The 144,179-nt window shown below is 44.2% G+C and overlaps 3 protein-coding genes across 8 annotated transcripts; 1 reads left to right on the forward strand and 2 right to left on the reverse strand.

Annotated features, from left to right (window-relative positions):
• Positions 1-24,173: 24,173 nt before the first annotated feature.
• AGTR2 (angiotensin II receptor type 2) lies at positions 24,174-37,837 on the reverse strand. Of its 2 annotated transcripts, XM_048515049.1 has the most exons (3): positions 37,705-37,837; positions 27,484-27,635; positions 24,174-25,623 (listed from the first exon to the last, which is right to left on the reverse strand). In XM_048515049.1, exon 3 carries the CDS (start codon positions 25,549-25,551, stop codon positions 24,412-24,414), a length of 1,140 nt encoding a protein of 379 aa, XP_048371006.1. In that variant the 5' UTR covers positions 25,552-25,623; positions 27,484-27,635; positions 37,705-37,837; the 3' UTR covers positions 24,174-24,411. The 2 variants fall into 2 exon arrangements, with proteins under 2 accessions (XP_048371006.1, XP_048371005.1); XM_048515048.1 differs by lacking the exon at positions 37,705-37,837 and having other exon boundaries at positions 27,484-27,907.
• LOC125442456 (nyctalopin-like) lies at positions 37,438-38,718 on the forward strand. Its single transcript, XM_048513821.1, has one exon. It carries the CDS (start codon positions 37,438-37,440, stop codon positions 38,614-38,616), a length of 1,179 nt encoding a protein of 392 aa, XP_048369778.1. The 3' UTR covers positions 38,617-38,718.
• A 4,308-nt stretch (positions 38,719-43,026) lies between these two features.
• PLS3 (plastin 3) lies at positions 43,027-103,798 on the reverse strand. Of its 5 annotated transcripts, none has more exons than XM_048514375.1 (18): positions 103,715-103,798; positions 72,195-72,293; positions 67,880-67,967; positions 64,613-64,776; positions 62,260-62,389; positions 61,597-61,729; positions 59,666-59,747; positions 58,760-58,925; positions 58,117-58,259; positions 56,980-57,006; positions 56,742-56,837; positions 49,522-49,717; positions 49,348-49,426; positions 49,068-49,182; positions 47,852-47,985; positions 47,087-47,210; positions 45,952-46,076; positions 43,027-44,861 (listed from the first exon to the last, which is right to left on the reverse strand). In XM_048514375.1, exons 3-18 carry the CDS (start codon positions 67,944-67,946, stop codon positions 44,729-44,731), a joined length of 1,914 nt encoding a protein of 637 aa, XP_048370332.1. In that variant the 5' UTR covers positions 67,947-67,967; positions 72,195-72,293; positions 103,715-103,798; the 3' UTR covers positions 43,027-44,728. The 5 variants fall into 5 exon arrangements, with proteins under 5 accessions (XP_048370332.1, XP_048370333.1, XP_048370335.1 ...); XM_048514376.1 differs by lacking the exon at positions 103,715-103,798 and adding an exon at positions 86,006-86,159; XM_048514378.1 differs by lacking the exon at positions 56,980-57,006.
• Positions 103,799-144,179: the final 40,381 nt, after the last annotated feature.

The following is a 144,179-nucleotide window of genomic DNA, read 5'->3' on the forward strand; positions in this document are numbered from 1 at the left end:
TGCTTCCATTCTTTTGAATCTGACTTTTGGAGGTTTGATCTGGGAATTTCACTGGGAGCATAAACAGAACAGGATATACACATATGAAGCTGTCCAGAATCAAGTCAGAGTATTGGCACATCTAACTCCCTTTCTCTATTCCAAAGGCAGCAGCTCTCCTGGGTCTTAGGTAGAGAAAAATATTTTCTAATACTTGCCACCTTAGGGACAAACTAGACATTAGAGAGTTCATCTGTCTGACCCCTGGATGCCAATGCCATTGTAGAGCTGAATGTGACCATTTAAAATTGTCCTGAGGCACCCACATGGGACCAGTCAATCTTCTCTCCCATGCCTTCCCAATGACGAAGCAGCCCCCCAACACCTCTTTTAGCATTTGAAAACCCACAGTTAGGGGAATAAATCAACCTGGTCCTGCTGTGCTGTGGGCCTGGTCAGTATCAGGCCCTTATAATACTTTCAATGGCCTAGTTCAGCCCAAAAATTGTGTTGGCCTCTGTACATCAGAAACCATAATGTCTAGATTGGCCCTGAGATCATCCAGTTGGTTGAACTTGGAGCCTGCAGCATGTAAGGTAAGTGTTCTGCTCCCATATTTTGTGTGCAAAGCATGTTCCTTGCCAATAAACCACAGCTGCTTCCCTAATCTTATAAGAGAAGCCCTTGATCCATCTAGATCAGGGGTTCTCAACCTGTGGGTCGCAACCAGTGGTGGGATCCAAAAATTTTAATAACAGGTTGCAATGATGGTGGGATTCAAACAGTGGCGCCACCGCACACACGCACCTCCAGTCCCTATTGGGCAGGGAGGTTGCTTTAGTAACCCCTTCTTGGCACTCAGAAAAAATTAGTAACCACTTATAGAGAAGTGGTGAGAACTGGTTGGATCCCACCTCTGGTCGCGACCCCTTTGGGAGTCGAACAACCCTTTCACTGGGGTTTCCTAAGACTCTGTGCATCAGTGTTCTCCATCTGTAAAATGGATAAATGTTAGGGTTGGGGGTCACCACAACATGAGGAACTGTATTAAAGGGTCACGGCATTAGGAAGGTTGAGAACCACTGATCTAGATCAATATTGGGGCTCTCCAGAGTCTCGGGTAAAGAAGGGTCTCTCCTATCTATCCTCCAGTTGGAGCAGCCAGGGACTGAACCTGGGATCTTCTGCATGCTTGCTAAGCAGTTGCTCTGTCTCTGGTCTGGGCACCTTCTCATTCTGTAAATATGCACAAGATGTCCCACACCAAACAATATAAGGAAATAGTAACTATTAAGGGCACTTAGGGCAGACATGCCTGAAAGGAGCAGCCTGTGATGGAAAGAGGATGACACACTGGCAGTCCCATAAAAACAAACCACAATGAGTTTGTGATGTCATCAGTGCCAAAAGTTTCTACCTAGATACTTGGCTGACTGTTGCAGGGGAATCCTACTTAAAGCAACCTCTGCTTTCTCTTCCACAAGTGATACCGGTTGTACTGAAAATGTATTGGGCTATTTTTGTTCTCTGGGCCCATCGAAAACGTCCATGGCCTCTGCACATAAACTTATGTTAAAATCAATGCATGCCAAGTGTGTTCAGTGTGGGTGATGCCTAATTTCAACACAGAGAGTGAGAGAGAACAGAGAGAAGGTGTGGTGGATGCTTTTGGTCCACACCCTCCACTCTTCTTTCCCTTGAGTTTCTGCTATTCCACCTGGGCACCATTAAGATAATCTGTTTAGTGAACTGAAAAAAAAATCTGGACTCCATCACAGCATTTCCATCAGCTTTGAAGAAAGTTCCACTCACAGAGTTAATCGTTGAGTACATTTAAGAGGAGAAAAGGGACCTAAACTCCGTGCCAAAAATGAGTTACACCATTCTTTGCCTTGTGATAAAAGACTACCAAGATGGCTCATGTCCAGGCTTTTCTCTAAGGGTTTTTTGTCACCTGGATTAAAAGTCCTTAGAAACACCAAGTGAGCCAGCATTCCTAAGAAATCACAGAGTTGATGAGTGATGCATACCAGTCTTATCTAAGACATTTGGAAGAGGCCAAAAAATTAGGTTATTGTCTAGCAGTGACTTAGATGTGCCACGAGCCCTTCTGGACAATGGGATGGGGTTCACTTTGGTGACTTAATATCTCAGCCTCTCATTCTAGTGTCCAGTCAGCAGTCTTGCCAGACAGAATGCAATCTGCCCACTGTGATTTCAGCACCTATCGGGAGTGGCTCTCGGCTTGCTTTTGCCCAAGGAAAGAGTAGGAAGCATGTGTTTGCCTCTTTCCTCAGCCCCATGCTCTTAATTATATGTCAGCCCCAGCTTCTGTCTGATGGGTATATGAAAATAACAGTCACAAAGGGAGATGGCGACACATCAGGGTACAAATTAAGCACCTACTTTGGTGTGGATCTGCGGAGCTGGCACATTCATGCTATCCTTCTTTGACTTCTCTGGCCTGACTCTGAGGCTGAGGTGCCACAGCAAGTCCAGGAAACACATCTTGCAAGGTGTGTTCACAGCACTGCCAAACATCTGGTTGGCAGAAACAGAAAGGGAGGGGGAGAGGCCATGGGCAAAGCACTCTGGGTAATATTATTCAAGACCTCTCAATGTGGTCTGAGAGGGATGCCTAATTTAGTGCCTGGTTGACCAGCTGCCATTGCTGCCTTCCATTCAAAACACCCACCTGATAATTTATTGATTTAATTCTTTCTCCAAAATAAATGACAGTGTTACTGTCAGCAAATTCAGAGCACAGGTTGGTTAACACTGGATCCTGTCATAAAATGTCGAGGTTTCTTGTGGGAGAAGGCATTACCTAAAGAATAGGGCATGCCTCCCTCACAAAGTCTACTTGCCAATATCCAAGGGCCACCCCACACAGTGGGTTTAATTTACCTCCATTCTTCCTTCTGGCTATCTTTTCCGGGGACCTGAGCTGGCTTTTAGCTTTATGACATTGTATTGACCTCATTAACTACCTCAAGCAAAGCAAACAATGAAATCATCCACAGAAAATCCCTCTGGGGAAAGATTGGGCATTACCTCCTTGCTCTCCAGGCGTGAGTCAGACCTTTGCAGACTCTTAATTACTATCTTCAGCTTGTTTGGTCTCCCCCTGTCCCCATGGTAAGGAAAACCAGTCACTGCACTTCACTACAAAACTTCCTGGGGGGTTGATTAAGGCTATGAAGATAAGTCAAATCTAGCAGTTTGATTGAAACCCATTGGGCTGGCAAAATGGTGCCCTAATTAATTGGGAAATATATTCCCTTTGTTAAAAGGTAATCATTTATAATCAAAGCTGCCCTTTTAGGAGAGCCATAACTCTTCTCAATGAGGGTTCTGCCATGGCCTATGCCCAGAATTATCAGCTTCTAATTAGGAAGTTACTGGAGATTTGGGAATGGAGCCAGGGTTATATTGATGCATGGGCACTCTAGGCAGTTGCCCAGGGGCCCCATCACCATAGGGGCCCCATGATAAACTATGTATGTTGTGATTTGCTGTCAATCAATCAATCAATCAATCAATCAATCAATCAATCAATCAATACAAACAAAACTATAAATACTTGTTATTGGAAAATGGATATTTACTATGTGTTTTACTAAAGATAATGAGTGATATTCATGTTAATTTTTCTGATAGCAAGCAGACATGGGCATTCGCCTTTGATTTAGTATCGCTGTCACCTCTGCAACCACTTGTGCATGTGGGTATCTCAAGAACTACATTAAAAGGGGCTTGGCCAAATTTATGGAGGAGAAGTCGATCTATGGCTACCAATCCTGATCCTCCTTGTTCTGAGATTGCAAATGCCTCAGCAGACCAGGTGCTTGGGAGCAGTAGCAGCAGCAGAAGGCTATTGCTTTCACATCCTGCATGTGAGCTCCCAAAGGCACCTGGTGGGCCACTGCGAGTAGCAGAGTGCTGGACTAGATGGACTCAGGTCTGATCCAGCAGGCTCTTTCTTATGTTCTTATATAACGTTAAAAGCATATCTGTTAACATCACTTCAACTCACGTGTCTTAATAGCAATGATTGACAGGGACTCCAGTGCACTGCTTTGCCCGGGGGCCTATAATGCTGTTAAAAGGGTCCTGGATGGAGCCTGGGAAGAGTGGAGTTCTGGGAGGAAGGGGAGCTCAGCAGGGATGTGAGGCCATAGATCTCACCAACATGGCTATTTTCTCCAAGCGGCCTGATCTCTGTAGACTGGAGATCAGTTGTAATTTTAAGGGAATTCCTGGCCTCACCCAAAGGTTGGCAACACTACCAGCACAAGCCTCATTTTTTTAAAAAAAGAATATTTTTCTTCAAAAAGTTTGTTGTATTCATATGCAAGTACATGCATTATCAAATGAACAATTTATTTAATTGAATGAAACCTATGGATTTCCTAATCTAAGTGGCAATGCCGGGTTAAGTGCAGTGATGTTGAGTCTACTCATCCCTGGGCTTTAGAATAAACGAATCCTCCAGATGTCTGAATAGGGTGAGATTGGGGGGGGGGGGAGAGACTTGGATTAGGTCCTGTTAAGCAGTCTGCGGTCAGTTTCCTGCTCTTGGCCTTGTGGGCAAAGTTTCATGCCATTGTCTAGAACTGTGGTTCTCAAATCTTTTATATCTTATGTCCCACCAATCATACTGTTACAGATTCTGGGTTCAACTATGATAGAAACAAAAAAGTACTTTTGCCAAGTAGGATATTTACATATTTACAGGAACTGTGATGTAGTAGTAGCAGTAGTAGTAGCAGTAGTAGCAGTAGTAGTAGTAGAAGAAGTAGTAGTTTGATTTTATTCCCCACCTTTTTCTCCTTCAAGGAGACTCAAGGTGGCTTACAAGCTCCTTTCCCTTCCTCACCCCACAACAGACACCTTGTGAGGTAGGTGGGGCTGAGAGAGTTCCAAAGAATCTGATTAGCCCAAGGTCACCCAGCAGGAATGTAGGAGTTGGAAACATCTAGTTCACCATATAAGCCTCCACCACTCATGTAGAGGAGTGGGGAATCAAATCCAGTTCTCTAGATTAGAATCCACCTGCTCTTAACCACTACACCGTATTGGCTCTCTTAAAAGTTCAGAGTTGCAGAAGCACGTGTGATAAGCTCTGGCAGATAGGGTCAGCAAGAAGCAGCACATCAAAGAGATCTGCTGGTGGGCCAGGGGAACGGAGGATTAGAAGAAACACCAAAGTGTTCAAGGTTACTACTAGCATGCTAAAATTGTCACAGATGGATAATGCAATTTATCACTCTGCAATCAGCAGGTTGAAATATTGCATGCGCAGCTGAGGGTCACTTATTCCAAGATTTCTAAGAACTATCGTAATATAAGTATCATGTTTGTGAAATATATCCATGATAAATTTTGGTAAAGTTCATAATCTCGTGCTCATTTAAGTCCCCACACCCCTTCCCAGCATTCATCCTGTCCCACATTGCATAAATCAGGATCTCACTTCCTGGAATGTCCAAAATTCTTCCATTGTGCATTGTATAGAGAGGACTTCAACCAGGAATGTGCCAACAAGCACCTCTTAGTCTGACACTGCTGGTCATCATATCAAAAAGCACTAAGATGGCATTCTCTTGCAGAATGGGGAACAAATTAGATTTAGCTTCCTCAGACTGATGGACACACTGCCAAGAAGTGAAGAGGCTAGGTTCTGGTGGATACAAATAATTCTGCAGGGCCTGTAAGATCAAAATGTTCTGCTGGGCTTATGGCTCCGGCTGCCATGGATTCACTACATCAGGGGTAGGGAACCTGAGGCTCGAGAGCCGCATGCGACTCTTCTGCCCTTGCACTGTGGCTCCACGAGCTGAGCCGCCGGCCCTATCCTTGCCCACCCTGCAGGCAGCAGGGCGGGCGCACCAACTGCCCACAGTCAGCTGGACCGCGCCGTGGGCTTTCCCTCTCGCCCGCCCCGCCCGGAGCGGGGCGGGTGCTTTCCCAGCGGCCAGCAAGGCCAAGCCACCGGCTTCATCCTTGCCCGCCCTGCAGGCAGCAGGGTGGGCGCATCCATGTGCTTCTCAGAATGAGCAGAGTAAAAGGTTAAAAAAACCCTATATATATAGTTTTATCTTTATTTTAAATGTCAAAAATTATTTGCGGCTCCAAGTGTTTTCTTTTCCCGTGGAAAATGGGTCCAAATGGCTCTTTGAGTGTTAAAGGTTCCCTACCCCTGCACTACATCATGCTGTCCCCTGAGTCTTGTGTCCCCCTCCTTTCCCCTCCCTGAAAGTAATAGATCATATAATGGGGTGGGATTGATAATTATAATTTGGGCTATTTGAGAGTTCTTGATATTTTAGCTGCCATCTATGAATGTTTTAATGTTCTGATTATTTATCAGTTAAATTGGAAATTGTTTTATGATTGTGATTTGTAATTATGTGTGTTAGTTGCCCCGAGTCTGAGTGTAACCGGGGAGTGTGGGGCATTAAATCTTATACAATCATCAATCAATACAGTAAATAAACTGATGGTTGTAAGCACTATGATATTTACCCGTGTGTTTCCACATGCCACTTGCTTCGCCCCCAAACCATCTCTTCCCTCAAGCAAAGAGCTATATTGACTTTCTGGTGGAAATGGGGCCCACAATTTCCCCCATTCCCCACCAGTGCTGCGCAGGTGTGGGGGGAGGGGAAAAGATGATGTCACTTCCCAAGAAAAAAGAGATGTGACATAATTTCATTGAGTTGATACTGTAGGATTTGCCCAGATAATTGCTGTTATAATGACTTCTTTCTTTCTTTCTTTCTTTCTTTCTTTCTTTCTTTCTTTCTTTCTTTCTTTCTTTCTTTCTTTCTTTCTTTCTTTCTTTCTTTCTTTCTTTTCTTTCTTTCTTTCTTTCTTTCTTTCTGCTAAGAAGTGGCACAGCCTAACAGCACAGTGCCAGCATACCTCATCCTCCAATTCCTCTGACAAGCTTCTGGGTGCAGCGGGTAACGTTTCTTTCCAGCACCTCACTGAAGATGAAGATGCTTCAAAAGAACACTGAAGGCATTTGTCTTTGTGTCTGCCAAGAGCACCCATTCCTAATCAGCTGCCTCCCTACTAGAAGGATGTTTGGTTGCAACCGCCCAACATTTCATGATTATCCCCAGCACCCTACGGCAGCTGCTTTGTCATGGCACCCACTCGGCACCCTCAAAATGTCAAAAGTATCCACAGGTGCAACATGTCTAGGGACCTCTGGCTCATGGAATGATGCACAGTCCCCAAACAGAGCTTGCCAGAGGCTGGAGAGACAAGAAGGGAACAAAGATGAATAGTTTCTGGGTATTTAGCCTTCATTTCTTGTACTTCAAAGCAGGTGTTCCCAAATCACAGACAACCCAAGACATTCTGTTGAGCATGACAGAAATTCTCAGGGGGACTCTATCATCACAATGGTGACAAACTTAAATATTGATTGCTTGTAAGCTCCTCAGGGTAGACCCCAATCCTCTTGCATTCTGAAGAGCCATTGTACACTGATGATGCTATAGAGATAAAGAAAGTAGGATAGGAATGTTCTATCCTTTATTGGTGCCTGAAATGAGCACCCTAATGGTAGAGCTGGCCCTGACCCCAATTCAGAGGCCCAGCTTTCTCAAGTACTTCCTGCTTCTCCCCAGGGGATAGAAAGAAACCACTGCAGCTGTGCAGTTCATCCATCCAGGATATCCCCAGTGTTTCTGCCAGGGCTGGTCCTACCAAAGGGAAACAATTTGGTGACCACTTTGGGCACATTAAGGATACAATTCTATGTTGGTACTTGATCAGCTATTTACAGTTCTAAGCAGACATTTGTGTTCCATTGACTTCAATGGACTGAGAAGGGTGTAACTCTGGTTAGGTCAGTTCATATTGTACTCCATACCTTTGGCTGCAGAGTTGGTGTGTGGGTGGTAACCACTCATTACAATTTGAACCTTTCGCATTGACTGGGGAGCTACTGTCATCTGTACGGTCAAGGTGCATCTCAGGATAGTTGATTTGAGTTCCATCTATCCATGCCAGGAATTCTGTGGTTTCTATAGAACTTGTTTTTTAACTTATGGGTATGATTAAACAGATTTAATAAACCAGAGACTTGTGGCATCTTAAAATATAATAAAAATTTATTCCTGCATAAAGCCCCCTTCTTCAGACCGTATTGCATTATTGATGAAGTCGAATGCATGAAAACTTATGCTGAAATGAAATTTTGTTAGTCTTTGAAGTGCCACAAGACTCATGTTTATTTTTGTGGCAAGAGATTAACACCCCTCCCCTTCTGGAATCATTATCATGTTACAACTGAACCACCACTGATAATATTTTTGTAGGCTTTCCATGATTAATTTTGTTTCATACATTGTGTGCTTTGATTACTGCTTAAAAACAAATGAGTCATTGAGGGTTGGCCCAAGCCACTGAGCTTATGCATACTTTGGAGGTTCAATTTGGGTAAGCATGTAAATAAGAAACCCCAAATTACTGGAAATGTGAGATCACACACTCTCTCTCTCTGTTGGTAGCCACTGACTGTGACTCAACCTTCTCACCTGCTTGTGGCAAAGGATTATTCAAGTCCAAAGAGAATAAGAAGAAACACACCTGGTATCTGTGTGGTGCATCAACAGGAACTTTGCCAGTCTTCCTAGCTAAGTGAGGCTGCAAGATTTCTAGGTTGGGGGGAACTCTTCCTCCTCAGATGGAGAGCTTTCAGTTCTCCCTTTTGATTTCTAAGAATGAATTGGTTTAGCCCAGGAAGGTGGGGAGGAGGATTAGTGAATGGGAAAGAGTGGAAGGAGTCTCTCTGCTAAGGAACTTCCTGCAGCCTGATGGGGGGAGTCTTGCACTCCTAGCCTAGGGTGCCCAAAATCCCTGACCTGACCATGAGCTGAAGGCTTGTTTCCGTGATGTCCGCTTTGTTCCTTTGACATAGGGTTGGCCAATCTCCAGGTGGGGTCAGGAGAGCCAGCATGGTGAAGTGGTTAAGAGCAGATGGACTCTAATCTGGAGAACCAGGTGTGATTCCCCACTCCTCCACATGAGCAGGGGAGTCTTATTGGTACACTAGATTTGTTTTCCTACTCCTACACATGAAGCCTGCTGGTTAACTCTTAGCTAGTCATTGAAACTCTCTCAGCCCCATCTACCTTACAAGATATCTGTTGTGGTGAGAGGAAGGGAAAGGCATTTGTAAGCTGCCCTGAGTCTTCGTACAGGAGAGAAAGATGGGTTATAAATCCAAACTCCTCTTGTTCCTGGAATTACAACTGCTGTCCAGACTACAGAGATCAGTTCCCAGAAAAATGATAACTGATGGACTCTGAATCCATGAAGGTTCGTCCTCTCCCCGAACACCACTCTTTCCAGGCTCCTCTCTCAACCTCCAGGTGTTTTCCAATCTGGAATCAGCAACCCTATTTTTACAGGAAGAGTACATTGGAAGGATCTGGCAAGAAATGGGTGGGATGAATTGATTCACTACAAGAATATGTTGCTTAACTGAATTCATAGACATTTTTTGTTGCAGGTGTCCGTCCTTTGTTGCACCTGTGTGTTTAGCAATATAAATCTTCTTGTATCATAGTGCATGTTGGAGGGTTTTGACTTTAAAAAGTTTATTTAACTTGCATTGTTTTGCAAGTTCCATTCCTAATTCAGCCCCTTAAGACTCACACAGGCTGAAGTTATATGTTGCCTGAACAAGAATACTTGTACTACTAACCTCCAGGTGGATTGTGCAAAAAGACACCTGAATAAAGTTGTCTCATGAATCATCTTTGTGCAAGTGTGCTTTATTAATAACTCTCACTGGCTGATTACATACCATGTGCCTGCTGGGGGCAAATGCCCGTCGCAGAATGGACCTGTTCCCTCAAGCCCCACTTTGTATGAACCTGTTTCCTCAAGCCCCACTTTCACTTCCCATTCTCTTTGTGGCAAGCGAGACCACTTTTAGCACAACTTTTAATTATCTTCGTCGCCAAAGCAGGGAAATTTGCCCCAGACAAATTTTGACCCAGACATCTTTCCTCCACCCACAGCCAGTCTTCCCTCTCCTTCATGCCATTTTGCATGCCTTCCCCCTTGCACAACAAATTGCCATTTTAGACAAATAGATTTTAGCACAAATATTGCATAGCTGTTCATTCAGTAACCTGATTTAGTGGGCTTAGAAGGAATCTGGTGGAATTTGCCAACAATCTTGGAGAAAGGTGTCCTGTCCTTTTAAAAGGTCCCACCTGGAGCATGGCAGCCATATTGGTTGCAGACAAATGTACTGTTCTGTGAGAAGCCCAACTGAGTAATCTGGGCTGCAGACACATTGAGGCTCATTCCACACATGCAGAATAATGAACTTTCAAACTGCTTTCAGCGCTCTTTGAAGCTGTGCGGAATAGCAAAATCCACTTGCAAACAGTTGTGAAAGTGGTTTGAAAACGCATTGTTTTGCGTGGGTGGAAGGGGCCTCAGTGTATGTAGGAAGACTGGTGCACAGACATACACCACTAAGGAAAAAACTAGGCATTTTATTCATCAATGGTGGCATTATTTGCTCAAAAAAGATTGATCCTTTGGCTTTAGAGGCTTCTTGGCAGAATGAATAGGCTAGGTGTGGCACCACCAGAATCAGTTGCCTGGCAAGGAGGCATATAAAGTTCGTCCCATGAGCTAACTCAGGCTGTCCACAAACACACCTTTAAATATGACATTCATTACATTTCCTCTTTTAAAAGTAGTTGGTAATGTTTCTAAGCTTAGCTTGCTGTGAGACACTGGCCAGTTATGCACTGTGAATTTCCCGCAACCTCAAAAAGAATTGGCTGGGGAGGCTGTGTGTCAGGGCATGTTTGGCATTATTACCCACCATCCTGTTTGCAGCAGGGCAGGCATGACCCATCAGCTGGCTTTTTGCATGTATCAGAGTGTGTGTGTGTGTGGGGGGGGGATGTTTCACAGGTTCTCTATTGCACATGGGTGCTTTATTTTTTAATATAATATTTAATTTTTATCTTTAATCTTATCAATAGATCGATCTGTCAATCTATCGATAGATTGACATTTAAAAGGTGAACTATTAATTAAAGGTCCTGAAAACGGCCTATGTACACTTTGGCCAAACATCATGCTAAAAGTGGATTTGCTTGCCGCAAAGAGATTGCAAAGGGAAAGCCAAGCTAGAGAAAATATGTCTACGCAAGAAATCTTGCTGTGGCAGACATTCACCTCCACCACACAGTGAACACCTTGTACATAATTGGGCACTGAAGTGACAGCCTTGCCCCACTCCCACTTGCCTGATTCACCAACTGCACTGCTAAGGTGCCACGGGACTTCAATGTAAGTGTTCTACTGAAGACTAACACAACTACCCTCTGAAACTGCCAGTATGCCCTGTGACCTCACCTAGCCAATAAGGACAAAGATGCTGGGATGAAAGACAGCCAGCGTGGTGTCATGGTTAGAGTTTTGGACAAGCATCTGAGAGGTCCAGTTTGAATTCCCATTTGTGTGTGATCTTGGGCCAGCTGCACACACTCTTCCTAGCAGAAGTGGCGTAGTGGAGGAACCAGGTTTGATTTCCTGCTCTGCCGCTTGAGCTGCGGAGTTTATCTGGGGAATTCAGATTAGCCTGTGCATTCCAACACACGCCAGCTGGGTGACCTTGGGCTAGTCACAGTTCTTCGGAGCTCTCTCAGCCCCACCTACCTCACAGGGTGTTTGTTGTGAGCGGGGAAGGGAAAGGAGTTTGTAAGCTTCTTTGAGTCTCCTACAGGAGAGAAAGGAGGGATATAAATCCAAACTCTTCTTCTTCAGATAAAGACCCAGATACCAATGAGTTGCTTTATATTAAAAATTATATTCATTCATTCATTCTATCTGGTCATTCAGGCTCATTCATTCTGCTCCTGTTCGCTTCATATTTGTTTTGTTTTGTTCGGTTTAATATAATCTTTTCCTATCCCTAAGGGCTCTGGGTGGTGTACAAATTAAAACAAACACATCCATATACCCCTATTAAAATGTTACATTTTAGTTAAAACAAGCTAAGACATCCAAACTAGCTAAAAGGGTAAGGTAACATGGAGGAAAACAATAAACTCTGTACTGCACTGTTACATATTTACAGTTTTCTCAGCACATGGCTATCTTAGTGCTCATCTGCCTGAGAACAAAGGAAACAGGTTAACTTTATAACTTCTGGTATACGTGCACATATTCAAACTGGCCAATAGCTAATCAATAGGTCAGGTCATTAGAATGGGACCTCAACATCCTGTTTACACACAAACAGATAGTTAACACTTTCATGAGTGGTTGTGACAGACACTTGCAAATACCAACACCAGCTTACCTCATCGGGCTGATATGAGGATCAAATGGAGAAGAAGAGAAAGAAGTTAGTTACTTTGGGGTCCCCATTGGGGAGAAAAGGGGAGGTATAATTGAAATAAATACATTTCTGCCTACAGAAGTGCCCCTTGAGCAAGAGGGAAGGAAACCAAGACGTGGGAAGCCTGACAGCAGTCCTGCCCCCTCTTGGCCATTATCTCCAGAATGAAAAGAGAAAATAAGGATGAATTGAATGAATGAAATTCAGAGAAAGGCTACTGCAGTTTCAGTCCATTGGTTATCCTTGTCTGTAGACAAATTCCAAAAACAAGAATATGTTTTTTTCAAATCAGGCCCACCCAAAATATCACCAAAAAAGTGTGAGCTCTCTAGAACTCACCAGAGTGGATTAGACTTGAGCAAAAACAAAAACAGTAAAATTTGGATTCAGAGGCTTCTGGTTTTAAAATTATAAACCCAACCCCCCCCCCCCCCAAACCCTGAATATCTGATTCACAAAACCTGAAAATATTCGGGTTTCCCACCCCAAAATTCAGGTCCGTTTAACATTATGGGGATTTGTTTTGCTGTTTTTCAGTTTTCTGCCTGTAGGGGATGCATTTTTAAGATAGCAGCATCAAACTTGCCTGGTGGCTTTGGGGGAGTCTCTTGATGAGACTACCCAAGTTTGGTGAAGTTTGGTTCAGGGGGTCCAATCGTGGTGCCCCCCCATCTCCCATTGTTTTCAACGGTTTCTAATGGGAGATGGGGGCTACCCCTTTGGGGGTCCTTAAAATTGGATCCCCTGAACCACACTTCACCAAACCTTGATGCTCTTATCAGGAGGGTCTTCTAAAGCTACCCTGTAAGTTTGGTGCATCTCCCTTGAAAAATTCACCCCCTACAGCCACTCCCAGAAATCACCCAGATTCTCCTATTGAACTGACTTGGCTCCATTACAGCCAATTGGGGAATTTCTGGGACCACATACCACTAATTGACAGCCCCCCACCACCACTGAGTTCTCACCCAGTGATCAAGGCAGAAGTCAAGTGAAAAAGGGGGAGTTCAAGGCAGGGGGCAGGGTAGAAGGAGGAAGAGAGACACGGAGAGCAATTGAGCCAGGGGGTAGGAAAAGAAGAGAGGTGCAGAGAATGATCAAGGCAGGGGCTGCCGGGGGCGGGGGGAGGAAGAGAGGCTCAGAGAACAATCAAAGCAAGGAGCTGGGGGAAAGAGGACAGGTACAGAACTAGCTGGGGGGTGCAAACTAAGCAAGGGAAGATGCCCAGCACACCATCTTCCTCTGGTCCACAGAGGTGCTGCCAGCAGAAGTGACAGTCTGCCACCCCTTTTCGCTTGCAGCCCAGGGCAGCTGCCCCCTTCCCCCAGATCTGGCCCTGTAGCAGGCTTGTATCCATTCCAAGGAAGGGAATGCCAACATAACACCAGTGACTATACAACTTACCGTAGCTATCGTTGTATGTTTTATTTCTTTTCTTAGTTTTCTAATACATGGTGGTATGTTGACATAGTCCTCCAATGCCTTGTGAATTGAGATTCTATTTAAAGATCTTTTCCTTTGACTGTGTGGTCAACATTCTCACCCAGGGCTGACGTCTTCTTTTGTGACTTACAAGTCACCTGAAAGAGGGTTGCACAATCATTCGTCTTCAGATACAAGGAAATGGAAGCTGTTGTCATCGAGAGCTTTGAAACAATGATCAAAGAATGGAACAGTAAACAGTCTCTTTTACATATTTTATTTTAGAAACTGTAAAAAAAATCTTCTCTTCTCTCAACCATATATCGTTTTGGAAGCCGTTTGCAAAAAGCAACAGAACAAAAGCAACCACTCACCCCACATATAACACAGAAGTGCCCTCAGTTCATAACTCCCCAAAGGATACTTTTTAAGGGATACTTTCTTTTGGTTCTGCCTTATCTAATTAACTTTTAATCTGTACAATGTCTTAGTTCTTAACCTACACTCACTCCCCCCAACCCATCCAACTTTCCCAGTGATCCTGGAATGCTCCTGTCTAACTCGTGAAGTTCCTGACCTGAATTCTAATAGCACCGGAGGATTCCAAGGCATTTGTTCTCTGGGCAAATAATGTGCTCAAAACTACTTTCTCTGCCTGTAGAAGGTATTTCTGTCTTCACCTTATGAATATTTAATCCCTTCTCACGTTCTCCTTCACCTTAAGGCTGAACTATGAAAGAGAGCTGCAGTTCACAGACATTAGTGGGTCAGAAGGGCAAAATAGAATGGCTTATGGGGACACGGCAGACTTTGCAGAAAACAAACCAACAGGCAGTCGGTATCCCCATGTTCCTTGTTTGCAGAACCCATTTAGTGTTAAGCTGAGAACGTGTACACGTGCCTTGAAAATTAGCTCATAATTCAGAATGATCAGCATTTTGAGCAGTTTTACATCTGTGCTTTGGCAGTGTTCGGTATGGTGCATGGCCATGTGTTGGGAATCTTACGCCCTTTCCGCACAGGCCAAAAACGGCGGCCTGGGGACAACAAAAATGCCGTCCCCAAGCCGCCGTTCGCACAGGCGGCGCTGCTGAAACACAGCAGCGCTGACCTGGCTCCCCTTCCCCTCCCTCAGGAGGGTGGTGTTTCAGGCCACCCTCAAACAACTTCCGCTTAAAGGGTAGTTTTTTGAGAGTAAACGAGGGTGTTCCCGGCTGGCAGTGCTGGTGCTAACAGCACCGCCTGTGGAATGAGCACGCTTGTTGTTCCGTCCTCCCACTCTTACCTTGTCAGCTGTCAGCCGCTTCTGCTGTCCTCCTAAGACCCTCCCTCGCTGTCCTCTGACCCCTCGGAGGACAGCGAGGGAGGGTCTTAGGAGGACAGCAAGGCGACGACAGCGACAAGGTAAGTGGGAGATGGACGGGGAAGAGGCGGCCTCTGCTGGGACCGCTCGCATGCTTGCGTGCGAACGGCCTCCACCCCCACGCCGGCAGAATTCTTGCCGGTGTGAGGGTGCATAGAGGCCCGTGCAGAAAGGGCCTTAGCTGTGATAATAATATCACACTCCTTATAAGGGCAGAGTTTGCACAATAATGAGACAGAGGCTTACTGAAATACAGTTAACTTACTAAGAACATAAGAACATAAGAACAAGCCAGCTGGATCAGACCAAAGTCCATCTAGTCCAGCTCTCTGCTACTCGCAGTGGCCCACCAGGTGCCTTTGGGAGCTCACATGTAGGATGTGAATGCAATGGCCTTCTGCGGCTGTTGCTCCCGATCACCTGGTCTGTTAAGGCATTTGCAATCTCAGATCAAAGAGGATCAAGATTGGTAGCCATAAATCAACTTCTCCTCCATAAATCTGTCCAAGCCCCTTTTAAAGCTATCCAGGTTAGTGGCCATCACCACCTCCTGTGGCAGCATATTCCAAACACCAATCACACGTTGCGTGAAGAAGTGTTTCCTTTTATTAGTCCTAATTCTTCCCCCCAGCATTTTCAATGAATGTCCCCTGGTTCTAGTATTGTGAGAAAGAGAGAAAAATGTCTCTCTGTCAACATTTTCTACCCCATGCATAATTTTGTAGACTTCAATCATATCCCCCCTCAGCCGCCCCCTCTCCAAACTAAAGAGTCCCAAACGCTGCAGCCTCTCCTCATAGGGAAGGTGCTCCAGTCCCTCAATCATCCTTGTTGCCCTTCTCTGCACTTTTTCTATCTCCTCAATATCCTTTGAGATGCGGCGACCAGAACTGGACACAGTACTCCAAGTGCGGTCGCACCACTGCTTTATATAAGGGCATGACAATCTTTGCAGTTTTATTATCAATTCCTTTTCTAATGATCCCCAGCATAGAGTTTGCCTTTTTCACAGCTGCCATGCATTGAGTTGACATTCCCATGGAACTATCAACTAAGACGCCTAATCCCTTTCCTGGTCTGTGACTGATAGCACTGACCCCTGTAGCGTGTATGTGAAGTTTGGATTTTTTGCCCCTATGTGCATCACTTTACATTTTGCTACATTGAACTGCATTTGCCATTTCTGAGCCCACTCATCTAATTTATCAAATTACTATAAGGGAAGGGAAAACTTGGAAACAAAACAAGAAAATATCTTTCTAACAGGGTAGCTTACCTTGCTATTACATGGCTAACAAACTACTGGGGAGCATGTTCAGAGAGTAACAAAGGAGATATACCTATTGCCTACTGCAGACCTGCATGTAGACCTGACTGACCAATGAGGGTCAGTTACCTGATTACTGACTTCTAACCTCACTAACTAATTAGCATGCACAACATTAACTCCTTCATTACTGGCACTTGCCAGATTACAACACCATGGCTGATTCATCCTCAGTATTTGCTAGCCTGGGTTACATATGACCCATGGTCATCATGGGTAGGACATGAACCATTGAAAATCAATTATATCAAGACAGCGTAAGAACATAAGAACAAGCCAGCTGGATCAGACCAGAGTCCATCTAGTCCAGCTCTCTGCTACTCGCAGTGGCCCAGCAGGTGCCTTTGGGAGCTCACATGCAGGATGTGAAAGCAATGGCTTTGAAAGCAACACAAAGCGTGTTGGTTTTGTGCCCACACCATCTGTATCATTTACCACTCGGCAGCGTTCACTATGCTGCTGTGGGCACAGAAGTGAGTGGATCAAACTGCAGTTCCCAAGTGGCAATGTGAAAACACTAAAATCCAATTGATGCAACTGCAGGGCGGCTAACAAACTTAGCTGTGGGAGTCAAGCACATGGACAGAACACTGGACAGACAAGCTGTGCAGCTTCTCCCACCCCAACAAGACTGGGACAGCCAAGTAAACCACCTTGTTTGTGGACTGAGACAATTTTAGAGAGATCAGGTGCACTGGTCAAAAAGGACGGAAGAGCAGCACCAGCAAAGGGTTTTTAGACTCAGCAGACACTAAGTTAGCCCCAATGCATGCACAATTTGTTTGCTTAGCTAATCTGAATGGGCAAGGTTAGAACTGAAAAAAAAAGCCACCCAGCAATTAAGTGCTTCATATATTAGACCAGGGATGGGTAAAGCATTATAAAACAGTGCAGGGGCAGAACATTTTAAATCTAATTTAAAATGTAAAAAACGAATTAAACGTTCTTTCACATTTCGAAATTCTTTGGCAATTTGTGAACAAAATGCAACCTGAATACGGGGTTAAGTAAGCATTTGTGATGACATCCGATTGGTGTAACAATAGTCCAGAATCTCCTGGGAGAACTTTCCCCTCCACAGTTTCTAAATCACGTTGCACGACTTTATACCACTGGAGTTCTTGCCACAATTGTGATCCCACACTAAAGATTTGGCTGCCCTCTAGTGGTAAACAGGATGAAAACTTTAATCTGTCCCTGCAATTTTAGCCTGACAACTCAGCGCCTGCTTGTTCTAGCCCAGTGGTAGCGAACCTTTGGCACTCCAGATGTTATGGACTACAACTCCCATCAGCCCCTGTCAGCATGGCCAATTGGGCATGCTGGCAGGGGCTGATGGGAGTTGTAGTCCATAACATCTGGAGAGCCAAAGGTTCGCCACCACGGTTCTAGCACATCTCAGGTATAAGGTTCATCTCATACAGCAGTTTGAGGAATGTAGCTGATTGTATTCATGTGTCAAGGGAAGAAACGAACTGGGTTGAAATGTGGAAACAAGAACGTAAAAAATGAGTGTTGCCTTGGGGTGTAGTGTAGTGCCATGTTTCCAGTTTATTTATTTATTTATTAGTTAGTTAGTTAGATTTTTATACTGCCCCATCCCCGAGGGGCCAAACAATTCTTGAAAGCCTACAAAAAGGGCAAGAACACAACAGCCCTGCTGTTTTTAAGGGTGCTTGAATACCCTGTTCTTTGATGCTCCTTCCTTGCTGGCACCACCCCCTGGGCCTCAATGGTCACGCCACGTTCAGTCCCCAGGATTGCATACTCTTTACCACAGTCTTGTGCTTAGTTCCTTCCTTAATAGGGCCCTGACTTTTCTGAGGCAAGACCCAGAAGGGGAATCTGTTAGTATTTTTACAAGTGCCTGCTTCATTCAGTCAAGCAAGAGTTAACTGCTGAAGTTACCTGCCTAGAATCATATGAACTTCTTGAAAGATCTCTCCTTCTTCAAGAAAAAGAGGAGAGACAGATACCCAGACTGAGCACTTACATAGATAAAGTTCCGATATTTAGTATAAATTCATTTGTTTACTAGTAAAGTTTTACAAAACAACTCACTTGCATCTCTGCCCTATTATTTACTCTACTAATTCACTGCAATACCAACAGAATCCTTGTTTTGGACCCCACCCTGGACCAGGTGCAAGCTGGGCCATGTTCTCAGTACATCCTAGGAAATACAATGGGGTGGAGACCAATGCTGACCAAGAATGGTCAGCAAACATGAAAGAAGAAAAATTAAAGACCTTCCCAAGAGATGCTCTTTTTGATTGGAGCCAAATATGATTCATCCAAAGCAGAGAAAGATCTATTTTAGACAATGTCTAACATGTCCTAGTAACCCTGATTTGAACAGCTGGATGAATTATGCCTTGACTAATTGTCCTGCCAAATAAGGAGACTTAACCACAGCAAGGGGAGCCAAACTCCTGTGGAGAAAATATTTTTCTTTCCAATAATTGAGAATGTTCATTCTGAGTAAAGAAGCTGAGAGCATATTCAGGATTCCAGCTTGATATACCAGTGCTTGGACTATCAATGTTTATCCTAAAAATAAATTGTACAAAATGTCTCTTACAGTCACTTTTAACACATTTAAAAATCACTACAAATTGACATTTCTTTTGTGGGGTTTTTGACAGGGGGTGGGGTTGTACAGAAAACCGGACGAGTGAATGCCAGTTCATTTAGTTCAGCCAGGAAATAAAATAAGGATCTGGTCCTGTTTAAGCATTTTATTTTAAGGATCTAACAAGATATTATGTAGAACCTGTGACTCTCCTTCCGCACATGCAGAATAATTCACTTTCAGTCCACTTTCACAATTGTTTGCACAGTAAAATCCTGCTGCAAAGTGCATTGAAAGTGAATTGAAAGTGGATTATTCTGCTGCATATGCAGAAGGATCCTAAGTCTCTGTAAAGATTGTGGTAAAAGTTTCAGCTCTTCTCTGGTTCTTGCCATAAGACTGTGGAATGGACCAGGAAGGGGTGGCAATGTGGGAATCCCCAGCTTTTTTGATTTGGGTGTGCAGTTACTTATCCTTTGGGCTGGCCAACACCTGGCCTCATCTCTGGTTTGACCCTGGAGACTTTGCACTGCTTGAGAATGCTTGTAATGATTTCACCCTGCTGGGATCCTAACAGTGGCGGTTGGAAGCGTGTTTGGAAAAGAGATATTAACTAAGAAATGCTTAGTGTCTCAGTTCCAGCAAAGCTTGTTTGCATGCTGTTAATAATATCCTGCCAATAAACCAGCTGCTGAATCCAAGAATCTGGTTATTCCAGGGCTCCAGACAGTCTCTCCCTTCTCCTCTTCCTTGTAATGTGTAGCTGAACACAAGACATGGTGGGACACTTCCATGCTGATGCTCAGTAAACTGCGTTGTGGGTGGGGCAACTGACAGTTGGATGGTGTTGTTTACTTGGATGGTGTGAAGAAAAGGAGGGCGACACAGACCAGAGGCCGCTCTGCACTCCTGTGCCTTTTACTTACACCCTTCAATGCTTGACAAGGTCCCCAGCCTTCATTTGATGAATTTTAAAGTTCATTGTTGCCCAAATCTTGTTTTGAATTGCTGGTTAGGTCATGCTTGCCTTAGTTTCCCTTTTTTTTAACCAGCTTGTTTGTTGAGTGCTGTGTGAATGTCAAGTTTCCTTTGTCTACCCCTCTCAACCTTCAGTCTCCTCTCTTGCTTAAATTAGGCCTGTCTGCCCATAGAGGCTGGGATAGAAGGGCCTCTTGGCAGCTCCATCAGCCCATCAGTTGAGAATGGTGATGAAAATCAGAATTCACCTGTCACCCACGGCTGACTGCAGAAAGTATCTAAGTGTTGCTGACAAGAAAATTCTGGTTTTCCTTTGATATTTTCTCATGTTTAATATTTTTATTATCAGTTTCTGCCTAGGATTTTCATCATATTCTGCTGCCTACCTACGTTCTATATTGGTGATGTTATACAGTTTGACCTTTAGATAATGATGGCTGCTTTTTGCTCCTTAAATGGTAAGATTTTATAAGCTGCTGACTGCCAGATGGTGATAGTGCTACAAACAATTTTTATAGGTTTTTAAGATTTATAACTGGCTCAGGGCTAGGTTTGGGTAGTGGAGGGAAAGCATTCAGGTGAGAAAGAGTTCTCCATTTCCCAAGAAGGAGATCCCATTTAAACCAACATCCTCTTCCAGTAGGGTTGCCAACTTCCAGTGAGTGGCTAGAGATCCTCTGGGATCATAACTGATCTCCAGATGACACAGATCAGTTCCTCTGGAGAAAATGTCAGCTTTGGAAAGTGGACTGTAGGCCACTGCAGCTCACTGAGACCCCTCCCTTCCCCAAACACTGCATTCCCCAGACTCCAGAGGGGTATAATGGTTAAGAGCAGGTGGAATCTGGTCTGGAAAACTGGGGTTGGTTCCTCACTCCTCCACATGAGCTGCAGACTTTTATTATGTGAGCCAGAATTGTTTCAATATTCCTACATTCCTGCTGGGCAGTGGCGTAGCGCCAAGGGGACGGGGGTGATGGCCTGGGTATGCGCTGGTGCGGGGATGAGGCGGGGTCATTCCAAGGTGGGGACAGGATGGGGGTGTGGCAGGGACATGGGGCACATGTGTGCCCTGGGTGCAGTTCCCCCTCACTCTGGCCCTGCTGCTGGGTGACCTTGGGCTAGTCCCAGTTCTCTCAGAACTCTCTAAGCCCCGTCTACCTCACAGGGTGTCTGTTGTGGGGAGAGGAAGGGAAAAGAGATTGTAAGCTGCCTCGAGTCTCTTTTCAGGAGAGAAAGGCAAGGTATAAATCCAAGCTGTTATTCTTCTCTTCCCCCCCCCCCCCAAAAAAAAAACTCCAGAAATTTCCCAACCTTATCTTCCAAACAGCTGCCAGGAAAGTGTATTTAGGAAGCCTCAGCAGGGTACAGAATCTGCGTTAACCCTTTGTAGTTAAACCCCAGCAAATGCTACTCAAAGAACCCTTGTCTTTCAGCTGTTGTCAGGATTGGTCCCTTGCTGAAAAGGGGACAGAGTTGCTTGACTGTGAGGCAAATGGGCAGAATCTCTTCTACAGTGACACAGCCCTTAGTTATGTGCTGACAGACTGTCACTTCAGGATTTCATGTTTTAAAATAAAGCGTGGAATGTGGAGATATGAGGAGAATTCTTGAGAAACTCCGCTCTCATATAGACGAGCAAGTTTCTAATCCTGATTGCTGCAATGGTATGACGTGAGAGTGGGTGCGCAATCTGGGGTAGAATCTCCAAAGCTCGAGGCAAGTGTTGTAAAATTCCAGCTGCCAGGCTTCATCGCCCCGCAAAGCTGTTTGTGCTTCTTCAAGACAGGCAGATCGTATGGACTTTTCTGCACATTTTAATCTGTTTGATGTGTATAAATTACACAAGTTGCAGAATCAGGGTGTTCTTGGTGCGGAACTAGAACTGTGTTTTCATTTTATTGCAGATTACTTAAGATGAATCACACCGTTGCACTCAGAAAAATGCCTGTGGGACTATCACACAAGTTTAGCACTCTTAACGCCCACCAAAATCAACAGGCTTCCACAGACCTAACCGTATACTGCTGGATTGTGGCCAAATCTACAAAGCAGTGGTGGGGAGGGAGGTGCTTTGGGAAAGGGTCATCATTTGAATAGCTTTCTTTTCAGGCAATGACGGGTAAGGAGGAGCCAGAGGGAGAAACTATCCAGCTGGTCTTCTGTTTGTGGTGAAGCTTAGTTCTTCCATGAAATAAATCAAGACAAACTGAACAGGCCTCTTGAGCAAAGCCAAGATATGCTGAGGCTGCTGTGAAGGGATTTATGAGTGATGGTGGGGAGGGGGAACATGCTGTCCCAAGCAGTATTTACTAGTACACACACATTAGACAAACAAGTAACTTTGCTGATCATGTGAAACTTCCCCCATTATGGCAACTTGTTGTGTTTCCTGTGAGTGCTGTACTTGAAGTACTGTAAACAGATGAATTTGTAAAAGTTTACAGGGCTTCTTTCATAGGATTGTCAAGAAACCTGCTCTACTTTTGAAGACAACACTTATTTTTTTACTCAAACTCTGTGTTTTTATGAGTGCCGCACTAGAAGCAGTGTAAACAGATGAATTTGTAAAAGTTTATAGGGCCGTGGTGGCGAACCTTTGGCACTCCAGATGTTATGGACTACAATTCCCATCAGCCCCTGCCAGCAGGGCATGCTGGCAGGGGCTGATGGGAATTGTAGTCCATAACATCTGGAGTGCCAAAGGTTCGCCACCACTGTTATAGGGCTTCTTGAAAGGATAGTCAAGAAATCTGCTCTACTTTGAAGACAATTTTTTTTTCAGTCAAACCCTGTGTTTTTATATTAAAACAGTCGTGATTACCTTTAATTTATGTGCTGTTGAATGTCCCTTGTTGACACTGGATGGCTTGCATCTGAATGCGTGAACTGGTTCCACTGGAACATTTACGTGCTTCAAAGTCCTCATATTTATTGAACAAAAACACCAGGACTTTGACTCAAACATTCAGTGGAGTTTTGTGCCTCCTAAATGTATGCTGGCCTTTTCCTGCTTGTGGCGATGATCTGTGAGGAAAAAAACATCTTCAGCCTCTCCCCTCCCACACTCACCCATCAGGTTTGCTTCCTCCAACTGTCAGCAGGTGTTGGCAGGGCTGGACCAAGGATTTTGGGTGCCCTAGGCCATCTATGACTTTGGCACCATCTCCCCTTCAATGTAGAGAAAATGAGAACTCTGACATGAACACAGTAAGAATGAAAGTAGATATGCTCCTGAAGAAGCCCTCCATGTTCCTCCATGTTCGATATAGGAGACCAGAGTCCACAGATATGGAGACATGAGAAGCCAGTTGGAATTGTCATCTTCCAGCTGGTGGCTGGATTTCTTCTGGAATTCCAACTGGTCTCTTGCAGACAAAGATCACTTCCCCTGCAGAAAATGGGTGCATTGAAAGGTTGGCTCTACGGCATTATATCCCTCCAAGGTCCCTCCTTCCCCAAACCCGCTTCATGTCCCAAATCTCCAAGAATTTCCCAACCCATAGCTGGCAGCCCTACAACCCAAGCTTCCCTTCAAGGCTCCTCTTGTCCTTTTTTGTGTCCCTCAAAACCTGACGCCCTGGGCAACTGCTTAGATTAGCCTAACGTTTAGGACCACTCTGGCTATTAGTTCCATTTGAGAAATCACATTCCTTATGTCGCTGCTTGTAATTTTTGCAGTGTAGCCAACAGTGGTTCCACAGGGAAGTTTGAAGAAGCAAAAAGTGGCACGGGGGGGTGGGGAACCAAAGCCCCTCCTGCTTTCACATTTGTGAGTCTGGGAGACATAAAACTCAATCTGAATGTCTAACTCAAAGCCTCATTGCCTGGAAACGTGAGGACTTTATAACCTGTGAATTGGCCCTTTGGCAGTTTTGCCATATGATAGATAGACCAACATTGGTTTCAATACTTAAAAACTGCTTTAACTTAGACTCATTGAGATTTTTAAACTTATTTGAACTACCTGACAGTTATTTCTCAGCAAGACACTTCAAGCTCATGAAGGGAAAGAGTGCACAGAGTATTCTATCTTTGCCACAGACTGTCATGTAAAGTCTTTAGATATAAGTTTCTGCATTCCAAATTTCTCTCCTCCCCTTAGCATTAAAAACGCTGTACTACCTTAAATGCATAATGTCATTGAATGTGTAATGTTTTTCAGATGTTTCTTAGTAATAAATCACACTCCTGGTTAAACAAGAATTAATATATGACAGCCATTCATTCCAAAGGACTGCAGATCCCCAAGGAAACCAAAAACAAGAAATCTTCAGTGGACAGTTTGTTCTAGAAAACAGGCAAGAGAGAATCCAAGAAAGAACAAAAGAGAGAAGGAGAAAAGTCCTCTTGTAATAACTTCCAGATGCGGCTCAAGAAACCCACAATGGGTGAGTTTGCAGCCTTCCAGAGTCTCCTTCTCTGTGTTTGGCATCCTTCAGGGTGTCAGTGTCTTTAATTGAGCTACTTTTGCTTGAGAGGAAACCTTGCCTGTTGCTGTTGAACTGATAAAGTCTTAGCTTAAACAAATGTTGCAATTTGTCCTGGAACTGGCTGCCAATTAAATAATATAAAAGCGGGTTGATGCAGCTGTTCGCAAATCCCATGGAGATCCCAAATGGCAGGGCTGTGTCAATGGCAGATACAATCCAGCATTCGTTGATCACGTGCATCCAGGTCAGGGCATCCAAGAAGGTCAAAACGTGGAACGGGAGCCAACAAATGAAGAAGGCCACAACTACAGCGGCTACCACTTTTAACACGCGGTCCCTTTTTTGCTTGTTCTTCCCCAAACCTCTGGCTTTCATCAAGTGTACCCGTATCTGGATGTAGCATGTGGCTATGATAGCCATGGGTATCAGGAAACCAAAAGTGTTCTTCATTAAGGCTGTCCCTGCTGACCATTCAGAATATTTCTCATTTGGAAAGGCCATGACACAGGCAGTCACATCCAAATCTTCAATGTGTTGGGTATCTCGGAAATAGAAGGTGGGCAGAGTGGTCAAAGCAGCCAGACTCCAAACAAGCAGTGCAGTAACAGAAGCCCGGTGCAACGTCCGTTGCTGAGACTGAAGTGGATGGACAATTGCCTGGTAGCGGTCCATGCTCATGCATGTAATGAAGAAGATGCTTGCAAACATGGTCAGGCCCAAGACTGAGCTGCAGAGTTTGCACATCATTGAGCCAAACAGCCAATTATATCCATAAGCGTAATAAGTGGCCCAAAATGGCACTGTGACCAGGGTCAACAAGTCTGCTGTGGCTAAGTTGACAATGTAAATGTTGGCCACAGTCTTTAGATTTTTCTGTTGACACAGAACTAAAATCACTAGGCTGTTTCCCATCAGTCCAAAGATGAAGAGAATACTGTAGAGTACAGGGATTAGCACAAACTGGTAGCTGGAGAATTGGACAGAGCAGTGGGACCAAGAGGAGACATTGGTTGGGAATACATCGGGATCTTGAAGCGTCTGTTCCATGGCACTGATAATCGAGTCGTTGCTGGTGTGCATGTTGCCAACTGATCGGAAAGTGGCTTTCTTGAGATCTTTTGGGAAAACCTTTCACCTCACATAGTCCAATTGCTATTTTTTGAGGGAGAAAAGGAAATGCATTAGAACTGTGAACTGTGTGTTTGTGAAGCATATTCTCATTATTCTCAGTTAACTGATGGGAGAAACTGAAGCTCTAAACTGTCGGAGACTCTAAACTGATCTTTGCATCAAGAGACTGTATACACTCAACACTGGACATTGTGTTCTGATTACACTTTAGCAATGATATGCAACTGGGTTGTCTTGTTGCTCAGGAAAATCCAGTTGCAAACTGTTAGTCTAGCTGTAAGATCCAGCAATGCGTGGCTCCAGGCAGAGTCTTGGAGTTCCAGCATTCTGTCAAGCTGTCCATCACAGCTGGTAGAAGCATTTCTGGGGCAAAAATGAAAGCTTCTCAGTATTGCCTGCACCGCTGTTCATGACTTCAAAATGACTGTATCAAACGACAGTATTTTAGAAAAATTGAAGGCAACCAAGATTATAGAGTTTCCTTCTCCACATAAATTTGTCTAGCATCCAATCTGCCTAAATTTTACATGCCAGGTGAAGGACATTTTATTTTCCATGGATTTTAGTCAATCTGGCTAATTTGATGGATCTGTTAGTTGGATTTTGCTTCTCTCTGTTTCCCCTCTGTTTATTTTTTAGATGTTAGAATAATCTTTATAAGTTTTTTAATGAATTATAAAATCTTCTAGAAATGCCTTTAATTTGAAGAAGAGAAGAAGAGTTTGGATTTATATCCCCCCTTTCTCTTCTGTACGAGACTCAAAAGGGCTTACAATCTCCTTGCCCTTCCCCCCTCATAACAAACACCCTGTGAGGTGGGTGTTTGACGTAATTGCACCCTTGCTTTTAGAATTATTTTTTTTTGTAATGTGATTGCTTCAGATTGTGTATTTTATGGTGATTTGTAATTATTGGTAGTTGCCTTCCAAGCCATGCTGATGAATGCAGGATAAACATATTTTAAAAAATTAAAGTTGCATTTATATAAAAATATAATTACTGTTTGTAGTAATACAATTTAGGAACTAATTATAGTAATTTAAATTAATTTTAGTTTTTGTACGTCCAATGTAGGATTAGCCCTTGTATGGTTAAGCACTGGTATTTATTTTTTTATTAAGAATGAAGGTTCAACAGAGATCTAAAATGTTGGATTTGCTGTCAAGTAGTATATTTCTTAGTAAACTGGTGATGGATTCTAGAGGAACACTTTTAGATTAGTCAAGGTTTGACATTTCTTTGATTTGATGTGAGACCTCTGTGACAAAGCGTTCCTCTAACTTTGCTTAACCGCCAATTCACCAAAGAAATGTTATCAAATGTCCAATTTTTTTGCCATGACCAGAATTATACACCCACCCCCCATCCTAGATTGTGTGGCTATTTGTGTAGAAGTGATCAAGCCACATTTTAATACTATGGTGAAGTCCCCTCCCCGCCACACACACCATGTTGTATTCTGCCCACCAAATAAAAAATATTCATTAATTTAAAGAGATGCAAGAGACAGAAGAAGAATCAATTGTTCCATTTGATCATCATGAAGTGATTCTTTGTTATACTGCTAATCATATACATATGTTTCTTTCTTTACATACTGTTAGCACCAAAAGAACCTTCTGTGCAAAACTGTTTATATTAATGTCTGTGTACAAAAAGCACAGCAAAATGTTCATTTAAGATGAAAATATTTTCAGCCTTTTGCTTTGTTTTTGTAATAAAAAGTGCCAGTATATAGGGTTGCACTGAATTTGACAGATTCTCTCCTCAGGACTTGAAAGAACCCTGCAAGGTTCTGGCATTTAGTCCTGGTGAGTACCAACATTTAAAAGTCCTTTAAAAAATCAGTTTGAAGCAAGAACCAGAGAAAATATCAGTTACCTTGGCAATGTTCCAGTCTGAGCGGTGCGCAGACCCAGTTGTGTATTTCCAAGTTCGCTAAAACGCCAGTCTCTGCTTTCCTGTATTACTTTCCACACAGAGTGCTGCTAATGTACATAACTGAAAAGTCCATCGAAGAGATTGTGCCCAGTCTGAGGGAGTAAAATATTTTGTTAGAGCATCCTCCTCCTCCCGAGAACACGTGAGCTTAGGCAGAGAGCCTCACAAAAGGACTTCATGCACATCACCAGCCAGTGTTGTTTTTCCAACCACCAAGAGTAGACGAGAGGATTGGTAGATTCATACATCTCTCTGACCAACCACTGGGATCAGTGCTATCATATGGGGAGGGCATGAAGCCAAGGCTTTCTCAGTACAGCTGCTTCTTTCTTTTTCTTTGTTGAATGGATTTTTAATATCGGTCCTTCACTTTGAAAAAAAAAAAAAAGGAAACAATTTTAGCCCTTAAAGATGCAACGTTACACTCAAAAGCGGGCAGATGATGTTTGCTTAGTCTCAGAAGCCAGAGGGAGGACGTTAAGTAGTTCTGTGTTTGGGGAGGCTTTCTCTGGCTCCATAAATTAATGAAATCCCAAAAAACCACGGGAAGCTTTGGAAAAATGTTGAGAAGAATAAATCTCAAGGAAGATGGAAGTTTCAGAGAGAACTGTCTGAGCAATGTTTACTAAAAAGACTGTAGAGGGTTAGTTGTCAAAGACGTTTGGAACTGTGCCAAAGGCCCAGCTGTGGTGTCTTTTCTTTCATAACTGGAATGGTAACTGTGTGGAATTTGCAGAGATTGCTCACTGAAAGTTTGGGTGAGGAGAGAGATGTTTGAAGAGTCCATTCCTGTAGAAAAGAGACCTCCAGTGACAAGTATGTGTCATTGTGGGTACAACCAAACTATTCACCTGCCCACCCATGCATAAGTGCAACAATTTCACTGCCAAGTAGTGGACAATTCACATGGCACACTGTTTTCCCACTAGTTAACAAAGGACACAATTCAGTAGGGATTTCTCCCCTGCAAATCTCACCCAGAGGAGCTGTTATATTCTCCTGAGTCTCCCATTCATTTCCATGAGGCTGGTGCAGAACAATTTCCCACCAGATTGTTTCCCATGAGTTCAGTTCTCCTTCTGCCACCATGACCTACCACCCAAATGTGTCTCCTGTTACCTCCTGGTGACATTATCTCTGCTGCCCATTTCTCAGCCAACCTCTGGAGCTTGATCTGCCAGAACTGCTTTTTTCAGTGGCGTAGGAGCAGCAGTGGCGTAGGAGGTTAAGAGCTCGTGTATCTAATCTGGAAGAACCAGGTTTGATTCCCAGCTCTGCTGCCTGAGCTGTGAAGGCTTATCTGGGGAATTCAGGTTAGCCTGTGCACTCCCACACACACCAGCTGGGTGACCTTGGGCTAGTCACAACTTCTCGGAGCTCTCTCAGCCCCACCTACCTCACAGGGTGTTTGTTGTGAGGGGGGAAGGGCAAGGAGATTGTAAGCTCCTTTGAGTCTCCTGCAGGAGATCCAAACTCCTCCTCCTCCTCCTCCTCCTCCTCTTCTTCTTCTTCTTCTTCTTCTTCTTCTTCTTCTGGACATGGTTATCACCAGGCTGTCCCCTGAAAATTATAGCGGGTACAGCTGATGTCAGATTGCCCATTGTGCCCACTGTGGCTTGGGAAATTCCTTGAGAATAGGAGGAGATGCTTTGGGAGGGTCAGGTTTGTGGAAAGTAGTAGTAGTAGCAGCAGCAGTAGTTGTTGTTGTTTGAGGAGTTTGGATTTATACCCAGCCTTTCTCGAGGCAGCTTACAAACTCCTTTCCCTTCCTCTCCCTACAATAGGCACCTTGTGAGGTAAGTAGGGCTGAGAGAGTTTTGAGAGAACATGACTAACCAAACGTCACCCAACAGGAATGTAGGACTAGGGAAACCAATCTCGTTCACCAGATAAGAGTTTGCCGCTCATGTGGAAGAGTAGAGAATCAAACCGGTTCTCCAGATTAGAGTCCACCTGCTCTTAACCACTACATCATGCTGGGAGGGAGGTCAATAGGGATGTGACGGCATAATCCACCATCTGAAGCTGCCGTTTTCTTCTTTCTGTACAGTCTGGAGACAGCTGTAATTCCAGAACCTCAGGTTCTGGTCTTTGGTAACCCTATAGCAGAGGCATAGCTGTAGAAGCCAACTGAAAAGATGGCAACCACATCATCTGCATGTACAGAAAGAGCACTTCCTGTAGGTAGTGTAAATTACACGGTTGTTCTGCCTGAGACTTTTGTGTATGCTAATATTAAACAAACAAATAAGGACACTACTAGGGTTCCCTCCCTGAACTTGCAATTCCTATAATTCTCTGCATCAGTTATTCGTGACTTAAATACTTGCAAGAGAGCACCAGGAAACATACTGGTAGACATCATGGACCTTTAACCACAGCACAAACCAGAGTCGAACACACTGTTTTGTAGTTCTTGCACGGAATATTTTTCAAGTTTCTCCCCCATTTTTTCTTTTTGTTTGCTGCTATCTGTAGCAAGCTTTCCAACTCCAGAGGAAAACTCAGCTGGTCTAACCATGAAACATGATCTGCCAGGGAGATGAAAGAGCTGCACAAAACAGTTCTTCTTCCAGATGCCAAGCGGGGACTTTTTCAATCTTTCACTAGAAAGATGAGGTTTCTCCAAGGTTTGGCTTCCAAGGCTGCCAACCTGACATGTCTTCAGTTCATTAATCATACACTGTCCCCTTCACTTCTCCCCACACTTCATTTATCTACCACCCTAACTGATAGAATGGAATTAAAAATATGCCTCTTGAAAGGACGGGATCCTGTTGTCTGGGGTCATCCTGTTCTCATGCTTTTCTTACTTCATCCCAAGAAAAAGAACATTCAAAAATAGATGATGGTGTTCTCATGGCTTTAATAGTTCATTTATTTATTACTGTATATATGGTCAAGGGCACAGACTTTCCCGGAGGGGTGTGGTAGGTCCCTCAGATGTTATGGGGACCACCAGAAAGGGGACTACCAAAGGGCACCACACCAACATCCCTCCAAAGGCCCGGTGGAACAACTCAGTCTTACAGGGCCTGTGGAACTCACCAAGGTCCCGCAGGGCCCGGACAGCTGGAGGAAGACAGTTCCACCATGCCGGGGCCAGAGCCGTAAGGGCTCCGGCCCAAGTAGAGGCCAGCTGCATCATTGAGGGGCCGGGGACCACCAGTAAATTGGCCTCCGCCAAGCGCAGAGGCCAAACCAGGACATATGGGGTAAGACGGTCCTGAAGGTACGAGGGTCCCAGCCTGCGTAAAGCCTTAAAGGTTAGCACCAACACCTTGAAAGTGATTTGGAACTCAATCGGAAGCCAATGCAGGCGGTGCAACAGAGGGCGAATGTGATCTCTAAAGGCACCCCCTGTGAGCAAACGGGCCAGCGCATGTTGGACCAGCTTCAATTTCTGAATCAGCCGCAAGGGAAGGCTCGCGTAGAGCGGGTTACAAAACCTTGGTTACTCTTTAAGATACCCTAAGCCTCTTCCTTGTTTATCATATTTGACTTTACAATTTACAGATCTCTGTAACATGTCAACTGGAAAGCAACTAGGCTGACATTTTGTTTCCGGTCATCATTGTGAGAGGGGGAGGAGAGCTGGGAGAGGAAGGAAAGTTGTCCATGAGGACAAAGATTTGTACCAGTGAGGAAAGATGCAACATTTAGTCCCCAGAACGTATTTGGGGCGGGGAGTGCAAAGAGGTTTTTAAAAACTGATTTTTCTCTGATTTCCCACCAATCTTATCTAAGTTGTTTCTAAATCAGCAAACCTGCTTCAAACAGCAGATTTTTTCAGGCTTCCACAGAGAAATTAATTCTTGAATGTGGCTTCTCTGGTATGGAATCTGCCAAACAGTGCAGTGTTTCACAATGTTCTGGCATGGTTGTCAAATCGTACTCTTGAGTTTAGGAACTCCTTGGCATGCCAAATCTTCAATGTGGAATCCAGATGCTGGACATACTTGCAGGCTTTTCCTTGCTGTTTTTTAGGGAAATGTGGAAAAGAGACTATTAAGAGGCCTCTTTAAGATATTTCACCACTGAGACATTTCAGTTCTATTCAGGATTATTAAGATGCTGCTGTCTTGAAGGTATAACAAGCCATGGCAGCGGGCCATAAATCTCTGCACTGCAGCAAAGGTACATTCCTTCAATCCTCATTGGACTCAGTCCAGTCCACATATTTCTACTGGAATTGGCCTGAAACAAAGGTGATTTCTCCAGTAGTTTGTAATATTCAGACCTCAACCCTCTTTTGTTCTCATTTCAAGGGTGTTCGGTAGAAAAATGTCTTCTTGGTTTAGGTAGACTTCTGTATGGTGGTTTCTGCACAGCCCAAATATAATGGGCTAAGGAAGCTATTTATTTCGTTTTGGGAAAGAACTTCGCACAGGGCTCTTCCCCAAAATGGGTTCAGTCCGTTATATTTTCCTCAGCCTGGTTTTTACAAAAATTGCTACACTTGCAATCTTTTTAGAGAAACCAAGGGAGCCACAGCAACTGGACTGTTTGCAATCGCTTCCCAGAGGGGTGAAATTTCCAATGCAAAGGCAAATGGGAAGTTATTACTGTATATAAGGTCAAGGTCACAGACTTGCTGATACCCTTTGAACCTCATGAAGCATCCCCCACAAACTACCTTGGTTAATCTTTAAGATGCCCTAAGCCTCTTCCTTGTTTATCATATTTAACTTTACAGTTTACAGATCTCTGTAACATGTGAACTGGAAAGTAACTAGTGTGCTGTGCAGAAACCACCTATGTTTTGTTTTTTAATTGGGAGACAACTATCTGTAAGTTTTGGCAGTAGTGATATTTTGGATAGCGGGGAATAAATAAGAATAGAATCTCCATCTAAAACCTATATTGAAACTGAGCTCTCTCTTTTTTCAGATGCTTTATAGGAAATATTTCCTCTGACTCCAGGCATGGGTAGGAGAGTGGAGGAGTGAGATATGAAGGAGAGGAACGGAATGGAAGAGGAAATGGCATGAACAGACCCCTTGGCTTAGGAATGCATAGAATTTGACCCCAAAAGAGAAGGAGTCACTGAAGAGCTGTGATGAAAAACTAGAAAATTCCACTGCAAAGATAGTTGGAGCCTTTCAGATCTATGCAGGGGTATTGTTTGGCCTGTTTAATATGTCAGCTGTGGGGGGCATGCAAGCCTGTCAAATCAGTATCTCAAGCTAAACATTGTGATCTGTTTATGCCAAGGAGCCCTCTGGGGCTTGTGTTTTCGCCAAGGCTCCGAGAACAGATTGAGTGGATGCCTGGTTTTGGACTGCAGACCCCTTCTGCTGCACGCTGAACTCCAGACTTGCCCCTTAGTGAGTAAATAAGCAACTGTCTTGCTCATACCACAAGCGTGGCTGCAGTCACAGCAGCTGAGCAGAACATCACCCACTTGAGAGCTGCAGGCCTATTATCCTGCCATTGCAGCTGGAACTTGTATTTTTGTTGTAAGGTGGGATACAAACAAGTTTCACTCCCAAATGCTAGAATTTCCAAACTCCGCAGAGAGAGAGAGAGAGAGAGAGAGAGAGAGAGAGAGAGAGAGAGAGAGAGAGAGTGTGTGTGTAATTCTCTTAAGTATTCTACACATGATAGGAAAATGTTTATCTATCAATAGTGGAAAATGCCACCTTATCAGTCTGAGGGTATGCAAAGGGAGAATGCTGTGTGCCACCTGCCAACCAATAAAATTCTGGGGAAGAGAGAATACTAAGGATCTATGGAGAATGACCACTGGTATTGGCAGTTTCATAGAAGATAGGTCTACAAAAAGCTACTAGCAATGATAGCTGAATGGAACCTCCATGGCCAGAAGCAGTGTATCTCTGAGTACCAGATGCTGAAGACAACAGGGAAGGCTTGGTAGATGGGCTTCATGCAAGGCTTTCTATGAGAAAAAATGATACTACAAAAGGACCCTGCCCCTGCAAGGAGGGACAGAGAAAAAGCCTGCTAGAAAAAAAGAGATGTTGTGGCATCCTCTTGTCTGTCCAAACAGCCCCACTCTACCTCAGTTTGGCTAGGCACTACTCTTCTTGCCAATCTTGCCATCTTCCATGAGGGGCCTGGAGATTTCCCATAATTTCAAATGATCTGCAGAGATCAGTTCTCCTGGAGAAAATAACTGATTCCGAGGGTGAATTCTATGGCACCACATCCTTGCTGAGATCCCTCCCCAAATTCTGACCTTCCCAGTCTGTGCCCCCAAATCTCCAAGAATGTTCATTTCAATCTTTAGGTGACAGCTGAAGACAGTTTTGTTTAGGGTCACATTTGATTAATTTACTGGCAGTCCTAAATGGTGATTTTAAATTTTGCAGTTCTTGGCCATCTAGAGATCAGCTGTAATTCTGAGAGAACTCCAACCAAGACTTTGTGATCCCCAACCCCCCTTCAACTTCAGTCCACTCCCCACACACGTTTCTTTCGACTAGGCATCCTTCCGGCTGGAAGGGGGAGAAAGACTTTTGTGTTGAATTGTCTACTAATTCATTTGGGCCTTAAAATTTTGGATCATCAAATTCTTTTGTTTAAAAGAGTCTGTTATTTTCTCTTTGGGGAAGGAATTGTGGAGATGGATCAGAATGTCTATAAAATTGTATTTAATCAAGAAACATGGAAGTTGTCTGAACCAAAGATTTGAAGAATCAAAATGGTTTCTGTGTGAAGAGACAGCAGGTTTGCTTGTCTCCAACAGGTCAGAGAAGCCTGTTTCTTAGTGAATATGCAGGCAAGTACAGATAAACATCTTTAAGGTCTTGTAACTACAGGTTACTATGTGACAGAAGCCATATAAATTTATGACTTTGTTTTTCTGGGTTAGAACCAGCAATAGGGGATAGCTAAATCAATGTGATTAGTTAAATAAGGAAAAAGTGTTTTTCTATATAGTTAAATGAACACAGAAATGATAATGAGAGATTCACATGTATTAGTATTTCACTATAATTCTATTGTGTTAGAATCAATATTTGTAGAATCATTTTGAAATGAAAAGGGAAGTTTTATGATCCTAAGGAATGCTGCATAGCTTAAGGATATATCTCTCTCTCTGGGAGAAACTTAGAAAACGGGTTTTTCTTGGAAACAAGAAAGACAGCAAGTTAGTTTTATTGCTGCCCCTTTGCATATGGGCAGAGAGAGGGCACGCGCTAACAGCATGAACAGAAGGAATGTGAATACGTAGAATAAGAGGCTGTCTTACTGTGACCAGGAGACAGATCTATCCAATGGGATTTGAAAGTACATGCTTGTAGCACGTGAAAGAGGTATGGATTATAATACGTGAAACTTAAGGGGATGAACTGTATGACGTCTGTATTCTGTATCTATAAAGACTGGGGTCTTATAGAGGGTGTGCCTCTCACTCAAGAGCACCCGGAAGGGGGCGTGTCTCTCACTTGAGAGCACCAAGGCGTGCCTCTCCCTCGGGACAGTTCACCTTCTGTAACTTTCTAAATTCTGTGTCTATAAAATTGGTCCTTTTGTATCAAGGGTGTGCCTCTTACCCTTAAGGGGACACCCTGGTCAGATACTTATGCTGTCCAGTAAATTTATCTTCTGTTTCAAAACTGCTTCTTGGGTGTTTTCTAACTTTAAGTTTTTCTTAAACTAATTCAGCTGTGTAGGACCAGAAACGCAGTCCTGGCCCCACAGAATCATTGACAGGTCTGGATGGTTCTTTATGGATCCACTGACCAGTCAGGAACTTGGAGCCTTAAGACAGCTATCCACTGCCTAATGAACTGCTATCCTGGTGTGGATGGGCCTTATTTTAAAGGGGGTACCCCTCTGCCTAGTCTGTTGGGAAGGACTTGGCTGCCTGAGTTAAACAAAGATTTGTCAGAGATTCCTTGACTCCACAGTTGCTAGCCTGCCATCTCCTGGACTGTTTGTTGAGGACTGCAAAAAAGCAGTGAGAAGAGGCTGTGGGCAACCTGAATCGGTGATGGCGCTGTCGGCTCTGGATTGGGAAATTCCTGAAGATTTAGTGTGGGGGAGGGGGACCAAAGGCCAATTATTTGATAGCCAATTAATTGGCTACCAAAGGCCAATTATGCACAAGGCATCTGTTGCGCTTCGGGGGCAAATGTCTGTTGCAGCAAGATGTCTTGTATGAACGCATCTCCTCAAGCCCCACTTTCACTTTCTAGTCTCCCCACGGCAAGCAAGACCACTTGTAGCACAAATTTAATTTGCTTCACCCCCAGAGCGGGGAGATTTTTCAGTGAGCACAGCTTTGACCCAGACCTTTTCCCTTTGCCCACAGCCAGCCTGCCTAGTTCCACTCTACCCACACCTCGCAGTGCCATTTGTGCCTTGCCCCGTTCCATGTTGCTGGCTCTTTCCAGTTTCTCCAATGCTCATTTGGATATATCAATGTATCAGTATAACGGAGTTGGCTTTTGCAAGGAACAGCACAAGCAGGGTCAGTTTCTGGCTCCAGCCCATCTCCCACACTTTTAAAAAACTTTTTTTCAGACAAGCCTCTTTTTTGAAACTAGCCTCTCTCCCGCCACAGCAGAGAGAGACAGTGGAGGAGCAGGAGCAGCTGTGGGGGCGGGGCGGGGGGTTTCAGCTGTATAGTATTGGGACTGAGTGTTATGAGATCTGTGAGACCAGGGAACCGAGGCCCCTTAAGACTGTTGGGGGGGGGGACTGGGCTACCTCTAAACAGAGGAATGCAAGGAGACCACACTCCCCACTGTACAGCTAAAAGGCCCAAGGTAAGTGTTCCATGACTTATGGGCCATAGAGTCAGCCCTCCAAAGCAACCTTTACTTGTTTGTTTGTTTTTCATGTAGTTTCTCATATGCAGATATTAAAAAAGTATTGATACAATAAATCTTAAAATCAGTCCCTAAAAACCACTATTCAGTATTGCTCAATCAGATTCAATGAAATAAATTGCAATAACTGAAAACATTACGCAAATCACAGGCCATGATCTATAAAACAGGACAGAGAAGTTTTACAGTGTCACATCTAGTCTTACAGTCTCAGCCACTTTCTCCAGGGAAAGCAATCTCTGCAGTCTGGAAACCAGTTGTAATTCTGCGGGAACTCCAGGACCCACCAGGAGGATGGCAACCCTGCCAACTAGCTGCCTTAGCTGAGCCAGAAGCCAATGCGGATTACAGAAGCAGATCAAGAGCAGGTTAAGGCTCTGAAGTACAAATTTAGATGGCCTCTAGTGAGAGGCAATTAGTTTGGGTAAAGAAAAGTGCTACTAACTCAATGTCTAGATATGCCCCTTACCTTAGTGAGATAGATCTGCATTATTTTGTATCTCATAATTTCAAGACATCAAAAATACAGTTTCTAATACACCAACTACATGTTGGGCTTCCTTCTCCCATCCGTGTAGTAGCAGCCCACACAATCATAGATGCAATATCCCAGACCGTAACTGCCTTATCCAAAGGAGGAGGGGTACAGCTTTTTCCATTTTTGTGCAGTGGTCTTTCGAGCAGGCACTAGCAATTTTCTCAACCTTCAGGCTCTATTCGAAATCTTCAGTGTCTCAGTGCAACATATAGCCTGGTTTTTCTAGATGTCTTTACCGTTGCATGGCCCTCTCTGCCCTGAAGTTCTGACTAGCATCCATCCTGGCTCCTCACAACATGCTGGATCTCATTTGACTAAGAACTTTATCCCTGCCAGCAGCCATAAGCTCCCTTGAGTTCATTTCCTTTCTGTAAAAAAAACCTTGTCATTCCTCCTGGGTCCGTCCTCCTTCTGCTGTTTTTCAAAAGAGCTGCACGGCATTTTTGGTGATGCTCTTTAACCTATGCCAAGATCATGCTGTTGCTATTTTTCCTTTCTCTTTTTGCTGGTCCTCTAGAGTCTGGACTGGACACAAGCCCCTGTGCCTGTCCACCCATGTGTAAATGTTTTTCTGATGCAATTATCTACTGTGGCAGAGCTGGACTCAGAAGCCTCCCGACAGACATCGTCGCTTCTACCATCTCTCTGAACCTGTCCGATAATTTTTTGCGTATCCTGGCTGCTGATGCCTTTGGCAACCTCACTTTTCTGAGCAGCCTCTGGCTGGATCACAACAATCTAACTTTCTTGTACCCAGGTGCATTTAAGTCACTCTACAATCTGAGGGTGCTGTACCTCAGTAGTAATTCTCGACTGACCTACCTTCATGCCAACACCTTCCAAGGCCTGGACAACCTCGTCAGCTTGGACTTATCCCACTGCAACCTTTTCGAGATCCACCCGTTCATATTCTCCCACTTGCCCTCTCTGGAAGTGCTCGACCTGACTGCCAACAACATGCACTACATCCCACAAGCTTTCCGAAGCTTGACGCGTCTCATGAGGCTGTCTCTGGAGAGGAATCACATCGAAGCCATTGGCAGGGACTCATTGAAGGCCATGAGAGCGCTGAAAGACTTGAATCTCCGCAAGAATCGAATCTGGACCATCCATCGTGATGCCTTTCTCAAACTGGACAGGCTCTGCATGTTAAATTTAGGGCACAATCACCTCTCTGATTTGCCTAACCAGCTTTTCAGTGGATTAGCCCAGCTCAGGACCATACGTCTCGAGGCAAACAGATTCACCAGGATCAACTGCTCCTTTTACGGCCTGCGCAGCCTGAGGAAGCTGTACTTGAACAACAACCACATCATGTTCATTGCAGAAGCTGCATTCTCACCTTTGAAGGAACTTAGCTTTCTTCACTTAAACAGGAATAACCTGAGCTACCTTTCCAGCCGCCTGCTCATGGAGCTACCCAAGCTGAGATACGTCTTCTTGTCCCATAACCCCTGGGAGTGTGATTGTGGAATGTTGTGGTTTGCCACCTGGATACTGACCTACCAAGGGATGATTGAAGGCATGCACTGCACAATTCCTGAGGTTCGCAACGTGTCGTTGCTGAGCCTCTTTACGAACGACGCCTTAGCCACCTGCTCGCCTCCATGGGGGGTAATAGAGGAGGATGCCTGTGAAGGGCCACACACAAATGGAGCTTTTCCTTCATCTGCCGCTTCTGGGATAATACTTTGCTTCCTGTTTACCTTGAAGCTTCAGCTCTCAGCTGTTTAGTCCTTTATGTGGACAACCAGAGACAGCCATAAGTTAATGCTTGGAAAAACGGGTCTTTGTTATCTGTACTCTGACAATTTAAAAAATGGAATGGATTTATCCTTTGGGGAAAGTTCAGGAGTTCTTTTTTTTTTAAAGACTGCGGTTAACTTCAGACATCCAAATGCAATTAGCACTGCAGGTACCGGATACTAATCTCATTGTTATTTTAATTGGGGAAGGAGAGCAGGCGGCAGGCGTACTAAAACCAGTCAAACTGACTTACATATCAGGCTCAGGGGCTTTAAAAAGGGGGGTTTGGCTGTGGATGTTTGCAAACTGCCTGGCTCTTGTGAGATGCCACTTTTATTCCCTGGCAGACTGAGGGTACCTAGCTGGGTGGCAACAGTCACAGACTGCCCTCAAGAAAGTGGCAATGCAGGCTCAGAAATATCACACTGTATGCTTTTTTTAAGGTGCTCTCTGAGGGACAAACAACAACTTTCTCACCTGTAAATTATTATTTTTTAAGTGACTTTGAGTAGAGAGGTGGATTGGGACCATAGCAGCAAGGGAAGGTTAATTCTTCCAAGAAAAATCACTCTCCCAACTGCTTTTACATCTACAAATGACAGGTGCAATACATTTGCCTTTTCCACTATTAGGTTTTATAGCTGCTTGGAAAGTTTTCACTTGAGAAAGTCCAACAGCAGAAAAAGTTAACCAGCAGTCCTCTGCCCCCAGTGTTATGGCCCCAATCCAATTTGGTCCCAACTGCTAAAACTGTATGGGTCTAACTGGATGCCCGCCCGCGCCCAGCCAGATTAGTTCACACCAGAATGATGAGGCCTTGACTAAGCAGTAGAATCGCACACTTTCTGTGCACAGGGTCCCAAGTTTAATTCCCAACATCTCCAACTAAAAAAGGATCTCAGGGGGCAGGGTTGCAAAAAAAAATAATCTAGGAATTTGGGTTCTGCTCTGTAGAGCATGATGTTGTCTCTTGGGATACCATCAGCCTTAGTAAAGTCTGAAAGGTATAGAGTGCAGGATATCTTTTAAGTGCAAACCGGGGGGGGCGGGGGGAGGTTCTTGATTTGTACTAAACCAATGTGTTTAAGAAGAAAAAATTGTGATACGCTGAGAGAAAACAAGATCAAGCGGCATGAAAATAGACTGGGTACAGCCCTCTAGCTCCAATCTGAGCCGCAGAAGGGCATTATCCCAAGATATTCACAGCTGATCTTTTAAAAAAACACTGAAATGCAGCTGGGACAGAGGAATTGCCAATTTACATTCAACAGCAGTGCTGGGGGTAGGAGTGTTCAGTTTTCTTCCTGCCTGAGCTATTTTCTGGGTCAGACATTCCTGAGTTGCAAGGGGGGAAATGCTAACTACGTTTCAGGGTGTTTTAAAGCCAAAAGCTCAAAAGCATATCTCCAGGGAGAAAGTGGCACTTAGATGTTTTCATGTTGATCCATGGGCAACTCCATGGTCCTTAGAGAGATACTAGCTGCCCCCACCCCTAGCTTTCCCAAGTTGCAATTCCTGCTATTTCTCAGTGCCCCCCTCCCAACTAGAATCATAGACTCAAGAGGCCCCTTCTGCACATGCAGAATAATACACTTTCAATCCACTTTCACAATTGTTTGTGTAGTCGACCCACGCGGTCAGCGTAAGAACGAGACGAGACGCGGAGATAACATCTGGTGGAGATCGCCAGCAGCGGGAGACCGGAGGTCCGTGTTCCTAGCGAATCTCCCGTCTGCCGGTTCCTGGCACCTTTTATTGTTACTCTATCGGGGGCGTGTATAAGGGAGGACTGGGGGGAGTTCCGGGAGAACGGGAGGCGGGAGGTCGGGAGATCATCATGTGATGTATGATCTCATCTGGCTACGTGCGGAGAGGAGCATACGCGTCTGAGCCTAATCCTCACCTGGGGGCAAGGCCATTGTCCCTGCGCCCGGTGATTGAGTCAGACAGTTCATGACCCGTGACTCATGGGGGGATGAGGAGTGGGGGTGCGATGCGACCGGCAAGGCCGCAGGTCCGTTGGCGTCCCAACGTTCTACTACGGCACTGCTGGGTCGGCAGTGCACTACTACAGTTTGCAAGTTGATTTTGCCATTCCGCACAGTAAAATCCAGCTGCAAAGTGCATTGAAAGTGGACTGAAAGTTCATTATTCTGCATGTGCGGAAGGGGCCATGGAGTTGGAAAAGGGCCATAGAGGCCATCTAGTCCAATTCCCCGCTCAGTGCAGGATCAGGCTAGAGCATCCCTGACAAGTGCTTATCTAGCCTTTGCTTGAAGACTGCCAGAGAAGACATCGCCACCTCTCTAGGCAGCTGATTCCACTGTTGAACTGCTCTCACTGTAAGGAAAAAAACACCCTATTATACAGTCAGTACATTTCCATTTGTAATTTAAACCATTAGTAGCAACGGTTCATCTTTCTGAACTGGTATTTTCATGTTGTTTCCTCGCTCTGGACTGCAACGCCCATTCAAGGTCCACCAATATCACCAGATCCTACCTCCTAAGCCCCAGTGGATGCCTGTTTCTGCATGCAGTTCTTTTGCCTGGTGGATGAGAATGTCTTAGAAAAATGAGGCTCAATTACAATCCAGGTTAATTTTTTAAAATGCCACCTGCCCCATTGCCGATTTCCTCCAAGTAGAGAGACAAATTTCATCAGGGAATGTGACCTTCCATTCCACAGGCTGAGCTGCCAAGATGTCTTGAAGCCTGCACATTCCCTCCTGACAGCTGTCAAGACAAACCCAGTGCATTGCAATTACAGATAAAGAGAAGCTGCTAGACCAGAAAGGTATCCTTTTGGCGGCCTTAAATGCTGAGGAGCAGCTCCCCCTGGTGCCCCAAACAGCTAATTGTGGCAGGATCCACCTTGGCCCAAATCAGTCTCATGCACTGTATTCACCTGCAGCCTTCAGCCCCACTCAGAAAGCAAGCCAACCAACATGTCAGGAAGGGGTCATGTAGGAAGGGGAATTCCCACAGGTGCAGCTTTCCTTGCTTCTGCGTGACAAGATGAGCCTCCCATAATCCCTCTTCCCTTGCGCAGCAAGCAAGACAGCCTCATCCTCCTTTGCCTTGGGTGACGGTGGGCTAGTGTAGGAACACAGTGGAATAGTGGGGTTCGAACCAGTGACGTAGCTATAGATTTTTTAATGGGGTGGGTTTGGGGGCGTGGCCATGCCCCCACTCACCCCTGGGGGCGTGCCCACGCCTCCCCAAGCTCTGTCCCCGGCCTCAGTGTTTCAAGACCAGGGAAAGCAGCCTCCTCTGCACCCCCCCCCCCAGCTGGGAGCCCAGCCAGCAGCCCCTTCTTCCCTCCCCTCTGGGGAGAAGAGACTGCAGTCTCCAGTCTCAGAGAGCTGCTTTTATAAGCACTGAGGCCAAGGGCAGGGCTTGGGAGGCGTGGCCATGTCCCCAGGGGTTGGTGGGGGTATGGCCATGCCTACCTAGCCCCACCCCCTGGCAGTGGGGAGCTTTGGACATGTAATGGGGGGGTTGAACCCGTGAGCCCCCACCTTTCCTACGTCCTTGGTTCAAACAGTTCCTTTTCCAAATCTTTCCTGTATCTTCTCTGCCCAATGAAGTACCCAGAGTTTACCCCCCCACCACCTTTCCCCCATCATTTCTGGGTGAAGTTTTTCTTCTAGACATCCTCCAAGATCTTCCTTCACCAGGCCCCAGAGAAAAGTTCTGACTCTTTACAAGCTGATGTAAGTTCTACGTGGTCACCATTTTAAAACTCCAGGTGTGCTAAACAGCAGAAGTGCTTTGTTAGGGCCATGAACAATTTAGGGCAAGGCTAATCTGTAGATTCAATAGAAAAGACAATAATGGTAAGGAAAGCTGATTGCAGCAAAAAAAAAGGAGGAAGACCCAACATGAGAGGGATTGACTCAATAAAGGAACCCCCAGTCTTCAGTTTGAAAGAGTTAATGATAGGATGTTTCAGAAATCATTAAGTCACAGGGCCGTTATAAATTGGAAGTCACTTGATGATATATAAACACACAAGTGTAGCATTTGAAAGAGACCCTCCACTGGGTGGCCCACCAGAATCAGATCCTTCAGTGAAATGACCTCTAACCTTCTGTTGACCTGTTATATACCATACTGTGGTGATGATCCTTCTAGGGATATTGCAGGAATGTTTGGCATCAGATTTCTTCTCCTTAGACAGTATTTTGAGAACCATTTTCACACCTCATGTGGCCACGTCTCAAAGAAAACCTATCCTTTCAGATAACCTTTTACAGCAGGCCTGAACGCCCCCCTCCCCTGAAAGCCAAGAGGAAGCAGCTTTGTCTAAAATTACCCATTAGGCTAAACTACAGTTTAAACCTGACTTGAGCTACAGCAGCCTGATGCAAAGAGATGGGCTGACAGAAATCAAAACTGGCCTTATTAAAATGATTTTATTTCGTCTGTTCTTTTGCTGTCATATTACATTGCTTGGAAGATCCAGGGAGAGCAACAGGACCTGAAGAATAGCTAACAGCTTGCCAAAGCTGAAGTACACTTGCTCCTATGGATAAAATGTGTTTTTTTTTCTTTGGTGACAACATTTCCTTTTTATTTGTTAAAAAAATACTTTCTTAAGTCTCGGCACATTCCGCTCTTCAAGATACAGGTCCCTAACATTTGTGGTCCCATCCATCCAAGGCCTGGTCCCATCAATCAATCACTTCTCATACGCTTTCACATACTTCTAATAACACTTTAAATAATTAAAAAAACCAGAGTTAACAAGGAGTTTTGTTGGGCAGATCATGGAAAAAAATGAAATAAAAATGATCTCGGCAAACAATAGACCAAAGCTACGGTACAAAAAAAATTGCATTCGTTCAGTTCTGTGGATTTAATTAAGCCGTTGGCAATGCAGTGGCCTTGGAAAGTGATACTTCTCACACAAAGAACTTTTTTTATAAAAAGGACATAGCAAAAATAAACTGGCTATGCTTATGTCTGTAAAGTAATCAAAGATATTGCTGGGTTGTACAGAAGAAAAGAGCAGCACCATGATTGAAGAATACTGCAGGAAGACTAGTCTTTGGAAGTATTTCCCCTGCCCTCCTCTCTCAGTCAGACACACACGTATACGCAAACACACGATCTACACCCTTGGACATCTGTGCCATGGCCAGAACTGTGCGTATGTCGAGGCATTGCAGGAGTGCAGAAAAGCCAAAAAACATGGTTACCGGGCACACAACTCCCACTTCCTGAGAATCAAAGCTTTAATTATTTAAGTTTCTCCTCCTCATAGCTGCAAGGATAGTTTGGAAGTGAGCGAGTGATGACCGCTTGAAATCTCAGAAGCCTGAAAGGAGGCTCAGTAAGATTTCCAGTTATTGTGACGGTGTGGGGTAGGGGGCAGGTGAACTTCAGGGTCTTGCATAGGTCCCTGTGACTAAATTAAGCAAACTAGTTAAAACTGCAGAATAAGTTATGCCGAATAGAAGGTATGCAATGGCCTGATTTGGATCATGCATGTAGGTCACAGAGTTCTAAGGTTTTGCAGCACAGAACATGGTTTACGCACAGTCCCAGCTAAGACCGTTATACAAATCGAGGGGCAGCAGATTCAATTAAAATTCAAACCCATCCACGTGCTTGGACCATGAGATTTTTTTTCTAAAGCTTTGTTTTAATTTGTAAGAATAGAAGAGCGAGATGTGTCATTCTAAACAGTGGTGCCAGCCACCTCCAGCAACCCGCCAGAGAACTGAGCATCTGGGGGTGGGGACAGGAAGCTTTGGGCACTATTCTGACAAACTGCTCCAGGAAGCTGTTCTGATCTGGATGCAGTTCCCTGGGCACATGAGAAGACAAGCCCAACGAAGTGTCAATGCAACTCGGAACGCCACAGAAGGAGAGGTTCTGTGAGACAGCACTCTCCCCCTCCTCAGAAATCCCCATTGCATTCCTGCCTTGCAAAGCATAACGCAGAGTCCTTTTCTTAAAGACAAACAAAACAAAATAAACAACCACTTGGACAGTTCTTTAGGGCTGACAGCATTTCAGCCTGAAAACAGCTGATCTTGCAAGACACGAGCCGAGGAGTGGGAGGCTTGGGTGCTTTGGTGTAGAACTTGGTTTTAAACTCTCTTCATTCCTCGGCCCATCAAACAGGCAAACACCGTCATCACCATCTTGGGCTTCACTTCTACAAGGTCTTCAGGCAGAGCATATACTCGGGCGCCAATTCTTCTAGCCATTGACACAGCATACCTGAGGAGGAGAGACATTATATTGTCTGTATATTTATACCTTGCTTTTCTCCTCAACGGGGACCCCAAGATCCTATGTGTTTACCCATTTTATCCCCACTACAACCACCCTGCAAGGTAGCTTAGGATAAAACGGCATGACTGGCCAAGGTCACCCGGTAAGTTTCATTTGCAAACTGGGGATTCAAACCTGAGTCTCTGATTGTAGTCTGACACTGACTCTCTTGGTAGTTGTAAATGAGAGCCAGTGTGTGTAGTGGTTAGTGTTTCAGACAAGGTCTGGGAAGACCAAAGTTCAAATCCTTATCATGAAATTCTCTGGGTGATCTTGGACCAGTTGCTCTCATTTGGCCCAATTTACCCTGCAGGGCTGTGGCTGGGAATGAATTGGGAGGAGAGTGGGGAAACCATTTACACTGCCATGTGCTCCTGGGACAAAGGGAGGGATACATACATACATACATACATACATACATACATACATACATACATACATACATACATACATACATACATAATAAATCTCGCAACCTGGCATGCTAAACAAAAGGGGGGGGGGGGTTATAGCTACTTACGCATGGAGGATCCGGCACCACTAAAGTCTCCTCTATTACCTGCTATGGGTCTGGACTCTCAAAGGAGCAACAGGGAAAAACAGTGTGGTGTAGTAGTCACAATGTCCAACAATGATGAGGGAAATTTGGGTTCAAATCCCCACTCTCCCTGAAGCTGAATGATTGACCTCCAGCCAGTCAATGTCTCTTAACCTAACCTAGCTCACAGGGTTGTTGTGAGAATAATGTGGAGGAGGGGCCTCCCATGTACCCCAATCTAGGGCTGATTCCGCATGGGCCAAAAACAGCAGTGTAAAAACGGTGTGAAAATGGTGTAAAAGGGTTTATACTGTTTTCACACCATTTTCATACCGCTGTTTTTGGCCCATGCAGAATCAGCCTAAATGTCTTGAATGAAGAGTGGAATAAAAATGACTAAATAAATAAATGTGAGACCAGAATTCTAAGCAAGACCCTAAACAGGCAGAACTCTTAGAAACAAGAAGGTCACCATCAATACAAGCTGGAGAGACTTACTTGGCGTTACTGTGTTTGTCTTCCTCCGACAGATCTCCCGTCTTTACAAGGTCATAATTTATACAACCAGGTTGAATAGCATCAATTAAATCCACGACTGCCAAGCTGCTGCTGATTGACTTGTCCTGGTAAAAAGCGAAGGGAGGTACTTCAACATATGGCAAGTAGAAAATGACCATAGAACACTTACAGTGAAGGGTCCTCCTGCTCACAGGAGAAGAGGGGGAATTATATGCATACAAAACAGAGCTGTAATCCAGCAACTGGATGAGAAAAGGCACACTGTGGCAATGAGCACAGCTGTTGCACCTGGAAAAACGAATGTCCACTGAGGCCTTCTTCTCCCTGAGGGGCTGAACTGTATGTAGAGTCTGTCATTTCAGACAACAGATGGAGGTGCACATGATTAAAGCCTCTGCTATAATATGAATCTTTCTTCGTAGGAAACTACCATGTTATAGAACCAGCCTAGCCTTCTCCTTGAAAAACAGATTTTCTACGTGCAGATGATTTGGGGAAGGGGAACAGCAAAACATAAAGCAGTCCAAAATCCTACCTCTACTCAAAAAAGATGCAGTACAAGAATGGCTTTAATTAGAACAGTGAGAGCTAGAACTCACCAGCTAATAGTACATGGTGATTCTAGAAGGAGCAAGAAAACTATTCATCACAGAAAGATCAATGTAAGAGCCTGTGGTATGACTTGCCTGGTGTTTTTGCTATATGTACACATGTGTGTAAAAAGAGTAAGGGCGTAACACGCGGCCTCAGATGGCTGGGAGTGATCCCTTCACCCAAGTTCTTCCCAGTCAGTGTGTTTGTATCTTATTTCTATAGTGGAAAATGCCATCAAGTCACAGCCAATCTATGGCAATCCTGCAAAGGGTTTTCAAAGCAATAGATTTTCAGAGGTGGTTTGACATGGTCTGATCCAAATGTAGCAACTCCTGGATTTTCTTGGTGCTCTCCCGCCCAAATACTAACCATGGCCAACTCAGCTTAGCTTCCTCAGCTTGGAGGAGATCAGGCTGGCCTAAAACTATTTCAAAGGACAATTAAATCCAACCTTCTCGAATCCTTATTTTTTAAAAAGCGCGTGAGGATGACTTAAACATTCACATACACAGACCCCTACCTTAAAGCTCTGAATGGAACTCGACTTCTCCGCTTCTCTCAAGGTCCTGTTCACCCAGCAAACTATGATGTCATCATTGGCCTTCTGGCCATCCCCAAGATTTTCAAGAACATTCAGGGTATACCTGGGGCACAGATGCAAGACTTTGCTTACTAATTACACAAAGACAGGGAAAAGCTTTTGAAGAAAAGTGTCTTATAGTTTAGAGCTCAGTGCCCAGGAGATACACTGGTCAAAAAAAGAAAGAAAGCAAAAATTTCAAAATCCTAAAAGCTGCAACCTGAGACCCTTTAATTGGAGATGTCAAGGACTGAACCTTAGGCCTTCTGCATGCAAAGCATAGACAAAACTCTCTCCCTCATGGTTGGGTGTGAATGGGGGTAGGAAATGGGCATATTGGTTTTCTTCTTGAGGCAGGACCAAGTTCTCTTCTTGTTGGTATCTTGTGGTTGAAAGGCCACTATTATTATAACGGGAAATTAACGCTTAAATAGCCCATCCACACCAAAGCAAGGTGGTAATAACACTGGTAATACCTATTTCTGGGATTCTGGGAATATTCCTCATGACTACTGGAGATTTTAGACATACTGAGATCTGTAGATAGGTACTCCTGCATCAGGTTTATGAAATAGGCAGCATAACAAATGCAAACGACTCTTTCCACCCATGCCCGTTTTTGGAAGAAGTGTAAAACTCCCCCACACTACCCAAGACCTGGGACCTGCATATGATAACCCATCTTACACCATGTTTTGATAATACCTTCTCATCACTTGCCACACCAAAGCCAGTGTGAGGGTCTGGTTCCCATCATTGAGATCCTGCCCGCCAATGCCAACCAGGGAAAACTTCGCTGGGTGCTTCCCCAAGTCTACAGCATAATTGCAATTTTCTAGCTGTATGCATAGAAAAAGGTGATAGTAGAAAGAGAAACAAATTAGATTCTGTGCCATGATATTACACAAAGGGGAAACAGTCAAAGACAACAAACAGCAGGAGTTCAAGTCCCATATAATTACTGAAGGCCCAGATTGTAGAGCAGGTTTGAAATATGGTGATCCATTCAATTCAGGAAATAATCATGCTCTGAAATTAGCTATCCTGCTTTGGAGCCACATCTGCCAGACCCTGAAACAAAGTGAGGTCCTCCAAACTTAAAACTCATAGGGAATGTAAATGTGCTCCCCAATAGGATCCTGGCAAAATTTGGCTCTAGGAATGCACAGCTCAGACCTATGGGCCATAAATGATCCTGACTGGAATCAAATGACTTCCCTTGTGATGGCACTGGTCTCCATGATCTCTGTGTGACCAGTGGGAAGATCAGAACATCACTGCTCAGCTGAGAAATGGCCTTCTGATTCTCCCGTGGGAAAAATCCATTGCATCTCAATGGGTTGTGTAAAAGAGAATTACATTGTGTTTGTAAGTACCTGGGAAGAAGTTTCCCCATTGAATCACAGGGCCCTGCAAACTCCTCATGGTGTTGTGATTCCTCCACATTCTGGAAATTCCTCATAAGGTCTCAGCGGACCAAATGAATTAACAAAATTAAAAAAAATGTTTGCACATCCCTAGCTGTAACCCTGGAATTTGTCAGAAGCTTATCTGGAGTTTCTCAATGAGGAAATGGTAAACAAGCTCCACTAAAACCGAGTTTGTCAACATCAGTGAATCCAGAGTTTCTCAATGAGAAGATAGTGAACTGAAATGCATCTTGCCCAACATGGCCAGCCTCCCAATACAATGTGGAAGTGGTGAGTGTGTTGTCATGGGTGTGTTCTAGAATGCACAGAGTTGATGCCAGGAAGCAGCAAGGACCAAGAGGCCTGCCCAGGGGTTGCTCTGAAACTAGCCCCAGACCGCTTCATAATGAATGGGGACTCCTCAGTGGAAAAGCCAATAAGCAAATGCCTTTTTGGAAGGCAGAATCGTGAAATGAAAACCCCCATTGCATTACAGCAACCCAACCATTTACCTTTTTCATGTTTGCCCCAAGTTTTGGATAGGGGGGCTTGTTGACTTTATTCCAGTCTACGGGAACTTTGATCCTTTCGTAGAGCTGTAAGATCACCAATGCATCCTGCAGGTCTCTAAAATGGAGAGAAGACGTTAGCTGGGCCTGCTTCTGCCTAAGTTTGTTGTTTTTAAGCTCCCTTTTCCAGTTTTCATTGGAACCTTTTCAGCTCTCTTGTTTGTAGCTTTTAAGCTCTCTTTTCAGACTTCACTGGCCATCTGAGCAATTCAACGAGACTTACGCGTAGAGGTGGTTGACGTGTGGGTTGACGCCAAGGGAATTCATCCAGTTGCGGAATGTTCTCTCTTCTCGGGTCTCACCTAGGGAAAGAATGTGAGATGGAGCTACTTCTATTCATGCATGCACAGTCCTTTTGAAGAGAAAGAGAATCTGGGAGGAAAGCAGGTGTGCTCACCTTCCAGCAGGGTCCAGTCAATGTCCTGGTTCTCAGGCTTGGTGAGGGCTGGGTATTTGTTAAACAAGTTTGCCACAAAGGCCAAGTTCAGCTTAGGGTTGCCACTGACAACGTCCGCTGGAGTAACAAACTGCCGGCAGCCCAGCCTATCTGCCTGCTGCAACATGCACTCCGCCCTCTTCAAGTCATCTTTTTCCTAAACAGGCAGGAATAGCACAGTCAGCCAAACTGCAGGGATATTTATTAGCCTTCTGTTTAGAGCTGATCTTCATTTCTATGTGTCGTCAACAAAGTAACCTCTTCCCAAGGGAGACAATGCAAAGCTAGATCCTGAGGCTTGGGCTTGTATAAACCATTTTTACAAGGAAAACCCACAACAAAGTGATGTTTCCCCACACTCTTTCCCTGTTATAAATGTGTTCTTATCAAGAGAGATGGTTTTCTTAAAATCAAAGTGTTTTTATGCTGGCTTTCCATCCTTAACAGACCTTCAAGGTTGCTTATACAAAGGATTAAAAAGCCATATACAATAAAATCTCATAAAGTGAAGATGCACTCATGCGAGAATTTTCCATCATTGTGTCCCGTTCTCATATATAGGGGTGAATTTAATAAGAAAGAGCAAACATAAAAGAATTACACGGTGACATTTTCCCAGAAGATATGATGGCACAGAACTATTCTCAGAGGGCATCCCTATTTGTTTTCAAGATCAACCATTTCAGGAAAGTACTACGGTGCATTTATTTTTAAAAAGTATAAAATGATGCATGTGTGGAGAAAGCAAAGAGAATTTTCCTTCTCTCTTTTCCCTATAATATTGGTTCTTGGGTGCATCCAATAAAGTTGATGGGCAGATTTAAGGTAGACAAAAGCAAGCATTTCTTGATGCAATAGAGAACTCGCTATCACATGATGTAGTAAAGGCCAATAAGTTTGATTGATTGATTGATTGATTGATTGATTGATTGATTGATTGATTGATACATTAAGACAAGCATACATACATACATACATACATACATACATACATACATACATAATAAATCTCAGCAACCTGGCATGCTAAACAAAGGGGGGGGGGGGCTATAGCCATCTCACGCATGGAGGATCCGGCACCACTAAAGTCTCCCCTATTACCCAAGCGCGGGTCTGACTCTCAAAGGAGCAACAGGGAAAAACAGTGTGGTGTAGTAGCTCACAATGCCCAACAATGATGAGGGAAATTTGGGTTCAAATCCCACTCTCCCTTGAAGTTGAATGATTGACCTCCAGCCAGTCAATGTCTCTTTAACCTAACCTGGCCTTACAGGGTTGTTGTGAGAATAGTATGTGGAGGAGGGCCTCCTTAGCCACTGTACCCTCATTTGTTGATTCCCAAGATGGGCCAAAAACAGCAGTGTGTAAACGGTGTGAAAATATGGGTGTAAAAGGGTTTATACTGTTTTCAATAATTCATTTTCATACCGCTGTTTTGGCCCATCTGCAGAATCAGCCTAAATGTCTTGAAATGAAAGAGTTGGAATAAAAAATGACTAAATAAAATAAATGTGAGACCAGAATTCTAAGCAAGACCTCTAAACAGGCACGAACTCTTAGAACAAGAAGGTCACCATCAATACAAGCTGAGAGACTTACTTCATGCGTACTTCTCAGGCTTGTCTTCCTCCGACAGATCTCCCGTCTTTACAAGGTCATAATTTATACAACCAGGTTGAATAGCATCAATTAAATCCACGACTGCCAAGCTGCTGCTGATTGACTTGTCCTGGTAAAAAGCGAAGGGAGGTACTTCAACATATGGCAAGTAGAAAATGACCATAGAACACTTACAGTGAAGGGTCCTCCTGCTCACAGGAGAAGAGGGGGAATTATATGCATACAAAACAGAGCTGCAATCCAGCAACTGGATGAGAAAAGGGACACTGGGGCAATGAGCAAAGCTGTTGCACCTGGAAAAACGAATGTCCACTGAGGCCTTCTTCTCCCTGAGGGGCTGAACTGTATGTAGAGTCTGTCATTTCAGACAACAGATGGAGGTGCACATGATTAAAGCCTCTGCTATAATATGAATCTTTCTTCGTAGGAAACTACCATGTTATAGAACCAGCCTAGCCTTCTCCTTGAAAAACAGATTTTCTACGTGCAGATGATTTGGGGAAGGGGAACAGCAAACATGCTGTACAAAATCCTCCCACTTCCCACCTGCAAGGATGCAGGCCAAGAATGGGTTTACTAGAACAGTGAGAGCTAGTCCTGAATTGTTAATAGTACATGGGGATTCTAGAAGGAGCAAGAAAACTATTCATCACAGAAACATCAATGCAAGAGCCTGTGGCATGACTTGCCTGGTGTTTTTGCTATATGTACACATGTGTGTAAAAAGAGCAGGACAACACGCGGCCTCAGATGGCTGGGAGTGATCCCTTCCACCAAGTTCTGCAGTCAGTGTGTTTGCAGGCCTATTTCTGTGGTGGAAAATGCCATCAAGTCACAGCCAACTTATGGCAATCCCAAAGGGTTTTCAAAGCAATAGATTTTCAGAGGTGGTTTGACATGGTCTGATCCAATGTAGCAACCCTGGATTTTCTTGGTGCTCTCCCGTCCAAATACTAACCATGGCCAACCCAGCTTAGCTTCTCAGCTTTGAGGAGATCAGGCTAGCCTGGAACTATTTCTAAAGACACAGAAATCCAACCTTCTCGAATCCTTATTTTTTAAAAAGCGCGTGAGGATGACTTAAACATTCACATACACAGACCCCTACCTTAAAGCTCTGAATGGAACTCGACTTCTCCGCTTCTCTCAAGGTCCTGTTCACCCAGCAAACTATGATGTCATCATTGGCCTTCTGGCCATCCCCAAGATTTTCAAGAACATTCAGGGTATACCTGGGGCACAGATGCAAGACTTTGCTTACTAATTACACAAAGACAGGGAAAAGCTTTTGAAGAAAAGTGTCTTATAGTTTAGAGCTCAGTGCCCAGGAGATACACTGGTCAAAAAAAGAAAGAAAGCAAAAATTTCAAAATCCTAAAAGCTGCAACCTGAGACCTTTTAATTGGAGATGTCAAGGACTGAACCTTAGGCCTTCTGCATGCAAAGCATAGACAAAACTCTCTCCCTCATGGTTGGGTGTGAATGGGGGTAGGAAATGGGCATATTGGTTTTCTTCTTGAGGCAGGACCAAGTTCTCTTCTTGTTGGTATCTTGTGGTTGGTGCTACTACTATTATAACGGAAGCACGGCGAAATAGCCCATCCACACCAAAGCAAGGTGGTAATAACACTGGTAATACCTATTTCTGGGATTCTGGGAATATTCCTCATGACTACTGGAGATTTTAGACATACTGAGATCTGTAGATAGGTACTCCTGCATCAGGTTTATGAAATAGGCAGCATAACAAATGCAAACGACTCTTTCCACCCATGCCCGTTTTTGGAAGAAGTGTAAAACTCCCCCACACTACCCAAGACCTGGGACCTGCATATGATAACCCATCTTACACCATGTTTTGATAATACCTTCTCATCACTTGCCACACCAAAGCCAGTGTGAGGGTCTGGTTCCCATCATTGAGATCCTGCCCGCCAATGCCAACCAGGGAAAACTTCGCTGGGTGCTTCCCCAAGTCTACAGCATAATTCGTAATTTTCTAGCTGTATGCATAGAAAAAGGTGATAGTAGAAAGAGAAACAAATTAGATTCTGTGCCATGATATTACACAAAGGGGAAACAGTCAAAGACAAATGTCAGCAGGAGTTCAAGTCCCATATAATTACTGAAGGCCCAGATTGTAGAGCAGGTTTGAAATATGGTGATCCATTCAATTCAGGAAATAATCATGCTCTGAAATTAGCTATCCTGCTTTGGAGCCACATCTGCCAGACCCTGAAACAAAGTGAGGTCCTCCAAACTTAAAACTCATAGGGAATGTAAATGTGCTCCCCAATGGGATCCTGGCAAAATTTGGCCTCTAGGAATGCACAGCTCAGACCTATGGGCCATAAATGATCCTGACTGGAATCAAATGACTTTGTGATGGCACTGGTCTCCATGATCTCTGTGTGACCAGTGGGAAGATCAGAACATCACTGCTCAGCTTTGAGAAATGGCCTTCTGATTCTTCACAAGGGAAAATCCATTGCATCTCAATGGGTTGTGTAAAAGAGAATTACATTGTGTTTGTAAGTACCTGGGAAGAAGTTTCCCCATTGAATCACAGGCTCCTGCAAACTCCTCATGGTGTTGTGATTCCTCCACATTCTGGAAATTCCTCATAAGGTCTCAGCCGGACCAAATGAATTAACAAAATTAAAAAAAAAAATGTTTGCACATCCCTAGCTGTAACCCTGGAATTTGTCAGAAGCTTATCTGGAGTTTCTCAATGAGGAAATGGTAAACAAGCTCCACTAAAACCCGAGTTTGTCAACATCAGTGAATCCAGAGTTTCTCAATGAGAAGATAGTGAACTGAAATGCATCTTGCCCAACATGGCCAGCCTCCCAATACAATGTGGAAGTGGTGAGTGTGTTGTCATGGGTGTGTTCTAGAATGCACAGAGTTGATGCCAGGAAGCAGCAAGGACCAAGAGGCCTGCCCAGGGGTTGCTCTGAAACTAGCCCCAGACCGCCTCATAATGAATGGGGACTCCTCAGTGGAAAAGCCAATAAGCAAATGCCTTTTGGAAGGCAGAATCATTGAAATGAAAACCCCCATTGCATTACAGCAACCCAACCATTTACCTTTTTTCATGTTTGCCCCAAGTTTTGGATAGCTTGTTGACTTTATTCCAGTCTACGGAACTTTGATCCTTTCAGCAGAGCTGTAAGATCACCAATGCATCCTGCAGGTCTCTAAAATGGAGAGAAGACGTTAGCTGGGCCTGCTTCTGCCTAAGTTTGTTGTTTTAAGCTCCCTTTTCCAGTTTTCATTGGAACCTTTTCAGCTCTCTCTTGTTTGTAGCTTTTAAGCTCTCTTTCAGACTTCACTGGCCATCTGAGCAATTCAACCAGACTTTACGCCAGAGGTGGTTGGCGATGTGGAGTTGACGCTAAGGGAATTCATCCAGTTGCGAATGTTCTCTCTTCTCGGTCTCACCTAGGGAAAGAATGTGAGATGGAGCTACTTCTATTCATGGCATGCACAGTCCTTTTGAAGAGAAAGAGAATCTGGGAGGGAAAGCAGGTGTGCTCACCCTTCCAGCAGGTCCAGTCAATGTCCTGGTTCTCCAGGCTTGGTGAGGGCTGGGTATTTGTTAAACAAGTTTGCCACAAAGGCCAAGTTCAGCTTAGGGTTGCCACTGACAACGTCCGCTGAGTAACAAACTGCCGCAGCTCCAGCCTATCTGCCTGCTGCAACATGCACTCGCCCTCTTCAAGTCATCTCTTTTTCCTAAACAGGCAGGAATAGCACAGTCAGCCAAACTGCAGGGATATTTATTAGCCTTCTGTTTAGAGCTGATCTTCATTTCTATGTCAAGCCAACAAAGTAACCTCTTCCCAAGGGAGACAATGCAAAGCTAGATCCTGAGGCTTGGGCCGGTATAAACCATTTTTACAAGAAAACCCACAACAAAGTGATGTTTCCCACACTCTTTCCCTGTTATAAATGTAATCTTATCAAGAGAGATGGTTTTCTTTAAAATCAAAAGTGCAGCTTTATGCTGGCTTCTTCTCCATCCTTAACAGACCTTCAAGGTTGCTTTTATACAAAGGATTAAAAAGCCATATACAATAAAATCTCATAAAGTGAAGATGCACTCATGCGAGAATTTTCCATCATTGTGTCCCGTTCTCATATATAGGGGTGAATTTAATAAGAAAGAGCAAACATAAAAGAATTACACGGTGACATTTTCCCAGAAGATATGATGGCACAGAACTATTCTCAGAGGGCATCCCTATTTGTTTTCAAGATCAACCATTTCAGGAAAGTACTACGGTGCATTTATTTTTAAAAAGTATAAAATGATGCATGTGTGGAGAAAGCAAAGAGAATTTTCCTTCTCTCTTTTCCCTATAATATTGGTTCTTGGGTGCATCCAATAAAGTTGATGGGCAGATTTAAGGTAGACAAAAGCAAGCATTTCTTGATGCAATAGAGAACTCGCTATCACATGATGTAGTAAAGGCCAATAAGTTTGATTGATTGATTGATTGATTGATTGATTGATTGATTGATTGATTGATTGATTGATTGATTGATTGATTGATTGATTGATTGATTGATTGAATCGTAATTTTATCTCGCTCTTTCCCAAAGGGCTCAAGGCAGGTTACAATAAGTTAAAAACAGTAAAACATTAAATAAAACACTTAGACATTAAAACTATTAAAAGCACCGACAACATACTAATGCAGTTAATAAATAGATTAATTATAAAAATGTTCATAGAATGAAACAGATGGCGACTAGAAGACTTTAAAAAGAAGGTGACAGACTAATGGAGAAGAGGGCCATCAATAGCTACTGGCCATGATGGCTAAATTAAACTTCCATGTTCAAACACAGGATACTTCCTGAATATTAGTTGCTTGTGGGCAACCAAGGAGGCAGGGTAAAACTATGACTTTCTGGGACATCTGGAGGGCCACTGTGGGAAACAGGATGTAAGACCTTTGGACTGATATTGCCAAGCTCCTGCAGTTTCCTATTTCAAGATTCCCCACACTACAGCCTGCCTCAATGACTAATCAGGGGCAACATGCATGAGACATTCATACTAGGGATACAAAGTCTACTAATAGTACAGTAAAGAATTTTTTGCAAAAAGCATGAATCTCTAATTGGCAATGCATTTTCAATATAGTCCAAAAGTTAAAGGTAGTTTGCCTGTGCAGGCACCAGGCTGCTACCCTCAATGGGGTGACATCATATCACAACATATGCTAGACAGACTATATTTACAGGGTAGTTTGCCATTGCCTTACCCAGTTAGCTACACCTTACCCCCAGCAAGCTGGGTACTCATTTTACCAACCTCAGAAGGATAGAAGTCTCAGTCAACCTTGAGTTAACTACCTGAACCAACTTCTGTCAGGATTGAACTCAGGTCATGAACAGAGCTTTGGCAGCGATACGTAGCTTACCACTCTGTGCCACAGGGCTCCTCCAATATTGCCTTTGACTGTATTAAATATCACATATTTATTCAAACCCAAAAAGCTGCAAAGCTTGCTAGAGTCACAGCAGACCACCAATGTTCCAGTACTTACATTAAAGCCAGACATGTTAATATCAATCTGAGGCTCTCCTTCTTTCTGCCCTTTGGGTGCAATTTGGTTGAGGAGATGGAAATATGCCCTGGAGTCCTGGAGCCGATTTAAAATAAAGGAGGAGGATGAGTTAGCAAGCAGCTTGCTTATTGCAACACTGAACAAGTATAATGCTTTCTTTGACTACATTAGCTAAATTGCTGATTTTAAACTATACAAGTAGGAATCACTTCTGTACCTTAACAGAGTTATTGAAGTCAGTAAGCTTGCAAAAGCGAAGCACAAAAGAAGAGGGAAAAGCAAGGTAAGAGAGTGAAAGGAAGTGCGTCAGATATCCAGGAAGCATAAGAGAGAAGAGAATGAAAGAGATTAGTGGATCCACTGTGACAGTGGAAAAGAAGAAACAGCTCAATGTCAGTAGACTGACACAATTTTTGGATACAACTTTTATACAGGCTGTCCCCTTCTATGTGAAGGAAACTGGAACAAACCAGACACATGGTTAGCAAGGTGCATTAAGGAGGTCCAGAACCAAAACACACTTGTCTGCTGGGGTGTAAAGGCTGCCCGAATTGCAACTGCATAAAGACAAAACCATGAGATACCAGACTGGGAGAAGCACCATATCTGCACCCAAAAAAGACATACTGGTATTTCCCAAACTGGTGGAAACAGATGGGGGCACTGCACCCAGGGCAGTCAAGGAGATACAAACAGTTAGGTTGCAGGGTAAACAGAGAGGCACATAGCCTGGGGAGGGGCAGGGAGAGGGAGATAGAGAGAGCACCAAGTGGAATGAGTGTCTAGGGCAAGCTATCCACTCATCTGCACCCTTTCCCATCAAAAGATCTAAGTATGGTCAGTAATGCTTCAGCAGAAGAGAGACAGTCCCATTCTCCTGCAGCAGAAAATAGTCCCCTGGCGTTTGGGGCAGGGGGAGGGTTGGAGGTGGGAGGAAGTGGCGGCACATAAATTCACAATTCTACTTATATCTTTCGGTGGGACAGAGTGTAGTACTTTTTCATTCAGCTCTTCTGTCTAGGAGCTCAGAACAGCATACAAAGCTCTTTTTTTATTTTCACATTTCTGTGCAGCAGAATTGGTCACTCAGCATGCTTCATGGCAAAGTGGAGATCTGAACTCAGATCTTAATCAGATTCTTTAACCACTACTCCTTCCATGCTTGCTGTTCCTCTTATGCCAGCTGGTTAGATATCAAAATCTCACAGTTTGCCCTTCTCTGTCAAGAGTCCAGCTCCACCACCTCGACTCAGTGTCAGAGCCTTCTCTCCAATCTATTAAATTTACTGGCACTCCACAAGAATACTCTGTCCAAATGAAGCCACATCACCCCTTATCCCAGATCTGCCGGTACCTTGATATCTGAGCTGAAGTTATTGATCTTGTGCCACCCGGCATTTTCTAAGTGAAAGTTCGCCCACCTCAGGAGCAGTTCTTCCGGAGACAATTTCATAAGGTCCTCTAAGGTTTCCCCGTCTCGAAGCAAAGCAGCCAGAGCTGAAAAGAACCACACAAGTGTGGAGGGGGAAAGATCAGTGGAGATGCCATACATGCTTTTCAGTCTTCCCCAATGACAACTGATGGGACAGCTCTTTTACATTTAAAAGGGGAGCAGTCAAAATTAAACAGTATCACACTATTCCTAGCCCTAGGGTACTTCCTTGGAATGAGCCATCTTAAAACTGCAAACTAAAATATTCTGACACTTGAAATGCCCATCTAGGCACAACAGGTACATCACATTCCGTGCACGGCATGTAGATCATTGAAGTTCCACTACAGAGGTTAGAAACACACATTTATTCAGATGTTGTGGCTAGAAGCAAAGTCCCTTTGCCTTCCTCTTCCCCCTCCTACACGTGCCACATTCCCAGGACTGGCACTTCTCCAAAACACAAAGGAAAAAACCTCACATGTGCCCAACACAGCAAACCTTACAGTTGACACAAGTGCGGTTAGTCTCCTATCCAGGTGTGAAAAGTTCAGGTTTTGTTTACCTTCATTTCGACTGAGTTCTATGTCTGCAAACAAGCCGATCTTGATAATCTGCCACAGGAGTCCCAGGACCAGGTGTGGCTTCCCTTCCCTCAAATCCTCTGCTCCAATGTTGACCACGTGGCACCCAATGGCAGAGGCGGAGTTCAGAGCCAAATTCAAATTCTCCTGCAGATAGAAAAACCAGGTGAGAGAACTCTTGTGTGGGAAGCTGATGGCTCTCTCCAGAGCCAAAATATTTTCAGTTGATCAGCTCTGCTGCAGCCTTACGAAGGCCCGAAGTTCCTCAGTTCTTTTTTCCTTTGAATCAGGTGGAATAAAAAACTTGACTAGGCAGACCATGGCATTAAAAATTTCCTGGCAATTTTGCTGCAAGGGTTGGACGTGCACAGCTGGCAAACTGCAAAGAACATAATTTCAAGTCTCTGATAAAAAGAGCATTTACTCGCAAAAGTTTATGCCCGGGAAAATCTTGTTCATCTCTAAGGTGCCACTTGGCTTGAATCTAGCTCTGTAAAACCATGTTAGTCTTACAGTTAAAAGCCTATGTTTGTTTTAGGAACGTGATCCAGCTTGGGGCTTTGAACTTCCGAGCAGAAAGAGAAAACTCTAACAGCTCTGGGGAAGTCAGTAAGGTGACCTCCCAAGAATGCTTTCCCACTCCGATAAGCTCCATGCAGTCTTGGTCATGTGCACAACCCATTTTCTAACTGCAATTAATATTTACTGAACAGTGTCCCTTTGCAACGAGACTCCTTTTCAGGAGGAAACAAAGGCACTGTACAAAGGACCTTTTAATAATTAAAGGAAAACAAAACTCCTCTCTTGAGGCAATTCCCTTGGATCAATGAACAAATCCAGTGTTATTTCAGCCTGCTGGAAGAGCCAATCGGAACAAGTTCCCCCACCTGAATTATGAATGGTGTCAGCTTTTTCTTGTTGATTGCTCTTTCATCAATTGTGTCGGGAACAGAAAGGTTGATCATTTTACTAGGAGGAAGAAAGAGAAAGAGAGAAGAAGAAGAATATTCAAGTGCTCAGTACATGTGTTCAGTATTGTGCAAAAGGCAAATGTATTTTCAACTAAACTATGCACAATCCAATTTCAAGAGACACTTGTGATGGCCAAATAATTCCTTGTAATCAAACCAGATAATTTATAAAAAGAAACACAGTAAAAGTCTACAAAATAACCACAGTGCTTTTAAATAATGAGCATCCATGTTTCTCTTAGGAGACCAAATTTAGGAACAGTTTATATTCTTCAGTCACAGGAAGTTCTAGATCAGCCACAGCGTGCATACTTTAGAGGGGAGGGACAGTGTTTCACTCAGAATACCTGATACAATTCTGTGAATGTGTTCATCCCAACCCTCCTACTGATGCTGATGTGAGAAGCCAGTGAGGTGAAGCAGATGTAAACAGGTCTAAAAAGACCTGAATTCAAACTCCTAAGCAGGGCTCAAGAAGATAAAATGCTGGGAGTTCCATGGCCCGACTTGGATAAAGACCATTTTTCCCAACCTAAAATGGCCTTGAGAAGTTGCTATTTGTACTGCTGAGTAAACGGACAAGTACTGGAAGTTTTACACAAAAATGCAAAAAAACAGCTCCTTGAAGCCATTTCAAGTTGTCAAGGTTCAAGCCCCTTTCTTTTGTACCACATTCCCAATATGAATTGGGGCCCTGCATGTCTTGTTTCTTACAGCAAAACCAACAAAATTGTTCCCTGAAGAACTGCTCCTGAGATGGGTGACCTCTGATGAATTCCCAGCTCCTTGTCCTCTTAGACATGGAAGTTCAGATGACTGAATCATGCTAAGGATTTTATATTTCATTTGGAGCCTTAATTTAGTACACAGAGATTATAGCAGCAATACAACTGGTTAGTGAACTTGTTCGGGAATTGTTTTAAATTTGAGATTTCCTCTTCTTTCTCTTGCCCTTCTGCTCCCTAACTGCTGGTTATCCTTTCAGCTTTTAATTTTGGTCTGACAATTATTTCCTATGTTCAGATATAATTCCAGGGGAAGTTTTGGAAATAAAGTGAAAATCTTCTCAGTCAGGTTTGTAAATTGATGAAAATAAAATAGCATATTTCTGTGATTTGTCAGGGCACGAGGACACCATCTTGCCGGAAGTTAGGCAGGTCAGAGACGTAGCTGGGCCAGAGTGCGCCCGGTGTTTCCCCCACCCCTCTGCGGCGTCCTGTCTCCCACCCACCCACCCACCCACGGTATCTTAGTTCAGCCTGGGGGTTTGCAAGGTCTCTGGGAAGTGTAGTTCCCACCAGGCCGTTTTCAACCTGAAGGGAACAGGCCGCTTCTCCAACCTGCACTGTTTCAATAAGGTAATGTGGGGGTGGGGGCAATGGTAGCTCCGCCTCTGAGGCAGGTCAGGATCAGGGCACTGGAAGGACAGGATACTGCCTAGGAGCCTCCTCCAGCTGGCATGGATGTTAACTTCAGTTCCATGGAAGAAAGACAGGGCATAAATGTAACCAGAATGCTTGCCCTCTGTGACGTAGGCAATTAAAATGTACTGGATAAACACAAATATTTGGAACTAAATCAGAACTTCATCACATAAACTGTAGTGAGTGTATCTTGTTTTTGTTGTGGCTGAGTCATGACTCTACCACATATGGGTGGAGGGACCTCAGAAAATTAATATGGAAATATCACTTGATATTTGGCATGAACTCAGTTTTCACTGAGCCATCCTAAATTAGAAGGGTGTAACTCTGCTTAGGACTATACTGTGAGTACAGCAACAGCCATTTCCTCCTCCCTGCATGGTTCCAGTTACATCAGTGAAACAACCAAAGCTCCCAACTTACCACAAAACAATCCCGTCCCCAACAGCTTTGAAGAGATCGTCTGTATTTGGGTTCATTGGGATGACATGCCTGCAATCTGGGTCATTTTCTAAGGCTTTGTTTATCCAGTTCACAAAGGCGTATTTTTCTTCCTCTAAAAAAAGGAAGAGAGTAAGTTCAGTGTGGTACCAGAAAATGTTGCACCAAGTTTCCTGTGGCCCAACTGTTTCAGACAAAAACAATGGAAGTAGGAGGACGTAGGAGGTTCTTTAGGGTTGTGCAACCAGAAATTCCAGCCACTTTGGAAGTGACACGGTTTTGACAGCTGTGACTGTATCTGCATGACAAAAGCTGCCCCATATAACTGGGAGAATATGGTTTCTAAAGAAGGGATTGTCTGGTCTAAAGCTGGGCTGCCAAAGTGGACTTCATGCCGTCACCACAGCTTCTTGACTCCAATGGGCTTCCCTGGCACCAGTTCTTTGGTGGTTTTAATTCACGGGTTTATTTTGGTTTAGCCCAGGGGTCTGCAACCTGCAGCTCTCCAGATGTTCATGGACTACAAATCCCATCACCCCCTGCCAGCACGGGGCTGATGGGATTTGTAGTCCATGAACGCTTGGAGAGCCACAGGTTGCAGACCCCTGGTTTAGCCCAAAAACTATTTGAATATTATATAAATACCTGAGTAAGAGTGCTGGGTGCCTTCACTAGACAACTCAGATGTTCCACCAATTGCACAAATGCCTTCTTTCCGGTTGATGGCTTTTCTGAATGTTTTAGCGATGTCACTGCTCTTCACCTCTTGAAAGATCTATTTGTTAAATAAAAATGTTATAAAAATAAATATTTTTGATTACAAAACATATCACATTTACAGGCTAGTACTGAATGAGCTGATAAATGTATGATTGGAAGGTATCACATCAGATGGCAACCTGGGTACTAGATGGCTGAAAACTTCTCTACACAAAAAAGGAGAATAGCAGAAAACAAATACTCAAGGGAGAAAGCTAGTCTAGAATTCTCTTACTGGTGTGCTAGTTTTCTATGTAAGTGGTTTGTTTGGTTTTTTTAATAGAATTATGATTCTTGGACCTCAGTGGTATTATTCAGATACATATTGGACAAATTCACTAGATACAACTCAGTAAGAATTCTAGATAATGATTTCCATGTGGGGATAGAGTTGTTTGGTGTGTATACACATGTGTTCAAGAGTAATAGATTTTTAGCAGAATACCTGCTTATGGGACAATGCTTCAAGATCATAAGAACGTAAGCAGAACCCTGCTGGATCAGACCAGTGGTCAAGGTATAGAGGCTAAAATCAGATGTTGCCTCCTAGCTCTGACATTCAGAGGTTTCCTACCTCTAAACAGGGATCTTCCTTTAGTCATCATGTTCAGTAACTACTGATGGACTCATCCTCTGTCTAATCCCATTGTAAAACCATCCATGCGGACACTGAACACCACAATTACTCATTGTGTAAAGAAGTACTTCCTTTTGTCCATGCTAACTGCCCACTGTGATGGATTTCTTGGAAGCCAGATACTACACACACACACACCCCCACCCTGGATTTCTCCAACATCACATACATTTCCCACTACACCAGGGTTCTTGATGGGATTTTTAAAAGGGTTCAGGCAGATAATAATGTAGCATAATGACAGGAATGTGATGGTTTGCTTTCAAAGCGAACAAGAACAAAATTTATTCAAAGAGCTAAATACTGAGGTAAATATTAACACTTAACAAGAACCTGCAGGGAGTTTGGTTTCAAACAACACATGCCTAAAGAAAAACACTCAGGCAAGTTTTTAATATATAAATACAGCATTCCCCAGTACCTCAGTTCCCCAAACAGGTGAATGTAAACAAAAGTCTGAGCGCTTCATAGATCAATTCACTCTTGTTGAATTAACCTTTCCCTCTCATTCTAACTCCCACCCTCCAATTCTCAACCCTTAACTCCCTAAAACTCCCCCTGTCATATCTTAATCTTTCCCAGTACAAGCTCCTATTGGCTTGTTCAGAGTGCTGCTCTGATTGGCTGCTGTGATATTGGTGTACATTTCTATGCTCTATGTGTCACACCCAACAATTTCATTGGGCACCACCAGGTTCTAGTATGAGAACTTTTCTCCCAGCACAGAGCTTCCACAGCTGTATTTTTAGAAACGGGAAAGAGAAACTCATCCTGTAACACCAGGGAAAAACTACACACACAGCTCAGTGTCATATGCAGTTTGGCCCTCAGGGAACGAGTTTTGAAAGACAACCTATGAAGAGGCTTTTGTACTAAATCTTCCCGAAATCCAAATCATAACAAAGGAGGACCCAAAACATTAAGGTCAGGAAGCCAAAGAGTTAGCTCAAGCTAGCCAGGACCTTCAGTTTCCTACATATTAAATCATGGTTTGCACCCAGGGAAATACATTTGACCTGCTTTGACTCTGGACAACTTGATAATTCTTGGTGTGATTTTGGATTCTGAAGTGCAGACTCCCCTTTCCACTCCCAATATTACATCAGTCACTGTTGGGTAGAGTTGCCATACTGAGCCGGGCTACCAGTGGAAGGCTTGGCAGACCAGGGACATGGGGGTGGGGAGGTTAGTGTCACTGACACTGATGGGTTGTACCAAGAAGTGACAACTGTTAGCACTAGGAATTGCTGGAAACCTTGTGGTAAAACCATTGACTTCCCATTGTCATTTCTGGAGTATACCCAGTAGTACTGGCATAGAAGCCAGCAATGTTTTTATTTTTCTTCCAATAGCAGCAATTACAGGAGGCCACCTGCCATAGCAAGAGACTTAGCAACATTAGCTGGGTGGAGTAATGGTACCACTTAAGAAACTGAATGGCAAAGCTTTAATTCAAGTTATGGACTTGCATGGAATTATTTCTGCTCAGCTGTAGAACGTTATTTTTCCCCTGCGGTTTAGAGATGGGAGAGCTGGCCTTCTTGCAATGCAGAGAACTGCAGGCAACAAGGAGTAGGAGCAGGGAACCTTAAGCATGCTTACATAAACAAATTCTTCAAAGCTGATCCTTCCGTCTTTGTTTTTGTCACCATCAATCATGAGTTTCTGAATGATCTCTCTCACTTTGTAGCCAGGAAGAGGCAGGTTGGCTTCTTTGAAGAGTTCGTGCAGTTCATAGTCACAGATAAACCCATTGCTGTTGAGGTCTGGCACATAGCAGGAAAAGACAGGCAGAAAAGCAAGTTGTAATCTGGGTGAAATATTGCTTGCTAGCAATCCAGCAAGTCTAGGACTTTGTTCTAGTAAATCTTCCCTCTACCCCCTGATCCATACATACATTTTAGGGAGGAAGCTTAGCTACCTCATAACCAATTCCTCTTGCACAGCACACTTTGGGTCACGTGCCCAGACTAACTTGGCTCCTGGCCTAATATGTTCCAAGGGCGAGTGGCTCTACAGGGCCTCAAGCAGAGAAAAGCCTTTTCCAACACCTGCTCCCTGAGATGGTTTAACTTTGGGTACCAAGGACTGAACTGGGAATTTTCTGCAAGCAAAGTAGGTTCGTGTCCATGGATACCTAAGTCACCAATATGTTTTTCTGCACTGGCTCCCTCTGTACAGTTCAACTTTGTGGTTTGGCTGACATTTCCTTTTTTGCTAGTGTTGTTGCTAACTTTTAAGTAAAAGTATGGGATGTCTGCAGGGCTAAGTTTGTACACTAGAGGGCAGTTCCAGGGTACACAAACAAACTTGCTGGAGAGCTTTTTGCATCTAGCTGGTTTTCCAGAGCCATTGAGGCAAACTCTCAAAGAAGTCTTCCTTTCTTTATGGATCAAACTCAATTTGCACACCAGACATCTCCAGTCCTCTGTCCCCGTTTCTTGGACCTTGTGCCTCTCTGGCAACTTCACATGCATCCAATAACATGGAAAAGGAAAAGACAATTTCTGCACAGTGTGGCTGGATGCAGAAGTGCACCAAAGAGGTGAATATTATTGTATGTCCACTACTGCAGATCAGGCAGGTGATCTAATTGCTTTCAGGTATTTTTCCAAATTACAACATTTAAATTCTTGCCTGCCACCTTGCCTGCTTTTCTGAGTTTAGCATGAGTTAGTACAGAGCAAGACAAGTATTGAGCAGGGGGGCTCCCATTCAAATCTCAGTTCAGCTGCAGCATTATGCAAAATACTTTCTTCCACCTTAGCACTCACACACACACATTTGGATTATGAGCCCCAGGTAGAGTTGATAATGCCCCATACCTTGTAACAGGCTTACAAGAATCACTGTCACCCCATCCTGACACTTAAGGTTTGCTAATGAGACCATGACGGTGTTTCTATCTTGTGTGGAAGCTAAGCTGGCCTCTGCAAATAGCAGCACCTTTTCCTGGACCGCCCAATGCTTTGAGAGGCTCCAGGGAAATGTGTCTGGCTTCCACTCTACCTGGACACTTTTTTCTTCCACTTTGCCTTATTATGTTCTGCTGTTGCTCCATGTTTGGTTTTCATTTTTTTTAAAGGTATACTGTACATTTTTACAACACCAAAGTAAACAGCACCCTGACCTGGATAGCCCAGGCTAACCCATTTTCATTAGATCTCAGAAGCTTAGCAAAATTAGCCCTGGTTAGTGTTTGGGTAGGAAATCACTTTGGAAGTAAGTCCAAGGCCACTACACAGAGACAGGCAATGGCAAAATCCCTCTGAATCTCTTGACTTGAAAACCCTGTAAGGGGTCGCAATAAATCAGTTGTGACTGGACAGCAAAAGGGAAGGAAGGAAGGAAGGAAGGAAGGAAGAGGAAGGAAGGAAGGAAGGAAGGAAGGAAGGAAGGAAGGAAGGAAGAGGCAGGAACGAACAAAGGAACGAAGTAAGGAAGAGCGAGGAAGGAAGGAAGGAAGGAAGGAAGGAAGGAAGGAAGGAAGGAAGGAAGGAAGGAAGGAAGGAAGGAAGGAAGATAGGAAGGAAGATAGGAGGGAGGGAGGGAGGGAGGAGGGAGGGAGGGAGGGAGGGAGGGAGGGAGGGAGGGAGGGAGGAGGAGGAGGAAGGAAGGAAGGAAGGAAGGAAGGAAGGAAGGAAGGAAGGAAGGGAAGGAAGGGAAGGAAGGAAGGAAGGAAGGAAGGAAGGAAGGAAGGAAGGAAGGGAGGGAGGGAGGGAGGAGGGAGGGAGGGAGGGAGGGAGGGAGGAAGGAAGGAAGGAAGGAAGGAAGGAAGGAAGGAAGGAAGGAAGGAAGGAAGGAAGGAAGGAAGGAAGGAAGGAAGGAAGGAAGGAAGGAAGGAAGGAAGGAAGGAAGGAAGGAAGGAAGGAAGGAAATACAACTAACTGCCTGCAGTGAGTTAGGAATTAGTTGCCTCTGGGCAATGTAGGGGGAAGGCGTGAGAGGGAGCGAGAAGGCTGGCTGCAGGCAGTGGGAAGATGTCTGGGGCAAAGCTGTGTTCACTGGCAAATCTGCCAGCTCTGGCGGTGAAGCAAAATTAAAATCGTGCTACAAGTGGTCTTGCTTGCCATAGAGAGAATGAAAAGTGAAAGCAGGGCTTCAATAAACACGTTCATTCAAAAACTCTTGCTGCAATAGACATTTTCCCCCACCATGCAAATACATTGTGCATAAGGGGCCAATAAGTACTATTTTATTAGCCTTAATATTAGTGAAGGACTCAAAGATTTCGGGTCATATCTGAAGTTGCCTTATACTGTCATGTCTTTGGTCCATATAACTCAGGGCTATTTATTGTGACCGGCAGCTGTTTCTAATATCTTTGAGATCCTCTAGCAGTTAAAAGATCTTAGATAGGAAGCACTGGGAAAACCCCTTATCTACCTGAGATACTAGATATGCTGAAAGGGACTGAACCTCAGACCTTCTGCCTGCAAAACAGATGCTCCACCATTCAGCCATGATCCCCAGTCATTTCTTCATAGGAAACATAAGACTGAAGCGTTTTTTTCTGTGATCCATTCATTGCCACCAGATATTTCAGTTTAACAGCCAAAGTTATAAAAATTTGACATCTACCCCAACTCTACCTACTTTTAAGTGCCAGGAAACATAATATCACAAAAGCCGCTGAGAACAATGGAGGAATGTTGCCCCTGGGGCAGGGATGAAGACCCTTATCAGTATTACTCTTCTTAACTCTAAACTGGTAATTTAATCTTGTGCAAATTCAAGCAAATGTTAGGGGGAGGGGAATGTATCAACACATGATGGCTACGCAAATGTCTTACCAGGCAGCCAATCCAATGTTTGGCTCTCAATACCAAATGCATAATTCATTATAGTGGAAGCCATCAATCCACTTACCCACTTTGGCAAAGGCCTCTCTGAGTTCTTCTAGTTCATCCTTGGATATTTGTGTAACGTTGGCCATTTCATGCACTACAAGAAGGGCCTGCAGAAAAGAGAAACGAAGACATTGCTGAGTCTGGAAAACGAGTGCCTGAGACCAAAAGTCCTATTAACTAACAGAGTCTGCCATGCAATAAACAGAAAGTGGACTTCAACTGCTGCATCTCTTGAAGCTGAAATTTCTCCAACCAGAAGAAGGGTATACATCATTCCCGCTCCGCCCCATGCTAGATAAACCATTAGTATTGTTAATATTTAGCCCTGTCTGTAACCATTTTCTTCTGAGAACGGCACAAACTGTGACTGCCCTTCAGGATTCATTGCCATTCATGCTGCAAACAAAAAAAAAAGAGGCACACAAAAATCCATAAAATATCTTTTGGCAGTGGAAGCACTGTAGATTGTTATAAAAGCTGATCACATGTTATGCTTTGGGGTGCAAACCCTCAGATATCAATTAACTGTAGGCACCCTACAAACTTGGCTCGTTTTGTCAAACTTCCTGGAAATACTGAAATGCATCTTTCTAGATACACGTGTAAAAATGCCTTGCAATTAACATTGTTAAACAGATGCACAATTTCAATCTGGTCTGGTGGAGCATGTGATTAATGAATAGCTATTAACTAACATTCTGGATCTTTAGCACCTACAGAGAAGGCATATTTCGGTAATTATATCCAATTCTGTTTTCCTTTCTGAACTGGTTTTCACTGGCCTGGCTTCACACTACCCAGAACCACTGGCAAATTGTTAGCAGGCAGGTTTCCCCCCAATACACTGATGGATCTGCATCCTCCTTGGAAATTCACCCAAAATAAAATGTTGCAGAAGTGCCGTAAAGCTCTCTCTTGCAAACAGGATCCTTCTGACTTAAGACAGAGGAATCAGCAGAGTGGCAAGGATTTGAGATGGATCCATGTAGAAAGCGAAGCCAAGATTCTCCCCTGTACAGCCAATAGCAGAAACCCCAAAAAAGAGAGAAGGGACTTTGAGGTCAGAGGCAAGACCACATAAGCATTCTCATTCTTACAGTAAAACACCGGGTTATGCTGCACACTCGAAATGGCAACAACTCGCCCTGTATTATTAATGCCAAACCGACAGCCAGCACCCTGCATTACGATAGAGGGTTGCCTACTTCCAGCCAAATATGGAAAGGTTGTCACAGACCATAAAATGGGTCATACCAGAGCATTCTGTCAAATGGCAAGAGAGTGTGGTGGCTGCACGCCAGACAATGTTGTTTGAACAAGCACTGAGAGTGCCCCCCACCCTATGTTTGCAGAGTGACTAAAGAGAATCTGTTTGTTCCAAGCTTTGAGTGCACTCACAACAATTGTTATGCTCATAATGCTTATTGCCTGAGGTTGCAAGCATTTAGTTTGAGAGTGTTATTTTGTATGTTCAAGGAATAGTTTCTAATGTGGTGTGTGTCTGTGAAAAGGTCACAATATAAGGATATGGTAAGTGCTGGAGCTTCCAAGGAAAAGGGGCATCCTAAACATCCACTGCTTCTATCTGACACATCTCTTTGGACCCAGAGTCTGACTGATGTCGTTTAGTGTCAGGGAGGAATTTTTCTTCCTCATTCCAAATCAGACTGACAGTGGCTGGCGCAGATAAAAGGGGGGCTGGTGGTTCCCTTCCCCTACCATGTGCAGTTTGATTAGGTGTCTAACCAGGCCATCTAAAGCAGGGGTCTGCAACCAATCGGCCTGCTGGCAGAGGCTGATGGGATTTGTAGTCCATGAACATCTGGAGAGCCGCAGGTTGCAGACCCCTGATCTAAAATCAGAAGAGAGTTTGGATGTGTGTATGGAGGTGTAGCCTTTTAAAGCAGTTAATTTTATTCTAGAAAACCAGGTTCAATACCCCACTCTTCCACATGAAGCTTGACAAGTATTTTGGACCAGACGCTGTTCTCTCAGAACTTTCTCACCCCACACAGAGGCAGACTATGGCAAACCACCTCTGAATGTTTCTTGCCTTGAAAATCTTATGGGGCCACCACTTGTCAGCTATGACTTGGCAACACATACACATATCAAGGAAACTTCCAATTCTTTTTTTTTTCATGTTTCCTCTTGCAGTTTTTCATTGGGACCCAACTAGTAGTTTAATAAAAACAAAGGGGAGCCAACTCTCCTCTCGCTCCCAACTATTAGCAACTCCTATCAACTGGATGACTTTTGTGCCTTTGCGACGTTTAGCAGCTACTCCTGTGTGCAACCACACACACATGTGCATGCACACACATATTAGTTCCTCTGTCTGAAGCTACTCCCCAGGCCAGGAACCAGCTCCCCAGTGAATGATGAATATTCAAGGAATTTTGTGCAACAATAGAGAAGTGCTACAAAAAGACAATTCTCTCTCACACAAAAAAAGGAAGCAAAATCAAACAACCACAGTTACAAGAAAAAAGGGAGGGCCCACGGAGAAATGTTTTTCCATATTTGGTCAATCCTGAGGCTCCCAGCATCTAAGACCAAAATTATCTATCTTTTCACAGTAGATTGGCTTCATTGTAGGCATTTTAAAATAGCAAAAGAAGGGTTGAGATATCAGCAGGTCAGGGCTGCCTCCCAGCTGGCTACAAACCATTTTGAACAAACGTCTGGTCATCTGGGCAATTTATTTTACCTCATTAGTAGAATTCTGAGCTTCTGAACTAATACCAGTAACCAAGCAAGGACTGCGGTTTCATTTCTGTCAGGGAAGCAGCAATCCCAGCTGCCACCAGAAGAGCAACACCCACAATTTAAACACAGGCTACACAGTGGCACCCAAGGGAGGGGAAAGAGGGAAATGGCAAGTAAACAGATTGAAAGGACCAAGCCAGCTTTTACAGGAGTTTCTCGGATAAACAGCTTGTCAACAGCAAGCCTTACCTTGCAGCTTTATTGCCCTAGCAAGCTGACCTTGCAAAAGCAAAACTTTTAAAGCCAAGGTTGATTCCTGCCAAGTAGAATCAATTTAGACAAAAGTGATATTTAACTAGATGAAGTGAGGCTCTGGCCAATAAAAATTTCTGCCATGATTGAACTGTTCATCCTTAAAATACCACAAAACTCTTTTGTTGTTGCAGTTTTGGCTGCAAGAGACTAGCATGGCCAACCCCCTCGGGGAACTGAAGTTAGAGACTGAGAGTATGGCTGAGACGTTGAAACAGAAGACAGGGGAAGATTATAGTTGTGTGAAAGGAGATAGAAAGGGGAGGGGTTCTCTTAAAAAGAGCTAGTGTAGCATAACAGCTAAGAGTCCCTGGTTTGAATCTCCCCTCTGACCTATCCTACCGAATCCCTGTTCGCAAGTTGCAAGAACACACATATAATCTTTGTACAGTGTACACTTGATTTTTCTTTTTATGTGTATTGAATAGCTCCCATGTTACAGTCAACACGTGTACAGCTGAACATGTGATACAAATCCCACATTCATCCAGGCACCGGTCTTTCGTTTCTACGATTGCCAGTCCCCTGGTGGGAGAAGGAAATCCCCTACCTGCAAGCAGCGGCAGGAAAAAAATAACATTAAAAAAGCCTTCGGTCCTATGGTGTGCCATATTAAGAAGTTTATGGCTCTTGCCAGTAAGAATTTAGAACTGAGAAAAATGTGAGAGGTTTGCTGCTGAGACTGGGTCACAGCAGTCGTGTTGGGCCAGTGGAGACCCACCCTTATTGCATAAATGACATGAGTGCAATGACACAGACTAAAAAGGATGTTTTGAGATTATCTGCTCTGAGATTGTCTTGAAGACCACAGGAAGAGTAGCTGTTTTCTTGTGTCAGATTATTCCAGTTGGGTGTAAAGCAAAGGTGGGATCCAACCAGTTCTCACCACTTCTCTAGAAGTGGTTACTAATTTTTTCTGAGTGCCGAGAAGGGGTTACTAAAGCAACCTCCCTGCCCAATAGGGACTGGAGGTGCGTGTGTGCGGCGGCGCCACTGTTTGAATCCCATCACCATCGGAACCTACTATTAAAATATTTGGATCCCACCACTGATGTAAAGGGAAAGGATACACTGGAGTCAGAAGCGCAAGCTTTCAGCCAAGGATACACTGGAGGGCTTCATCCAGGAAAAAAAAGTATAAGGTGGCTACATCTCTCTCACATACAAACATACACACACACACTGAATTCAAGCCTCCTAGGATGCTTCTCATGCATACACTTTTGCAGAAAAAGCCTTCTTCATCAAGAAAGTGAAATTAAAAAACCAGGCCTGCTTAGTGAACACATGTCTCTGAAGTTGTTCATACTTACAGTGTTCTAGTTTGTGTAACAGGGTCACCCTCTGGGCCAGGAATGCATAGAAGCAGAGCTGCAGCCACTGGAGATCGTAAGTGTGGAGGGGATCAGGTCCTGTTGGGGGTGGGGAGGGGGAGAAGACAGAAAGAGAGATGTCGGTTAATAAGGCCTGGTTGGTTCTATTAAACATTGACAGTAGTAAGGTCAGCTACTGCTTTTAGAAACGGAGCAGGCTAATAAAGCCACTTGAAATGATTTTATAAAGGGGAAAGAGGCTTTGAGAGGGTGGAGTTTGAGGGGGGTGAGGCAGAACTAAGACAGGGCATGTCTGGAACGCTGCAGTTAAAATCTCAAAGGTAGCTTGGCTCAATTCTAGGCAGGGAGGAGGCAGTTTATGAGCTGCAGAGGTTTTCCTGGTAGCCCGCTTGAGGTTCCCAGAGAAGTATAATCACTGCAAACCCAGTTTCAACATGGAGGAGTGCACACTACCCACATGCTTTCACTAGTATAGTTAGGGGGGCACGAGGGGGCTAAAGCCCTGGGTGCCATTTCCTGGGGGGGGGGGCACAGCCCCTTGCAACTGTCAGAGAACAGTTAAAGGCCCATTACTCCCAAACTCCACATGGAGTTCAGAGAGGCTGTTTGTTATTGGCCTCAGCTGGCTAGGGCCAGCCAGAGGCGTACCTCCCATTGGGCAAAGTGGGCAGCTGCCCTGGGCGCCACCTTGTGGTGGGCGACAAAATTGCAGGTTTGTGAGGGATTTTGTATTTTCAGTGTTTTTCCGTTTTTGCCCTGCAGGGGGCGCAGATTTTAGGCTAGCAGCACCAAAATTTCAGGGATTTTTTGGGAGACTCTCCTGATGATATCACCCAGGTTTGGTGAGGTTTGGTTTAGGGAGTCCAAAGTTATGGACTCCCAAAGGGAGTGCCCCCATCCCCCATTGTTTCCAATGGGAGCTAATAGGAGATGGGGGCTACACCTTTGAGGGTCCATAACTTTGGACCCCCTGAACCAGACTTCACCAAATCTGAGTGGTGTCATCAGTAGGGTCTCACGAAGATACTCTGAAATTTTGGTGCTGCTATCTTAATAATTGCACCCCTGACAACAGGCACCCCCTAATTTTCCCCAGATTCTCTTTTTAAATTCACTCCCTTCTCACCAATGCTTGTTTTCTTTCTTTCTTTTATTCTCTCAGTGCCTAATAAAGGTTGTTGTTGTTGTTGTTGTTGTTGTTATTAAATCTACCCCCTTCGGCATGGATTTAAAGGGAGAATCTGAGGTCCCCAGTTTAAACACCATTTAAAATGATGCTGTTTGGGGGTGGATTCCAGCATCACTTGTTTAAACTAGGGAGACCAGATTCTCCTTTTAAATCCTTAAAGGGAGAATCTGCCCCCCCCCCCCCAGTTTAAATAACATTGAAAGTGATGCTGTTTCCCCCAATTGGGGGGACTGGATACAACACCATAAAATGTTTTCATAGCAGTAATAAAACATTTTGAAAGCATTTTGAAAATGTTTTCCAAATATTATTTCAGCTGTGTGGCATGGCCCATTGCTATGTTCAGATTTGTGAGTTGGGGGATGTTCTATAATGTGATGGTGACTTTGAAACGACCTGGTGGAAAAAATCATTGTTTGGTCATGGTGGGGGAGGGTGGCCACCCATGGGGGGGGCATCAAACTCAGGTTTTGCCCAGGGCTCAAGTTTGCCTAGGTACGCCCCTGGGGCCAGCAGTAAGCTGAACACACAGCTGGTGTGTTCACTCCTCTGCTTTTATACTGTTGGCTCCACCCCAAGCTCCCCCTCCAACCAGGTGGAACTGGGGGGGGGGGGCAATCCAACAGTGTAAATGTAGAGGAGGACTGGCTGTGTGCTCAGTCTGGCTTGGATCCAACTCTAAGCTGCAGGCTAATGCAAATGGGCCCTTGCTGTTCTGATCTCCATGTGAAGCTCGGGTGTGGTTGGCCTCATGCTAGACCTCCATGTGGAGGTTGGGGGAAGGGGCTAGCCCTGCTCGCCAGCACTCAGCCGCACTCCCCAATGGAGCATGGCGCAGCTGTGGGTGGGGCGTGGTGCCCATGGCTTTAACAAGCTATGCCCCTGCATGCTCCTTTGTTATTTACTTCCTCTTTAGCTTGCAGGTGTTGCTAAAGCCCTGCAGGAAGTTTCCCATGAAGCACAAGACCAGATTCATCAGAGAGTTCTGCAAAGTCAAGTATGAAGACACCCTCTTCTTACACACACATGGGAGGGGGAACTTATTTGCACCATCAGGTATGAAGCTGGTGTCTGAAAAATTACAACTGGAAACAGGTACCAAAAGAATACTGTCCAGCAAAACAGACACAAGTGCCCTGGGAAGAATAACTTGGATCCTGTTTTCTTTGTGGCTGTCAATCTAATGAATTAATTCATTAAAATGAAAAAAAATGGCAGTCAGGCTGAGAGACAGCCATGAACAGGCCTGTATTTCTGCCCTAAGAAATGCTGCGTACTCACAAGCGCACTACAGGGTTTCATTCAGGGTAGTCCTGGGCAAAGGTCCAGTTTGGGGTGCCAGAATCACTACCATCCACTGCTAGAGGCCCTCTGTTGGGGACAAGCAAATGGCAGCCCTTATCTTGTGTAAGGCAGGTGAGAACCATTGCTAAAAACTGGCTACCTGAGCCCTAGATGGACCAGACATAAGAAGTCACTGCTGAACTACCAGCCCAAGCCCCAGATGGAATGGGTGGGAGTGTGTGTGAAGGTAGAAAGAGTCTAATTTCACATTATTTTGTTTCCACAGAGCCTGAAAGAGATATAGCATGAAAGGAAAAGGCTCTCAGGTGGACCATCTCCACTTTTCTGCAACACCTCCAGAAAGCCAGAAACATTAACCTATTGCCTTGTTTACCAAATTCCTCCCATGCCAAGGGCACCCATTGCTCCCAAGTGATTAGCTGGAGGCACTTAAGTTCTCCTTGAAACAGACACCAGAGCTTAGAGGACAAGTTGATGAAGCTGGAGGAGTGGCTGAGTAGCTGCTTCAGAGGCCTCACCCAAGACAAAAAGCTCAGGCTTCAAGCTAGCTCTCTGACACCCTGACTGCATAATGGCCTCCCATCCACAGCTCTGAAAGGATCTTCCTTTGGAGGTCTCTTGTAGAAAACACTTCAGCCATCCTGCTCTCTGTATCAGTGCTATTTAATTCCCCTGTTCCTTCCTTTAATATGTGTATCACTTCCTTTTGTTGTTGTTCTTACCCCAAGTTCACGTCTACTTCCCACTTTGGCCATGTTTCCTCAGAGCTCACATTAGGGTAATCCTTCTCTACGTTCCCTTTGGGGCTGCAAGTACTTCACTATTTCGCATTCCCCAACCCCATCCCACCTTGTCTCCCCAAAAGGTTCCAGAAGCAATTTATGAATTCATTCGTGTTGTACTGATAGATATAAATAGACTCAGTAAACATTTAAAAACAAGCATCCCCACTTGCTAAGAAGAAAAATCATGAAGCATGAAACTGCTCAACAGACTATTAAAAACAGCATGCAACTCTAACACCACTGTCCGAAAGCACTCTGAACAAAGATGAATGGCAAGGCTTTCTAAAAGCCAATAGGGAGAGCTCTCCTGGATTTCAGTCTCAGCTGGGGCAATGACTGACCATGAGGTATGTGAAGGCCCAAGGGGAAAGAACAGGGGGGGGGGGGTTATCACAGTTGCAGCATGAAAGAGGACCCGGGAAGAAATGGCATTCCCGCACCCGGTTCCTACGTTGCTCATTGCTGCTGCCCGTCCCCCCTGTTCTTCCTCCTTTTCTGCATCACACCTGCACAAAAGGGCCGCCATGATGGTGATTGCTCATGATGCTCAGATCCTTCTCTGCAGCCCAGAGTCAACCCCCTTCCATGTATAGAAGCACCCAGTGAAATGCTTTCAAGACAAGGTTTCACTCAGACAAAATGTGTAGCACGAACACTTATATATGAAACAATCTATAGCACTATGCATGTGTGTAGTGTCATTGTCAAGTCACAGCTGACTTGTGAAACCTCAGAAAAAGTATTTCAAGGCAAGTGAGTGGCAGAGGTGGTTTGCCGTTGCCTTCCTCTGCAGTGACTAACTTGGTGGTCTCCCTTCCAAGTATCAACCCCTGCTTAGCTTCTGAGACCCAAAAATACTGTGTTACACCATGCCACCTTCCATCTATTTGCAGTATTTGAGAATAACTCCTGTGTATAATGCAGACATATATGATCTTTTTCAAGGATAACTGTGATTAATTTTGTGTATAATTAATATGCTGAATTGTTTAAGAGTTCAGTAATTTCAATATCATAATGTTTCGTAGCATCAGAAGGGAGGGATACCTTTTTTCATGAGTACCATGTGACTAATGTGAAGGTGCACCTCATACACAAATTTGCTACCTGCCTCGTTGATGGAATCATGCAGATAGTAGATAGTTAACAGGTGGATAGCAGAGGTCTCGAGTCAGACCACAAGACCCACCCATTCTGAAAAAAATCTAGAAGCAGCAGTGAGTGAGCTGGGGCTCTTGGAAACAGCCTCCCCTCTTCCACCTTTTCTTTGTTTGTTTTTTCATTAGTCTTTCTCTCTTTCTTTTCTTTTCCCTTTTTTATCTTTTTTGCTTTTTAATAAAAAGAAATGAAAAAAATCTCCACAGGATTTTCCAGGTTCAGCCTGGGTTTCATTCATGTTTGCTGGAAGCCACCAGAAGAATGCCGATGATTGTAGAGTGAGTGATACAACCACAATGTCTCGATGACAAAGTCACTATTTATTTAATCAAAAGATGTACATATTCACAAATTGGTTCAGTATTTGCTTTAGCTTGCTGGATGCAATCAGAGCTCCTGACAGAGTAAACCCACAAATTCAGGAAACACCCAGTTCAGAGGATGGGAAAGCCAGGCCCAGTCTGACTAAGGACAGACTTGCCAGCCACACCAAAAGGAATGGAAACAGCACAAAGGCACATTCCGGTACAGCTGGGGAAGATGCACAAATTCACCTGCTGAATGGCCATAGCTGCCAATCACTGGGTCTTTGAAGAGTCAACAGCGCAATTTGGGACTGATGTGGGGGCCCTGATATATGAACCCCTGTGGTACAAATTGTTTTGTTTATCATAATTTATAGGGGCATTCAGGACCAGCTATGATCCTGCACACAGGTAACTCTTAATGGTCAGGTGTGAACTCCGGTCAGTCAGTGACCTGTAGCATTGTTATTTTGTCAACTGTCACAATAATCTTGCAAGTCAATTGTATTCCCACGCGGCAGATGAAAGAGAGGAGAGACCGTGCTTGCTCAAGGCTACCCAATAAACTGATGAGAGAGAGAGAGAGAGAGATGGTTTTTATATCCACTTTTTTCTATGGAAAGTAGTCTGAAAGTGGCTTACAATCACCTCCCCTCCCTCCCGCCCACACACAACAAGAACCTTGTGAGGTAAGGGGAGGCTGAGAGTCCTGTGAGAACTGTGACTAGCCCAAGGTCACCTAGCAAGCTGCACGTGGAAGAGTGGGGAATGGAATCCAGTTCCCCAGATTAGATTCCGCTGCTCTTAACCACAACACCACACTGGCTCTCAGCATCCTGACATCTGTCCCCAACCTATTAGACATGGGGTCTGATCTTCCATGCGGCCAGACATCCACCTGGAAGGTGAGTTCACACTATCCATTTGGGCAGGGGGGGAAAGTTACCAATGGAAGCAGGCCCAGGCAGGGACAGGAGAGCAGAAGGGATTAGCATTCCACGTGGAAAGATTGGTAGTATAAAACAGGATAATCCTCTTGATTAAAAACAAGTTAATACAGGGGCTTAACTTAATAGGTCTTTTCAAATTTGCAATGGGTTGTAGAAGACGTGAGTTTTTTTCTCTACAATGTTGTTGTGGCTGAATGGTTGAGGGGATGCTGCCAGTCTTGCCCCTCAACACAGGCACGCTCATTCTTTCTCTGGCTTTGGCTGTACAAGGTCTCACATGATGACTTACTCAAACAGAAAAGCCAGATGTGCCTGCCCAGGAAGTCCAGGAAGAAGCATCGCCAGTGTCTGCCTGCCAGACTCAGACTAGATGGTAGCCACCATCAGTCTTGTTAGATACCAGCTGGCTCAGAACCAGTTTCCAATGGGATGACTATTTTCAGCTCGGCCAGTCTTAATGCAAAGCACCAAACCAGGGCAAGATCTGCCTGGAGGGTGCTCTCTTTTCAGACTGAGGAAACTCCCAAATGCCCTTGGGAAAGTGAACTGATGCCTCACTTTCCGGACAATTATGCACAGGGCATCTCCTGCGTGATGAGGGCAAATGTGCATTGCCGTAAGATTTCTTGTATGGACATATTTCCTCAAGACCTGCTTTCACTTTCTTTTCTCCCCACGGCAAATGAGATCACTTCTAGCATGAATTTAATTTTGCTTTGCAGCCAGAGGGCAGTTGCCAGTGAGCACAGCTTTGCCCCAGACTTCTCTCCACCCACAGCCAGCCCACCCTCTGACACACACACACTGCTTTGCATGCTTCCTCCTCCACCTCTCCAAATGCTTGTTTCGATGCCTGTATCGATACATTGATAGGAACAACACAAGCAAGGTCTCTTTCTGGCTCCACCCCTCCTCTCCCACTCTGCTTCTGCCCTCTCAGATGATCAGGAGGACATTTTAAAAATGTTCTTTCAGACAAGCTAATATTTTAAAAATAAGCCTCTCTCTTTGATTACTGCGAAGGAACATCACAAGCAGGGTCTGTTTTTGACTCCACCCCTCCTTCCACCCTCCCGGATGATCAGGAGGACCTTTTAAACTGTAGTTCAAACAAGACTGTATTTTTAAAAAATGTCCTGTCTGCAGCAGTGGCAGGAAAAGAGAGAGAGAGAGACAGACAGAGAGTGTGTAGGGGAAGGGAAGGGAGAGGTATCTAGCACATGGTTCCCTTCTTCAGCAGCATGAGATCCAGGCAATGGCTTTGCCTTTTTCGGGGGAGGGGGTTATGTTGGGAAAGGGTCTGCAATATCAACATACCTGCTAGCACATTAACAAAGGCCTTCATCTTGAAATTAAGGACGTGATTAGATTGTGCCTTTAAGAGGAGCTGATGGGCAAAGTAAAGAGAACTAGGGAAAGCTCCAGAGACACAGAGACCAACAAGTTAGCTTTGGGGCAGGGAGAGAATGGCTCCTCTCATGTAAACCAAAAAAAGGCAAGGAGACCCCTCTGCAAGCCCACTGCACACTGAAGAGCCCCGAGGTAAGTGTTCTATGTGTAATGGGCATTCTTTGTGCAAACCCAACTACTTCCTAAACAGTTGGAGATGTCTAAATATGGGCCAGATCCTATGAAATGCAATTAATGTTTCCATATAATAATATAGGCTGTATTACAGAACTATCAACATGCCTTCTGTTTCCTCATTAGACCCTTTCCCAACATAACCCCCTCCCCCGAAAAAGGCAAAGCCATTGCCTGGATCTCATGCTGCTGAAGAAGGGAACCATGTGCTAGATAACTCTCCCTTCCCCTACTCTCTCTCTCTCTCTCTCTGTGTGTGTGTGTGTGTGTTTCCTCATTACCTGGTAATAATGGCACACTATTTTAGTGGATGCAGGTCCCACTGTTCGCTATTGTGACAGGTGGCTTCCAGAAACCAGCCTAAGGTGTTTTTAAAGCCATCTAAGCCACTGGACACCACCACCCCATTTCATAGGCAGAAGTTCGTATGCGGTCTACAGCGCATACTTCTCTTTGCCCAGTCCACACATAGTCTATTTTTCATGCTACTCTGCAATGCAAGGGCTGGATTTGATCCAAATGTGGGGCCATTTAAAGCAGTGTTTCCAGCTGCATCAATTTAAATTACCTGCGCTGGCAGAATCTGGGTTTAAAAGGCTACGCTTTTATGTATTTAAACCTGTTTAAAAGCAGCAACAAGGCCAGACTGCAAGAAAGTGAGCCAAATAAAAGTGGCAAAACAAACGCTAGTGGGTTACTCCCTGCTGATGAGTGCTCTTCTGAGTGAGCTCTTTGCATTCCTCAACCTGATGCCAGGGCGACTGACAGACACCTTTCAGTAGCTCCTTTCTGGAAATTGCCGTTGGTTTCATTTCACCTCACAAAAGCAGCGAAAAACTCCTCAAACACATTCTTCGACAAGGTCATCATAGCAGTACAAGAGTCAGACAGATGCAATCTTTAGACCAGAGAGGTTAGGAACAGAACGGCACAAACACCACAGATTATAAACAATACATTCTAACAGAAATAAAAAATTCCAAGCAGCCAGCAAATACATTCATAAGAAGAAAAGACACCCACATAACTAAGAAGCCATTCTGGTAACCATGTACTACAGAAGGAAAAACTCTCCTAAAAACTAAAAGTGGGTGCTGAGATTATTATATATATTTTAAAAAATTGATATTAGAAACCTAATTCACCACACAAGATCAAGGCAAGTAACTAATGTCCCTGTTCACCAGATTTTTTTTTTTAAACCTCCTCACTCAAAAGCCAACTGGAAAGATTTTGAATTTTTTTCCAGACAAGGTTCTGGCAACTCTCCAGGAGAAGGGTATTTCAGAGTTCACACTGCACATAGGATATGATCATGTCAGCTAAAAGGGAGTGATGCAGCAGGCCTTGCCAATGGCAAGTAAGAGTCAGGTAGGGAAGCTGCATAAAAGTCAGCATTTCTTTTTTGCTAGCTCCCACAAACTCATGGGGCATATGTGAAGCGCTGTGGGAGAAAGAATTTTGAAACTTCCTGTTTTCCAAAACTCTGGTGGTGGTAGAAATTGCCATCAAGTCAAAGCTGACTTATGGCAACCTCTCATGCGGTTTCAAGTTAGGAGGCATTTAGAGGTGCTTTTGCCACTGCCTGGTTCTGTGTAACAACCCCGGATTTCCTTGGTGGTCTCCCACGTAAATACTCACCAGGGCCAACCTAGCTTCCAAGATCTGACAAAAATCAAACTGGTCTGAGCCATCCATGAAGGAGTCTCAAAACTCTGCCCTTCCATAAAAGAAGGTGCTTATGCTGCCTGTCCCTCTACCCTGAATGACTCAGCTGCGGTTGGTATTGAGTGCCCTCTGAAGTGACAGCAGGCCACATCTGGGTGTTTTGGGAGGACAGAGTGTTGGCATTTTTAATTTTTTGTTAATTTACAGGGTCCTGTTTTACTGCACGTCTGGGAAGTTCCCCAATTATAGAGAAACTTTCATCTTATCAGCTAACAACCACACTGTGATGCTTTTGTGGTTGGCTTGAAACACAAAAATTCCTGGGTGCTGTGTGGTTTCCCGGCTGTATGGCCGTGTTCTAGCAGCATTCTCTCCTGATGTTTTGCCTGCATCTGTGGATCCTCTGAAGATGCCAGCCACAGATGCAGGCGAAATGTCAGGAGAGAATGCTGCTAGAACACGGCGATGCAGCCCGGAAACCACACAGCACCCCAGTTTCTCATTCCGATTGTTCCAGAAGATTCATCTCTTAGGCCCTTTCCGCATGGGCGTTAAATGGCGGCCTGGGGACGGCAAAAACGCCGTCCCCAGGGAGCCATTCGCACAGGGGGCGCAGCTGGGTTCAAAGCAAGATGCTCGGAGACTGCTTGGCAATCCCCTTCAGTGGTTTAATTTTATTTATTTAATTCATTTATAGCTTGCCTTTCTCACTGACACTCAAGGCAATTTATAAAATGCAAAAAAAGAAAAGAAAAAGAAAGGTTGAACAGCATAAGAAATCCCATAAACAATTACATAATTGGAAAACAGTGCTAACCAAAAGAAGAATACCTGTCTCAGAGGCCCCTTCAGATAGGTGAGGAAGGGGTTGGAGTCGGTAAACCACGCCAACCCCAATGACGCCGGCTTGTCCACAATGGCCCTCCGACGCCGTCGAAGGCCTGGAGACACGCCTCCCAGCCCTGCGTGCCTGCTTCAGTGTCACAGGGCAGGGGGGCGTGTCCCCAGGCCTCGGCGACGCGCCGGAGGGCCGGGGACCAGGTAAGTAAAGGGGGGAGTGGGGGGGAGGGCGCCTTGGAGCCGGCATGTCCTAACAACCTCACTCCCCGAGCAAGGTTGGGAAATGCCGGCTTCGCGCCGGTTGGGCAGCCAAGGGCAGCGCGGCTGCACAGCAGCTGCACCCCCTGTGCGAATGGCTCCCTGGGGACGGCGTTTTTGCCGTCCCCAGGCTGCCATTTAACGCCCATGCGGAAAGGGCCTAAGAGATGAATCTTCTGGAACAATCGGAATGAGAAACTGGGGTCTCTCCTGACATTTCGCCTGCATCTGTGGCTGGCATCTTCAGAGGATCCACAGATGCAGGCAAAACATCAGGAGAGAATGCTGCTAGAACACGGCCATACAGCCGGGAAACCACACAGCACCCAAGTGATTCCGGCCGTGAAAGCCTTCGACAATACACAGAATGAGAAAATTATTCAGTGTCCTAAATACTGCATGGTCTAAGGTAGTACTTGTATTTCATTAACTTTGAAAAGTAACCCCACATGATTTTATGTCAAAGACTTACAGTGAAATATCTGATTGAGAGTGGGTGCCTATTTCGTGAGATCTTGGAAGCTAAGCAGGGTCAGCCCCAGTTAATACTTAGAAGGGAGCCCACCAGGAAATCCCAGCACGCGATGGCAAATGTGACACACAGGCAAGCGATGGCAAATGACGTCCATACATCTCTGGCCTTGAAAACCAAATGTAATTTTCTTACAGTGCAATCCTAAGAAGAGTTACTCCTGTCTAAGTCCAACCATTTCAACTGGCTTAGACTGGAGTAACTCTACAAAAGATTGTGCTGTTACATGGTTTAACTTTGGGGGGAGGGGGCATTCAGCCTGGTGAAGACTTCTGGAGAAAAGATTATACAATGGGTGGTGTTATTTGGGCTGGTCTGATTATGAGCTGTTACATGGATTTTGTTCTTTGATGCGGACACACAGAAGCTACAATTGTAAACACACCAGATAGTGAGCCCCACTGAACAATGGGATTTACTTCTGACTACACATACTCAGTACTGCAGTGTGTGTTTAGCACAGACAAAGAACTGTGCATGACAGGCTGTAGACGTGGTTGTCGACTCATCGGTTATACAACAGAATGTAGCTCTTCTCCTGGAGGACACAGGAGAACCTCATACTTGCATTGCTTGTTCGTTCAATATCAGATTAGGGATTGCAACATCACTTCCTCCATTTGAGAACAGACCTATAAGAACTTTGGTTGTGAAGGTCAAATCAAAATGAAAGCTACTTGGGTGAATTTAAACGTTTTTAAAAAAACTTTGGACTACTATATGTATTTGTGGTTTTATCCTCTTCCTCCATTTACAAGTGAATAAAAACCAGACATGAACTTTTGTATAGAAATCCTAGAGATGATCACTTGAAAACCATCAGTGTACAACTTTGAAATTTCTAAGCTTGTCTAATGCTGTATTGGTAATGGCATCTGCTCATTTTTGTGAATTTTAATTATACAACTAATCTTTAGAAAAGGAAGGCCCTTCAACCTACATCTGTGCTCCCATTGGGATATATGCTTGCTTTGGGGAACAGACATAAAAAATGTTAGGGGATGTTCCCCATCAGTTGAGCCTTGTGACCAGGTACCCAAACTGCCAATCCAAGCAGTGTGAACTCAAGGTGGTTAAGAGATGAAATGCAATAGGGGGCTGATTTATCATTGCTGTGGTATGGGAACCAGCTAGACAAAGGCGGCTTTGCCAGCAGCAATAGACCATAACAGTCAGGACATAACCCACTGCTCATCTAACAAATCCACTGAATGGTCTTGACTCATTAACTTTTTACCTGTAAATGGCTGCTGTGAAAAGAAAGATGAAACGAAAAGGATACCCTGTAACCTAATATCTCCAGGATTTGTAAATAATTAATATGCTATGATGTTGACTTGGCAAAATTCTTTTTTTTAAACAGCCAGAATTAACTGTCTAATTAATTATGTTGATTTTTTTTCTCTTTTTAACTTGACGAACAGGTGCTTACACTGAAAACAGAAATTAAAATGGAATCTTCTGAGCTCTCTCACAGATTGCACTTGCTTCCTTGGAAGATGGAGTTTTCAGTCTGTATTGGAAGGAATCCAGGTCATTTCAGCAGAAATAAGGAGGAGAGAAAAGGCATCTCAAAGAGTGGTGGATGTACTGCGGCAGAAGCTTTCATGGGCTAAAGCTCAGTTTGTCAGACAGCCTATGAACGCTTCTTTGGCAGTACCTCTATGACAGGGGTAGGGAACCTGCGGCTCTCCAGATGTTCAGGAACTACAATTCCCATCAGCCCCTGCCAGCATGGCCAATTGGCCATGCTGACAGGGGCTGATGGGAATTGTAGTTCCTGAACATCTGGAGAGCCGCAGGTTCCCTACCCCTGCATGAGGCCTTTAAGACACTACAATGTTCCTTCTTGCATTTGCAAAAGACCAGCATGGCTCTCCCTCTGGTTCAGTTCAGATAACAGAACCACTGGGTTTGCCCTGGGAGGAGCAGTCTCGAGTTTCAAACCCTTGTGGGAACAAACTTGCAAAGAAAAGCAGTTTTACATCCTCTCTCCTATTTGGAGTTACTGGGGGCTTTTTTAATGTGTAGGATCAGTTGTTTTAAACAATTGTACAATAGTTACACTGCTCAATTTTATGACTTCTCCAAGTTTTCATCTTTAGTCTTTGGAAGTCTAGCAAATGACTTCTGTTGTTTACATTCATTTTCAGCCTACTGTTGCCAGCCTGGAGACTAACAGCATAAATCAGAAATCAAAAGACATACAGGAACTTATTATGACAATACCTTTGATTATCTAATCGAAGACGGACCTGCCCTTTTATGCCAGCCACGAGACAAGAAATGCAAAAACATGGCCTGCAAACAATTTGGCTTCAAGCAAACTAACAGGACTGCAACCCTGGACTCTGTCAAATGGTTTCAGAATAAACATTAAGAGTCAAAAGGAAGAAACAGCGCAAAACTCACAAAACAATGTAAGTGTCACCAGGAAGCCCCTCTTCTGAATCCTGCTCAGCTCTTCCCCCCTCCCCCATTTTCATGCTAAGCAAAGAACAGTTTTATAGGAAGATCCAACACAGATTTTTAATTAATTTGCGAGCTTCAGAACTAAGCCATACGTGCCTGTTCTCACCATGACTTTTACAGCCTCTTGCTATCTGATTGCTTCAATGCCGTCTGTAGTCTATAAGGCAAACAGCAACTACTTTCCACAACCCAAACTGCTGTTTCCCATTAGATCATCAAAAATATTTACTCAATGTGGAAAGCCACCCCCCTCCTGTCTACTTTTTTTTATGTTCCTTAAAACCATCCAGGCCTCCCCTACTTCATAGGATCTAGAGTGGAAGGAGACAATCATAGAATCCTGGGCTTAAACAGTCCTCTACAAAGAAACCTGAAAAAGCTATCACTAGTCCAGGCACTGACAAACCCAGCTGTTTTCAACAGGAAGCAAATAAGAACCACTGAGTTACAGATCAATCCATCCCACTACCAGATGGACAAAAGGCATCCCCAAAGGAATAGAGCAAAAACAGAGGACACACCAGCTTGGCTCTCTTGCAAGAAGCATCCTCTAAAAATTTGCTTCCACCGAATCCGCATCCGTCGCATGTGCCGCTAGCAAAGGACTGACACAAATGCTGGCAGAAAAGGACAAGAGAGGGAACAGGGCTAGGCGCCCGCTGAGCTTAAGAGTCACTCTTTGCTGCACTGCTGCAAAACTGTACCCAAGTTGCAGTTTTAGATGCCTGAATTTGGCCCCCTTACCTTGCCCTGTTGGGATTTCTGAGGAAAGCAGACTTGATCTCTCGCGTAGCCCTAACGCAATGTGGAACTTTCTCCCACGCCCAGAAAATTAATCTGGAAGGCCAGCATTCCTCCGACAATTGTAATTCTAAGCAGCAAGTCACAACACTTCCTGCCAGCAAATGAGAGCATGCTGACAGGAGGCTGAGTAATTTAAAGCCCCCCCACCCCACCGCAACCCGCTCGCTTCAGAAACTGGCATTACACAGCAAAAACTTGGGACAAAACCCTCTGCTCGTCTGCTCTGAGCCTGATACCAGACAGATCAGTCTAACCCGGGCAACTAGGGCACAAGTTTCACTGGAGTGTGACTTGTGAATTAAACAGCAGCCCCAAGAGAAAGGTCCGGTTGCAAGGAAGAGAAGGACATGCAGCATCTTTATGAGCTGCTCCTAAACAAGAGTCAAAAAGTACAGATATTGCCTAGCTTATTCAGTATTTTCTAACTGAATGCATGAAAATAGAATTCCTTTTAAGCAATTCCATTTAATACACACAAATCCACGTTTTCAGCCCAAAAAGGGGAATGACTCTTTTTTTCCTATCCTTACTAGCTACAAAGAGCTTGAGTAACCAAAGATGTCACTTCATTAAAAGTACTAGTGCCTGATTGGGTCAGAACATTTTCTTACGAAGATTATTCATCAACAGGGAAAATGAGCCAACCCCTCATTTGTATTCCTCAGTCATCACTTAGAAATGCAGGTTCCAACAGCTGGATTTCCAAAGTGGCAACCATTTGCCAAGGTTTCTTGGAAGGAGGGAAGCATTAAACACAAGGGCTTGGATCCAAAGATTGCCACATGCGCAGTGGTGTTCACCTTCCCTCCTTCCTGCTACACACACCTCAATAAGGTGCTTCTCAAGCCAATGAGAACATCAGAAGGGAATTTGGGGAGTGAATTGTCAATTGCACTAAAAAAGAATACACAGCAATGCTTTCACACAGAGACTTGGCAGTTGCGTGGCATGGACCAGAAGGTAACTGGTACCCAAATCAGATCCCCTGAACAGGCTTTCCATCTGGGTATGCCCCCATCTGCACCCACAGACACAGGAGGCAGCCCATTGTCCATTTAAAGAAAATGTGTAGTGTGATCTCCACAACAAACTGTTCCCTCAAATAACAGACTTTTTAAACAAACCAGTCAATGTACTCACAACAGGGAAACCAGCTGTGCATCAGGGTTTGCACCCTTATTAAGGAAGCAGGACATATGCAAGGCTAATTAAATAGCTCCAAGCAATTAATTTCATACTTGCAACCTAAAGGGTTGAGACATACCTTGCCTGTGCACCGAGGAAGTGAGGAAAGAAGATTAAACACCCATGCTGGTCTCTTGCAGTTTGAATCTCACAGCCTTCAATGAAAGGCAAGAGTTCTGCTCCCTCCACCCCCACCACCCTTTGGTCTTTTCAGAACAAAGGTACCAAAAAGCATAATGCTGATGGACACCAGTTTGGTTCTTTGATACTAATGCAGAATGCAAAGCTCTTTTGCATGCATGCCCTGGAGATGAACCACCCTATTTTCCCAACAACAAACCTTTTGATCCCCATCAACAATAGGAACAGTGACTATAATAGACACTGATTGGAAAGGAAAACGTTGGTTCTCAACCCTGAAGCAACAGTTGAACAAAGTAACCTCACAATCCAATATCTGGGTCACTAAGAAATTAATAATAATATGAAGAATAAAATGGCAGGTTTCTTTTTGAATGAACCTAGAAACAAAATGGAAGAGTCTCAAGAGCTAGTGTTGTAAAGTGGCTAGATCAAGGGTCTGCAACCTGCAGCTCTCCAGATGTTCATGGACTACAAATCCCATCCTGGCAGGGGCTGATGGGAATAGTAGTCCATGAACATCTGGAGAGCCACAGGTTGCAGACCCCTGGGCTAGATAGATTGATCTGGGAGACTCACATTTGAATCCTACTCTGCCATGGAAGCTTGCTGGGTGAACTCTGATCAATAGCATACTCTCACTCTAACCTATTCCACAGGGTTGTTGTGAGGATAAAATTGAAGAGAGATTGATGTAAATTGCTTTATCAGAGAAATTGGGAATTCACCTACTATGAAAACATCCTCAGTAAACATTGCCTGTTTTCCTCCAGTGCAGATCTAACTTTTCCTGAATAAAAGGAATCATTCAGAACTCTTGTGAGTTCGGCTTGCAGATTCATTTATTTGAGAGAATCCTCAGTGCCAGACTAGTAGGATCTGGGGTTCAAATTCCCGACTTTGCTGTGGAAGCTCGCTAGTGATCTTGGGCCATCAATTTCTTTCAAACCGACCTACCTCACAGGGTTGTTGTATGAGGGTAAAAGGGAGGAGTGGAGAATTCAGAAAATAATTCCTGTCCCCATTCAGGAAATAAGCAGAGTATAATAATCTAAAGTAGTAAAAAAAAAAATAGGACAGTCTGAATACTCTCTCCTTCCTACACTAATATTCAAAATGCCCCAGTTGCCTTGACATATGAAGATCAGGCTGAAAGAGTCCAACAGGTAGGGAAAGAGAAAACGAAAATGTGCTCAAAAAAAGCAATACTCTGACTGCCCATCAGCCCTTGCAACATGATGAAGGAAAATCTTAGCCTGAGAAGCAGCTGCCCACAGAACCTCCCAGTGCCACCTCGCCCTGGTATTGCAAGATGAAATTATACCCAGGAAGTGTAGTTAGTGTACACAAAAGATGCCAGCTCTAACTTCACAAGCCTGGACAGGGAAAATCAGATTTTGACTCACAAATACACCCACTGAACTTTCTCTACAGCCCGGCTCAGTAAGGCTAGTTTCCCTTCAGAGTAGGAATTCATGAACTCTGGTTTGCTTCCACTATTCTTTATTAGGGAAAAAAAACCCCACCCACGTCCCACACCCTGTTACTCACACTGTTGAGAGTCTACTCTAAGATCATACGTTTCCAGAGGTTTCAACATCAGGATCTCCTCTGCTTTGTGGTCTACAGTAGAAAGTGTTTGGGAGACACTGTAGCCAATCAGAGGTGAAATTATACTCAAGATCCCAGGGTCATATCAGCAGCCCTTCTTCTACAGATGCCCAACCCAGTATTGTCCCTGATCTGATACCACCTCCACTCATTGTCGTGTGATAATGGGAGCCTCCAGGTCATTTTTATAGAAAGTGAGCAGCAGATGCTGTTGGAGCAGACATTCTGGAGTGGCCCTTCCTCATCCTTCCAGCTCCTCTGCAATGCAGAAGAATCCTGCATGGAGTAACTGGTGTTCAGCCAGCTCGCTTTTGCCCAGGGAGGTATGGGGGAGGGGGATAAAGCAGATTTTTTTTTCAGAAGGGACCAAATCGCTCACAGTTATGCAAATGCAATGCTGAGAGCAAAGCTGAGTCATAGAAAATAATTGTGGGCTACGATTGTGTACAGATAGGTCTCACAACTTCTCAAGCCCGGCAGCATCTGAGATGTGCACAGAACTGCAGTTTTCATCAGCCTCTCAAAAACTGGGATGATTATATGCCACGGCCCAAGGGATACTTTCCCTTCTTCTCTCAAAGTAAGAATCCTGAAAAGCAACTGTCTGGCCAACATGCCAAGGATGTCTATTTGGCTTTCATTACGGGGAATTTTCTCATCTTTTGCTCTTCCCCTGTACGTTTATCCTGAGTTTTGAGATGTAATAAAGCCCATGAGTCAGAGCTAAATTTAAAACATGCCTCCTGCTTTGTTCAGCTTGTCAGCATCAGGAAATGAATGGGTAGAAGGAGCTTATTAGAGGCTCCAAAGAGACATTCGTCTGTATTGTGCTCCTATTATGCTTTTAGTATCCTGTCTGTAGGCGATAGAGCCAACATTCAAAGAAAAAGCCTACCCTTCATCACTATATCCAGGTGCCAATAACTCTCCTCCTAGGCTGCACTGACTGCTGTTTCTATTACTGCAAAATATCCATGACAGTATGATAACGGAGAAAAGAAAAGAACAAAAGAAAAGTCATACAACTGGGATATTTGAAAGCAGAGCACCCAGACCGCCCTGTCATTATCTTCCTGGTGCTTCATTTGCCTGGAAACTTCTTCTTAAGGGCTGCTTCCTAGAGAAAAGGCTACTAGGCCAAACTGACAGGGGGAGGGGGCTGGCTCTGAAATACATCCTGTTTTCAAGATACATCACACACAAGAAGCATTCACGGAACACAAGACGCTCCAGGTCAAATCTGGAAAACTCTATAAGAGCCCTGATGGAAGGAGTTGCACAGGGAAGTGTGAGTAATATCTAGGGATGCCAGACTCCAGGGGATACCTGGGGTTCCCCCAGAATTACAACTAATAAAGTTACCCCTGGCAGCGGGTGACAATCTTGACTGCAAAGATCAGTTCCCCTGGAGAGTGTTACCATGGTGTAACTTGTTAAGAAATTTAAGCCCAAAAAGCTCAAGCCGACAAGGAATAAAATTAAAGAAATAATTTTTACCCTACAAGAGCATGGATGCTTTGAAGTGTGGGCTGGATGGTACTGTACCCCATTGAGGTCCCTGTCCTTCCAGGCTCCAACCCCAAATCGTCAAGATTTTCCCAAGCTGGATCTAGCAACCTCCCCCCCCACACACACACACACTTTGTCCCTAGGGAAAAGGGGAAACCTGGCAACCCTACTTATACCCAGATGAGAAACTGAACCCAGGTCTGTCAGTCCCAAGTCTAATGTTTCATCCTACTCCCCAGGCCTCACCCTCCAAGGTTCCATCCCCAAATCTCCCTGAATTTCACAACCTGGAGCTGGCAACTCTAAGGGGGAACTGATCCCTATAGTTGAGAGATCTGCTATGATTCCAGATCTCCAGGCCCCACCTGGAGGCAACCCTAGAAGGAGAGAAGGAATGGGCTATGGGGCTTTCAGGAAAGGGAAAGAGGAAATAGTGGAAGAAGGGAAAATGAGATATTTCTCATAACTCCTTGTGGGTTCTCACTTGTACTGTTATAGTGCTATAGCGATATATCAAGTAGATTTTTCTAAAAGTGCTGGCAAAAAGCCCCCTGGTGGGGCAATGAGGGAAAAAGGCGGGCACTAGGGGATGACTGAAGAAAGCACGGAGAAAGCCTTATATGGGTGATCTGATGCAAGGGCATTTGCAGTGGCAATTAATGCAAAAGAAAGGTCATTGTGTGGAAGCAACCTTATTCTTGAGATCAGTCAGAATTGTTGCCACTGGTGAGTAATTACACAACGTAGGAGAGGCAGCTGGGAAACACCTCAAAGAGTTTTCCTTAACAGGCCATGTCAAAGGTGCCTTTGATGCTGGCTTGGGAGTATTTTCCTGTCTAAAATCAGACAAGAGGCTACCTGCCTGAGCACGTTATCTGCCACTTACAAGAATTCACATTCTGCTTGGGAAAAGTGGGTGATCCTCCAAAACAGGTTCTCAAGCAAAACAGGAGTTTAAGCGAGCTGGTATAGCAAACCACCTATAAGGCTTAACAGGTACGAACAACCTTGACAGCTTCAGACTCACCTTACTGACCTATTTCCTTCTCCTCCCATCCAGTCACAATCTCTTAAGGTGTTACTAGCCATGGGAGGTGTTTTTTTAATTGCCTTTAGTACAGTAAAATCTGAAGCACCATGCCAGAAAAGTCTGTATCTCACAGCAGAGCTCATCCCAAAACATTTGCTACCACTTCCTCGACAAGCGAAATTCCATAAACAGTTTGGTATGGTCCTTTTAATGACCCCAGGTAGTCATTTTCTTTAAAGAGTTCAATACAGGATTTAAATATCTTACAGCAGCGAGAATATTGTTAGCATAGTATTGGAAACAAGTTACCTAACACAAAGGTATGGATCTGCCAAGTATGATTTATTACGCTTATGGACAAAAATTTCCACCCAGAGAGAGATGCGGGAAAAGAAACAATTTGCTTAAGAAAGATTTATTTCAAACTGGAAACCCTTCATTGCACGTTGGAATATGATCAAACCCAATGAGAACATCAAAGAGAAAACACTGAACTGCAGACACAGCTGAAATTTGAGTATTTATGGGCTACGCATTGTTATAATTCAATCTAGAAACTATGATAATATTGCACTCCTTTGAATACATTTACAATACAATCCCCTGGACTGATCCAAGTTCTCATGACACCTGGATGCTCAGAGTCTGCTTCCAACAGCAGTCAGACAGATTTTTCTGTGATAGCAGCTTCTCCTATTGTTGTCTCCCAGGTACACTGCTCCTGAACAAGGAGATTCCATTTAGTCATCAAGGCTAACAGCCTTTCATAACCCCATTCTCCATGAAAAGCAGAACTTCTCTGGGACAGAGTTGAATTAGCAAGCAACCTATATATACTTTCACAGACTGGGTACACTGTTCCACTCCACCAGCTGAGTTATGAGATGACATGCCACCCTCTTTTGCCACCCATTTACCCATCCTGGAACCATTTTGTTAAGGTGTCACTTGCCAGGGATTCCAATCATCTTCCTAAAGCTCAAACGAGGCACAGAAAAGAAAACACCAAGCAATATACCCGGAGGAGAGAATTACCTGGACACGCCTGGAACGGAGCAACAACAGCGAGAGCTTAACTTGAACCTGTGAGCTACTTTAGCCTAGAAGCTCTTGGGATTCTTCAGAGGCTTTCCAAACCCGCATAGTTCAGTGTCGATATGGGAGCACAGTACAAACTGCTACTTGTTTTACGGGTGAGGATCTTTGTGCAATACCCAAAGCTGGGTGTGCCTCAGACTCGACTGAAGCCAAAATAATCATTATGTTCCAAAAGACTGATGTCTGGTGACTTTATTTATAGATCCACTTCTTCAGCTATTTAAAGAAAGTGACCTCACTTCTTTGGGGTTTTTAAAATACAATAACATCTGCAGAAAAAGGAGAGGGAAAATCCATTCATCTTCTGTTTTCGTTGGCTACTGCAGGAAGGTAGGTAGTTCAGCCAGCTCAGAATTAGCAAGTTCCTTTTCATTTTGGATACTGTCCTTCTTCATTTTTAAAAACAAAAATGGTCAGTGTGAAATCTGCCTCCTTAAATGAAAAGAAAATCAAAACAAGGAATGTACTCTTAGGGCTGACACAACATTTCAGTGCATCCACGACAATGCTGTCAAAGTTGTCCAACAGAACGCTTGTGGAGAGTAAGAATTCCCCTTGCAACCAGGCAGAATAGCTTCAGGGGTGGCCAACCTATGGCACTCCAGATGTTCATGGACTACAATTCACATCAGCCCTTGCCAGCACGGCCAATTGGCCATGCTGGCAGGGGCTGATGTGAATTGTAGTCCATGAACATCTGGAGTGCCATAGGTTAGCCACCCCAGCCCTAGGTTGACTAGAAGGTGGTTGGCTTGGAATTGCACTTATAGAACCTGAATGGTCAGCCTGCTGTGGATCTGCACTCACCCATTTCTTGGTCAGAAAAAGAATCATCCTCAGAAAACTGATCTGAAGCAAAACTGGTCCCTCCTGCTTGTGGCAGAAGTCAGAAGTGCAAAGGGCCAAGTGGCTGACCCTTGTGTCAATTTCATGCTGCAGGGGTGAGAATTTTAGACTAGGGCTGGAAAGAGCCAGGATCAACCAGCCACTCAGCAACAAAGCTCAGAGCGTGACCTTGAGTCAGTCATTCTACCCTAAGCTGAACCAAGGAAGGGCAAGGTAAAAAATGAAACTGCATTCCCCAGTTGGTTGTGCCATGTGCTGATTGGCTGATTCTGGTGACAATTTCAACAGCATTGTCCCTCCTTCCTAGAGCACTGTTTCAAGTTCTTTTTAAAAGACATCATGTCAAATCTTCTACTGGAGAAATGTGCTCAGCGTCTGATTGTTTTAAAGCCAAAATCCTGCTTGCAACATTCGGGGTGGGGGGTGGGGGTGCATTTGACGCCAAGGAGGCAAGTTATTGTAGGAATAAAAGGATGAGTTTGGAGCAGGTGGGATATGGAATTCATTCTGAAGCAGGAACACCCGATCAGCTCTCGCAAACTGAGTATATCTTTATTTACGCTAACTTGGTTACACAAGATTCTTCGTTGTTTAGTAACTTTTATTGACTTTTCAGTATAGTGATATACCATTTGATTGAGCACAATTCAACAAATTCTCCTTTGAAAGCCACACTGAAGTGACTAAGAACTGCACAAGAGTACTGAAAATTTATTCCACAGTTCATGCTCATTTCACCATGTCTTGTGCTGAAAAAATGCATAATGGATCATGCCCAAAGTCATCACCAGAAAAATTAAACCTTGTAGCAGGGTTGTTGCTATCCTATGCAGGTTTATCAAGAAGTCAATCAATGATTACCAAGACGATGGAACTGAATATACTGAATTAGTCATATTGTAGTTTGCTGGTTTTTTCCTATATTTGAGTATTCCTGTGTAAGGAATAACAAAGTAATAAGCTTCTATTTTCTTTGTGTGTAATTGTCACATTATTTGTATGTATATTTTAATTTGTTTGAAATAAACTTGTTTTAAATTCAAAAAAGAAAAGAAAAAAAGAAGTAAATCCCACTGTATTCAGCGTAACCTACTCCCGGGTATGTTTGCACAGGGGCAGGAAGGACAGTAAATGCTGGGCTATGAGTCCTGAATTACAGAGATGCAGGTGAACTGGCTCTCAAAGAAATGTATCCAAACAGTTTGCTACAAAGCTAACCAAATCTGACAGGTGCACCTGCGAGTCACATTTTCCACACATAGGAGACATCTGCACACAAAGTATCTCTGAGACAGCAGTAACTAATGCAAATAGCCTTGTTCCTGTTTATTCAAGAGTCCAGGGCTTCATGGTTCTGGAAGCACAGGGATACCAGCAGCTGATGCTAAGGGAGGAAATTACTCCAATTAAATAAAAGGAACCTTGGCACATGGGGAAGCATGCGAGTGTAGAAGTTCTGGTTTGGTGACTGAATTATTCCTTACCAGCATATTTAACCCTAGCGGTGCTCTCAAAAAACCAAGAAAAATATTCCACTGTCAATGTGTACAGTTCACACAAAGAGATTTGCTGGACAAGGCTCACAACTCCCCACAGCTTTTTCTAGCCCAATGAAAACAGCATCTCCCATATCCTGTGTTTCTGAAGCATTTGGACTCACTGACGTATTTAGAAATGCACAACTGCCATTCTAATCCTGTACAAATGCCATCCCCAAGTTGCAGCAAGAACGCAAGTCAGCACATGCTACTGTGCAGCATGTGACAGGGCATTTGTGCTTGACACATGCATATATCTAGAGGCAGCTGTTTGCAACATTTGTTCAGGGTGGAAAGAGAAGAACAGAAACCTTTCAAACATTTGCCCAAAAGGGGCAGGTGGGAAGGAAATCTCTGCTGTGCAGTAAAGTCAACATTATCCTCTCCTATAAAGATGAGGATCTAACACACATGGAGCTGGACAACTGGCAGCATGCACAATAAATGTTGCCCCAGGATGCTAAGACCACTTGATAACCTTTCATTTGGACAGCTGTGCCACTAAACCCATTGCTAGAGAAATCCACCAAGAAATGCAGCTGCACAACCTTGCTTTGTTCATGTAATCCCTAATCCTACCCTACCCCCTGAAATGAGCAGTGGCTTCAGACTGCTTGATATTGATTTAGTGGCCTCATATGTATTGACAGCCAGCACAGTTTAGTGGTTGAAGTGGCAGAAGATTAGGATTTTGGAAACCCAGGCTTGAATCTCCACTCTGCCATGGAAGTTCATTGGGTGACCTTGGGCCAGACATACAATCTTTGCCTAACTTAGCTCACAGGGTTGTTGTGAGGATAAAATGTAAGAGGGGAGAATAATGTAAGCTGTTTTGGGTCCTCATTGGGCAGAAAAGATGGCTATAAATAAAGTAAACAAAATAAATAAAATGTCTATCAAGGGTGGTGAAGTGCTTAGATTGTTGGACTATAGTCTGAGGAGATCTCACTCAGCTGTGGACTTCACTGGGCGATCTTCGCCTTATCACTCTCTCAGCTTAATTTATCTCTCAGAATCTTCCTCAGCATAAAATGGATGAGGTCTCCATCTGGAACCAGGAAGCTTTTATGTCCTACCTCACCCAATCCCCCTCTTTACTATAGCCCAGTGATGGCGAACCTTTTTGAGACCGAGTGCCCAAATTGCAACCCAAAACCCACTTATCACAAAGTGCCAACACGGCAATTTAACCTGAATACTGAGGTTTTAGTTTAGAAAAAACGGTTGGCTTGGAGGCGTGCGTTACTCGGGAGTAAGCTTGGTGGTAGTCAGTGGCTTTGCTTTGAAGCAACTGTGAAACTCTTCCAACAGGTGAATCACGACCCTAGGAGGGTTTACTCAGAAGCAAGCCCCATTGCCAGCAACTGAGCTTACTCCCTGGTAAAGGATCGCGCTTTAGTTCTTCGCATGAAAATCAGTGGGGTTTAACAGCACTTAACAGGGTTACCTACCCTGCTTCCCCAAAACTTGGTCTTAGGTTTAATGCTAATAATCTGAGCCCAGCAGCCCAGGCCAGCCTAGATGTGTGTGAGAGGGGTGGGGACAACTCTGCACGTGCCCACAGAGAGGGCTCTGAGTGCCACCTCTGGCACCCATGCCATAGGTTCACCACCACTGCTATAGCCCCTGTCCCACATGGCTTTTATCTGTCCAGACCCCATGACTCCCATCATGACTTTTTAAAGGGTCAATGGTAACTTTGTGTTCTCAGCTTCTTCTAAAGGCATGACTCTGAACAAGGCGGCTTTATGTGTTTAGACTCCCAAATGGCCCACTTTCACTTTACAGTTGAGTGTGATTTAAAAAAATACACTCCACTAGGAGAATACCTGGTTGGATTTATGCTGCTAGCAGTTCCTGAGAGGAAGAGTGGAGTGTGTGTGGAAATGCAGAATAAAATAGAAAACTGCATTCTATACCCACCCTCAATAGTGGTTAGGCAACAAGAGAGATTTGCTGTAACCTACTACAAAACAGCTCGGTTGCAATTTGCAACTCTCCTTTCTTTATATACAGTGGTCTGTGGTGACCAGCTTAGTTCCTCCCCTCTCCCCCCCCCCCACTTCTGGTGGCTGGCAGTGGCTGTGTCAGACCAAGCCTGAAGGAAACACAGCACAGCCTCCTTTCTCATTAGTGTCTCAGCGCCTGAGGAGGAAATTGCATGCTTGGTTGAATCAACAGTTAAACCTTATCGGAAAGAAAATTATGCACATAGATGCTTTCTGCAAACACTCTGCTTGCCACAGCCACCACAAGCTTAGCTTGACACACACAAAAAAGAAACTGAGAACACAAAATGTTCTCTGCAGAGAAAAGGAGAGAGAGAAATTACATTGCTGTGTTATACAAAATGAAGAAATGTCTCTGATGTAGCCTGGTTGCCGACAATTGGCACGCATGGACATTTTGGCCGCTCTTTCTCTAAAGTCACTCTGGAATGTATTTTTTTTTAATCCCACACAACTGTAAGGTGAAAGTGGGCTGTAATTGGTTTTGAATGGCCAAAAGAAGCCATTTGGGAGTCTAAGCACATAAAGCCATCTGGTTCAGAGTCTTACCTTTCGAAGCTCAGCACTGCCTACTCTGGAAGTGGCTATCCAATATTTCAAGTACTCATTTCATCTAACCTGAGAATGCCAACACTGCTTTCAGACTAAAACAGCCTTCCCGTATATTTGATACTCTTTCCCAGAAGACCTTTCAACCAACACCTTGCTGGGTATCAGGGCAAGGATACATGTTATAAAGTCTTTGTGTCCCCACATGTCTGCCTCAATCCTATCAACACCGGGGAGGGGTTGTGGTTCAGTGGTAAAGCATCAGCTTGGTATACAGAACATAAGAACATAAGAAAGAGCCTGCTGGATCAGACCAGAGTCCATCTAGTCCAGGACTCTGCTACTTGCAGTGGCCCACCAGGTGCCTTTGAGAGCTCACATGCAGGATGTGAAAGCAATGGCCTTCTGCTGCTGCTGCTGCTGCTGCTGCTGCTGCTGCTCCCGAGCACCTGGTCTGCTAAGGCATTTGCAATCTCAGATCAAGGAGGATCAAGATTGGTAGCCATAGATCGACTTCTCCTCCATAAATCTGTCCAAGCCCCTTTTAAAGCTATCCAGGTTAGTGGCCGTCACCACCTCCTGTGGCAGCATATTCCAAACACCAATCATACGTAGTAGTGGTTACAGCAAAGAAGGTGCCAGGTTTAATCCTCAGCATCTCCTGGTAGAGGGATCAGGTAGCAGGTGACATAAAAGTCATCTATCTGGAACCCCAGAGAGTCACTGCCAGTCTGAGTAGACAATACTTATCTCGATAGACCAAAAGGTCAGATTCAATATAACACAGCTTTATGTGCTCTGGGAGTTCCATGCTCATAATTTAATCTTTGGGTCCTGATTTGGATCAGGACTGTAACACGTGGTTAAAAAGACTTCAGACTCTGCTCCATTTTCCTGATTTGAAGAGGCCCTATTGGTCTCATTATAGAAACCTATACATAGTCGCAGTCCCAATCCAAGTCAGGAACATGCATGCCTGGAAATGAAGTTCCAAGCATGGAACACCTCGAGCACATCTGCAAACAAGACCAGGTCAGGCACACAAGGAAGATGAGAGCTTTGTAATGTGTGATTTGGGTCCTAAGATACAAGAAATGCAAGTAGAGATGTCTGGGAGTTGAAACTGCATACTTCAGTACAAAAAAATATTAAAGTAACATTTTGAATTATGGAGATCAGATATGGTATTGTTTCAAATTCCATCTGGAATTTTCTCCTATAAAGAAAGGATAGACTACTTCTAGAGGTCCAGACCTATCTATATACAAGAATGAAAAGAAAAAAATCATTCTGAAACAAATGTACATGGGAAATATTCAACAGGAAAACACCAACAAGATAGAAACTTGGGTGGGGTTTTTATCCAGTCTACATTACATTTTCAACTTCCTGACATTCAAATCTGCTGTACAAGGAGCTGTACATGAACCTATTTCAGCAATCACTTTTTCAGCTATGTGCCACCTCTCTGTCGCAAATCATGAATAACTCTGGCGAGGCAGCAATCCTGTTCCAAGAGGTGAGGGAGAAAAATCCTTCCATGATACAACAATAAATAGTAAAAAAAAAAAAAAAAGATGGAGCAAGCGCCTATGTACGAAAGTGTCATCAAGTCACAACCGACATATGATGATCCCATAGGGGTTTCAAAGCAGGAGACTGATTCTGCATGGGCCAAAAACAGTGGTGTGAAAACACCGTTTAAAACCATTTTACATCATTTTCACACCGCTGTTTTTGGCCCAGGTGGAATCCGCCTGAGAGTTGGTTAGTCATTGCCTTCCTCTCCACCACACTGGTATATCCTTGGAAGTGGCACAGTGCCCATGGGGCGGGGAGGGGGCGCAACGCCTCAGGCGGTGGTCTCCCCTCCAGTTACTAACCAGCACTGACCCTGTGTAATTTCTGAGACCTGAGGAAATCACACCAGCCTAGGCCATCCAGGTCAGGGCACAAACGACTACCCTTGACTTTATAAGTAAAAATACTTCTACCCAAGGGGAAATACACCACTTCAGTCTCCCTACCCACAAAATAAAATCCATTGTTTTAATATCATGGGTGATTGGTTTGGTGTAACATATTTATTTTTAATTTTTTTTATTTAGATATTAATACTGGGCTTTAATCCTAATGATGACTCAAAGATGCTTTCACCATTATTCCTCCCTCCTCCGTTTTATCTTCTTTGCAGCCCTGTGGGATAGGTTAGGCCAAGAGAGAGCCACTTGCCCAAGGTCAACCAGCAGGCTTCCATGATGCGGGGATTCATGCCTGAGTCTCCCTAATCCAGATCTGTCCTTCTAACTACAACACCATTTTTGGCTAAATGGCCCCCAAAGCAGCTGCAGGTAGTTAAAAAAATTAACACCAAAAATGATGAACCAGCATAGACAACAACATGCCAGCAGGAGGCAATACCAGACAATATTTCAAAATGACTGGCAGTTTCTGAAAAAATCAAACTGCTCTTCTTAAAAAGGCCAATGAGAGAATCTGTAGAGCCTATTTGCAAATGAACCTCCCTAGATAGGAGCCACCACCAGAAAGGCACAATTTCAAGAAAATGATAATCTGGTAGTGTTAGTGTGAGGTCATCAAACAGGACCTCAGTTCTGAAGAGGACAGAGAGGAGAGAGATGGGCATAAGGTGTTTTCTCAAAAGCCCTTGAAGCTCCTCCTGCTCCTCCTTTGGTTTTAGGAAACAAACAACTTCAGCAACAATCAGACACACAATGGTGAAAGGACAGTATTCACTTACAATGGTTATAAAAAAGCAACATGAAATTAGTCCTCAACTGCATGACCAGAAGCATCTGAATATATTACACACTAATTTGTAACTCACCCTTCATTTACAAATCAACCCATTCAAGAGAAGGCGCAGACTGACACTTCAAACTACTAACGCTCATCTAATTAACACTCACTAATTTTCTTCTCCTTCCTTGCATCCTCAAAACAACCCTATGAAGTAGATTAGGTTGGGAGCATGGGACTAGTCATGCAAGAGCTTCGGGGCAGAGTAGAGATTTGTACCTGGGTCTCCCAGATTCCAGTGTGATACTTTAATGACTACATGATGCCAAGCAATACTGAATGTTATCCTGCAGACAATTATTGGCAGGTAAGTCATTTTATCCAAGAGAAAGTAGCACAGGTAGCCTCTGGTCACAATCCAAAAACCCCATTAAAAGCAGAAGTGAGGAGGATGTCCTATCTATTTCTCCCTATAGGGAGAAAAACATCTGTTTGTACCTGGGGATTCTCAGGTAGGTTGCTGTTTTTGTGTTTGTGAAAGACTGGCAGCAGATTCCAGTAAACAGCTGCTCTCTAAGAACAAAGTTTCTGCACTGAAACCTATCCTAAGAAGTATTATGGCAGTTTTCTGTACAAAGATGATGACATCTCAGGCACCCATTATAGTGAGAGAGAGATCGGCTCTGCTTTCAAGAAGCTAAACATCTGAGATGCGCCTGTTGTATTTATGTGCAGAAATGAGCAAAAACAGGAAGCATGGTTTGGGTTGCACTCCCACATTCCACAGGGATTATGCAAGATTGCAACAGCAATTTGTAACACAGTAGCATTTGCTTGGGGACATATTCCTAGGTAGAAAAGAAAGGGTTGGTGTTCCAAATTACAACTTTTTCTTAAGAACTTCTCCCCCTTAAACACAAGGGAATGTTTAATTCTAAATTTAAAGTTTTTTTATTCTGCCCCACTAGTTTGCTTTTAGGAATGAACTTGTCTCTCTTAGCCATCTCCAAAATTTGATGCTCCGTCTGTAACCTCAAGCATATAACGTTTTTGAATCTGTTCCAGTTTTGACATCAGATAGGAAAGCCAGAGGCTTTTCAAATGCTTCTTAAGAAAAAAAAAGGGGGGGGGGAGACGCCAGTCTGGGGGAAAGTCTAATGTACGGCTTTCGTGCTACCGGAAGGCAAACGGCACAACCATCCTGGAACAAGGGTGTGGCTGCATCTGTTCTCCACTAACAACAAACTGCCATCTTTCTAGAAGCATCAGTGCCTTCAGAAACCAGAAGGACCACCACATCAACACCAGCCTGCTCTTCCACGAGCACTTCCCCTTTCTCCAGATAGAACAAGGCCTTCGTGTTGTAGTGGGGAGGCCCCACAAAAGAAGTATCTATTGGAGTTACTGCCCTGGAGGAATCTTATGCAGAAAACCAGTTGTAAATTGAATCCTCAATGAATCAGTCCATTCAGAAACGGATTTCTCCTGCAGCATCTCCAAAGGAGAGCCCCCACCTTGGAAGAAAGTTTAGGCCAATCCACCCTTGCAGTTCAGGAAGAAAGCTGAGAAAAACCACACGGGGCAGGGGATTCTCCAATTGAAACAAAACAATAAGATACAGTCCCTTGTATTAAATGAGACCCATATGGACAAGAGGGGAAGGGGAGACAGGAGGGATTCTTGGGGCTCACATCTTCAGAGAACCTAACCTGGTGCCTGAGGGCTTCCTTTCCCCTCTCCTGCTGAGGCATTTATTTATGGAGAATGCAAAACAGGCACAGCCAGTGGGATGAAGCTGAGAGATCTGAACAGCTTCTTTCTCTCGATCTTTTAAGTCTGAGGTAAAAAAAAGAAGAAAAGAGGATGTGTTTTGAATTAGCAGGAGGGGGGAATAGTTGGCAAAAGTGGGCTGCCACCAGAACCAGTGTGATATAGAATTTAAAGTGCTGGACACAGACTTCAGTTCAAACAGACACTCTGCTATGATGCTCATCGTTTGAGCTTAGAACTGTTACTCTCAGCCTGGCCAACCTCACAGGATTGTTGTAGGACTACAAGGGAGAAAAGAGCTATATAAACTGCTCTGAGTTCTTGGTAAGAAAGGCACAATTCAAGAAGAGATTGGTACTCACGCAAAAAACAGACGGGCTGTCTCTCGGAAGGGGGGAATTAACGGTGGGAGGAGGCATACTAAAGGAATTCAGCGGAATGGGAGCACACCAGACTTTTTTTTCCCCCTGGGGAGATGTCAGAGAAGACCCTTTTTTTGCGGGGAATTCCACAGCAGGGATGGAATTTTTTCAAGCAGCAGAGAATCAAACCCCACCACCACCCTTCAAAGTTACAGAGGGAGAAAAGGGCAGCTGCTGCTCCCACTGTGAGCTTCCCTTTCCCCTGCAGAGCCTGAAGTCAAGGAAAAGGGATGCTGAGATGGGGGCTCTGAGAAGTACATGATGGGTTGTGGGGGGGGGGGAGGGCCCAGGATTTCCCCAGGCTTCCTCAAAAGGATCTTAGTTTATGGTATTCTGCTACCCCCCCTCCCCCCCACACACACACCCCAACCAACACAGCTTCCTGCAGAGTTCGAAGAAGGGAGGGGGGGGGGCCTTGAAACGTGTCACTCGGCTGGGCAACGCAGGCAAGCCCATGACTCAGAGTTCCGGCCTTGCGGCTCCAACAAAACGCTCGCGGGATCGCTGCTGCGCACCGGGGCGCGGGTGGGCTCGCCAGCAGCTTCCCCTCCGCTGCAGGAGCCGCAAAGTCCCCCTCGGGATCCCCGCCGTCCATCCTGGTTGGCGCGGCTCCACCGCCTCCGCCGGGGCACACAGCGGCCAAGCAGGGGGCGCCCTCCGAGCAGCACCCTGGGCAGCTCAGCCGGCCGCTCCAAGGATGCTGCTGTGCCGGGCGGGGCTCGCCACGTGCGCCTGAACGGTGAGGGGGGTGGCGGGGAGGCCAGCCTGGGCTCCCGGCCCGGGGTACTTAAAGCGGCTTTCGTGGCGCCGAACTGCCCTTTAAAGAGCCGTCCGGGGGGCTGGCAACAGACGCCGGAGGCCCACGCCAACGTCTTCGGCTCCTCCGGCGCACCAGTGCACCGTTTCTCACCTGCATAAACAGCCACCAAGACCCGGGGATTCGGCGCAGGACGACCCCGCCCCCTGCCCAGCGCACGTGTGGCAATCCCGGCCAGGCAGGTGGCGGGAAGTTTGGGGACGTGAGACTCGCCCCGCTTCCTGCCCCGTCGGAGCCCAGCGCTCCCAGGGACCCCCGAAAGGAGGCGGCCTCCCCTTCCGACCGCCGGGTCCCCGAGGCAGCTGTTCCCGGGGCGCGATCGCGCAGCCCGGCTCCTTCCCCGTCTGCCCGGGCGGCCACTCACCGCTTGCTGTCCTCTCCGGCTGCCCCGCGCGCTCCGACCGCCTCGACACCTCCGTCGGCGGCTCTGCCCGAGCTCGCCCCGCCCCACAGGGCAGCAGCGCACCAGCCCCTCGCCCCACCCGCTCAAGACCCGCCCCCGCCCGGGCAACGATTGGCTTGAGAGGCCACCCGTCAAAGACGCAGAGGGAGGTCATTAGGCGGAGACATGTCCCCGGCGTCGGGATTGGAGGGGCCTGCCCGTCCAGGGAGTGGGGGACCCGGCCCCCCGACGGGCGGACGCGGAGCCAGAGGGGCGTCCAGGGCATTGGAAGGAGCGCTCTCTCAGCCCCGCCTCGATGCTCGCTGGAGTTTAGTTGGGTCCCGTGGAAACTTCAGAAGCGGCTTAGCAACTGCTGCGCCTTCTCCGGGCATCCGCGCGTTTATAGACAGTTTCACAAGTTCTGTTTCATGGTCATGAATTTGCACTCAGCTGAGAGACAGGAGGGTCACTGTAGGCTAGGCCAATGGTGTCCAACTCTGCCGCCCCAGATGTTCACGAACTACGATTCCCATCAGCCCCAATTGGCCATGCTGGTAGGGACTGATGGGAATCATAATCCATGGACATCTGGGACACCAGAGTTGGACACCCCTGCTCTAGGCTGTCTGGTGTACCCCTTCGGAACCCTCTACAGAGCGTGCCTGCCCCCAGTGACACAATATGTAGACGATCTTGGTGTAAAACCTTGTAAAGAAAAAAAGATCTGGGGTGTTGTGGTTTTTTGGGGTTGTATGGCCGTGCTCCAGTAGCATTTTCTCCTGACGCTTCGCCTGCAGCTATGGCTGGCATCTTCAGAGGATCCTCTGACGATGCCAGCCACAGATGCAGGCAAAACGTCAGGAGAAAATGCTACTGGAGCACGGCCATACAATGCCGAAAACCTACAACACTCTAGTGATTCCGGCTGTGAAAGCCTTCAACAATACATTGAAAAAATGATCCACTACCAAACAATCTTCAGCAGTTCCAAAATGCAGCTCTCCAAAAGAGCAGCAGCCTAAGCTGACCAAAAAAAGCCCTTTGAAAGTGAATCAGGCAGAACAAACTTCTGGAGGAACTCCATGACCCTGGTGCTACTACCGAGAAGACCCTGCCTTCTCCTGGCCAACCTCTTCATTTCAGGCGTTGTGGCCCCAATGGAGAAGAAACTCCTATGATGATTTCAATGTCAGGCAGGCCTGTACGAGAGATGGTGATCTGTGGTTCCGCACAATGGCCATTTCAAACGCTGGATGTTAACTGAATTATTAATTGAATTAAGGCTGTGACGCTGATTAGATTGAAACCATTTCCAGCGTTTCAAAGGATGACTGCGATTAATTGGACAGCAGATTTTTTCTTTAAAAAGTTACATCTATAGGTAGCGAGTCACAGTCCTTTTGAAGAACAGGCACTCCTGTGCATACACTGGAGGGAATGCCTTTTCTGAGATGGGACTGACTATCACAGTGGTGGCGAACCTTTGGCACTCCAGATGTTATGGACTACAATTCCCAACAGCCCCTGCCAGCATGGCCAATTGGCCATGCTGGCACGGGCTGATGGGAATTGTAGTCCTTAACATCTGGAGTGCCAAAGGTTCGCCACCACGGGACTATCATATCTGCCTGCGTCACTTAAAACTAAAGAATGCTTTCTTTCTAATTTGTTTATTCTCATGCACAGACAATTAATTAAATTTTATGTGAATGGCAGCCTTCCCTTCAGTGGCAAAGAGGTGCTGGACTCATCACATATTATAGGATTATACTCTGAATACTTGCCAAGATGTTTCAACATCTCTCCCTACAACTTCCTCCACTTGTTTAGCATTTCACTATTGCTTTGCAAACTGTTGCTCTATTTCCTGTTTCTTAACCAAGATTGAGGTGGTTTTAAAAAAAAAACAGAAGCAAACTTTTTTTAAAAAGCAATGCTTTCCCCTCTATTACTTTTTAAATCTTCATGCCACCCATACTCACACCCAGTGTGAGACCCTGTTGGCAGCGACATACCTGCAGAAAATGGTGCCCAAGGCAAGTACTGAAAATGCCCCTCCCCCCAAAATTTGCACCCTCAAAGCAACCATCCCCTCCCTGACTGGGCTCACCAGCAGCTCCACTCTGACTTGGGTGCCATCAAGGAGCTGCAGCCAGCACTGTCGTGCCACTTTGCCACCTGCTGCCACTGCCTGGATGTGATGCTCTGCAGGGCTGCCCCAGTCCCTTGCAGTGCCCCATCACAACCAGCAGGTGAGTGGCAGCAGCCCGAGGCGAGCAGGTGATGGGTGGCAGGCAGTGCAAAGCAGCTCTCAAGGGCCAAATGTCCCCCCCCCCCACATGACACTCGCAAGTGGCGCCTGGGGCATCAGCCCCCTGGGTCTCTCCTAGGTACGCCACTGCCTGTCGGTGGTAATCTGTTGCCCTGTCCTACAAACCTGAGTTGTATGCCCGTTGTTGTGTGGAAAGTCAACCGCATTGTCTCAAAGACAGTGCAGATCTTTGGGACCCCTGATACCTATGGCTGCCAGCTCTGGATTGTGAAATACCCGCAGATTTTGGGGCAGAGTTTTAATCACTGTGATATGAAGTTATTAAAACAAACATTCCATAACAAATACTTCATCTCCCACACACAAATTAACCAAGATTATTAATAACTAGAATGGGAACCAGCATGATATAGTGATTAAGGTGATGGGGAAACACGGGTTCAAATTCACACTCTGCCATCGACGCTTGCTGGGTGACCTTGGGAATTGGGACAGTCACATTTCAACAACACAAGCCTTTATTGGCACACAAAACAAGACAAAATTTTAAAACAAAACAAGGTTAAGAAATGCAGTTAAAATTACTAATTTCCAGTATAAAATTTGCAACAGTTTCACAAAAGAGCACATAGGGACAGTCACATACTCTCAGCTCCAGCCCTAGTTCGTATTTTGATGGGAGACCACCAAGGAAAACCAAGGTTGCGAGGCGGAGGCAGGCAATGGAAAACCACCTCAGAATGATTCTTTCCTTGAAAGCCCCAAGCTGTGACTTGATGGCAAAATTATAATAACAATTAATAACTACAGCCATGTTATTTTAAAAAAAATTAAACTTCATTTCCATTAATCTGCAAGAAATAAGAGATCTGAATGAAATCGAGAGTAAGCAAATTTGAAACATTTTCCTTTGAATGCTTAAAAAATGTGTTTTTTTTGATGGGCAACTAATTGCAATAGTTACCACCTAAACAATGATATCTGCTTCTCCCTCCCTCGCACCGTTGTTTCACTCATTTGACTTTTATTGCTGTCCTAGCATAATCTTGGAAGACTACCAAACTTCATTCAAATTTGTCTCAGGCAAATTGGTGTCAGGCATAATTGTTTGTGTTTTATCTGCCTGACACCAAATAGCACCCCCTTCTATGGATGTTGGATCCACAGTTGGCCAGCAGCTGCTTTGGGAACATGAAACCTTTGATTGGGCGGGAGGGGGGCGGGATGCAATGAGAAAGAAACCTGTGGCTGCTGGATTTCTTTGAGTCTCTTTGAACAGCAGCTCCAAAATAAGCTCCAAAATAATCTAGGAAACTATCTGGCCTTGCAGCTACCATCCTAGTGTTGGCCCTAGAACAAAAGAACTAGGAACCCAAGAGTTAATACAAACTACAATAAAAAATAAAGTCAAATCACCCTTTGGGGGAGATAGGATCTGTATGCTGAACATGGCCAGGGCCGTATTGTTTTACATCACTTTGGTTGCTGTAGCTTTAGCCTGATGTTGATGTACATAAATTATGTTACAGTATTGGTGAAATTTCAGATGCTTTAGGTGCCTTGCAAAATCAGAATATCAATAATAAAGGAAGAGCGTTGCCCTGTGTCACAGCATCAGCTCCTCTGCCTGCTTGCTTTCACCCCAGTGTTGTTTGTTTTTCTTTTGCAAACAGACGCTTCTAAATTTGCCCAATCACTTTCCTGGATGAAGGTGACATTGCCTTCCGCAGTGAACTGCATATTATACTTTGCCCTGTTCAGGGGAGTGGGGCACAGCCATTCCCCTGTTCCCTCCTAAATAAAGAATGTTGTGCTTCTTAGCCACAGTCCCATCCTCCTTAAGTGCTTTGCTGATTGTCAGCCTGAAACAGGTGCCCATCATTTATTTATATGCTTAGCAATGCATCTTCAAACATTCAAACAGTAGATCACGCCAGGCTACGTCGCAGCTGTGCCAGGAAATGCTTCGCAGCCTCCTTGGAAAGCCAGCCTCCCTGGAGGCAGTCAGTACCACTGACTGAGTGAAGGCATCTCCATCTTTTGTTGATGTGGCTTCATCATGGCTGGAAGTGAGTGAAGGTGGGAAGCCAGAATTTAACAGCAGCTGCAAAGAGGTAGTTCTATACAACATGGACTATGTCGGTCACTGTTTCTCCAGATTCCACAGTGATGACTGTGGGGCAGTGGGTAGGCACAGAACTGACAGGTTTTGCTTGTACAACAGAGACCCAGGAATATTTGCTGGGGTGTACTGGGATGATCTCAACATTACTGCAGAGATGTGGGACAGAAAGCCTTTTGTTTTGCTGTCATACTGAAAGAGTCCAGTGCATCAAAGGGCATGTCTCTTTCCACCAGAGAACTATAGATATGTGAAAGAGGTTAGAAGTCTGTAAACAGAGAATTCTCAGTACACTCCACAACTAGACTTTCCAGACTTCTTAGGAAGAAGCCATGACAGTTTAGAGTGAAAATATCTAAACCTTTATACCAAGCTGAAATTTTTGACTCATGCAATTGATTTTAGCATGATAGGAAGAAATTCCTGCAGCTGGTAGGATATCCTCATAGTCAGAAGAAGGTGGCCAACCAAGAGGCGGTGTGAGGAAGGGGTTAGTGTCAGTCTAGCATCCGGGAGACCAAGATTTACTTTACTTTCTTTAGCCTTTATTTGGCATAAAACAAATAAAATAGCATCATATCAAAAATACAGAATTTATAATAAAAGCAGTATTCAAATACAAAATATATGGCATAAGTGTAGGCTACTGGTTATATATTACTTCCAATAAAAAAATTGCTACCATTTCATAAGTTGTGAGAACAGAATTATCCAGTAGAAAAAGGAGTCTGCATGAAGCATCCATTTCATCAGGAATCAGATAAAACATATTAGAATATTTTAATCTAATATGTGCGGACTTAGGGCAGCAGACCAAGATTTAAATCCCCATTTTTCATGGAAGCATGCTAGGACAGGCTGACCAGCCGTCCCACTTTTGGCGGGACCGTCACACCTTTGGACAATTTGTTCTACAGTGCAGCAGCCTCCCCAAAATCGGGACAATTTGTTCTACAAATTGGAATGGAATCAAATGCCCCTTTGTTCTACAAATTGTCCCGATTTTGGGGAGGCTGCTGCACTGCCTTGGGGGCGCAAGGCAGTGCGGCAGCCTCCCGTGCGCCTGGCCGCAGGAGCGCATGGCCTTCTGGGGCTTGCCGTTTGCCGCTCTGTCACAGGGCGGCAAACGGCGAGCCCCAGAAGCCTGTGCACTCCTGCGGCCGCCTGCACGCACGCACGCGGCAGCCTTCCCGTCCCGGATCACAAAGATGACCATCTGGTCACCTTATGCTAGGAGATCTTTGGCCAGTTACACACTCTAAACCTAACCCTCACCTTGGATATTGATGGATTGATTGAAAGCCGATTAGATACGTAGTAGTTGTTACATTTGAGGAGTAAATTCTTGAGGCCGATCCTTGAGCAAGACAGCAGAACTGCATCATCGGCATATAGAAGGATTGGGACTGGAACATTATTCAAATGAGGACAATGAGAATTTATGATATTCAGGGTCAGGGCAAAATAATTCAGGAAGAGATTAAACAGAACAGGAGCGAAACACACAACCTTGCTTGATTACCCAGGAGACAATGATGTTGGAGGTTAAATGACCTGAATGACTGATTCTAATTTGACAGGTGGGAGTTTTATGTAATGGCATTATTAACATGAGGAGCCTGGGGTCCATTCCAAGTTTCATCAGTTTAGACCACAAGAAGCCCCTGTTGATGGAATCAAATGCCTCTTTTAAGTCTAAACCCAACCGACCTCACAAGGTTATTGTGAGGATAAAATGGAAAAGGGGAAAACCATGTAAGCTGCTTTGGGTATCATTGGGAGGAATAATGGGGTATGAATCAAGTTAAAAAATGAAAATAAAAGAGACAATGTGAGTCTGTCAGGGCCTCTGGCCTTAGGAACAACACTGCCAGGGCCCAGGCGTCCAGACCAAGCCTACTAGTTTGTTTTTCACAGTTCTAAGACTAAGAAACAATAACACTGACTGAAAGGAAAGTGCAGGAAGGAAATATTGCTGAAAGAATCTTGAGTATCAAGAGGAGGAGGGAAGAATGATTTGTTCTTGCCTTCACTAGAAAATAACATAACAGAAAAATAAGACAACACTCAGTATTCATACAATCTTTTATTTTATTTATCAAAGCTGCCCACGGTGATATACAACACCACACACACAAATAACTTAGATTAGAGTCAAGTGCAGGATACATATAAAAACTTAACAACATAATCTTCAAAGAGCAGCAGCATTTCATTTCAAAAACTAGACAAAAACCTAATACCAGAAATAGCAAAAAAGAAAAAAAAACTTGAAAGTACATCTCAGTAGAAGCAGTAGTGAAATCAAAGTAAAAATGTAGGGGAGAAAAACAACCACCGAAACATAGCCATCAATACTACAATCTTTATGCACAGTCCCTCCAATTATCTTGCAAGGTGAAGTATTATTATTATTATTATTATTATTATTATTATTATTATTATTATTATTATTATTATTATTATTATTATTATTATTATTTAATTTCCCTATGCTGCCCAACCCCCAAAGGGCTCTGAGTGGTGATTATACCCATATTACAGATGGAAAGGCTGAGGATGAGAAAAATGCCTATGACCACGTGTGGAATGCATGGCTGATCTGAAATATGTCACAGAAACTTCACAGCTCAAAGGCTCAGGACTGAAGACAGAAATAGAGGCATTGAAGAACTGCTAGTGGAGTTGTTGATTTTCGCCCCCATCCCATTCAGTTACTAGACTTGTCTTCCAGAATGTCCTTCAACTGCTGAGTTTTGCTGATCCGTCATCTTCTAATTTGAAAAGGTGCATTAGTGATGTGAGCTATTAAAAGAAAGTGAGAAATGGCCATAATTAAAGAGAGGTTTCCTTGCACTGAATCAACCATTGGCCTATCAAAGACAGTTCTGCCTGCTGTAACTGGTGGTGGGTCTCCAGCGTCTTTGGTTAAAGTTTTTCTCATCACCTGGTCCTTTTAACCAGAGATCCTCCAGGGAAGGAGCTTGGTTCCATCTGTGGATTCTATGCCACAGCCCCCTTCAAAATGACTCAAAATTACAATGGTTCATACAAACATCTCCCTCCTGGGCCCCATCCAGTGACTTTTACTATTGATTAGAAGGAGCAAAGTCAACAAACTGTTGAATAGCTGCAATCTGGCTATCCATTTTAAAGTCATTAATATTTTGGCATTTCCTGCAATGAATGAACACCTGGAGTTTCCTGCATCCTGAATCAAAAGAATCACCACAATAAAAGCTGGCCCTCTTTTTTGGAAATGCAGAAATCCTTAAGTAATGATTATCTTCAACAAAGCCATGTTCCGGGCTGGCCTTTCATTCCTAGAACCCTTTTCCCCAGCAAGGTTTGCTTCATGTAGTATGGATAGTATATTTATCTTCTAGATGTGATCCTCAGATCCTGTTGACTTCTGAAGGGGAATGCAGCTAGACAGCAAATTCAACCAGATTTTAATTTGATATGCTGCTTTCTTGTCCTCTCCCCCAATTTGTGCTTAAAAGTGATGAAAAACAGATAAGGGGAAACAAACTGGAGGATGTGGGTTTGCGGATGGTTTGCTTTACTGTCAGAGAACATTGCTCAACCAGAGCTCTAAAAGGAAGAGAAGAGAAGACAAAATGTCTGGGACTAAGCAATGTTTGTACCTGCAAGGGTTTTGCTAGGTGCCAACAACTGGTGGAAGAGGGTCTGGGCATTGCAGGTACCAGGGGTTTGTGTCCTGTAGGAGAGATACCATTACCATTGGCCAATAGAGGCAGCATGTCACACCAATGATAGATGCTGTCTTGCCTTTCCAGCTCAGTAGGGTCTGCTTATCTGGGCAATGTGATGGCTAGAGCTGATGCTGTGGAAAGCAATGGGCTTAGAAGGCTATGAATGCTGAGAACTGCAATGAGCAGAAATGAACATTCTGTGAGCAGCTCAGACTGAAGAATCATGCCACAACATTGTAAGAACAAATGCTGACTTCTAAAGTTTCCTGGCCTTTCTTGAGCTGGTAACTTGCTGCTCCTCTGCAGTGGCAGTACAGAAAAAACAGTGGTCATCACTGAGTCAGAGCATTGGTCTATCAAGATCTGTATTGTCTGTGCTGATCAGCAGTAACACTCAGAATCTTTCACATTCACCTACTACCTGATGCTTTTAGTGGAGATGACAGGGATTGAATCTGGCATCTTCTGCATGCAAAGCACATGCTCTGCCACTGAGGCAAATGAGTTATGCATCTAAGTTATGCCCAAAGGGTTGGGGGCATCAGATGTTTTACAGCAATCAGTACTATTTGTTTTAATTAGCTGGGGTTTTCTTTCTATTCTTGCTTCCCATCTTGAGGTTTCTCAGACTGGGCCTCCTTCACATTCCATAGAGCCATTACCCAAAAGGATTTTTTTTTGAGGCCACACAGTTATCTATTGTCCTTTCTGCACTCAACCACCTTCTTCTTCTGTATAGGTGGGTCACCTGAGGTCCTTGGGTCTTCCAAGCTTGATTCAAGCTGCTCTGGGAATAATAATAATTATTATTATCATATTTATTTATTTATTTATTTATTTATTTATTTATTTATGTATGTATGTATGTATGTATGTATGTATGTATGTATGTATGTATGTATGTATGTATGTATGTATGTATGTATGTATGTATTAGTCCGCCCTACCCCCGAAGGGCGATCTTTTTTTTTGAGGTTTTTTGTAATTTTGTTTTAACCTACCCACCTCAGTGCCTGCAGTCAGCACGTTGAGTAACAAGTGGGGGCTAGAACTGCAGAAGTTCATGCAATATCTGGGAAGTTGGCCAACACCTAGAGAAATATTAGAGGAAGCTAGGGTGCAAACCTGAAGCTCCAGCCAAGGAGGGGGGGGGGGGCTATGTTTCTTACAGGGGCAGTAACCTTAAAAGCCACACAGAGGAAAACAGAAATTCAGAAGCAGAATGACAAGGACAGTCATTTGAGAAAGGGCTGAGGAAAGGCAGAAAATCAATAGCTAATGCAGAGAGAAAGGAATGATGTTTTTAGAAAGCAGAACAGCCAATAGGCAGGTCCAATTGAGGAAATGGATCTGTAGCCGAAGAGGAAGGAGAAGCCATGGAGAGAAGTGGCCTGGTCCACAGAGGGATGGCAAGAAGAGAAAGTGTATTTATGGAGGAATAATAACACCCTGCAATTTCTAGAGACTCAACACAACCTAAAAATCATGATTTTTCAAAAGCAAATATAAAATATCACATAGCTAAATGAGGCGAAAGTCATCCTCATACAAACAGTGAATCATAAAGCAACAGTTGGGACAAGAGCATTTTGCATGCCTTTTGAAAAGTATAGGTTGTTGGGCACCAGCAAGTCTCCTAAGCAACCAGGTCCCTAGAAGGAAGATACAGATGGCTCTCTGGCCAGATTATGCAGTTTTACAATTGTCCCCACGTGAGCAACCACTGTTCAATGATGGATGAAAGGCAGAGCATACATGTCAAAAATGATAAAATAATCATCAGAACTGGTACTGGGTGTAAAATTCAGCATCCCTATAACACCACCTTAAAAAAAAAAGCAAGTTCCTAGCCCTTTAGCTAGCAAGAATGATGTGAACAACTTCGCAAAACCACAAAAGCCAGAAGAGGGTGCTGAGGCAAATTTCCAGCAGTTTGTGGCAGGGGGCATCAAAGTGTGCACTGCCTTCCCGTGATCATCATCAGCCAAACTGTTTTGGCAGAATAAGTAAAAAAAATTACAGCTTTCATGGATTATATAGTGGTCTTGTAGTAATGCACTGCTGGCCCAGCAGCACCGTAGTAGAACGTTGGCACACCAACGGACCTACGGCCTTCTGGTCGCACCGCACCCCCACTCCTCAACCCCGTATGAGTCACGGGTCATGAACTATCTGGCTCAGTCACCGGGCACAATGGTCTTGCCCTCAGGTGAGGATTAGGCTAGACGCTTACGCCTCTCCTCCTCAAGACGAGCCAGGCAGAGATCATGCATCACATGATGATCTCCCCGGACTTCTCCCCGAACTCCCCCTCCTCGCTCCTCCCTTCTACACTGATAGAATCACAATAAAAGGTGCCAGGAACCAGCACGCGGGAGATTCGCTAGGAACACGGACCTCCGCGCTCCCGCTGCTGGCGATCTCCACCAGATGTTATCTCCGCGTCTCGTCTCGTTCTTGCGCTGACCACGTGGGTCGACTACAAGTCTGAGTGTCAGTCTAAGATACAGGAGAAAAGGGTTTGAACTTGCACTCTGCCATAGTAGGTCACTATGTGACCTTGAGTCAGTCACTGTCTCTATTAGCCTAACTTACCTCAGTTAGTTTTGAGAAGATTAAGTGGAAATGGGAGAATGGATTTGGGGAGAGAAGCAGAGAATCAATACTTTTTATTTATTTATTTATTGTATAAAAACCCTGCCTTACTGCCCTCACATAGCATAAGGGCCATCTCTGATTTCTCTTGCCAACTCGTTGCCTCCCACCAAGTTCTGGTCAAGCCTTCCCACAATCAAAGCTTGGGGGAAAACATTACCCATACTTGGGTGCTTTCTATAAAATGTGTCATTCAGTAGCTCCTGCCAGGCTGCCTTTTATGGTCTTCTCTCTTTCTCACCCTCCTGCACCTCCTCACTAACGGAAGGAAGTCAGATGAATCATGCCAGCCAACAAGGAAGTCCATAATGGATGAAGAGAATGAAACAAGAAACACTCACCACTTCTCCATTTTATTGATTCTCAACGAGCTTTTTATACATCCAGTGGATGTTTATGTAGGATTATGAACAAACATCACATGTTTGCTTTAAAACAGAACTTTGCTGGGCAACTGCATGGAGTGGTTTCAACACAGAAGTAGGGAAATCACAGCTCTAGACAGCTTGTCTCCCCTGAAGTATCTAAAAACAAACAAAGCGGCCCGACATTGAATCAGACTAGTGGTCTATCCTGCTCAAGGCCATGTCTCCTGAAGCCCCAGGTAGAAAAAGATCTTTCCCAAAACCTGCTCCCAAAGATTTTCTAACTGGAGATGCTAGGGATTAAACTCTGCATATGATGGCATATAGAATCATACAGCTGGAAGTCCAACCCCCTGCCATGCAATAATACACAATCAAAATGCTCCTAACAGGTGGCCATCCAGTCTCTGTTTAAAAGCCTCCAAAAAAGAAGACTCCATCACACTACATCTACCAATAAGGGGGAACTCTTATTTTGAGTCTGGTATGGTCATATCAGGAAGAAGGCCCATGCTGGAAATCCCACATTAATCTTCAAATTTTAGTTCCATATTTTAGTTCCATATTTTCCAACCTACTTCCTTGTTTCTGATCATTTTTGCCATAATAATAATAGTAGATGCAATCATAGGACAGGAAACTGACCTTAAAAAGGAATTATAAATATAGCACTCACAGCTACCACGATGCAGAGTATTGTGCTATGACAGTATAGCTACAGTACTTCATACAATTTTACGGAACGGATGCAGACACTAATTGGTCCATGACCTAATGTGTTTTTTAAGGACTCTGCAAACTGTCAGGAGGAATTCTATCTCACAATCCATTTTCCCAATCTGAAACCACAGATTTTGTGGGTGGCCCAATTTTTCTTTTCAGATTTTAGATGATTTTCCATTTACTCCAGTCTTACTTCATTTTTAAGGTCTGAATAGAATAGAATAGAATCTTTATTGGCCAAGTGTGATTGGACACACAAGGAATTTGTCTCCGGTGCATATGCTCTCAGTGTACATAAAAGAAAATACATATTAATGCACCTATGTGTTCGGCTCACAGTCACACTACATCAGAGGTTTCACAGTCTCAAGGCTGCAGAAGCAGTTGTTCTCATGCATACAGTGGCATAGTGCCCCGGGGAAGCGGGGTGTTTTGCCCCAGGCGGGCACCGGTGTGAGGGCGTGGTGGGGGCACAGGGCACACATGTACCCCAGGCGCAGTTCCCTCTCGCTACAGCTCTGCATGCATGACATTACAAAACTACAATGTTTTTTGTCCCTGCACTAAAGAACAACCAATATCTTCCAGGTGGAAGGGCAGAAGATCCAACAAAAGGAGAGTGTGAATTCTGTAAGTCTACTTACTGTTTCAGAACACAATTCTGAATGGTTTATGCCCCAGTTTTTACATAAACTATGCTTTTGGTTGAATTAACTGGCATACATAGTCAATACCCTCTCTCTGTGTCTTACGCACCCAGACAGAGAAAAAGAAAGGGGGAAGAAATTATATATGGGGAAAAAGGTACCACAGTCAAAGGCCATTTATGCACAGCGCTTTTCCATGCGGCAAGCTTACCTTCTCATTGGGACAGATTTTCAGTTATGCAACATATTCACTACATTATCCAGGTGTGATTTTCACTTATGCAACGGTCCCAACACTGCTGCGCTTTTTATGGGCAAAAGCACAGATCTTCCCTATTTGGGTAAACAGCAACCTTTTCCTCCAGTTTGCTGGGAGTTCGAATCTGCACAAGTGCACCATGCCTGCCTCGGGTTCATTTTATTCCTCCCTCCCCAATTTTCCCCTCCCATGATGCCCTTTCCCTCTGCCTGAAAGGGAGAAGGCATTAGTTGGCTATCCTCGCATGCATGAACTGCCAACCAATGTGAGAATGTAGCTTCAGACGTGTTTGTTCAACTGCATGCAAATTAAAAAAAGAAACCCATGACTGATGTCACAGGGACTAGGCAGAAATTTGGGCCATCGAAAGTGAAAAGCTTTGTCGAGAGCAATTGCCACCCTGCAACAGCTGCTGGGAAAAGGCGAAGGGAAAGTGGGGGTTGGTAATTGATCTTCTGAGGGGGGGGGGAAGGGGGAGCATTGGAATGAAATACTACAAACCAGCAGGGAGTTGTTAGTGCATAAATGATCAAACACTCTACTCTTCTTTCAAATAGCCTGTGTTGGCTGAAAAATAGTTAGCTTTAACACCATCCTTGACATATTTGTTTGAATTCCATTAGGATAAAGTTATTTTAATTCTATAAAGAGCAGGAATTAAATTTTGACTCTTGCATCAAATGTAAACTAGACAGTCAAATATCATATTAGCTTGAATTTTTATTTGGACCTTTTCCATTAAGGAAGTCAAATGAATACTGGCTTTAGGGAAGAAAATTTTTGGCAGTGCCTTTTTAAATTAAAGACTCTTTGTTCGAGACTGAAGTATCTTTTTCTGTAGCAGTTGCAGCTGCATTAAATAAAGAGCTGAGTTTAAATTGTCATTTGGGGCCTACTGTGCCAAACTGATGAAAAACAATAAAAGATGGTAACTTTATTTCAGGCCTGTTGGAAACCATGGCCTCCATGAAATGACCTTGATCGGAGCAAACTTAGCTTTGTGTTTCCTACTTGTGGGTGCTTTTGGCATGCACGAGGAGGGATTGGAAGGGATGGCTCTAGGGTTGCCAAATTCAAGTTGAGAAATTTCTGGAGCTTTTGAGTGGAGCCTGGGAATGGGGATTTAGGAAGGAGAGGGGCCTCAGAGGCTATAATGTCATAGAGCGCACTCTCCGAAGTAGCCATTTTTCTATCAGGAACTTATCTTTGTAGTCTGGGAATCAGTTGTAATTCCAAGATACTGCCAGGCCTTACCTGGCGGCTGGCAATCCTAGATGGTTCCCCCACAAGTTCACATGCACAAAAGTTTGTTGACACTATGAGCCATCCCTATGCTGCATGCAACTAGTAGTCAGTGCAAGTCAATAGACTAGAACAGAAAGAAGGCAACATGAACCCTCTTGTAAGCCTTTGGTTTTGACAGTTGAGTAAGAAAGACAAGTGTGATAACACTCTTTGGTGTGATGGATTTCTTCCTCTTAGATGAACTGCTTGTCACAAGGAAAATTTGGAGAGTAGTATGTGATTGCAATTCATTCGCCAAACATGACTCTTTACTGTTTGAACTGCACAAATGTTCTTTTGCAGCTGCACCCCTTCCCCCATTGCCCAGTAAGTGTACATTTTGTGATGGGTTGCACATTTTTAAAAGTTCAGGATTTTCATAAGCCTTAAAGCACCATCACTTGTCTTTGCTTCCTACATGTTTAGCCTTGAGAAATGGGTGCCTATATTGGAGAGGGGGGATATACAGTGAAACCTGACTCTCTGGGATTTGGGTGGCATCATCTTTCTCCACTCTATTGTCCTTGTCTTCAAGAGAACAACCATGCAGTTCAAAGAGACCCCTGGCAGTTCTTTTCAGAGGCCACAATTAGGAGGGTTTTTTCCTCTCTCTCTCCCCTACTTACTTCCAGAAACAACTTGCATTCCTGTGGTTTTCTCAGCTGTATATCTGCAGGGCGGCTCTGGTTGCTTTCCTTCCTATTCTTCCACCCTCCTCTGCCAACTATCAAAGTCGAAAGAAGGCTGGACACACAACACACAGGCAGCTCCATTCTTTGGAAACAGCTCCCCTCAAGGCCCAGGGGGGAGTTTTAAATTCTTTCTGGTAGCTGCTCTTCTGTCATTTATTAGGGATTAATTAAGGAGAGCAAAAAAGTCAGACAGAGGTGTTTGCACTATGTGGTATCAAGTTGCTTCCAACTTACAGGACCCAATAAATGGTTTCCTCCAAAACAACCTGTCATCAACAGTCTTGTTCAAGTCTTGCAAACAAAGAGCTGTGCAATGTATTGTCGAAGGCTTTCATGGCCGGATTCAACTGGTTGTGGTGGGTTTTCCGGGCTATGTGGCCGTGGTCTGGGAGATCCTAATGCTTCACCTGCATCTGTGGCTGGCATCTTCAGAAGTGTATCACAGAGAGGAGTATGTTACACAACGTGTTCATAGCTCTGCCTTCCTTTATAGAGTTGATCTATCTCATGTTGAGTCTTCCTCTTTTTCCTACTGGCTGCTGCCTTCAACTTTTGCTAGCGTTATTATCTTTTCCAGGATCTCTTGTCTTCTCAGAATGTGGCCAAAGTATGATAATCTCAGTTTAGTCATGTTTGCCTCTAGGGAGAGTTCAGGTGTTATTTGATCTAGAATCAGCTTCTTTGTTTTTTTGATAGTCCACAATATCCATAAAACTCTCCCCTACACCACATTTCAAATTTCTTCCTGTCAGCTGTCCTAATTGTTCAATTTTCATATCCATACATAACAATGGGGAATACTACAGAATGAATAACTTGATCTTGATCACCAGTGACACATCTTTATCCTTAAGAATCTTTTGTAGCTCCCTCACGGCTACCCTTCTCAGTCTCTTCTTCTGATTTCTTGGCTGCAGTCTCCCTTTTGGTTGATGATGGAGCCAAGGAATAAAAAAATCTTTAACACATTTAACGTCTTCATCATCAGCCCTTAAAGTTGTGTAATTCCTCCGCAGTTTAAAAGACTTTGGGTAGATGCAGAAGAGAAATAATCATGTTCATCATCACGAACGTGGCGATCAAACCGCCTAACATACCTCACAGGATTGTTGTGAGGACAAAATGGCAAAGGAAGAATAATGTGCACCAATCTGAACTCACTGGAGGAAAGGCGGAACAAAAATTTGATGGATAAAGAGCTTGAGTCTCCCCACCCAGATTAAAAAAAAACAACTTATTTTCCAAATTATCCAAATTAAAATCAGGTTGAGTATTTTAACATTTAGAATGGTTCCAAGCACATTCCTAAAAACCGTGGAAGGATTTTACCAGATAGGATGCTGGAGGAGGCATTAAACCCACCCTTGCCTTAGGAAAGTCAAATGGTCAGGAATAAACATTCTGATCCAGCCTTTTCCATGTGCTAATTTTCTTTGTACGCAGAGGGAGTTTTGGGGTGCTGTGTGGTTTCTGGGCTGTATGGCCGTGTTCTAGTAGCATTCTCTCTTGACGTTTCACCTGCATCTGTGGCTGGCATCTTCAGAGGATGCCTGCATCTGTGGCTGGCATCTTCATCCTCTGAAGATGTCAGCCACAGATGCAGGCGAAATGTCAGGAGAGAATGCTGCTAAAACACGGCCATACAGCCCGGAAACCACACAGCACCCCAGTGATTCCGGCTGTGAAAGCCTTCGACAATACAGAGGGAGTTTTGTTTGTTTGTTCAAAGGATAGCCTGCTAATTAAAAAGTAGATATGGCTGCTGCACCCGGGGTTGGCAAATTCTTGGAGATTTGGGGGTGGAGCTTGGGAAGGGGGGAGTTTGGGGAGAGGAGGGACCTCAATGGGATATAAAGCCATAGACCCTCCCCCCTCCAAAGCAGCCATTTCCTCCAGGGGAAGTGATTCCTGTAGTCTGGAGATCACTTGTAATTCTGCGAGGTCTCCGGGCCCCACTAAGAAGTTGGCAATACGATCTACACCTCATTTTATTTTTCCAACAACAGATTTGTGGACAGATTCATTTGTGTGGGGAAAAGAGAAATTATCGGGTGAATCTGAAAAAATTAATAAACAGGGTGGGGGGCTGCATGCAGCAAAAGGGAAGTGAAAACCATCCATTGTTAGTGGAGTTGGCTTTTTAACTATGTCCAGTTCCCATTCATGCTCAGCTTCTTAATAGTTGACTGATTTCTAGACTCTGGTACATTTAAAATTGGGAAATATAACAAGTGACAACTCCAGATGGGTAATCCTAAGTATCTTCATTGACATCCAGAGCACGTTATTCTGGACAAAGCCATCAAAGGTTAGGAGAAAGTTCTGGGAGCCAGGCACATAATATGATTAGTTTTCAAAGGATTTGGGAACTGGGTTTTGGTAGTACCAAGAGACCCTCAGAAGGAATCTTGTCTGGAGGCCTGTGATTGCTCTCAGCCGCTTCAACGTCATGACATTAATTCCCTCATCTTGCAAGCACAAATGGACATATTGTAATACTGGATACTGGTTGCCTCCCGCTCTTCAAATAGATATCAGTGGCATCAAAGGGTTTGCAACATGACATTTATGGGAAAATTCACGCAGCAAATTAAGACGTAAAAAATGAATTAAACTGAGGCATTGATTGCAAAAATGGTTTCTTTCTTGATCTTGGATATTTCTTTCTTTCTTTTTCTCTCTTCTGTAAATAACCATTCAACAATTTCACAACCTTCCATTTTCGAGGAGTTATTTCAGAAAGATGTCATTATACCTTCCCTGCACCAGTTCTGAATTTCAGGAATCTTAATGCTTTAAATTTAGACATGTATATTTCAAATGCTTTTTTGGATTTGCGTCTCTACTGGCTTAGATTTGGGAACATTTGTTTACTTAGAATATTTCTGCGCCACCTCTACAGTCCTGCTCGAGGCAACTTACAGTTAGACACCACAGTATAAAACACTAGCCATAGAATCACAAGTCATTTAAATACAAGCGGCTTCAAATCTATTCATGACACAGAAGCAGCCCATTAAAAAAACTGATTAGATGAAACCCCTATAATGAAAAGCTGGGTTTTTAAAAACGTGCTTTAGCTTGGTGCCAAAACAAAATGGAGTAGGTGCCAAGTGAACCTCAAGGTAGGGTGTTCTGAAGGTGAGGTGCCACTACAGAAAATGCCTTCTTTAGTCACCAGATTTGCAGAACCCATGTGCCTTAAGGTTGCCAACTCTGCCTTGGAGATTTGGAATGGAGACATTTGGGATGGGTAGGAGGAAGCTCAGGCCTCTGCCGTACATGCAGAACTATCCACTTTCAATGCACTCTGCAGCTGGATTTGACTGCGCGGAATAGCAAAATCCACTTGCAGACAATTGTGAAAGTATATCGTCAAAGGCTTTCACAGCCAGGATCACTGGGGTGTTGTGGGGTTTCTGGACTGTATGGCCATATTCCAGTAGCATTTTCTCCTGACGTTTCGCCTGCATCTGTGGATGCCAGCCATAGATGCAGGTGAAATGTCAGGAGAAAATGCTACCGGAATATGGTCATACAGCCCGGAAATCCCACAACATCCCAATTGTCAAAGTGGATTAAAAGTGCATCATTCTGCATGTGCGGACAGGGGCCTTAGTGTCATTTTGATAGTAGCCTCTTAGTACCTTAGTGCCTTCTCCAAGGTCTCCAAGGATGATGTTCCACTTACCTCATCAGAGGGGTGAGTTCATAAACTGGGAGCCCCTTTTGAGAAGGAAGAGGTTCTAGTAGACTCCCAATGGGCAACTTGGTATTGGGAAACAACCAAAATGTAGTGACCAGAGGAACATAGTTTGATCTCTGGATATTCTTTTACTGAACTTCTGACTGACTGGGGCAGCCCATTCCAAAGGGGAGGGGGCAGCAGAACAGCGCCCAAGGATATTGTTGCAGCAGTGCCCCTGTGCCACCTCCAATGGGGTTTCATGCATTGAGGGAAGAACAGAAAAAAGCCCTGGTCACCTGAAAAATCCCATAGGGAAGACCAACTTAAACCACACTTTTTGGCGACCTATGTTGGCTGCTGGTATAGGGAATGTCCTTGGGTTGAAAGTCCTTTGGGAGGTTCCTGTCCTTAGAAATGCCACCAGAGTGCTGGAAAGACCACTTTCTGGTTCCTGCACTGCGGTGCCTTACTGCCAGGGTAAGTCTCTTTATGCCAGCATCTGTGCTACTTTGCACTGTGCTGATGTGACAGGCACCAGCGCAACCCTATCACCCCTTCCAATGCAGCTTCAGTTCCCCCCACTCTTTGGACTGCACAGTTAGTCATTACAAATGTTCTCTCTTTTAGTCAGAACTTGCTAGAAATACTCAGGCTGAATCCCTGCGTGTTATCTTCAGACTTCACTTTTGTTGTCTGCTGAAGACCTATCTATGGTCTGAAAGTGATGGGAATATATTGGCTATGCAAACCTGTAAACATGCTGTGTGTTTACAGGACTGTTGTGCAAGCTCAGAAGTCAACATTCTAACAGTGAATCCTGGGACCACTTTCCTGAGAGTAAGCACCATTGAATGGACAAGAGTAGGTTTCTGAGTAGATTTGCTTAGCATTCTTCTTTAAGACACTTCGATGTTATTACTCTCTCTCTCTCTTTGCAAAAAATATGCCTATTCCTTATGATAGTGAAGGAAAGTTTGAAACAACACAGGCATGTTCCTTGCTGAGCTTAATATTCAACACTTTTTAAACAGAGGAACATATCAGGTCTTGATTCGGCGGGAGATGGCTTATTTCCTTTGATGGTGTAATGTGGAAATAGGAGGGAGGAATCTCTGAAGATGGGAACATGATACTGACATCAGTCACATGAGAGACAGGGTGACTGCTGAAGAACAGCCAGTCATGCCTGTGCAAACAATGGGTCCTTGTATCTAGGAGATAGTTCAGGGCAAATGCTGATATGCCAATGAGAAATTTAACTGCCTGGAAGTGGAGTCCAGTTGCTGAAAATAAATGTGGATCAGGAAAAGAACAGAAAGGGAATAAGTAGTTAAAAGGTTCTGGTTTGCCAGAAATGGTCACAGCCTTCTGTTAAGATCATGGAGGGCTCAGACAATGGCTAGGATGAGGGATATCAAAATACTTTTATCTGTCTGTCTATCTAACCAAAGGACGCCCTGAGATGGTCAACATATTTAACGTGGATGCTTTTGTACTTCAGTTTTTCCACCTGAGGGTAGTGAGGAATTACTCCATAGAAGATACTCCTGTTCTTACAGGGGAGTTGAGCTCTGATTTTACATAATTATTGCTGATTCCTCTGCCCTGGTTCTGCTAATACACTTGGAGTAATAGTAATTGTTTGGGGGACTAGGACAGCTGACATGGCTGCCACACTAATCCCAACATGCCAGTCATGTGCAAAAGCCCCATGATCTCCAAGAAAAGCCAATGTCAGGCTTTTGTTCAAACCATCCATCCAGGATAGTCCCCAGTCTACCACCACACACACACACACACACACACAGACACACACACAATTCACCACCCCCCCCCCCCATCTTATTAAGGCCAACTCAGGCAGATTTAATTTTGAGAATTGCAATTGCATCTGAGTGATATAAATTATAAGTTACTAAATTAAATTAATAATTATGCATGTCAAGACTAAAACTTAATGTGCACTTATCATGGTGAGAATGACTATACCTCATCTCCTGATGAGCTTAACTAGCACTGCATACTATGCAGGAAACCTACCCCTTCTGCAACAGAAGCACAGCATGTGTATCCAGTCTGCCAGTAGCACAACCAGGGAGTTGGGTCTTCAGATGGAGTAATGCCCATTATTGAAGCATATGACGTCAGACCATTGTGGAGGCCTCTCCTGGCAACCAAGGGACCCCCCTCAACTTTTACAATGACATTTTGCTCGTTAGCACTAGCCAATCACTGCCTGACAACCATGCTCTCATGAGTAACTAAGCAAATTTTAGTACTGTCAAACATGGATGGCCAGGATAAGGATGAGAGAATGGGAAAGTTCTTTGTGGTTCCACAGAACCCACATGAGCCTGTAAAATCATAATTCCCTGTTCACTTGTGTGCTTGTCTAGGTAGAGAAGATTAATTTAGGGTGTCTACTATTGTTAGAAGAAGAAGAAGAAGAAGAAGAAGAAGAAGAAGAAGAAGAAGAAGAAGAAGAAGAAGAAGAAGAAGAAGAAGAAGAAGAAGAAGAAGAGGAGGAGGAGGAGGAGGAGGAGGAGGAGGAGTTTGTTTTTATACCCTATTTTTCTCTACCTGTAAGGAATCTCCTTTCTTTCTGTAAGGAATCACCTTTCTTTCCCTTCACAACAGACACACTATTTGATTTGATTTGATTTATTGTATTTATAAACCGCCCTCCCCCGAAGGGCTCAGGGCGGCGAACAGAACAAACAAATAGAGCACAAATAAAATCAAAGTTGAATATAGCTCTATATGCTAAAATTAACCCCATTAAAATGCAGCATCCTAATATCAGGTAATATGAGGTAGATGGGCCTGAGAGAGTTCTAAGAGAACTGGAACTAGCCCAAGTCACTCAGTTGGCTTCATGTGGAGATGGTGACAAACAAATCTGGTTCACAAGATTAGAGTCCATTGCTCATGTGGAGGAGTGGGGAATAAAATTTGGCTCTCCAGATTAGAGCCCACTGCTCTTAACCATTTCACCACCCTGGCTCTCCTGTTGCAGAACATGGGACAACTAAACGATGACTAAAAGAGGTCTATCCTGTAAGAAAAAAGAACTAATGGCCACCTCATGGTGACAGATAGAACCCAACACTTTCTCAGTCTGTGTCTTGTGTCCAGTGAACGAGGCTGTACAAGTGGAGTGGACATTTCTGCTGCATTCTTATAAAATGCCACACTCTTCTTGTCTTCCTTCTGAAGGATCCCTATAAATAATAAACTTCCCTTGAAGATAGACAAGGACAGGACAAGAAGTGTCTGCAGACCGTGAATGGCTCCAAATGTACCTCAATCTCTGTACCTCATGAATCAATATTCTGCTCTAAGGGACATAATATCAGTAAAATATATCTAAAAATGGTGTTGGATAGCCCAAGTGCAGAAACTCTTAACCACTACGTTTCTTATTTCCTTCCTTCTTGTGAGGTCAGCCTGCTGCAAAGTCAGCCATGTCATTTCTTTCTCGTGCCTGGAATAGTCCAGACATATTGATTAGAGAGCCTTTGTCAAAAGATTATATGGGTATCAATAAGCAGCAGCCTGGTCTCCAGAGGTGTAGCAAGGGGGGAAAGCACCCGGTGCACTGGTGCGTCCTCCGCCTCCGCCCTGCCCCAGAACGCCCCTGCCATGCCCCGACAGGGGTGCATGCACAGTGCAGCATGCACCCCCCTAGTCCCCTTGGAGCTACGCCTCTGCTGGTCCCCCTTTTGCTCTTCTTGGCCGCTGCTTCTGTCTTCTCTTCCCTATTGCTACAACTTTGCTTTGCCTTTGCCTTTTTGGAGCTGTGGGAAAATGTAAAAAGAATCTTCTGCCAAGGTGAAAAATGTAATGTTGATGCAATGTAATTAAAAAAGGGTGCTCAACCAAGATTTATTTAAATGAATGTACCCCACTTTTCCAAGTAGTTGGTTTGAAGCAGCTAACAAGCTTAAGAACTCTATAGTTTTTGCCTAAAATGTGCACAGTCTAGGCAAACTGAAGAGGTGTTTTGAGTGCCACGTGAGGAGTCCACATGGATTAAATCCCTGCTCAGCTCTCATTGGCACTGCAAATAAAGATGTATTCTCATGGCAATGGAACCTCAGCATAGAGATTTCCTCCATGTGTGGTCAAAAGGTTTTCATGGCTGGAATCAACTGATTGTTGTGTTTTATTTCCCAGGCTGCATGGCCGTGGTCTTGCAGTTTTTTTGCTCCTAACGTTTCGCCCACATCTATGGCTGGCATCTTCAGAGGCATGTCATGGTAAGATGTGTTTCCACGGCACATCTTACTGTGACATTCTGAAGTTGCCGGCCATAGATGTGGATGAAACAAGCTGCCAGCCCAGAAAACTCACCATTAATTTCCTTCTCACTTTCTTCCCCATATCCAGCATTTCTATACTGCTTCTGGCAAGTTTTTTACTAGGTTTTTGTTAAATTGATCATAGGACTATCACTATTTTCTTTTAATACTACGGGTTGGATTCTTTTTGTCTCTTTTACCAAGCCTTCCTCCAACAGACTTCCTTCAACAAAGAAAGACTTTCCTCCATCATAGGAAAATGTTCTCCATTTTCTTGTGGGACCTCCAGGCCTATGAGTGAGGACAACAATAGTTCCCCCCACCCCCCATTTGCTTCTCCCTTCTCCCCCTTTCTTCTCCCTTCCATTTTCCTTTTTCCTATTATCCATTGTTATAGTCTGGCCTCTTTTTTTCTACTAGATCATCTGAGCATCAGTGAGTTTTATTCGTTAAAATTTTAATTTTATTTATATGCTTTAGCTGCCCTGAGCTCATCATGCTGGGAAACATTATGGTAAAAAATTGAATAAATAAATAAATAAAAATGTGCAACTCCGGCTTAGATGATGAGAGCAGAAATGGTGTAACCTTTTGTCCAAAACCCTCTCTTCCTGCCCCCTTTCATGTTCCTCCTATATTAGGCAAATGGGTGTCATGTTCCTCCCTGGCATACTGGAGCATACTGCCGAAAATGCCGCTGTGTAAAGGACAGGAAACTGCTACAAGGTGTTGGTATTCAGGCAAGGGTATGGGTGTAACTCTCGTTTTAGATCAGTGTTTGTACAAAAATAACAGTAGCTATTCACAAAACTTTTTTTCTGGAAGAAGCACCATATTTAAAATGGTCTCTTCAGATATGCTTGCAGTTTCCCGAGCTAAATAGAACCTCTTTTGGATTTGGTAACCTTGATCTAAAAAAGGAAGTCAACACGAATGGTTTATGAATCTTGCTTGGCTCATGACCAGTTGTTGAAAACAGCAAAAGCCCAGTTTGGCTCAGGGTTGAAATGCTGATATTCCCCCTTCTCTGTGGCCTGCTGGTCAGCTGGTGCTCCTACAAAGGCCTGGTTGTCTAACTTTAGACCTTTCGCCTACACCTGCTATTCTGGGCAGTGAAACAACTACAGCAATTGGCCCCTTAGCTTGCTACATTTGTGTGCACAAATATAAACTCTGACTGCTTCCAACTTTTCCTTACTGTGCAACATCTGTTCCCTCTCAAGAAAATTCTCTTTAGAACAAAACTAAGCCTAAGTGAAGAACTGGGCTTGACCCTAGATTTGCCAAATCAAAAAGCATGAACAGAAGACACCAGCTCAGGACTGTATGGTTTATTTTTCTAGAGTCAAGAAGTTTTGAAATAAGGAATATTTTATTCTGGATGTGTAAAGTTCTGAAATTCCTCATAAGAACACTTAATTTTTGAAATGCGAAGTGTAGCGGCTCAAAGCTCTTTTGCAGCCAGTCACACCATCTTCATCTGGCTTGGAAGCCCTTAATGCAAGTCCCAGATGTGCAGAAGGCGGCTGTACTTACTTGCTGGTATGTGAAAGGAAATCTACACATCATCAGTGGTATTCTCTTTGTTTTCTTTTGTGCTTGAAGAGTTTCTGGAGCAAAGTTTTAGACCTGCCTGCCTGTGAAAAGCACATAGTGTACAGATTGCTAATTCTGGCCCAACCTTATCCATTTTAGATAGATCCTGAAGCTCCAGGTTTTTTTTTTGTTTTTTTTTGCTGAGGTGGCATATTCTAAAGATAAACTGGGGAACAGATCCAGGGGAAAGGAGGTTTGTGCTTGCTCTTTTGCCCCTCCAAAATATTTTGCAGTTAAGCAGAGACCTCTCTATTGCTGTTGCCTGTCTCCGCCTCCCCCTCACTTCCTCCTGCAACCACACAGCAATCTGTCCTTCCCTAGGCACTTAGTCAGTGTCAAGGCACTTTCTTTCACAGACACTAAAAGCAAAGGATGTAAAGCAGCTCAGGGTAAATGACATCTTCCTTCCCCAGCCTCCATCAGCATTCATATGTACACGAAGGCGACCCACCTTGCAAAGTGGGATCTAAAATAAGGGGAATAACAAGCCAGCAAGCTTCCATGGACCAGGGAACTCTTTGAGGACTTGTCCTAAGATCACATGATCTTGGTTGTGAAGCAAGGCTTTAGAGGACTCACCCCTTTTACAAGATAGTTCTCAGCCATGCTGTATATCAGGTGTTCTCAACTTGTGTTTCAGATAAAGTTTTTGGACTACATTTACTATTAGCCCCTGCCAAGGCATGGTCAATTGGCCATGCCAGCAGAGGCTGGTGGGAATTGTAGTCCATGAACATCTGTTCTGTCCCCCAAGTAAAACAATCTAAAGGTGCCCTGTTCTTGGGTGGAACAGAGTGGGAGACACACAAGCAAGGTGTAACAGTTCAAAACAAGGTTTATTGATTAGAAGAATTGAGATCCTAACTCCTCCCAGGAGTTCCCTCTCAAGAAAAGGTGCTTGCTTGACTGGAACAGTTTGAAGCCTGAGATTTTTATTCTTTCTTTGGCTTCTTCCAAGAAAGTCCACTTTGTCTGTGCTTCTCTCGTTTCCTTGAGTGTCCTTTAACTGGATTCAACTTTCTGTACACCTTAACTTTATGCCATCTCTATACATCTTGGACATAACATATATTGCAGCCTTCCAACTACCCTAGGCATCTTAGACTAACTGACTGACTAGGGGGATTACTGGGTAATAACATGAAGACTGCCTCTAGGGAAATTTCTTAAAGGGACAGGGTCCACTAAAATTCCCTCCCTCCCTCCCTTATTTATTTATTTATTTATTTATTTATTTATTTATTTATTTATTTATTTATTTATTATTTCATTTTTATACCGCCCTCCCCCAAAGGGCTCAGAATACTATACTTAGAATACTATACAAGGAACTAAACCCATGCTAACTATAGGGAAACTGATGCTTGTTAGGAAAATGACAAGCTTCTGTAGGGTCATGATAACATCTGATGTGCCAGAGTTGGACACCCTTGCTGTACACATATTAAAGTTGCTTCCGGCCATTCTATGAACTGTTTATCTGCAGACTCGAAAATGTTTTATGGTATCAGAAGTGGAGAACGGAAAGAGCTCTTGATTAAACAGGAGGCAGTTTCCTTGCTATATCATTAGAATCAGAAGACAAGAGAACTGTGAGACCCATTCTCAATCCACAAAACAGTTACAGGGACCAGTTAACTTTTAGAAAGAGCAATGTTTGATGTCAGAACTTGATGGGATCTAACATCTGAATGCTCACTAGAATGTGCTTCCCACAGAGAGCACAATAATGTGGATAGCTGGCAGTAGGGTGTGCATTAAATTTACATCCATGGTTCCTGATCCAGCAAGGATTGTTAGCTTGGTTCCTGATCCATCAAGGATCCATCCATGGTTCCTGATCCATCAAGGCAGATGTCCAAGAAAACCTGGAGCCAAAAGTTGTAACCCAATTTTAGACCAAGTGAAAAGGGATTTTGGTTTTCTGAAAATGGGGATGACTTCTTTCAGGAAATATCTGAGCATTTAAAAAACACTTCTGTTCAATGGAGGAAAGAAAGATTATTAATCTAAGGCAGGGGTCTTCAAACTATGGCCCTCCAGATGTTCATGGACTACAATTCCCATCAGCCCCTACCAGCATGGCCAAGTGGTAGGGCTCATGGGAATTGTAGTCTATGAACATCTGGAGGGCCATAGTTTGAAGATCCCTGATCTAAGAAGACACCATTGGCTCCATATCATTGCCTCCATTTCAAAGCTAGAAGACGTAGGTGGTAAATGCTCTAGGAATTTAGAAGCATGTTGCCCAGAACATATCATAGTTTTTCTGTGAAGTCCAAAACCAAATGGGCTCTGTTAAGATCATAACACTGAGAAAAGAGGCTATAAAGGCCCAGAACCAAGAAGATGGTCTTTCCAGAACATTATCTGATCTGTGTCTTCTGAGGCAGAACAAGCATTTTATTAAGGAAATGAGGCATGCAAATAAATGGAGCACCAAACAGTCTCCAATCTGATTAATGGGTTGCAGGCTATGGAGCTGTCAGGTACATGCAATTTATAGTGCTCCCATACACAGTGACTTAATGGTGCCAAGTAAACCTCCAGGTAGATAAGATCATGCCATTATTTGTTCATTGATTTCATTTTAAAATATATATAATTAGAGTATGTAGCGCATTGGATGTGGGAGGTTCACCGCTGGGCAAAATAAAACAAAACTCCAGTGGCAACTTAAAGACTAGCCACATTTATTTCAGTTTGAGGTGTTGTGAGTCACACAGCTCACTTCCCCTGACACCTGAAAGGAAAATCACACTGGAAAGTCTTCATATGAGGAAGATTACATCTGGGGAAAAGGAGGAACTGAGAGAGGTTTGATGTGAATTCTGTCATGATTTTAAAGTGTAAAATGTGTAAGGGGAAAAGGGAGGCATTGAGGTAGATAGGTTAAAAGTTCTGGGCAGTCATGAAACTTATATAGCGTTCTTGATCAAGATTGACCTCTTAAAGAAGAATTGTAAACTATACAAAATGATGGCCTGTTGAAGGAAAAGTTGGTATGTGAGCATTTGGAGACAAGGGTTATAAATATATTCAGTAGATTAGCTGCAAGTGGTGAGTATTATGTCTCTCGTTTCCTCAAATGGGCTTTGTTTAAAATGCTTCATTGGCAACACTCTACATTCACCAAAGCTTTTCTGTTCCGTAACAGCAAATCTATAAAAACCACTTAGATTTAACAGCTGCATATGCAGCCAGTTCCTTCAAAACACTGTTTTAAAAGGGCCTGGTGCCTGCACTACAGTGAACTGAGAATTCGGAACTGGTTTCTACAGGGTTATTTACACCCAACTGGTTGTATAGGCTCGCAGAACGCCACATCAGTGGCAGGTGTGATACAATGAAACAAGTGAAAATTCAAATGAATGAAAGGTTTCCTGTTTTTAAAGAAAACTTGATTTCTCCTCAGGTGTCATAGCAGCACCCCTTAGTACATGCCAAAAGAAATGGAAACATATGCAGAAGGTCTGCATTCCAAATGGCTGCATGAAGCCAGCGAGTTCTATCCTGTATGTATAAGCAAGGCAAGCTACCTCCTATAACAGCCAGTTGTATCCAGAGGTGGGATCCAACCAGTTCTCATCACTTCTCTAGAAGCGGTTACTAATTTTTTCTGAGTGCCGAGAAGGGGTTACTAAAGCAACCTCCCTGCCCAATAGGGACTGGAGGTGCGCGTGTGCGGCAGCACCACTGTTTGAATCCCACCACCATCGGAACCTGTTATTAAAATTTTTGGATCCCACCACTGGTTGTATCCAGAAAAAATATTACAAGAATGCTGATTTTAAGAATTTCCCTTATTCAGAACTTTTTAAACCAAGAAGAAAGCACCTCACACCTCACACAAAAAGAATAACAATGACTGAAACATAGGCCCTTTCCGCACGGGCCATGAACAGCGCCCTGGGGACGGCAAAAACGCTGTCCCCAGGGAGCTGTTCACACGAGGGGGGAGGTTTACAGAAAAATGCAGCGGCCTCTAGGCCGCTGCACAGTCGCGAACCGCGAGTGGCTCCAAAGGCACCATCCTCCTCCGCCAGATCTAGCCGACGAGTCGTCATTCTGTGGTTGTCTCCGGTGCATCGCTGAGGCCTGGGGACACACTCCCCCTGCCCTGCGACGCCAGAGCGGTTGCGCAGGGCGGGGGGGGCATGTCCCCTGGCCTCGGCGACGTGCTGGATGGCCACAGAGACGGTAGGTTGACCGGGCGAGGGCGCTCCACGGCGCTGTCTTCCCCACCACAACCGGGACCGTTCGTGTGAACAGTCCCGGGGGGGGGGGTTGGGTTGGCGTCATGTACGCCGACCCAACCCCCATCGTGGCCGTGCGGAAACGGCCTCAGGTTGCCAGCTTCAGGCTGGGAAATTCCTGGTGATTTGGGGGAGAAGTTTTTTGGGGGGGTGGATTTGGGGAAAGATGGCACCTCAGCCACGTATAATGTCATAGAGTCCACCCTCCGAAACATCCAGTTTCTCTGGGGAACTGACCTCTGCTATAGAGGCTGGCAGCCCTATGAAAAATTGGGAGAAATGGGGAGAAATGTTTGTTATGACCGAAGAGAAGTCAGCATATATAAAAGAGCTGACTGCAGGATTTTTAAAAAGTTAATGAGACAAAAGCTGGTGACTTGAATTTGGGAAAAGCTGAAAACAGAAGAGCTGAGCTGAGTCATGGTTAGGAACAGGCTTAGGAAAAGCACGAGACAATGAGGAAGCTTCTCCTCAGACTCTGCACTTTTTCCAGCAACCCAGTCAGATTCTTCCAACTCCGAATACTTCCTGACATTTACCATGCATATTAATATTGAAACACTACAACACCTCTCATGCTATCATTGGAATGAGGAGCCACAGCCTTTCAGAGTACTTTTTGAGCACATTTTTATCTTGCCCTTTCTTCAAGGAACTCAGGGTGATGCATATGGCTCTCCCTTTCCCATTTTTTTTCTCAGGGCACCCTTGTGAGGTGGGTTCAGTTGACAAAACGTGACTGATCTAAACTCACCCAGTAAGTTTCTGGGGAGAATCGGGATTTGACCTTGGATTTCCCATTTTGGCACTCTAACCACTACGCACACTGTCTTGTAGGCTGTTTAATTTGATGGGTAGTTTGCCAGATAGTGGTATTGAATTGGCTGAGGAGGTTGTATAGCTCTGGGGGAAGAAAGGAAGGCAGGCCATAGACCTAAATAGGCATTTTGATAACTTTCACAAAGCAGGAGTCTCAACTTCAGCCATGGTCTGATCCTCTGGACCTAGACTTAAGTCAATTCATATTGGAATTTGCTATGAGAAAGAGACCCCACAGTCTCTGTTAATCTGGTCAGTTGAGGAAGATGATAATAGGTCTTATGCCCAGCCGATCTTCACAAAATGGAGTTTATAACAAGGAGTCTGCTAGGAAATAAATATCTGAGGTTTCAAAGTTTGATATCCCTGAGATTCCTGGCATGATTCAACGGTTGATAGGCTAGAAGTAAGTACAGTCTTGACTTGTTTTCACTGTCTTCCATAACTGTGAATCTTTTCTTTATCCAATAGACAAAGCATGCATGACCATTGACTGGAAACTGTTTAAAAATCATGTTGGAGAAGCTGATACCCAAATATTAAAGTAACATGTTAATAACTAAGGAAGCAAATAAATATATCTGTATTTAATTACGTTTGGTAAGTGGAACGATATAATTTCAGTCTTCACTTCCCCATACAACCGTCATCTCTCTGCTCATGTGCAATAAATCCCCTTCTTCCTATATTTGAAGTAGTCCCTAGTGAGAGATGGCTTCATTTTAAAGGTGACATCACATTTCATATAGTGGAGTGGATCCATTGGACTGTTTACTTGAACAGAAAGATTTCTGCCCATAGTACCCAATAATGTTTTTGCCTCCCCCTCCCATTACAGCCTCAATCCCCCCAAAGGAAATGGAAATGTTTCCCTTCTGTGGAAAAGATCTAATGAATGCAAGCCAAATGTTTATGCCTGACACGTGAAATGAGGAGGAATTGGAACCTGCTATGTATTATGTGTCATGATCCTCCTCCTGCTTTGTAATACAGCTATATTAAAACAGCTTTGACTATATGCCCATAAAAATCCTCCTCTGCTTCTTTACTTTTGCAGGTGGCCTCTTCTTTTGCTACCAAATCTAAACTCCGGCTATTTGTCAGGTTTAACTCTTAACTTCCATTTATGTACAGTTTATGACTTACGGTGCAATCCTGGGAATAGTGGGGTGAAACCCCTAAGAAGGAGGTGTGACCCTAGCTCCAGTGTAAATGCCATAGGTGCAGTTTAAGAGGCATTTACACTGGGGCAGAGGAACTTATGTTGTTTCTGGGAAGCCATGTGGCAACATAATATTCAGGTGCCAGTGCTGCCATGACACCTGCGCTCCTCCAACACAGAAGCCTGTGCTGAAGGGGATGTTCCTGGGAGCAGGGCTGGCTTCGGTGGGCTTCCTGAGCCCCTTCAGTCCAGGAATGCCCCCCACTTGCTGGCACAGACCTGTATACTGCACGGGTCAAAAAAAGGGCTGTGAAAATATTTACTGACCCCTTGCATCCTGGTCATAAACTGTTTCAACTCTTACCCTCTAAACGTCGCTACAGAGCACTGCACACCAAGACAACTAGACATAAGAACAGTTTTTTCCCGAATGCCATCACTCTGTTAAACAAATAATTTCCTCGATAATGTTAAACTATTTATTATATATTTATTATATAATTACTGCACTACTTTTTCCATCATTCTTATTACCCATCTCCTCCCACTTATGACTGTATGACTATAGCCTGTGCTGACATTTCATTTTAATTCATTTTATTTTATGATTTTACATTTTATGGTTTTGTTACTATTGATTGTTTCCTGATTGCTTACTAGACCTATATGACAATCATTAAGTGTTGTACCTTATGATTCTTGACAAATGTATTTTTCTTTTATGTACACTGAGAGCATATGCACCGGAGACAAATTCCTTGTGTGTCCAATCACACTTGGCCAATAAAGATTCTATTCTATTCTATTCTATTCTATTCTACTGGCATGGAGCAGTTCTATAGGGGTTGGGGGAGCATCCCGGTTGACTTGCTAGTTACAGCCCAGCAAGCCCATTTGTAGGTGGTGCAGCTATGCAGTCCCTGGTCATGGTGTGACTACCTCTTCCCCCTCAGGACTGCACTGCCCGTGATTAATACCACCTGAAGAATTATTTCCCTGCCTTCCAGAACACTGTGAGACATTGAACTGCTCAAGGACATAAGAAACGATGCACATCTGGCCACGTGGTCAGCAGGGAAGCTTGAACACCCACCAGGAAGGATTACATTCTGTTCGATGGTTGCCATCAGAGAGCTAGTATTTTGTAAATTGTTCAGCTGTTTGTGAGAAGTGTGTGCCTGTTCACTGGATTCTTTTTTTGTGTGTTCAGTCAGTTCAGCACAATCAGCAGCAGTATTTTACATGTGTCTCCTAATACAGTCTAATAAGAGTCCATTTCCCTGCTACCATATTGCTGCTGCATGCCACCCAACAGCCAATTGCGTAAACAAACAGTTAGCAAATGAACTAGCCATCAAGCACTTATAAATGAACACAGTGTGGAGTTTTTAAAGTCTTACCATTTGGTGATAGTCTAAGTCCACATTATTAAGATTATTTCACACAAGTGCATTTTTGTGGCAAGTCACTGCATTAGCTCACCCAAGCATCCAATGAAACTGGAGGAGAGTTGATTTCATCTATTGCTCAGATGCAAAAGTGTCTGCAAGGAAAGGTGACGAAACTCTGTTACAAAGAAATCAAACAGCCACTGCACAGCTGCAAAGCCATTTGGTGGCTGTTTGACTTGGATAGTGGTGAAGAAAGGACATCTGAGGTTCAGCCCATAAGTGATCACAGCTGTTGAACATGGCATGTTCACCTGCTGAACATGATCACTATGAAATTTGCAGCATTTGTCATCACCACTCAAAACTGGACACTTGACTACATTGATTCTAATGAACTTTGAGGGCAGAGTGGCTTGCATATACTCTACCTTGAGAGGTGTTCCAACTGCAAGCTCAGAATTCCCCCTGGATTCTCTTGCCCTAGGATGTGAAAAGATGAAACAAATATCAAGCTAGGCTCGAGAATGGATGAGAAACCAGGAAACCAATTAGGTTTGGGGCCATCTATGTTGATTGCTATGAAACAGTGGCCTGAGGGAGCTTGTCAAATGAACAGTAAAAGCATGGCTTCACAAACTCAGGAATGTCCTCATAGTCTACTCAGAGGAGGGTGGTATAGAAGAAGAGGCCTTGCGAACTTCCTTTGTGAACATTATGTGGCTTGTCTTAAGTCAACAACAGGTATGTGTAATTAATCCCAAGTCTCCCAGACACTTATATTCCTATCTGTGTGAACAATGTTTGAACCTAGCTTATGGAATGAGAGCAAGTTTTGCTGACAGTTGCTTGCACTTGAGAGTTAATTCAGAGGGTACCTGTTAAGGGTGGTTAGCAAATGTTGGAAGATGGCAGGACTGGGGGTCTACTTCATTGGTATCAGACAAACCAGAAGTGATGTCATGATGTTGGTGCAGTGATGAATCCTACAATCATGTCAACATAATGACATCACTTCTGGTTCATGTTGAAAGTGACTTTGTGGCATCAGGGCTATGCCAAATGTCTCCCCTTTCTTCTACTGCCCTGTCAAGAAGTGGCAGGAAATGGGGGAGGGGTCGAGGGTGCCTGGTTAACTTGGGCTTCCTGAAATAAATACGTTCTATCAACTGAACTGCCTGTGTGACATAATTGCTTCATAAAATCTATTTGCTGTTGAACTTATGCAAAAACATATTTTCAAAAGTCCCCAAAATGCTGGGCAATGTACAGTTTTAGTTCAGGTCTTGTTTTCCAGACACACATTTCCTAACTCTACACACAAAAATAACCATCAAAAATGTAGCATTTTTTTAGGATGTTATTTATAGAAGTTACATGAATTAGCAGAAATAAGGACTCTATATTTAGAAAGTTGGTTGAATGCTGTGTTCCATCAAGTCCTATGAAAATGCTATTGGCAATTTCTGATGGTTTATGTAAAAAAACTTAATACACATTTCCTTAACTTCTTTGGGAAGCTTAGTCATTGTCTAGGGAGCCCACAGCTGACAAAACTCTGCTGACCCACAGCAACATTGGATATCTATGTGAATGAATCTCCAGCCTTCAATCTCTTCAGAGCTCTTCCATTGATGAAAATCGTAGGAGGGAGTTTCCTTAATGACTATAACAAAGATTACACTGGAAATTATGGGACTTGCATGGACAAAGGCTACAAGAGACTGGACTCTAATAAGGGAGAGCGGAATATATAGTGAACTTTAAAAAACCTGGCTGAATCCAACCCCCTACCTCTGTACACAGATGGCTTCACCACAGGGGTATACCGCCCAGGAGGACATATGGGGTCAAATGTCCCTGGGTTGCAGACATTTAGTCACGTGGGGGTGGAAAATTGACCCCACACCCCTCATCCTTCCCTCTGGGTCCATACACTGACTTCAAGACCTGGTGCAAAAAATGTTGTTTGGTTGTGGTTGGGGAAGGTGGCTGCCCATAAAAGGGGGGGGGCAGAAAACTCAGATTTTGCACCGGGTTACATTTTTCCTAAGTACCCCTCTGCTTCACCAAGTACTTTATCATATAAGTAAATCTCTGTTTTAAGGAGACCTCTCCATCCTTCTCACCTTCCTCAGTGCCCTTGTATTTGTTATGAAGATCTTAGAATGGGACATATAAATCCCAGCTCAATCCACTGAAATAAAGAATTACTGCACATTTTAGAGTCATAACTGAAGGAAACACTGGCAGGATGCGACACCTAGTGATTTCTATCATTCCCCTGCCCCTCCCAAAATTGGAGAGTTTGTGTTATCTAATTAGAATAGAAGAATAGAATAGATATAGAATAGAATAGAATAGAATAGAATAGAATAGAATAGAATAGAATAGAATAGAATAGAATAGAATTAATGCCTCCAGTTGGGTCTTCTTCTCTCCTACACTTGTTTAATTTTCCATGAAGGTAGAATGGAAATGACAGATTGACCAGGGGCAGTTCTACGTGCATCTAAAGTTGGAAGTGGATTCCCTGTCATGATGCGAGGTATGCAGGAGGAAGTAGATGGGCTGTGGTCTGAGGTTCCAGTAGAGTTCAGATGATCTATCTAGCAGAGGCGTAACAAGGGGGGAAAATGCCTGGTGCACTGGTGCGTCCTCCCCCTGTCACGCCCCAGAATGCCCCCGCCACACACCCCACCATGCCTGGTACATCATGCTCCTCTCCCCTTGGAGCTACACCTCTGCTATCTAGTGACTGAGTGGTCACATCCAGGGGAGTCCAGTGGTACTCCCAGACCCATTATGATCATTCCCAATTCGGCATCTTGCACATTTTTGCTTTCAGAGTTTTTGCTGTGCATACAATTATTTATTTATTTATTTATTTATTTATTATTTGATTTCGTATACCGCCCTATCCCCAAAGGGCTCAGGGCGGTGAACAATATAAAAGCATATATAAACATAAATATATAAAAGTTTAAAATTTTCATTCTAAAACAGTATCCCACGAACCCATATGCAACCCTCCCAAGAAGAGTGATGGGTCCCGATGATGTTAGGGACCCTATACAGCAGGGGGAGGATGAAAGCAGGGCACCCTCAGCGGCTGGTCTCTCCGAAGGCCCGGTGGAACAATTCGGTCTTGCAGGCCCTGTGGAAGGGTCATCCTGGATGTTTTGAAGATCATTCAGATTGCTGAATTGACTATCAACTTTGTTTCTGAGGTCAAAGCAAACACTCGGTTGTGTTAACCGTTAAGCATTACTGGACGAAAGTGCACTGCATACCCCCAGGGCCATGTTTTCTAAACAGCAAAACCCAAGAATATGGCTCTTAACTGAAAGAAGGGGAGAATTTGTGTGTGATACACACTCACATACAGAATGAGAGAAACATAGAGGCCAATTATTCACAAGGTCTCTGCCTAGCAGCAACGGTGAATTCCCTTCAGGGCGTGAGAGAGAGAGAGAAGTGGCTGGATCTGGAAAAATATTGTTATGAAGTCAATACAACATACACATTCAACAATTCTGGGTATGTACCGAGGTATCAGACCGTTAATCTACATGGTTGAGAAAATGTGAGAAGAAGCTTCTGTATCAATGCGCCCACTCAAGCCACTAAACAAAGTTTGAGTAGTAACATAGGTTTTCTGTGGTTTTTCTTGGTATAAATGTGTTTCTTTTCAAAGTAACTGGCTGCATGTATCCTGTTCACCTCCCACTCCTATTGCCTGTGTATCATGAAATGGTGCAAAAGGCTATTAGTCATTAAACTGGGAATTCACACTGATCGTCTATAAAGCAGGGACTATATGCTTAGAGGTGTAGTGTAAAGGAAAGCTCTTTCTGGTGTCAACAGAAAAAAGAGATCTAGGTAGCAGGGTGGACAGGGAGTGTTGCTGAAATGCTTACCTGAAGGTCCAGGTGGGGCTTGGCGGTCTCTCAGAATTACAGCTGATCTTCAAACAACGAAGATTGGATCCCCTGGAGAAAACGGCCACTTTGGAGAGTAGACTTTATGGCATTATATGTACTGAGGTTTCTCCCCTCCCCAGACCTTCCCCTCCCCTCACTCCACCCCTCACCTCTCAGGAATTTCCCATCCTGACATAGGCAACCATACCCTGCTGGATGCACTTCCTAAGGCAAGTGCTGAAGCAGAATGAGGTGCTTCTGGTCAGTTCCGCTGCAATATTTGTCAAGTGTCAGATCCAGTTCACATTCCCACCCACTGACTATATTTTTATCATATTCCTACATTTGAAGCAGGGAAAACCAACCTGCCTTGCCCCAAAGGGACAGCCACAATCACCTTGAGATCACCATGCGAGCCAGCATGTGCAGTAGTTAAGAGCGACGGACTCTAATCTGGAGAACAGGGTTTGATCCCCACTCCTCCACATGAGCAGCGACTCTTATCTAATGCACTGGATTTGTTTCTCTGCTCCTCCACATGAAGCCTGCTAGTGACCTTGGGCTAGTCACAGTTCTTGGAACTCTCTCAGGCACACCTAACTCATAAGGTGTCTGTTGTGGGAAGAGGAAGGGAAGGGTTTTGTAAGCTGTTTTGCGACTTATTACAGGAGAGAAAAGTGGGATATGAATCCAAATTCTTTTTTTTGCAAGATGACTGTAAAGATATGCAAGGCCCAAACCATTTAGGTACTCCGCTAACCTGGTAGCATTCTAACACAGAAGTGGCTGTCACTAGATCAGATCGAGGCAACAATAGCTTATGTTGTTAGTTTATACACGAAGTAGTTTCAGAAAGCAGCTGGCGCTTGTGTGGAACAATGTTAAGAAGCAGGTCTCTCTGCTTCAGCATGAGGCCTCCTTCATGGTCTGTCTGCCAAAGTCCATTAGACTAAAGAGGCTGAACTTGGCTCCCAGTTCCTTATTTGCATTTCCTAGTTCCTGAATTCTGAGACAATTTAAAAGCTCTCCACCCCAAAATAAGATTTGGACCTCCATACGTCATATATCTCTACGCTCCAAAGACTGTCTCCTACAAGATGGCACATGCTGCAGCAGGGCTCCAGTTTCTTAATGTATATTTGGCTTGGAGGCACCCCACTTTGGAGCAGCTGTCTCAAGAACTGGGCTTTAGACCAAGAACTAGCAAATGTCCTCTTGAAGGGCAGACATCCCTTGAATGTGAGAGTATATGATGTGTGGTGGTCCAAACCTTATTTTGGGGTATAGAGTTTTTAAACTGTCCCCAATATTTGTAATTGGATTCACAAATAAGGAACTAAGAAATGTGAATAAGGAACTGGGAACCAACTTCAGCCTCCCAGTAGACTGTCTTTTAAAAGGAAGGGATGACTTGCAAGCTTATGGCTTCCTATGGTTTGGAACCCAGAGAACAAAAGCAACTGAGGCAGCAGACAGGCAGTGCTTCAGGGGCTGAGGGGGTTGAGCTGGTTGAAGCTGCTGAGTTAACAGAGACCCCATCTGTCAAAAAAAAAAATGGGCAGAGACTGAACAAACCCATGAAAGGAGAGATGATTCCCAGCCCTGGCCCTTTAAAGCAACATCTGGTCTTCATTAGTGGTGCAGATTGGTGGTCCTTTCATCTTGCCCTCTGCAAGGTTCTCCTTGGGTTGGATCAAGTGGCAAAGATAGTGGGCAACTGCCCTGTTTCAGCTGCAGTTTGGTTTGGTTTGTCCCCAATATCCATTTACTTCTCCCCTCCCCCACACACACCCCTGTTCTCTTCTGTCAGGACAGTGGGCTGTTTGGGGGTCAAGAAATTACAAAAAAAGGTAACAATGCAGTCTGTGCACAAAGATGCATACACACACAAGGGTGCCTACACACAACAATAACTTTGCTGCAACATCAGAAAACAAACAAAAATTTAAGCTCCTGTTCTGAGACCTCTACATGCTGCTGGTTTGATTCATTTGTCATCTGCAATAACTCTTCTGTTTGGAAGAAATTCCAGCATTCCCAAAGGCTGTTTGAGGGTCAAGTAATTACAAAAAATGGCTACAACAGTGCCATTTGTGCACAAAGGTGCATCCCTACACACACACACAACTTTGCTGTAACATCAGAAAACAACTACCAAAAAAAAACCCACTAAGCTTCTATTCTGAGAGTTCTGCATGGTGCTGGTTTGATTCATTTTGCCATCTGCAATAACTCTTCTGTTTGGAAGAAACTGCAATATCCCCAAAGGCAGGAAGATTGTGTAACCTCCTTCTGTGGGTTCTGTGGGGCAGTACTTGGAATGAGTTGCAACAACAATTTTTAAACAACAAAATGGTTTACTTCTCTTTACAATTAACATTAAACATCAACATTTAACGTTACAATTCAAGGTCCTGTTCAGGTTGCATTTCAAGTCCTTCTATTTACAGTCTACTGATATTGCCAAGTCCAATTTCTTCTTGCAAGTTGGCTGGCTCCTGAAGACTCCAAGGGCTTGATGAACAGGTTGCAACATGATGAAGGTTTCCAGGAGAACTCTCACCCATTACAACCACAAAAGAAAACCCTTAACAAGGTGTTAAGGGCTTATAGAAATCAAGGTCCGAGTCTGGTACCCTTGTCTTCTCCAAAGAGCTCTGAGTTCTGCAGCATTCTGCTTCCCTTCAGACTCCACCCCTTTCTGGGTCAACCCATTCTGGGCCAACCCATTCTGGGCATGGGGGTTACAATTGCTCAAAGCATATTTCAGAGAGCTGTGCTAAGCTTTCCACCATATATGCTGGCAACTCACCTAAGAGCTGAGTTTAGTTTCAGGACATTTGGATATGTTCATCTTTCTCTTTATTAAAATGCATTAAAATATAAGGAAGACATTTGCGTGGTGGCTGTTTAGAACAGCAAAAAATGCACAGCTAGTTTTAAAATTGATGACTGATTGTGCTAAACCTCATTCAGAGGTTTTGCACTGGATTCTGCGCTGTGAGGAAGTTAATTGTGGGAAGCGGTCAATTCAGAAAGCACACCAGAAAGGCTATGTGAGTGTTATATAGAACATATGAGCTCTTTAGCTCTTCCCCCATTTCTGCTAAAACTTATTGTGCTGAAAATTATGACTTGGAATCATGGTTTTTAGCACAACAGGGCATTCACAATTTCAGCTCCTAGCCACTTTGGGGTCGGGGCACAATGGTGACGTTAGAAGGTTTTTCTGGCATAGAGAGCTGTTCATTCAAATGTGATACTTAAAAATAAATACATGTATAACTCATTTTGTCCCCACTGAGGAAGCAGTGGTTTACATCATTTCTCCCTCTTCCACTTTCACAACATCCCTGTGAGGCTGGTTAGACTGAGAGAGAGAATCGACATAGAGTCACTCAATGGACTTTCATGGCAGTGTGATGGTCCCAGTCTGACACCATACCATGATATCTCTTCAGCAGGGCTGAAGAAGAACTTATCTGTTCTTTCTTATTTCATGATGCCTTTTCTGATGTTCCAAGGAAGCAACTCTTGAGAAAGCTGTTGACACAGATCAGGGGAGTTTCTTTCAAGATTGCTTTCTGGTTGTTGTGCACTTAGTATGTTTACTGATGTTGCTAACTTCATTTGTAGTCCACTTTTCTTGTTGATATTCAATAGGGATTACACAATTCAAAACAATGCCATTCAAACAGCATGGAGCTGTTCTGCAGCCCAGAATTTCAGGAAGGAATTTGTGTGATCTCTTGTGGTCAACTGCCTAGATTTTATACCACACTTAATGATATACTTTTAACATTTTTATTCTGTCAGTGATTGCAGCTCTTTCATTGACTGATGAAATTAGAGTTTAATACTTGTAGATTCAATGTATTTGATGTTTGTGAAAATAAAAAAACTTAAAAAAATAAAAATAAATGTGCGGATAGGTTTAAATGGACCCGGTCAATCTGATTTTAAACAACAGAACCTCCAACTGAGAAGCAGGATCATATTGTAAGACGGTGTTCCACACAGTGAATGAATCCTAGTTTGCAGCTTCGGGAGTTCCCAGAGATTGGGTATGTGTGTGCTTGGGGAGCACACAGTTTAGGGAGAGAAGGGAACTCAGCAGCAAGGATATGATGCCACAGAGACTATCCTCCAAAAGTACTGTTTCCTTGAGGGGAACCAGTTGCTATAGCCTGGAGATCCATTATAATTCCAGTTGCGCTCTAGCCCCTGCTTGGAGGTTGCTAACTCTGTGGGACACCCACTTTCCCATTAAAAATGCTGGAAGCTGGAACTATAGGGCATTGGATGGTGCGGACTTCATAAGGTATTTCCTCATGCATTCTGTACTAAAATACCTAGTAAGCTCTGTAATGCAATCACTCACAGAAATATTTTGTAGAAACTGAGGTCTACGAGGTGGAAAAGAATAGCCAAGCTACCTCAGAGTCATAGAGCTAGGTTAGGATCCAGCAAGTGTGCCAAGAGGTATTTCCTGTAGAACCTAGATGTCCATAGACAGCAGAAGTGGAGGTTTGTTACAAATGAGCAATGGTAGAAAAATTAATGAGGCTGTTTGGTTGCA

The sequence above is a fragment of the Sphaerodactylus townsendi genome, linkage group LG13 (assembly GCF_021028975.2).
Source record: "Sphaerodactylus townsendi isolate TG3544 linkage group LG13, MPM_Stown_v2.3, whole genome shotgun sequence".
In the NCBI taxonomy this organism is placed as follows: Eukaryota; Metazoa; Chordata; class Lepidosauria; order Squamata; family Sphaerodactylidae; genus Sphaerodactylus; species Sphaerodactylus townsendi.

Excerpts from the sequence above, each read along its gene's own strand:
- PLS3 (XM_048514375.1), bottom strand. The coding sequence starts at position 67,946 with ATGGCCAACGTTACACAAATATCCAAGGATGAACTAGAAGAACTCAGA. Across the intron at positions 59,748-61,596 it reads GGGGACGGGATTGTTTTGTG|TAAAATGATCAACCTTTCTG; the intron begins GTAAGTTGGGAG and ends TCTTCCTCCTAG. Across the intron at positions 46,077-47,086 it reads GTTCCATTCAGAGCTTTAAG|GACAAGTCAATCAGCAGCAG; the intron begins GTAGGGGTCTGT and ends GCTTTTTACCAG.
- AGTR2 (XM_048515049.1), bottom strand. The coding sequence starts at position 25,551 with ATGCACACCAGCAACGACTCGATTATCAGTGCCATGGAACAGACGCTT.
- LOC125442456 (XM_048513821.1), top strand. The coding sequence starts at position 37,438 with ATGTGTAAATGTTTTTCTGATGCAATTATCTACTGTGGCAGAGCTGGA.